This window comes from Phocoena sinus, chromosome 3 (assembly GCF_008692025.1).
Source record: "Phocoena sinus isolate mPhoSin1 chromosome 3, mPhoSin1.pri, whole genome shotgun sequence".
Classification (NCBI taxonomy): Eukaryota; Metazoa; Chordata; class Mammalia; order Artiodactyla; family Phocoenidae; genus Phocoena; species Phocoena sinus.
Genome location: NC_045765.1, coordinates 44344157 through 44465874, shown reverse-complemented (window position 1 = coordinate 44465874; position 121718 = coordinate 44344157). Strand labels below are relative to the sequence as shown.

Here is a 121718-nt window from a genome sequence, read left to right as displayed (position 1 = left end):
AATCACTGAAGTCCTTGAAATGTCTGTCTGCCTGTCTGTGTCTCTCTCTCCTTCTTTCTGTTTTCCCCTCATTGTCTCCCCCACCACCTCCTGTATATATGTAAGTATGAATATCTCCATCTTAACTGTTTCTGTGTCTCTGAAGAACCTGACTGATACAAGAGGTAACACCTACCTTTCTGGAAGTGACAAGATAGATTTCAGGACATGCAAGAGATGACTCCCTTTTTGTCACATTTAAGAGGAAAAACAAGGCCATCCAAGCTGCCCCTGAGATGATTTGAATACTGATCTTCATTGGCTGACTAGATTAGACTTGTCTAAAAGCAGAGCCCTCAAGGAACACTGTTGAGGTGTAAGACTTTACTGACAGAGGAAGGTGGGGAAAGTAGGATGACTTTTGTACGATCAGTGTTATTACTGAACTGGCGGTGGGTGGATAGGGGGGTCAAAGGCATTCAGTGACTCTTCCAGGACACCAGCCAGCAAGGGGCGGAGTCGGGATATGTATGCGAGCCCTGTGGTTGGAAAACCCAAGCCCTTCCCAAGGCAGTGGCATCCTTGCCCTCTTTGTTGCAGCCTCAGGAGGGAGGGCCACCCTTAGGGACTATTGAGAGGGTTAGAGAGAATGTTATAAAGTACCTGGCATGAAGGGCTTATGAAACATTTTATGAAACATTAGCTGAACTGAAGAAAACCAAGACTTAGAGAAAAGCAGTTTTACTTGCTTTTTTTCTTTTTTTTGGTTATGCATTCATTATAATCTTGTCTTGCTCACTGGCTTTGGGCAGAGCATTCAGCCCTTCTTAGACTGTTCACCTCTACATGTTTTTATTCCTGCTCATGTCTGTACATAATGCCATAATCCCCCCTTCCAGGTAACCAAGACCCTCAAGGTAAGCCCACTGCACCTGCACAGACATAAATTGAGTGACAGGGACTGGATTTGGGTCCTAAGTCTAGCTAGGGCATTTTGCCAAGTAGGCTGGCTTCCTCAGACCCAGCCCATTGCAGACATATGCCAAGAAACTGTGTGTCTTCAACTGGTACCCTTTACTAGACCCTTGGCCTTTGGTCTCCCCCACCTCTTTTTTTAAAAATTGGGGAATAATTTACCTAAGTCACCTGTTTTTTAAGTGCACAATTTGATGAGTTTGGGCAAATGCATGCCAACCACCATTTCCATGAAGATCAGAATGTTTCCTTTACCACCCAAAGGGCCCTTGTGCCCCTCTGCAATCCCATCCCTGTGCCACTCGGCCCTTGGAAACAACTGAACTGACTGTAGTTCTGCCTTTTCTAGAATGCCATATAAATGGAACGTTAAGTATGGTCCTTTCTGTCTGACTTCTTTCACTTTGCATAATGCTTTTTATATTCACCTCTGTTCTGACATGTATCAGGAGTTTGTTTTTATTGCGGAATAATATTCTGTAGTGTGGCTGAACCGTAGTTTATTTATTTACCAGTCGTTGGACATTTGGGTTGCTTCCAGTTTGGGGTGTTATGAATAAAGCTGCTATAAATATTCACGTACAGATATTTGTGTGGACATACGTGTTTATTACTCTTTGGTAAATACCTTGGAGTGGAATTGTGAGGTTGTGTGGTTAAGTGTATACTAACTCTGTAAGAAACTGGAAAATTGCTTTCCAAAGTGGATGTACCATTTTGGATTCTTAGCAACAATTTGTGAAAGTTCCATTTGCTCCATATCCTCACCAATACTTCATATTGTGGTTTTTAAAATTTTACCCATCTTAATGGATATGTAGTAGTACCTCATTGTGATTTTAATTTGCATTTGCCTAATGACTACTGATGCTGTGCATCTTTTCCTGGGCTTATTTACCATTGGCCTTTTTTTTTTTGAAAAAATACCTTTTATTCATAGACAACGATTGTCTATGTAGAAATGCAAAGTACAGAAATACAGAATAAAATTTACCGCTAGAGGCAATCAGCTCATTCACAGTGATGTGCAACCATTACCACTAGCTAATTCCAGAATATTTTTATCACCCCAAATGACAACCATATACACATGAAACACTTCCTATTCCCCCCTGTTTTAAAATGTACCTGGGATTTGTTTTAATTAGGTGTGGTAAGGCACACAGAAACAGATATGACTGTCACGAAGGACGAAGGTTTTATACTCACAGATCCACAGAAACAGTAGGCAAAGCCACGTGGGGAAGTGCCAGGGGTGATCCGGAGGCAGGAGAGGGGGAAATGTGGGCAGGAGCCTTTATTGAGGTTTTTGTGGGAAAGGCAAGGCAGGGCAGGGTTAGCAAGCTGAGCAGACTTAGGGTTAGATAGGTAAACACTTTGAGCAGCCTGGGCTGTAGAGGTGGTCCCTAGTTGTCCATAACTGGTCCTGGGGTGATTGAGGGCAGAGACTGTGTTCCAGACTGATTAAATGAGTTGGGTTGGGGTTTGCACTCAGGACTGATTGATTTGCATTTCAAAGGGATGTCCTCAGGCAAGCTGTTTGCTTTCTCCAGGAGTTATCTGACTCTGGGAGGGGCAAAACCCCCTCTGGGTCCACAAGGCCCCAAGATGTCAAAGCATCATAAAATACAGAAAACAGAAACCACGATTAATACACCCCCTCCTCCTAACCCCTGGCAACTACTAATCTGCTTTCTGTCTCTATGGATTTGCCTATTCTGGACATATCATATAAATGGAACCATGCAATATGTGACCTTTTTCTCTGGCTTCTTTCACTTTGCATAATGTTGTCAAGGTCCATGTTGTAGTATACATCAGTATTTCGTTCCCCAGCAGCAAGCGCGAGGCTGTTTTCTGTTTCCTGGTTTTGTTACTCGATGTAACCAGCATCTTGATCACCTTGTCTCCTTCTCCTTCACCTTCCTCTTCATCAAGTTGACCATTTTCCTTCTTTTCTTGGTTCCCAAGTTCCCTGATTCCTTGGTTCTCTGGCCCCCTGGTCTATCTTCTTTAGCAAGATATTCATTCAAATAATTTTCCTCCTTTAAAATTTGGTTTTTAAAAACATTAAGCTTTTTATTTTGAAGTAATTATAGATTCACGGGAAGGTGCAGGGAAATAGGGAGATCCAGTGCACTTTCCACCCAGTCTCTTCCAGTGTTGACAGCTCGTATAACTATAGCACATTATCAAAACCGGGAAATTGACATTGGCACAATCCATAGCACTCATTCTTGTTTCTCCAGTTATATATGCCCTCGTTTGAGTGTGTGCATGTTCGTGTATGTGCGTTTGTGTGTGTAGCTCAGCAGTTTTATCATGTGTGGCTTCTTCTACCGCAATCAAGATGCTTAATTGTACCATCACCACAAGACTCCTTCATGCTACCCCATTACAGACACATCCATGCCCTGCACCTTCCCAACATCCCCTAACCCCTGGCAACCACTAATCCGTTTGTTCTTCATCTCTGTCATTGTTATTTCATGAATGTTCTATAAATGTAATTATACTCTGTGTCCTTTTGAGTTTGGCTTCTTTCACTCAGTGTAATTTCCTTGAGGATCATTCATGTTGGTGCATGTATGAAGCGTTCATTCCTCTTCATTGCTGAGTACTATTCCATGGTATGGATCTACCACAGTTTGTTTATCCATTTACCCATTGAAGGAAATTTGCATAGCTTCCAGGTCTGGCTATCACAAATAAAGCTGCTGTGAATACTCATGTACAAGTTTCTTCATGAAGATAAGTTTTTATTTCTCTGGGATGTTATGTCAGTACAATTGCTGGGTTGTATGGCAAGCCCGTTTTTAGTTTTAAAAGTATTTTGCAAACCATTTTCCAGAGTGGCTGTACCATTTTACGTTTCTGTCAGCAATGTGTGAATGATCCAGTTTCTTTGCATTCTTGCCAGCATTTGGTGATGTTATTTTTTATTTTAGCCATTTATCAGATCTTGTAAATGTTTTGTTAGATTTATACCTAAGTATTTAATTTTCTTTGGAGCAATTGTAAATGGTAATGTGTTTTTTATTTCAGTTTCCACGTGTTCATTGGTAGTATATAGAAATGAAATTTATTTTTGAGTGTTAAACCTGTCTTATGACCTTTCTGCACTCACTTTGTAGTTCTGTGAGTGTTTGGTTAAAATTCTTGGGATTTTCTGTGTAGATAGCACATGTGGTCTACAAATAGAAGTAGTTGTACTTCTTTTCTGATCTGTATACCTTTTTTTTTTTTTTTTGTCTTATTGCACTGGCTAGAACTTTCAGTACTCTGTTAAAAAAGAGTGGTTCCAGTAACATCCTAGCCTTGTACCTGATCTTACAGGGAAAGCCTTCAGTCTTTCACCTTTCAATATGATGCCAGCTGTAAGATTTTTATAGAAGTTCCCCTCTATTCCTGTACTGAGAGATTTTTCTTGAAAACATTGAATGGCTTAATTTTGTTGAATGCTTTTTCTGTATCAATTGCTATAATCTTAAATTTTTTCTGTTTTCACTGGTCAATATGGTAGATTAAATGGATTCATCTTTGAATATTGAACCAGCCTAGCTTACCTAGAATAAATCCCACTTGGTCATGGAATATTTATAGTATATATAGATTATATATAAAATATACATGGATTGTTTTTTACTCACCCTGATATTTACTCTGACAAATGTAGGATCCAGACTGGTGCCTTTTTATAAATGAGCAAACCATATGCCGTAACTGCAATTCTTGGCCTACGTGTACTTTTGCCTCAGGCCAAGTTCCCAGCTGCTACCGCGTTACCTAAAGGCCACATATGTTTCCTTAGGACAGAGTTCCTCAGCCTTGATATTATGTTCATTTTGGTCTGGATCATTCTTTGCTGTGGGGACTGTCTTGTGCACTGTAGGGTGATTAGCAGCATCCCTAGTCTACCCACTAGATGCCACTTGCACCCTGCCAGTTATGACAACCCAAAGTGTCTCCAGACATTGTCAAAGGTCTGCGCGCGCGCGCGCGCGTGTGTGTGTGTGTGTGTGTGTGTGTGTGTGTGTGTGTGTTGGGGCAGAGGTATGTTTGGAAATCACCACGGTCTCTATCAAGAACCACTGCCTTAATATACTTAGCCCCTAACTACCCCAAGCTGGGGGGATGTCTTTTTGTCTCGGCTGTGGAACAAAGGTGTGTGGTCATGGATACTCTGAAAAGATCTGCCTCTTTTTTTTTTTTTTTTTTGAGATCTGCCTCTTTAATAGCAGTGATAAAATATCTAACATCTTCTAAACATTTACTATGCCAACCATGCTAAGCACTTTACCTATATTATTTTCTTCAGTGCTCAGATCCAGTGAGGGAAGGTGCTGGTAATAATCCCCACTTTTCAGACTGAGGCATAAAAGGTTAAATGACTTGCCCAAGATAACACATTTTCTATTATTATTATTATTATTGGCCACACCACACGGCATGCGGGATCTCAGTTCCCTGTCCAGGGATTGAACCCACGCTCTCTGCAGCGGAAGCGCGGCATCCTAACCACTGAACCTCCAGAGAAGTCCCCAAGATCACACATTTTCTAAATGGTGGACTCAGGTCTGTCTGACTCCAGACCTCATGTTTTTGCTCGAAGGATTCACTTCCCTGCTACCTGATTCTGTCATTCCTCCCCTCACATCCCTGGGTGGACACAGTATATCTCCAGGCCCTGCTCTGGGCACCTAGCTCCTCCCACATTCCGACCCCAGGATGCTTTCCCCGCCCTGTGCTCCACAGTCCCTCCACTCCCACCCATCAGAACCACCCAGCACTACGGAAATACTGAAAACCTTCAGGCCTTCCTTTTGGGCTGTTTTCTTAGCCCAGCTGGCCCTTCTCCCTGTGCTCCGTCTGAAGCTCAACTTTAAGACCCCGCTTCAGTGGCTGCTGCTCTCTAGAACCTTCCCTGGCCGCTTCTGTCAGAATTTATGGCTTCCTTCTCAGTGATGCTGTAACACTGCTTTTCTGGTTAACCTCCTCGCTACTGATGCTAGAGAGACGTGACTACTTGGCCACTTCCCCAGATCACGAGTTGATTGTGGTGTTGATCGGATCAGAATGAGTGCCAGTCTGTGGGGCTAATCGTGTATCTGGAATTGGCTGGTTACTAAATGCGTGTCGTCTCCTTCAGGAGAGAATGGTGTACCAGGCCTGTGAGGAGTGACATCACTCTATTATTTTGAGTTTCCTATAGGATCTAACCAAGCACTTTTATTGGTTGGACCTTGTAGGGTCTGTTGAGGAATCATGAGAAAATTCAGAAGGCTTGTCGTTCCCGCAGCCTGTCCTTGGGAATGATCCTGCTCTTCTTTCGGTGCCACAGCCTGTGCCGCTCCTCACGGTGGAGCTGGCAGAGTCACCGAGAACTCCCAAAGCCTGTCCTCAGATGCTGCACCGTGGGCTGTTGTTCTGCACCTGGGCCCGGTGTCTTCGCGGGCAGGCGTTTCACCCATTCATGGTGTGGCGCCAGGGGGATGGGGCAGCTGTTCTCTAGGGGACCAGCGTGGGCCCTGGGCAAGTCACTCCATATCTCAAAACTTTACATACTGTATCTTTCTCCCCCTCTATCTTATAGAATCTCCATAATCTTCACTCCACAGGAGAGTGGTTTGGCTCCGTCTGCCCTTCTTCTACCCCCAGATAGTCACTTTTTGCGGCTCTCCCCGCAAGACCTGATGTGTGTCCCTCCAGAGCACTGCTCTGATTCCTGGAAGATGTATCTACCTTCTCCATAAGGCCTTGAGAAACTCCGTGTGATGGTGTGGCAGTGCAGGCTGTCCATCCAAGGAGCTGTCTCACAATTCCCTTGCCATTGGTCCTGGTGGATTACAGGTGCCCCTGGTGGATTACGGCTGCCCTTCCTCGTGGGACGTGGTTGTGAGTCCTCGCCGCCCCCCCCAGCCCCGCCCCCTTCCTTAGCTGCCCTCCTCTAGCAATGCCCAAGGTTACTGGGCCGCTCTTAAGGCCCAGCCTCAGAACTGGATGCAGGATTACAAGGGTGGTCTGGAGTTGAGCCCTGGGGTTGAGCAGACATTCCAGCTGTTAACACCACTTAGAATTATAGTGACGTTCTTGGCCTCTGAACTCAGTTGGATCCTTGGACTAGTTTCTGCTATTCTTCAGTCTTCTGATATCCTGTATTTATAATTGGTTTCACGAACCCAAATGTAAGGCATAGTTCTGGAGTCCGGCAGCCCTGGATTGAATCCTGACCCTGTCACTCATGAACTGGGTGACTTCACTTTGAGTCACTACTGTAAGTTACAAGCCACTTAATTTCTGGATGCCTCCTGTTCCTTCATCTGTAAAACAGAGATGACAGTACTTACCTTACGGGTTTTTGGTGAGGATTAAATGAGATAAGACATGCCAAGTGCTTGCACAGCACCTGTCATATAGCAAGTGCCAGTAGTGGTGGTGAGGATGATTATGGTGAACTGTGTTTTCACCTGGGTCAGGTCAGGAGGCCTAGGTCTGGGTCTCTGCCTTTCTCTGACACTGTCACGCTGTGTCAGACTCAGGACGTTTGGAATCAGAACCCCAGTGCCTTGAGATGCGAGGATTTCCCTGAAAACCTTCTCCTCTGCGGCTCTGCTTCTTGGTCCCAGAGAGCCCTCTAGTGGCTGACCCATGAAGGTGCAGGCTCAGGAGGACGAAGGGAAGGAGGGGACAGGTGGGGACAGAGGTGGGCTGGGTGGAGAGAGGCTCCCCATCCAGGAAAAGAGCATGTGGTATTTTAGGGAGATGCCAAGGCTGGTGTCAGACCTGAATGTGGTGTCCCTGCTCTTAAGTTCTACCTGTGGAACTTCACACAAACCCCTTCTCTTCTGCAGGCCTCAGGGTGAGGAACATTGAGAACAAAGATGGACTAGATCTGTGTTTCCCAGAGATGATTTAGAGGGCCTTAGACAGTCATTGTGAAAACCAGAATGTTTATGTATCTTCATGTGCGCTACAAAAAATAGGAATTTTCAGATCTTTTCTTTTATGGATATTATCCTTTTAAGGTGAATAAAAACATTTTTTAAAATCTAAGTACAGTAAAAACAATTTAGTAAATAATAGTACAGGTGTTATTCTATCAGGACAAAAATCATAAAAGTGTTAAGCAAAGCAACAGAAATTTGGGCGACACTGGACGAGGTTATTTGTGACTTCCCGCACAGGTCTGATAAGTTAATCCCGTTTGTATACTACCCAGTGTTGTGCCCTAGCGTGATGGTCATCAGTTATTGTTTATGCTGCTGTAAGCTCTTTGAACGTATCCCTGAGAATAGGGATATTATTTACTCTTCATTTTACTGGACAGTGAGAGGCCCGGTCATACCTGCCTGAGACCACGTTAGTGTGTGGCACGGCAGGTTTGGAACCGAGCCCATCGGACCCCAGAGCCACGGTCTGCTGTGGTGCCTCCCATGGACGTGCCTTCTCTGCCCACCTGCACTGGGAGCCTGTCGGCAGGGACTGGACTGTCCAGTCTTGGTGTTGTACCCTCAAGGCCCGCACGGACCAGGTTGCCTGGTGACATTCACGTCCAGCTGGGCTTCAGGGCGAGCTGTGGAGCAGCGCCAAAGGCTGACTCTGGGCATCAGGAGGCTGGCCTCCCAAACCTGCGATATTGTCCCCTCTCCCTGACCAGTGCGATGTGTGGCCAAGGGTGCTGGCCGGGGCGGGGGGCGGTCAGCAGTCCTGAAGTCTTGTCCAGGGCCTTTCATTCACCTGCTGCTTAGCAGACTTGTCCACTAACTATGCACAGTTGTATCAGAACTAGAGGTCTTTTTTCCAAATAGTGTCCTGGGCCCTTCTCCCAGAGGTTCTGATTTTATATGTGTGGGCCTCAGAGATCTGTATTTTAGCCATTTTGCAAGGTTTGAGAATCATGGTGCTTAATGACCTCTGGGGCCCCTTCCAGCCCCTAAATCCCACGAACCTCAGCTTGGAAGGGCCTATAGACCCTTGTGACCTTCCCCTGACCAAACAGCCTAAGTGACACGGAAAATAACAGTAAAAAAGATATTTTATTATTAAAAAAAAACAACAACCACAAATAACCAGTAAAACCAGGCATCCCGTCACTCACGCTCACAGTCGCCCGCACAGCCATGAACCATGCACGCAAACACCCTGTCACCCACACAGCTCCCTCTTGCTGGAGGCAGCAGCCCTATGGGTAAGAGTGGCTATTGCTCTTCCTTTAGACTTTCATCTCCAGAAGCAAGACACATGAAAAGGCAGTGGACCGGAGACAGGGATTGGCAGGTGAGGGAGTGGCAAGGCCACCAGAAGTCTCTGGTCCCTACCACTCCGGGCTACATATGTTCTGCACATGTGTACACACGTACTGTACATGAGCACCCACATGTGCAGACACAGGCCCACAATGACCCTCCATGCATAGGGTTGAGTCGCTGCAGGTAACACTTGGATTGGCAGGCCTCTGAAACAGAGGGGCAGGAAAGGATACTCCTGATGTCTGGCTCCCTGCTTCCACCCTTCCCTGCACAGGAGTTCCGACTTCCTTGTGTCTATGGAAGAAAAATCCCTTTGGGGCAACTCATCCAGACAGCAAGGTTGAAAAGTGCCTAAGAATTTTTTTTAAAATGAAGAATGATGTCCTTCTTGCCTTTGGCCCAAAGTGCTTGCGAAACTTGGGCTGACGAACCCAGAGTTCCATGAGGTCTGAATTCTTTAACAAAGACGGTTCAGGGGCTGCACAGATCCTGGCAGGCCCTGGCTAGTAGAAAGTCAGGCTTTAAGTCAGACTTAAAGAGGAGGCTCAAGGTGTTTGGAATTAGATTAGAGGAGTGGGACCTCCAGGAGGCTGAGGCCAAGTGATGCTCCTTGGGAACCCTTGTTGCCATAGTTCACTGTCTTACGCCTGATGCCTAGCTCGGTGCCTGACGTGGAGCAGACTCTGCAGCGAGGCAGGCAGGGCGTACAAGTGCCATGTGGTAGCTGCTCCCCTGCTGCTCCCCTCTCGGCCCCTAGGACACCCTGTTGCCCTGCAGGGTCGGTGACCTTGGACCGTGTCTCTCAGCAGCTGTGGTGCTTGCCTGTGAGGCATGATGCCACCTCGGCCTGCAGCGTGTGCAGCAACGGGCAGGTCTAAGAATGCGTCCGACAGGCCCGTTCAGGCCCTGACTCCCTAGGAACTGTCCGCACACTGCCTCTTACCCATCCCAGGAGTCCGTTTTTCCTGGGTTTCAAGGGTAACGGCTCTGTGCACACCCTTTCTGCTGGGGGCCCTAGTGCTGTTTCTGGAGCTCTACCCTCAGCTTCCCTCCATCCTCAGGGACTAGCTGGGAGTCTGGAAGAGCACATTTCAAGATGTGGCAACCCGGACTGGGTATGGGGGCTTCCCTCCCACTTTCCCAGCCACGCTCAACTGGTTCCCCGCCAGACAGGGGAAGGCGCCAAGTCCTCGGCCTCCCCCTTGCCTCCGTCTGAGGGCAGCTAGAACATGACCTCCTCACAGCTCCCATAATCACTCTCCACCATGTCAGAGCCCTCATAGTTGGAGGGAGCCTGGGGCTGGCCCCGGCCCGTGGGACGCCCGCCCCCTACCTCGCAGTCGGCGTAAGAGGGCCCGGCCCGGCTGAGGTGCATGCTCATCCCCTTGTAGCCCCCTTCTGCCAGGCAGGGCCCTGGCCCTCCCCCTCCCTGCTGGAACTGCGAGTGGTAGTAGCTGATAGCTGTGTACTCGTTGAGACAGGGGGCCAGCAGGTGCTCCCGGGGACTGGGGGGCCGTCGGGGGATCAGATCTTCCAGGTTCTGGTTGCTGTACCGGGGTGGAAGGGGTGCTCGCTTGTTCTCCATCTCCAGTGGGAAGGGGAAGCCCCCGTAGAGGCCAGTGGGGTCCGGCATCACAGCTGGGTTCCGGTGGCAGCGAGGCGATGGCAGCAGAGGGCCGGGGGTCCCTTCGGAGCGGGGGTATTCCCAGCGTTCCTTCCTGGAGTAAGTTGGGGGCCAGACTGTGGCTCCACCTGGGTACACTGAAAGGGAACAGCAAGATAGGGTGAGCTCTGAGTTTCCCTGGTGAAAGCTCCAACTGGCCTAAGGGCTGCTCTACATGACTTAGCATGTGGTACAGATGGGCCGAGGAGTCGGTGGGTACGTGGCCCGTCTGTGCGTTGTCTCTGGCAGCTTAGATTCATATCTAGAATCCAATGGGGTCAAGTTCAAAGCCAGAGGTTTAACTCAAAGCCAGCCCGTCTTGTAAATTTGTGCCACTGATCCAAGGGTCAGTGGATAAGGGAAGAATCTGAATGGCTCCATGCATCCCACCCCCATTCCTGGAGACAGCAGCTCTATCCCAAGTCCTACTGGCGAGTTTTGTCTCCTTAATTGAAGGAAACAAACACATATTTTGGACTAGGAGGTGTGATGGCATCTATCACAGAGAGGGATTAAATGAGATGTGGCTTCGAAGGTTAGAGATCAGGCATCCTTGGTCCTACCTCTGTCCCTGCTACTGAATAGTTGGGGAAGTTAGAATAAGTCACTGTGGCTTTATGGGTCCCAATTATGGGACCCAATTTGCAGAAAGAGCAAATACTTGTTTTAACTATTACTGAATAAGCCAGAAAATATAAAGTGCTTTACAAATTCACCTCCTTCTGAGCCAAAGATGAGAGGGGGTGAAGGTCCCTCCTCTGGGTCAGCCAGGTCTGGCCCAAGGCTACTGTACCTCTAGACTGGGCATCCAGAAGCCCCCTTTTCACTTCAGGGATCCTACCCACCCCATCCAGGGTCTACAGGTTTCTGCCATGGACATCAATCCTGTGGAATGTCTTGGAAGTTAGAGGAGTAGATCATGGTACAGCGGAATGAGGCACAGACTCTGAGTCCAGAGACCTGGGATCTGGTGCAGCCCACTAGTGCACCGTGACCTTGACCACGTCCCTTCATGGACTGGATGGTGGCTCAGATAATGGAGTGTTTCAGTCTATTACCCTGTTCCATCAATCCCAGAGGCTAAAGGCCTGTGGGCTGTACTGACCCATCTCCTCGCCTGACCAGGTCCTCTTAATGATGGCCTCATTGTCAGAGTGGGAAGAGACCACCACCGGCGGGAGTCTGGGAGGCACGCTGCAGACCACTGGCCGTTGCTTAGAGCTGGGTCCAAAAGTGACGAGTTCATTTGGACCTGCGGTCTTGCTGGGCTCCACTTGGTTCAGGTTGTTGCAGGCGCTTGTGCTCAGGGGGTTGAGCTCAATGGCAGGTGTGGCTTGGGTGTCAACACCAACACTCCTGGCCAGGAGGTCTGGGTCCTCCATGGCCACGGGCTTGTGGGACTTGCAACGGCGGCAGTAGAAGAGAAGCCCAGTAGAGATTATGACAATGACCAGTAGGACCACTATGATGATCAGAATCTCCTGCTGTCCCCAGTCCCCCCTTTTGATCTCAGGGGTGACAAGACAGTGTCCTTCTGAGCAGCCCCTTGATTCCATTTCACACCTGCAGACACAGAGAAGTAGTCAGGGGACTGAGTCACTATACTGCCCTTTCCATGTCCCCTCTTAAAAGATGTATGGGATAAAAACCCCTGCACTCAAGCCTGCCTCTCCAATTTCCCACCAAAAAAAAAAAAAAAAAAAGTAATTATCACACATATCAACACATCAACTTCAGTTTCACATCATCCTCTACCAGTGAGGTATGAGACTCAGCAATACCCTTGTTCATGACCATTTGAATCTAGGCTCTGGGCAAGTCCATTATGTTCCACCCGTGAGATCTAGGCATTGGATACACTGCCTACCACTGAGGTCAAATTTCCAATCATATACTGTGGTAGAGGCAGCCAGCAACCTAGCTGTCCTTCGGGTCAGGGTCCCAGATACAAGTCAGCAGTCACCCAGCAATGGTAACCAGGCGCCAGTGTTCCCTCTGTCCCTCACCAGGAGGTCGCAGGAACCCAGCATGGCTCCACACAGACCTTACACGGGACAGCTTGCTCAGAGAGAACCCCCTAGAACCATATGACCTCTCAGGTCACCTTCAGCTTGGCTTTCATTGGTGTGAGGCTCCTAGGAGACTTCTATAGTCAGCTTTACCTACTTTTTTTTTTTTAATAGATCTTTATTGGAGTATAATTGCTTCACAGTACTGTGTTAGTTTCTGTGGCACAACAGAGCGAATCAGACATGCTTATACATGTCCCCATATCCTCTCCCTCTTGAGCCTCCTTCCCCTCGCCCCATCCCACCCCTGTAGGTCATCTCAAAGCACCTAGCCAATCTCCCTGTGCTATGCTGCTGCTTCCCACCAGCCAACTATTTTACATTCGCTAATGTATATATGTCGATGATACTCTCATTTCGCCCCAGCTTCGCCCTCCCACCCCATGTCTTCAAGTCCATTTTCTATGTCTACCTCTTTGTTCCTGCCCTGCAACTAGGTTCATCAGTACCATTTTTTTTGTTTTTTTTTTTTAGATTCCATATATATGCGTTAGCATACTTTTGAGGGACATTGGGAAAGGCTCCCTCCATCCCACGTGAGTCCCAGTGCCTGAAATTTCACCACCAACAGTTTGTCCTTTGGGTTACACGTTGGCCTCCCCAAATTCTCTTTTAAAATGCAAACACCGCTTTCAGCCAGGAAGTGTCCCCCAACACAATGGTCCCCAACCTTTTAGGCACCAGGGACCGGTTTCACGGAAGACAGTTTTTCCACGGGCCGGTGTGGGGAGGGGATGGTTCAGGCGGTAATGCGAGCGATGGGGAGCGATCCGGAGCAGCAGATGAAGCTTCGCTCCCTCACTCGCCACTCTCCTCCTGCTGTGCGGCCAGGTTCCTAACAGGCCTCGGACCGGTCCTTGGCCGAGTATTGGGGACCCCTGCCCTAACACATCTCCTGGATGGAGAGAATCCCCTGCTGCAGAGTGAGGCGCACAGTGGGGCTGGAAATGCCAGGTGCTGAAAGAAAGGACTTGGATCTTAAACACACGGGGGAGCCTTGGACAGGCCCTTTCCTTCTCTGGGCCTCAGTTTCATCTGTAAATTGGGTGGATGGACTATATCATTGGATCTCTTATGTACCCACTGACAGCAAGGGGGTACCTTGTTGTTATAAGTAGAATCCTTGGAGAATCTCCTTCCTTGGAGATTACAGTTTAGTTGGTCCAGGAATCTGTATTTTTCACAAGTCCCCCTCATGATTTTTAAAGGTTTCCAAGTTGGGGAGCCATAAAACCAGAGAATTGCCAAAGCCTCTTTACATCTAGGATTCTAGGGATGATTCTCCTTCCCTTACAACCCCGCAGGCCAGCATAATACAAGGCACAGGTAGCTAGTGGTGGGGTTTGAGGCCCACAGCAGTGCCTGAATCAAGTGGAATCATTACCCCCAGGCCGCTTTCTGGGAAGTCACGGTCCAGAGCAAGAGAATAAGAGCTTTAGCTACTTTCAGACTTCAGCAAAGATCAGAACTGCCCGAAGATCTGCAGATTCCTTGGCCCCAGCCTAGTGAGTCCAATTCAGTAGGTTCAGAATAGGGCTTGGGAAATCTGTCTTTTTAACGAGCACCTCCCCTCCCAGAGTGTTCTGATGCAGGTGGTGGGAGGGAGAAGCCTTGACACGTGGAAAAGGCCAAGAAGCCAGGTAACCAGAGCACTCAGCCCCTGGCTGCCCATTGGCCTCTCTAGGGGTCAGAGTGCAGAGGTCATCCCCCAGTGGTGCCACACTCAGGGAGAGGAACCAATGGCAGGGGACCTCTCCTGTGCTTACCTGTCTCCCATGTAGGGGTGAGGGCAGATACAGGGGGCTCCTTCGGGGGAAGAGATGCAAGTTCCACCTTCCAGGCAGGGCATCGAAGTGCAGTTCTCCTTCCTTTGTTCACAGTGCCTCCCGGAGAACTGTGAGGGGCATGTGCAGACATAGCCTGGGGAGAAGGGCAGGGCCATGAGAGAGCACTCTGGTCCAGTGGCCCCAGGGGACAGGTTCTCGTGTGTTTGCAGATCCCAGTGTTCACACGTAGTTATTGAGTGCCTCTCTCTGCCACATGCACTGTGGTAGGCACTGGTGCCCTGCTGGACAAGAAGGTTGGATCCCTGCCCTCAAACAACTTACAGACTACAGAGAATAGGCATCTAAAGGATAATAATGAGTATCGTCATCCTAGACAACACTATTTATTGTAATCGTTGTTCTAAGAATCTTCATGTATTAGCTCATTTGATCCTCCCGACAGCCCTGAGATTGGTTACTGTTATTGTCCTCATCAGGGACAGGTACAAGTTGATGGCAGGTCAGGGAATGAGGCTCGGGGAATGCATGCCATTTGCTCAGGGTCACACAGCAAGCAAATGGCAATTTGGGGGTTCAAACTGAGATAGTTATAGATAATATCTGTATATTAGTAATTATCATAAAAATTAGTTTTATTGAAGGGAAGCATTGGGGAAAGGAGTTAGCCTAAACTAGGCACCAGGGGAGGTTTCCTGGAGGCGGTGATATTTTAGTTGAGACCTGAAGGTTGAGTAAAAATTAGCCAGGCAAAAAGATAAAGGGGCAAAGAGGAAGATGTTTCAGGCAGAGGAGAACATGTGCAAAGGTTTGGAGGAGAGGGTGTGGCATGTCACCAGGGTGGACCAGCAGGTGGGAGGGGCCAGGGCATAGGACCCACAGGAAGGAATTAGGAATTGGGACTCCATCTGAATGGCATCTGAACGGCAAGGGGAAGCCACTGCAAGATTCCAAGCAGGAAAGCGATGTGCTCATATCTACATTGTTTAAAGATCTCTCTGGTGCCCTGCTGGAAGATGCTAGTAGAGGGAGAGAAGCAGGAGAGCAGGGAGGTGGCTGGTGCAGAAGAAAAGAAGAGAGGTGATGGGGATTGGGGTCAGACCAATGGCGGTGGGGATGCAGAAGTGATGGACTCCTTGGGTATCTTAGGTAGAAATGACAGTATTATTTGTCAGGCAAAGATTAGAAAATGGGAGAATGCCAAGTGTTGACAGAGATGTAGGGGCCTAGGAATCTCACGCACTTGCTGGTGGAAGTACAGACTGCTGCGGCCATGCTGGACAGCAGTCTGACCCGATTTAGTCAAAGTAACTATTTGCATACTCTGAGTATGTGAATTCCGTCTCTGGGTGTTGCGTATGTATGTGTGTATGTGTGAAAAGTTCTCACACAGGTTTGTAACATGATGTGGGAGGATGTTCAGTGCAGCATTGTTGATGGAGGTGGGATGTCCATTGCTGGGAGAGTCCAGAGGGGAAAGGTGAGCGCGTGCACGCCTTGGAGTATTGAGCCGCAATTAAAAGCAATGAATAAGAATTACTCGTGGCAGCGTGGATGGAAAACTGTAAAACATGATATACCAGTTATATAAGTTAGAAATTCAAGCATGTGAAAAAGAGTTCTTACATTTTGAAAGAACTCATTTTAAAACTTTAAATGTTTGCCTATGGGTTTGAGGAAGGGAGAAGGCAGTGGAGTATAAAGGGCAATAAGAAAGAGAAACTGGGCTTCCCTGGTGGCGCAGTGGTTAAGAGTCCGCCTGCCAATGCAGGGGACACGGGTTAGAATCCTGGTCCCGGAGGATCCCGCATGCTGCGGAGCAACTAAGCCCATTCGCCACAATTACTGGAGCCTGCGTTCTAGAGCCCATGAGCCACAACTACTGAGACCTGCACGCCTAGACCCTCTGCTTCGCAACAGGAGAAGCCACCGCAATGAGAAGCCCGCGCACTGCAACGAGGAGTAGCCCCCGCTTGTCACAACTAGAGAAAGCCCGCACACAGCAACGAAGACCCAACGCGGCCAAAAATAAATTTTAAAAAAAAGAGAGGGAGAGAGAAACTTAGCGCGCACCAATGATGACACTGAGATGTGTGATGACTTCAGCCTTCTACATCAGAGGTCTCCATTCGTACCCTTCCCCCATCCAAAAAAAAAAAAGGAGAAAGAAAGATAGTTCTTGTTGAGGGAGAAAGAAGACTACTGGCCTCCCCTGGTGTAAACCTAGCAGATCCCTACTCGTTACTCACCAGACAGTAAGGGGAAGAGGGGGATATTTCCACTGAGATCTGCACCCTGAGCACGCCTCTCGCTTAACAGCCCTGTGACCTTGGGTGCGTTCCTTTACCTCTCTGGGTATCCCTTACGTAGCCCGGTGGTTTCCTGAGCAGTAAAATGGAGTTTAAATGGCTCTCTTCTCCGCCCTCCACCCCCGCTCCCTCCCTCATAGGACTGTGGTGGAGGAATCGGCTTGGTAAACTCTATGGTGATACACGATTGCTAGTTCAACCTGGCAGGGTCCTCTGCAGAGCCTCCTGGGATAAGCCTCAGGGTCAGCCCTAGCCTTACCTGCCCCACGGGTCTGTGAGCACTTTCCACCGTTGAGACACGGGTTCTGGCTGCACTGGTCACTGTGGAGGCAACACTGGGTGAGGGCCCGCCTCTCCAGCATGCCCGCCACCTTCTTGCCATGGGCCAGCAGCTCCAGCGCCTCTCCGTTGATCATGACAGCATCCAGGCAGCCTTCGAAGCCCTGGGAGACATTTGGGAAAGAATGCAAGAGGACGAGGCCACCCAGAAAGAGGTCCCTTTCAGGCCTCAGACTCCAGCAGTTCTCTGGGAGCGCAAGGGAGGCGTTGGCTGCACTGTCAACCGACAGGTGAACGGAAGTATCTGTCTCCTCCACCAGAACAGAGTGCCACTCTTGGTCATTCACACGAGACTGGGAGGAAAGATTTCTGTAGAAGCCACCTGGGCAATGGTATTCCAGCTGGAGCACTCCATCGACCAGCTGTAAAGAAAATGCAAATGGCCATCAGCAAAGCCAGGAAGCACTTAAAAAATCCCTGCTCAGAAGCTGCCAGTGCAAAGAATGTTAGTTTATTTTCACAGATAGGAGGGGTAGTGTTTGGTGATTTTCAAGGCTGTTTTAGACATTGTATTTGTAGAGTATAGAAACCCTCAAAGTGCTCTTCTATGGTTTCATTTGGCCCTCGCCGCTCTCCGTGGGATGGCCTGGGCAGGGATGATATCTCCATTTCAGAGATGAGGAAACTGAGGCCCAGAGATGCCTTGCTGATCAAGACCCTGTCTTTTGGATTCTTCTTCACAGGCCTCTCCAGTATTCTATACTCCTCAGCCTTCAGGGATACCAAAAACCTCCCTCTCACCCCCACTCCCTTACTCAACAGTTCAACAGTTCTTGAAGTGGGTCTCTAAGACGATTTCAGGGCATCTACAAGGTGAAACTATTTTCATAGTAATCCAAGACATTATTTGCCTCTTCTACTCTGATTCTGTTACAAATATACAGTGGTGATCTCTAGACATGCGCTATCACAACAGATAAAGGCAGAAGTAGGTACGAGCCAGCTAGCTTCTATTAAGCCAGATGTAAGAGAAATTTGCAAAAATGTAAAACAATACCACTCTTTTTTTAATTATGGAAAATGGAACAATTTTTCTTAAAAATACGGTATTTATGTTAACATGTAATGGGTTTCTTGTTATTTTAAAACTTCTCAGTTTTAATTTCTAATAATGAAAATGCCAATAGCTGTTACCCACATAAACAAAACTTCCCTATGATCCTCGATTATTTTTAAGAGTATAAGAAGTCCCAGAATCAAAAAGTGTGAGAATCACTGGGTTAGAACATTTTAGTTCCCTTCACCCTCGAGAAGTGGGACTACTTGTGGCCAAATAGTTTTCCTGTCACTCTGGGTTAGGTAGCACTTTCTCTGGGTGAAATGTGAAGATCTAACCCAGTGTTTTCCAGAAGTTGGACATTTGTACACCATCTTCCTGATTTTTGCCCTGGTTGAATTCTACCTATACCTTTATTTCCTTAAAAAGAAAACAGTATTATTACAGTAAATAGAAAACCAATATAACCTGCCATTAAGAAAAGACAATGACAAATATAAGTACAACTTATACAAAACATTGTCATTAAATCACTCCTTTCACTTACCTAGGACCACAGATCTGTTGATTCCTCCATCTTTTCACTGTCTCTCCCCTCTGTAATGTCCTCATTCCTCTCCTTACCAATCTTAAATTCCATAGCCAAACTCCTGTCCCTCTTTTACTTGGTAGAACTCACTTGGCTAATACACAAATCCGGTAAAATCCAACTCTCCCTCTATATATAAGTATCATGGAGCTGAACATGGCTGGAGAAAAACACACAGCTTTTGCTTATTGGTCTCCCTTTAATTTCATGACCATAAGTCTCAAATGAGCCCTTCATGCTACCCAACAATCGTACTATCTTGCTTAGTTCCCTCACTCTCTCAGATGACTATTTTCACGACTTCTCTCTCCTCAGACCCTTAACGTCTCTCTCCCCATCCTCGCTCTCAGCAATCAGATGGAAACTTCCAGGCACTCTCACCATCATATCTGTCCACGTTGTCCAAAGCCAATCTCTCCATTCATGCACTAGATCCCACCCCACCCCCCTTACCTCCTGAAGGACAAGATGCCACTGACTTTCCTTTCTCCTTCCTACATCTTTGTTCACTCTCTACTGGATCATCCCAGTCATCACATAAACATGCTGTTATTGTTCTAATCTTTAAAAAAAAAAAGTTTCCTTGAACGCACTTTTCCTGCCAGATAGCACTTTCTTTCTTTGCTTTCCCTTTGCAGCAAAATTCTACCCCCACCCACCATGACACTGAAGCCACTGGTGTCAGGGCACTCAGCATCCTTTGTGTTGCCAAATTCAATGATTGATATCACTTCCCATCTTACTTGACCTCTCAGCAGCATATTATGCAGCTGATCACTGCTTCCTTCTTGATACACATCCCTCATTTGGCTTCCCAGATACAATACTCTCTTGGTTTTTCTCCAACATCATTGGTTGTACCTTTTCATTCTCCTTTATTGGATCCTCCTCGTCCCCAACCTCTCAGTGTTGGAGTATGTCAGGGATAAATCCTTAGTCTACTCTCTTTTCACTCTACACTCTTTGGTGATCTCCCCAGTCTCATGGCTTTGAATACTATGTATATGTGGAAGAATCCCAGATCTTCATCTCCACCCAGACCTTTCTCGCTAGATTTTGTTTGTCCAGCTCCACTAGTAGGTCTAATAGTCATCTCAAGCTCATATGTCCAAAACGGAACTTCTGGTCATCCCCCTTCCCCAACCTACTCCACCTGTATCCTTGCCCGCGTCTGTTGGCAGCAACTCCATTCCTTCAGGTTGCTCAGGTCAACATCTTACTCCTTGCTTTCTCTCGGAGCCCTTATTCAGTTCATCAGGAAGTCCTGTTGACCTTACCTTCAAAATCTCTCCAGAATCTGAACTCTTTTTCCCAGTTCCACTGTCATTCCCCTGATCTAAACTGCCATCAGCTCTCACCAGAATTACTGCCTTTTGGCTGGGTCTTTCCACTTCCATCTTTGTTCCTCTAAAATCTATTCTCAACACAGCAGCCACAAGGACCATTTTTTAATATGTCACACCATGTTAATTCTCTGCTCAAAACCTTCTAATGCCCCCCACTTTGCTCAGAATAAAACTCAAAGTCCTTAAATAGCCTATGAGACCTTTATAGATATGACCCCATCCTATTACATCTCTGACCTCAACTCCTGCTACTACTGTCCCCTTGCTCACTTCACTCAAGCCATATTGACGACTGAGCTGTTCCTTAAACATGCCAAGCAATCTCCTGCCAATGACTATACCCTCTACCTAGAATGCTGTTCCCCCAGAAGTCTACATGGCTAACTACCTCACCCCCTTCAAATTATTGTTCAATTATCACCTCAGTGAAGCCTTCCCTAACCACCTTATTTAAAATTGCTACTTCCCACAAAAGGGCAGAATGCAAGCATCATCTCCTCCACTCTGGCTTGGTAGGCAACATAGCAGTTAGAGGCTCATCTTCATTGAGGGAGAAAAGCAGAATGTACAGAATGTACCAGGCACCTTCAAGATGGTGGAGGAGTAAGATGTGGAGACCACAAGTACATTAAAACTACATCTACATGTGGAACAACTCCTACAGAACACCTACTGAACACTGGCCGAAGACCTCAGACTTCCCAAAAGCTTTGCTTTTGCCTTTGTCCTAGGGTTCTGTCTGTCTGTTTTTTTTTGTTTGTTTTGTTTTTTATAGTATAGCTTTTAGGGCTTGTTATCATTGGTGGATTTGTTTTTTGGTTGGTTGCTCTCTTTCTTTCTTTACTTTTAAAGTTTTTTATTTTTAATAATTTTTTTTATTTTAATAACTTTATTTTATTACTTGTTCTTTCTTTCTTTGGAATGTAGAAGCATTTAGGAGAATCCAGCTATATTTTATTAAGCCAGATATGAAAGAGATTTGCAAAGATGTAAAACAATGCCATTATCAGTAATTTTTAAAATACTGCTTTTCAAAAATTATGTTATTTATGTGAACATGAATTGGGCTTATTACTCATTTCTAAATGGATTAATAACAGCTATTTTAAGTGTTTCATGGTTTTAATTTCTAACAGGGTAAACATCACTAGATATAACTCGCATTAACAAAAGCTCTTTGGGCTTCTTTCTTTTTTTGGATTCTTTCTTTTTCCTCCCTTTTCTTCTGAGCCATGTGGCTGACAGAGTCTTGGTGCTCTGGCCGGGTGTCAGGCCTGAGCCTCTGAGATGGGAGAGCTGAGTTCAGGACATTGGTCCACCAGAGACCTCCCAGCGCCACATAATATCAAATGGCAAAAGCTCTCCCAGACATCTCCATCTCAACACTAAGACCCAGCTGCACTCAACGACCAGCAGTCTACAGTGCTGGATGCCCTATGTCAAACAACTAGCAAGACAGGAACACAACCCCACCCATTAGCAGAGAGGCAGCCTAAAAGTCATAATAAGGGTCACAGACACCCCAGAAAACACCACCAGACGTGGTCCTACCCACCAGAAAGACAAGATCCAGTCTCATCCACCAGAACACAGGTGCCAGTCCCCTCCACCAGGAAGCCTACACAACCCACTGAACCAACCTTACCCACAGGGAGAAGACACCAAAAACAATGGGAACTACGAACCTGCAGCCTGAGAAAAGGAGACACCAAACACAGTAAGTTAAGCAAAATGAGAAGACAGAGAAATACACAGCAGATGAAGGAGCAAGGTAAAAACCCACTGGACCAAACAAATGAAGAGGAAATACACAGTCTACCAGAAAAAGAATTTAGAGTAATGATAGTAAAGATGATCCAAAATCTTGAAAATAGAATGGAGAAAATACAAGACACGTTTAACAAGGACCTAGAAGAGCTAAAGAGAAAAAACAATGATGAACAAGACAATAAATGAAATTAAAAGTTCTCTAGAAGGAATCAATAGCAGAATAACTGAGGCAGAAGAACGGATAAGTGACCTGGAAGATAAAATAGGGGAAATAACTACCACAGAGCAGAATAAAGAAAAAAGAATGAAAAGAATTGAGGACAGTCTCAGAGACCTCTGGGACAACATTAAGTGCACCAACATTAGAATTATAGGGGTCCCAGAAGAAGAAGGAAAAAAAAAGGGACTGAGAAAATATTTGAAGAGATTATAGTTGAAAACTTCCCTCATGTGGGAGAGGAAGTAGTCAATCAAGTCGAGGAAGTGCAGAGAGTCCGATACAGGATAAATCCAAGGAGAAACACGCCAAGACACATATTAATCAAACTATCCAAAATTAAATACAAAGAAAAAATATTAAAAGCAGCAAGGGAAAAACAACAAATAACATACAAGGGGATCCCCAGAAGGTTAACAGCTGATCTTTCATCAGAAACTCTGCAAGCCAGAAGGGAGTGGCAGGACATATTTAAAGTGATGAAAGGGAAAACCTACAACCAAGATTACTCTGCCCAGCAAGGATCTCATTCACATTTGACGGAGAAATTAAAACCTTTACAGACAAGCAACAGTTAAGAGACTTCAGCACCACCAAACCAGCTTTACAACAAATGCTAAAGGAACTTCTTTAGGAAGGAAGCCCAAGAGAAGGAAAAGATCTACAATAATAAACCCAAAACAATTAAGAAAATGGGAATAGGAACATACATATCGATAACTACCTTAAATGTAAATGGATTAAATGCTCCAACCAAAAGGCATAGACTAGCTGAATGCATACAAAACCAAGATCCATATATATTCTGTCTACAAGAGACCCACTTCAGACCTAGGGACACATACAGACTGAAAGTGAGGGGATGGAAAAAGATAAACCATGCAAATGGAAATCAAAAGAAAGCTGGAGAAGCAATTCTCATATCAGACAAAATAGACTTTAAAATAAAGACTATTACAAGAGACAAAGAAGGACACTACATAATGATCAAGGCATCAATCCAAGAAAGATATAACAATTGTAAATATTTATGCACCCAACATAGGAGCACCTCAATACATAAGGCAAATGCTAACAGCCATAAAAGGGGAAATCGACAGTAACACAATCATAGTAGGGGACTTTAACACCCCACTTTCACCAACGGACAGATTATCCAAAATGAAAATAAATAAGGAAACACAAGCTTTAAATGATACATTAAACAAGATGGACTTAATTGATATTTATAGGACATTCCATCCAAAAACAGCAGAATACACTTTCTTCTCAACTGCTCATGGAACATTCTCCAGGATAGATCATATCTTGGGTCACAAATCAAGCCTTGGTAAATTTAAGAAAATTGAAATCGTATCAAGTATTTTTTCTGACCACAACGCTATGAGACTAGATATCAATTACAGGAAAAAATCTGTAAAAAATACAAACACATGGAAGCTAAACAATACACTATTAAATAAGCAAGAGATCACCGATGAAATCAAAGAGGAAGTCAAAAAATACCTAGAAACAAATGACAATGAAAACACAGTGACCCAAAACCTGTGCGATGCAGCAAAAGCAGTTCTAAGAGGGAAATATATAGCAATAAAATCCTACCTCAAGAAACAAGAAACATCTCAAATAAACAACCTAACCTTGCACCTAAAGCAATTAGAGAAAGAAGAGCAAAAAAAAACCCCGAAGTGAGCAGAAGGAAAGAAATCATAAAGATCAGATCAGAAATAAATGAAAAAGAAATGAAGGAAATGATAGCAAAGATCAATAAAACTAAAAGCTGGTTCTTTGAGAAGATAAACAAAATTGATAAACCATTAGCCAGACTCATCAAGAAAAAAAGGGAGAAGACTCAAATCAACAGAATTAGAAATGAAAAAAGAGAAGTAAAAACTGACACTGCAGAAATACAAAGGATCATGAACGATTACTACAGGCAACTATATGCCAATAAAATGGACAACCTGGAAGGAATGGACAAATTCTTAGAAAAGCACAACCTTCTAAGACTGAACCAGGAAGAAATAGAAAATATGAACAGCACTGAAATAATAGGTAATTATTATATCTATTATATAGATATAGATAATTATATATCTATTATATATAATAGATAATAGATAATAATAAGTAATAGATAATAGAAAATATCACAAGCACTGAAATTGAAACTGTGATTAAAAATCTTCCAGCAAACCAAAGCCCAGGACTAGATGGCTTCACAGGCAAATTCTATCAGACATTTAGAGAAGAGCTAACACCTATCCTTCTCAAATCTTCCAAAATATAGCAGAGGAAGGAACACTTCCAAATTCATTCTATGAGACTACCATCACCTTGATACCAAAACCAGACAAAGACGTCACAAAAACATAAAACTACAGGCCAATATCACTGATGAACATATGCAAAAATCCTCAATAAAATACTAGTAAACAGAATCCAACAGCACATTAAGAGGATCATACACCACGGTCAAGTGGGGTTTATCCCAGGAATGCAAGGATTTTTCAATATACACAAATCAATCAGTGTTATAAACCATATTAACAAATTGAAGGATAAAAATCATATGATCATCTCAATAGATGCAGAAAAAGCTTTTGACAATATTCAACACCAATTTATGATAAAAACCCTCCAGAAAGTAGGCATAGAGGGAACTTACCTCAACATAATAAAGTCCATATATGACAAACCCACAACCAACGTCGTTCTCAGTGATGAAAAACTGAAACCATTTCCACTAAGATAAGGAAAAAGACAAGGTTTCCCACTCTCCCCACAATTATTCAACATAGTTGGAAGTTTTAGCCACAGCAATCAGAGATGAAAAAGAAATAAAAGGAATCCAAACTGGCAGAGGAGAAGTAAAACTGTCACTGTTTGCAGATGACATGATACTATACATAGAGAATCCTAAAGATGCTACCAGAAAACTACTATACAAGCAGCTCATGCAGCTCAATATCAAACAACAAAAAACCGAATCCAAAAAAGGCGCAGAAGACCTAAATAGACATTTCTCCAAAGAAGATTTACAGATTGCCAACAAACACATGAAAGGATGTTCAACATCACTAATCATTAGAGAAATGCAAATCAAAACTACAATGAGGTATCACCTCACACCAGTCAGAATGGCTATCATCAAAAAATCTACAAACAATAAATGCTGGAGAGGGTGTGGAGAAAAGGGAACTCTCTTGCACTGTTGGTGGGAATGTAAATTGATACAGCCACTATGGAGAACAGTATGGAGGTTCCTTAAAAAACTAAAAATAGAACTACCATACGATCCAGCAATCCCACTACTGGGCATATACCCTGAGAAAACCATAATTCAAAGAGTCATGTACCGCAATGTTCATTGCAGCTGTGTTTACAATAGCCAGGACATGGAAGCAACCCAAGTGTCCATCGACAGATGAATGGATAAAGAAGATGTGGCACAAATATACAATGGAATATTAGCCATAAAAAGAAACTAAATTGAGTTATTTGTAGTGAGGTGGATGGACCTAGAGACTGTCATACAGAGTGAAGAAAGAAAGAGAAAAACAAAGACCGTATGCTAATACATATATGTGGAATCTAAAGAAAAATAAATGGTTCTGGAGAACCTAAGGGCAGGACAGGAATAAAGACGCAGATGTGGAGAATGGACTTGAAGACAAAGGGAGGGGGAAGGGTAAGCTGGGATGAAGTGAGAGAGTGGCATGGACATATATACACTACCAAATGTAAAATAGATAGCTAGTGGGAAGCAGCTGCATAGCACAGGGAGATCAGCTCTGTGCTTTGTGTCCATCTAGAGAGCAGGGATAGGGAGGGTGGGAGGCAGATGGAAGAGGGAGGAGATATGGGGATGTATGTATACGTATAGCTTATTCACTTTGTCATACAGCAGAAACTAACACACCATTGTAAAACAGTTTAACTCCAATAAAGATGTTACAAAAAAAAAAAAGACTGTACCAAATGTGCCATCCTTTTGTATAAAACTGCACTATGTCATCAGTATCATTACTATTTAAAAAATGAACACAATTACTTGAGTGCTTGCTTTGCTTTAGGCACTGTGCCAAAAGCTTTCCTTGAATCATTATGTAATTCTCACGGAGTACAGAGCAATGGGTAAGAGCTCGGGTGCTGGAGCAGGTTGGACTGGCCCAGGCCCCACCATTTACTGCCTGTGCGGTCATAAGCAAATTACTTAATCCCACCAAGCCTCAGTTTCTTCATCTATAGGACGAGGATGATGACAGTCACCAACTTACAAGGCTCTTTCGAGGACTAAATTCTACAACACAGGCAATAAGGTGTCTGGCACAACAAGGGCTCAGTACTTTCTTATGACGACTCTACAAGGATGAGTCCCATTTTCATAGATGAGTAAATCGAGATGTAGTGAGATTGAGGCTCTGGCCCAAAGTACCGAGTGCCTGAGCAGGGATTCGAAAATGGGAGCTCAGCCATGCACATGTGCTGGTCACAGGAGCCTGACATGAACAACTGGCTCTCTTCAGTATATTTCCCTATAGCATTTTAATTTATTACAATAAGTATCTGTCATTTTTATTAAAAAAAAACCCCATAAACCTATTTTCAGAATTTAGAATAATATAGCAGGAAAGGAAAAATATGAAGAAGACTGTCCATGAAAATCATGACCTCCAGGCTTATGATTTATTTGAGAGCTTTAAAAGCACAAAAGGACTGTGACTGTAGAAGAGAAATATTCTGCGGGCTGCCCCTCCTGCACACCACCCTGCTCTCTGAGCAGCTGACCTCTGCGAAGTTGCTGCTGCAGGGTTCTGCGTTGCAGGTGGACAGGTACACAAGGGTAGTGGTGGACAGTAATGGTTACTGTGCCCCTCATTCTTCTTTTCCTTTTGGGACACTCTGCCTCCTTCTCAACTGAGTCTGTGTTGTTCTGGAAAGGCTGGCCCCTCTCCCTGGCAGCCTTGGGGATAGTCACATGACTCAGACCTGCCAATCAAGGTCTGAGGTGGGGCTTTTACCGCTGTTGGAAAGAGATGCTCCCTTTCTGCTGGGCTGGCTTGGTGGCAGAATGAAAGCCTGGGCTGCTGGGGCCACCTTTGCCATTACTTGGGGGGATATTTGTGGTCTTCTGAACAAAAGCACATCTGACAGCAGGAAGGAAAAGGATCCTGTTGATATACTTTGAACACCTGGATCTACCCAAGCCTGAGGTCAACCCTTGGACTCTTCCATTACATGAGCCAATAGAATTCTCTCTTTTGTTTAAAGAATAATAATAATAAAATTGCAACTTCCCACATTCCTGATCCCCCTTAACCATTTTTTTTTCTTTTAACCCAAAGCATTTATCACATTTGGACAAACTCTATAATGTTCTGGTTTATTGTCAGTCTCCCACCATAGGATGAAAGCTCTAGGAGGGGTTTTTGTCTTTTTCACTGATGAGACCCAAGCACCTGGAAGAGTGCCTGTTGCATAGTAGATGCTCCACAAGTATTTGTTGAATGGATTAAATTCTAACTAGCTGCCAAAGTCTGCTTTCTCTTTGTCAAAATGGGAGATGGACACCTGTGATAGAGATGTTAAAATCGGGCAGGTACTCTGAGACTTTCTACAAGACATAATCAGAAGGACTAAAAGACCCCTGAAAGGAAATTCATTTTCCTCCACGTGGATTCCACGTACCTTAATGTACCCCAGCCTTCCACCCATCTTGGAAAACACTGGTCTATTACTCAGCAAAAAATGATAAAAGCATCAACCAGGTCTAGGTGGCCTTACCCATCTCTCTTTCTATCTTCAAAGGCTCTCTGTCATCCCACAGAACGCCTGACCTCTGTTGTCCTTGGACATGTATTGCCAGGTGGGATGGCTTTGGCTCTCATGGCTGGCAAGTCTCGTGTTCTACCTAAGAGTCACACCCAGTATCCCTGAAAACCATGCAGGGGTTTCTTTGCAGAAGTGACCCTTCTTGGCCACCCCCCATGCCGCCCCACCTCCCCAGCTTGGCACGCCCACAGGAAATCTCTCAGGCTGGCAGTGCCTTACCTTCAGGGAGAGACGCACTGTCTTATTGCTGAACAGGAGGATGGCCTGTGACTGGAGTGTGTTCAGGCGGAAACGAATGTGCCCATTCTGAGCCTCTGGGAGACTGTACCGCCCGAAGCTCTGACCACTGAACCTCGCGGCAGTACCTGTGAAAGCAACCAGAGGCACTGTCACCTCCACACAAAGTGGTCCCCACGGAGCCCTGGAACTGACTTTGTCTCATTCAGCCCTTGGGTGGCAAGCACTTGCTTCCATTTTACAGATGAAATTTACAGAGGCTGTGGGGTTACTTGTCCAGGGTCACACAGTTAGACAGGGGCCATCACCCTGCACACCTTCCTCTGGCCCCAGGGACCCTCGCCTTGGGTCCTGACCTGGATCAGAAACTATGAACTCAAACCATTAAGAAAGCAAGAATCAAGCCAGAAAGGTCATCAGCCAAGTGTGCACAAGTCAAAACTTCTATCCTCCATATTTTCCATGTGATCTCTGACATCACTTGGGGAAGAAGGAGGTTGAGTTGGAGAGGATTTTGCATATGTGTGTGATTTCAGGGACACCACGAGGGCTTTTGCCTCAAGACATCTTCTTCATCATCAGGAGTGTAATCATTTGGGTAAGCACTTCCCACACGAAATGCTGCTGAGAAGTCGAGAGACTTCTGTGGCAAAGGAAGAAGGTAGTGATAAATTGTGTGGCCAGAACTTCCATATGCTCCATCCTCCGTAGCAATTGCTAATGCAGAATTGCACAGTGAGGAGTCTGAGACTTCACCTAAACTTGAGTTTTTCAAGCTTATTTGAACATGGGACCCTCTAGTGTGGACTTTGTACCCTTAGCCCTTGGAAATAGCATTCTGTGGAAACTCCTTTGGGACATGCTGTGTTATATTAAGCCATGCCCACCCCAGATTTTTTTTTTTTTTAAATCCACCCTCCTCAGAAGTGAGTTCAGTTATTAAATCCCTACAACCTCAGTGTGAATAAGCTTATCAGTTGTCAGGAGAAGGGATGAGCAGTACAGGCTCCAGATTCCTAGGGAAGAGGATTGTCGAAGAGAGGGAACACAGGCCAAAAGGAGGAGAAAGAACCAGAAAGTGAGGCCCGTGGGATTACAAGATGCTAAGATGCTGTCATACCGTACGTCTAAAACACTCTGATGCTGGCAATTCCATTCCGGTAGGTCATTGTTGGATGGGATATTGCAGATGATCTAGATCAAGAATCCCCAAACCTGGCTGAGTATCAGCATTAGCTGAAGACTCTTTTAAAATACAGAATGCTAGGCTCTACCCTTAGTGAGTAAGATTCTGCAGTTCTGGTGGCACTTGGGTATCTGTATTTTAAAAATCTCCCCATGATGGGTGTAGCAACTGGAAGAGAGCCCAAGGGAGGTTTCTGAGATGCTGATCGTATTCTGGTCCTTGATCTAGGTGATTACCTTGATCGAGGCTCGTTACACCGGTGTATTTGATTTGTGAACACTTTTTGAGCTGTACACTTATGATACATGGATCTTTCTGTGTGTCCTGTTTCACTAAAATGTTCAAACAAACAAACAGAAACCAAACTTCTTTCCAAGTGGTTCTGGTGTTAGGTGAGCCAGCCTACCTAGTGTTTCTCAAAGTGCAGCCCTTGGCCCACCTGCTTCAGAAATGCTTGAGGTGCTGGCTAAAAAGGCCAATTCCAGGCGTCACCCAAGACCTTCTAAATAAAAAACTCCGCAGGTGACAGCCAGGAGCAGGTCACTTTATAAACATGCTCCCCAGGTGGTTTTGCATAACCTTGAATTTTAGAACCTCTGCTATCTGATGCCAGGGGGTCAGGAGAGAACCTTCAGCCATCACAGCTTTCCCTGCAGCTGACTCCAGGGTAAGAGACACAAGAAGGGAACACCTGCCGCCCCAGCTCACCCCATACCCCTAGAGTAGCTCACCTAGCCTAAATCCAGAGGGCCCTGGAGAAAGTCCACAGATATTCCTAGAATTTCCCTAATGCAAGCTGGATGGACCCCTAGGCCAGGCCAGGCAGGGGGCAAGGGGGCGGGGCTGATGTCATTCCCCTTTTGCAAATGCACCTGAGCTGATCCAGGGCATTGGTCCTAATGCCAGGGGCACTGGGGTAAGTCCTGTCAGAACACCAAGTTCCTAAAGAGTTTGGCGAAGAGCTCAGGCTTTAGAGTGGGACACAGGTATTTGAATAACCAGCCTTTCACCGGAGGCTGTACAGTTTCAAGCAAACCAATACAATCCCCATACCTGTTTCAGCTGTAGATGGAGCTAATGATCCTGCTTCCTAAGGTGGTGGTGATGAGTTTAGGTAACATACACACAGAGACCGGCACATAGCAGAGTCCTTATAGCAACAACTACCACCATGTGAATGGCAGCCGCCACTGATGGGGTGCTTAGTATGAGACAGCTTAGGGGTTAAAATGCTTTCATATCCATTAAGTAATTTACTCCCCAAACCAACTCAAGGAGGCAGATGATACTATCTTCATTATTTCAAAGATGAGGAAAAAGCTCAGAGAGTTTTAGTAATCCACCCAAAGTTACACAGCTCGTAAATGACAGAGCTGGGGTTTGAACCTGAGCTGTTTAGTCTAAACGTTGAGGTTAAAACTATCAGGCTATAGTAATAATAGTAGTAGCGCTAGTAACTTGGGTTAATTGACCACCTTCTGTAGGTCAGGCACTTTTCTAAGCAAGCACTTGGTATTTAATTCTCATTTAATCCCTACAACAGTGCAAAGGCACAGAGAGGTTAAATAATTTTCTTAAGGTCACCTGGCTAGCTAGTGGCATAGCTGGGATTTGAACCCAGGCAACTTGATGCCAGAGTCTATGCTTTCAGCTGTGTTGCTGAACTGCCTCTTGAATTCTTACCATTATTTTCAAAGTTCCAAAAAGTGACCAGAACTAGGGTGCTATTCCATGACTAGATTTTGTGAGGCCGCACCTGTCTTGTGGTGGTCCCTGGTCTTTAACCCTGTTAAAATGTCCCTCTGACTACCCCAGAGAGCCCCCTGCTGGGATCTCCATCCCTGGAGTCAGTCTGGCTGGGCCATCAGCACTGGTTGTCCTGGGGAAGTCCCATTTCTCACCGTTACAGGAGCATTTCCTCTCCAGGTGGTGCCGCGGGGTCAGGATGCTGAGCCTGGCTGTGCTGTACGTGGGCCCAACCCTGGGGTCCAGGTGCACGGTCTCTTGGCAGATTTGTCCCTGGCAGGCTGGCCCCTGGCAGGGCACCACAGCCATGGCTGACCTCATCTGAATTCCCACCAAGTGTTCCATCTCCTTGGCTGAGTGAGTGATGTTGGATGCCAGCTCCTGGAGCTTGGAGAAGGTCCCCGAATGCCCCTCAAAGACCAGGAGCACGTCCACCCCAGCCATGGCCTCTGCAGGCTGCAGGCTGGCCAGGTGGATGTTGGCTCGTTTGATGTCCAGCCTGTTGCTGAGGAACCTCTGCAGGTTCCTCCAGTGGTCACTCACCAGCTCCTCCGGGGTGAGCTGGTGGAAGCGCATCCACACGGTCTGCTGCAGAGCCTCCCGCCCCACATGCCACACGTGGACATGGACCCCGGCAGTGGTGGAGAAGGTCCCATCGCTGACCATGACGTTGAACATGTAGCGGCCCCGAGGCAGCCCCTGGGCAGCGATGATCTTGCCATCAGACGTGCCCACTGTGAAGTGCCTGCCCAGGCTCTCCTCTCCTGCCAGGCTGTAGGTCAGCGTGTCCTGTGGGTCTCGGTCTGTGGCGTGGATTTTGCCCACCATGCCGCCCTGGAACTCCTCCTCCCCGATGGTGATGAAGATCTCCAGTGGGAGGGCGGAGGGTGGGTAGTGGCTCTGCTCCCTGACGTGGACGCTGACCAACGTGGAAGATGAGAGGGGCGGGGTGCCGCTGTCTGACACCTGTGGGTGAAGCGGGCACCGAATTACCATAGGACTGGGGCTGTCGGGGCCTCCCCGGGGAGCCACGTCCCTCTGCTCCAGGGCAGGCTCAGCGTGTTGTTGCATCTGAAAAGGAAAATCGTAACTCCAAAAGCACTGAGGGCTCTGTGGAGGGAGTTACATCCCACATCACTGGTGTGGGTGGTAAAACTTAACTCCACCTTCCATCTGACACTTCTCTGAGCCCGTCCTAAGCCTCTCCAGCCACACGTGGCCTCCTACCTCTTGAGCTTCTCTCATTCTGTCTCTTTCCTTAGGAGGGTCATCAAAGGTCTCCTAGTGATTCTAGGGTACACCCTTCATGGCCCCTGTCAGCCTAAGGAGGTTCTCTTACACCTCTTTACTATGTGACTGGGGTCGGGGTTGGGATGGGCATGTCTTCTTCAGCTCAGCCAACAAATATTTATTGAGTGCCTTGTATGGGCCAGGCCGTCTGCTATGATCAGAAGAAAAGAGAGGTGAGGAGAAGAGGTGACAGACAGGGAACAGCAAGCGTCAGGCCCTCTGGTGGGAAAGAATGCTCAACACAGCAGGAAGGGACCACTGCTGCTGGAGGAGCGGGCAGGGCTGAGGGCAAGAGGTGAGCAGAGAGGGAAGCCCAGGCTGTCGCTGATGGGCTGAGGAGCACGAGGTTGGATTTAAGGCAGGCCCGAAAAGCCACTGCAGGTTTGAAGCAACGTGACCTCACTTAAGCAAGGAAAGATTGTAAATTAGAAATGCCTTTCCCTTGCACATTTCACCAAACATCTCTGCAACTTTCTGTCTGGACTTAGCAAGGAGGAAGCTTTCCTTCCTCTCCTGATAAAGTAATGTTATCACTTTCTCAGCTGTCAGCAGGGTCTTCACGGTTTTCCCTACGGTAATATCTTGTTCATGTGGATTCGCTTTGAGTGCGGGAGAAAGGTGCAATATTACACCTACTGCTGGCAGTTGTGCATAACACTGATGAGATATAAATAGCAACAGTAATAATTAACATTACTACTAAGAATAATATATAACTAATACTAACTGAGTACAAACTGTGTGCCAGTCACTTTTGAATGCTTTAAATGCATGATCGTAGTTTATCTTTCTTATGAGGTAAGTACCCTGAAGTGTCCTATTTTACAAAAGATATAACTGAGTCTCAGAGAGGTCAAGTGACGTGCCCAAGGTCATACAGCAGGTAAGGCCAGAGCAGAATCTGAACTTCTTCTTGTGTTCATAGCCTGTTTCTTTGCTGGCCTATAGTGCCTCCCAGTGAACGGAAGCAGAAATACAGGACAAATGCAAGAGAGAGTGATGATGCCAATAGTTACTGAGTGATTGTCTGGGCCAGTATACCGAGGTCAGGAAGCTGTTGCCTCCCTAGATATTCACACCCATGTCCTTGGCTTTGAGGACCCTCTACATTAGCCCACGCCTGTCCTCTGAGCTGCAGACTCCCATTCCCAGCTGCCTATTGGACACCTCTACTTAGATATTTTATGGACACCTGAAAGGAACATAGGCTAAGCAGAGCCCTCATTTTACCCCATAAACCTGTCCCTCCCCCACCCCAAGTCTTTCCAGTCTCATAGATGGCCCTATCATCCAGACTTTACTGGAGCCAGGAACCTGGGAGTGGTCATGATTCTTCTCTTTTCTCTCTCTCTTCGTATCCAATCCACCACCGACTCCATTTATTTCCATCAAAACCGTGTCGCAGATGTGTCCATTTGTTCATCTTCACCATCACCTCAGGGTCTCAGCACCACTACCTCCAGCTTAGATGAATTCTCATTGGTCTCCCTCAACCACTCCTGCCCCCTGCAACTGACTTTCTCTAGAGCTTCAAAAACAAGCCTCCTGAGACACAAGAAGGGTCACTTCTCTCTTTGAAACCCTTCCATCACTTCTAATTGCACTTTGATTAGAATCTAAAAGTATTATCAAGGCTTATCATTAGGATGACTCTACTTCCTGGTGAGCCCAGGACAGTCTTGATTTTCACCTTTGTGGATCACTTATCACCAATTAACTATTTTTAGTGCCTCGCTCACTCTCAAGAACATCACAGTTTGGGCCTCAAATAACACGGTCACGCAAGCCATGAGACCTGCATGATCCACCCAACCCATCTCTTCAACTTCATTCCCACCGATGCTCACCATGCGCTGACCACATGGCAACACCTCAGGTCACTTCAAGCTCTTTCCCACCCTGGCACTTGGTCTCATCTTGCTCTTCCTGCCTGTGATACTCTCCTGCCCACTTTCCACATGGGCAGCTCCTCAGATCTCAGCTCAAATGCCCCCTCCTCACAAGGACAGCCACCCTCTGAAAGTGTCTCTCTCTGCCTTATGAGCCTCCTGTCACTTTCTTCATCTGTTTATTGCTTATCTCCATAATTAGAATCAAAAGCCCATGAGGACGGGGATCATCCCCTTCTTTCCCCTGCTATGTTACTAGCAGGTAGCATGCCATATGATAAATACTCATAAATGTTAAGTATATGATAGGTACTCATAAATAAATGTTTGTTGAACGATGAATGGCTGGCTGGCTGGTTGGCTGGCTGAATGGATGACTACATCATTGTGAGCCCAGAGAAGTTCACAGAATAGTAGGATCCACTAGATTTGAGATTTAGGAAAGGGATTTGGGGGAATGAAATGAGGGAGAAATGTTTGATCACCATCTTGGCCACTTTTCCTTGGGCAGTTCTCATACAACCCATATAATATCACTATAATCCTCTCCATGTATGTATATGTTCTCTCATTTGACCCCTGCACTGAAACTGTGGGTAATTGTGGAGTAGTGGATCCATGGATTAGTCAAATTCATTTCACCTGCCTTCACTAAACAAGGTCATTTAAAGACTTGCACCTGCACATATCCTAAACAATGTGATGTTTTCCAGAGTTATTTTCCAGGACTTGGAGTCAACCGTGACTAGTTGGAGTTGAGCTGGTTAAGACTGGGTAGGACCGCCGACCCTTTAACTGGGCATGCCCAAGGGTCTGCTTGGTGACTTTGATGTCAGAGGGCAGAAAACCCTCAGATAGTGCTAACTGCCTCCATTTTTGAACGTGCAGAGACCTGTAGCTTAGTTACACCTGCGGCAGAACTATGATTACTGCACCTTTTTCCTGTCACCTTTCCCCATGCTCCCCATGCGTCAGACTGCCCTGCTCCTTTATTTTTTATTCCATAAATGCCCCAAGCCCCTTGCCTTTTGGGAGGCGGTTCTGAGACTTGTTCTCCTATCTCCTTGCTTGGCTGCCTTGCTAATAAACCCTCTCTTTACTGCAGACTTCGGCATCTCAGCATTTCAGTTTGCTGCGTGGTTGGACAAACTGAACCTGGTTCTATAACAGCACCCATTCTCTGAGGTACGTCTTTAAAAAGACTTGAGGTTCAGAGAGCTGTCCTGGCCAAACTCAAGGAGTTAGAGCCAGGGTGCGGGAGTTTTTGTTCTGTCTGGGAGCAGGGGAGGAATTAAGAGCTTGGAGTCAGAATGCTTGGGTTTGAAGCAGCCCAGCTCTACCACTTATTAGTAGCATTACTTTCAGCCAGTAACTTAACCTCTGGGTACCTCAGTTACCACATTTGGAAACTGGGGGTAATAACCGTACTCACTGTAAAGCATGTTGTGGGGATTTAATGCAGTGATGCCCGTGAAGCACTTAGGCCAGTGCCTGGCACAAAGGAAGAGTTCTGTATATTGTTTTTTCTAATAAGAGAAGCACTGGTGGTACTTTTGTCAGCACATTTTCTGTCCCCATGGTCACCACCAGTGGCCCAGCACAGCTCTCACCTCGATCTGAAGCTGATACCATTCCTGGACTCTCTTGCTCAGGCCTGCAGTGGTCACCAGCCATCCGTCCGGGGTCACTCGGAAGGCAGAGCCATCGTTCCCCTTGGTGATTTGAAATGAGTAAGGGGGACCATTCTCTGGGGAGTCTGGGTCACTCAGGATCAGTTGCAGGACTTTGCTGCCGATGGGGGAGTTTTCCTGAGACCAAGAGAGACAGGAAATCAAAGAGCAAAATGAGTCCCAGTCCTTTCTTTCACATCCTTCTGGGTCCCCTTCTCTGGGATGAGTCCTCAGCACTCTGACTGCTCCCAGGTCATGTCTGCATCTTGAGATGTCATTCATTCATTCTGCCCATCTGTGGATTAGTTGTTGACTTTTGAACTTCCTGAGGGCAGTGCTGGTTTTTAGAAACAAAGCCCATTGGGGCTGGAAGGGTCTTTAGAGTCCCTTTATCCTATAGAGGTGACTTGCCGAAGTCACATAGCTGATGACTCATGTATATAAATTAGTGCCTGGGGTCCATGTGGGAATTTTGTGATTCATAGGGTCCATTGAAAACCTATAAATGGTTTTCTGATTAGAGGACCAATGAGAAAATTCACAGATGATTAGGAATTAACAGAGAAAAATGGATCCCCTGGATATTGTTCCAGTCATTGTTCTATAACACGGGAATTCAGTATGCTGTAACACAGTGGTTGTTAACTCTCTTCTTTAGCATCCAAACCTTATCTACAAACAGTATCTTATGAGCAGAAACTGGTAATTGCCTATCCAACAGGCATTCTTTCCTTCCTTTCTTACAAAACCCGACTTTTGTTCAGGCGTTGGGTGGCAATATCCTCAGCAAAGATATACCCCTCCTAAGAGGAGATGGACTGTGACTGGTTTAAGTCAGTTACAATAATCTGAGTCCCTGTGCCAGTTTTTGGATTTAAGTGCGATCATGTAATCCATTTCCGATCATTGGAGGAGTCTACCAGGTGGGGGTTCTGAAAAGTCTTCTTCTTTGATAAAAACAGATTCTGCAAAAGCAGTCCCCATCTGTTTGCCTTTGAAGATGGTTTAGCAAGGATGTGATGCTGGAGCTGCAGCAGCCATTTTGTTACCATGAGGGAGAAGGTACAGGAATTTTGAAGAAGGTAACCCAAAGTTGTGATATCAGTTTCCTGCTGAAATAACCAATTCTGGAATAGAATTTCCCACGAGCAGACCTTTTGTTATGTGAAATAATAAGGCCTTATTATTTAATAAGCTTTTAGTCAGGTGATCTGTTATTTGCAGCCAAAGCATCCTAACTCATACTCATGATACAAAACAGGTGAAAGTGGGGTGATGCTGGTTGATGCATAGTGCGACACAGAACTCTGTCCTCTTACCTACTTCCTCACCTCCCTCACCCCTTGTGGTCACAGTTCCCCACGGAATCTTAAGACTCTCTCCAAATCCCATTCACAAACCATTAGTATGGTGGAAATAGCTTGGGATCTGGAAGATCTTCTGGGTTCAAATCCCAAATTTGCCACATTTTGACTGTGGCACATTTCTATACCTCCATTTTAAAAAATCTATAAAATGGGTACTGTCTACTTCCATATGGCTGTGTGAGTCCCCCATGAGATCATGGATGTGGATGTGCCTAGTGCAGTGCCTGATAATTTTTAATTGTGTAATCCATAATCCCCTTCAGCAGACCGTGTTGCCATTAGGGATAGCAATGCAAGGTCACAGTCACTGTTTGGGTGGACTGGTATCAGTGGTGAGTGCCCTCCACTAGGAGGGATATGAAGGGAAGATGGATTCAGGATGCTTTGGGAAGCTTGAGCATACCTGGATGGAAGTGCTGTAGTTGAGCTGGAAGAATCTTGGTGGGTTGTCATTGACATCAGCCACTTGGATAGCGATGTCTGTGTCCTCATGCAGTGGGGGCTTCCCACTGTCTGTGGCTCGGAGCCTCAGGGAGTAGCTAGAAATCTACAGCAAGATGCCCAGGGGAGAGTTAGCAACAAGACCACTCAGTTCTGCCCCCTGATTCATGACTAATGTTTTTAGAAAAATAAGGTGGAGACACTCCCCTATGCCTGCCCTCGTTACTCTCCCATAGCCTTTTAGGGCTCAGGTTCTAGAGTCAGGCAGAAGTAGGTTTGACTTCCAGTTTAACCATTTACTAGATGTGAGACCTTGGGAAAGTGACTAAGCTTATGTGAGGACGGTATTAGGACCTACCTCCTAGGATTACTTTAAGGACCAAATGGCGTAATGTATGTACATCACTTAGCAAAGTTCCTGGCACAGAGCGGGTGCTCAATAAGTGATAACTTGTAATGATCTAATGATCCCTGGTTAATAGTGAGAAGCTGGCCTGAGCTCTTTCAGGAAGGTTAAAGTTTACTCAGCCCCTCTCCTGCTGAGGTCAGGGGGACCCACAGAGAAAAGGAGTGGGAGACCCTGAGGGCAGGTCTAGAGAAGTGTCAGGATGGGGTGTTGAACACAGTTCACCCTCTGGACCTGCAGCAGGGCTGTATTCTGCTCTGATGAGCTCAGATTGGGCCCCTCCCACATGATTTACCTGTTCCCAATCCAGGGCCTTGGCCACCTGTAGCTCCCCTTTCTTTGGGTGGATAGCAAAGTGCCCAAGCTCGTTCCCTCCTATGAGGCTGTAGGTGATGGCACTATTTAGGGGTCCATCTTCGTCAGTCGCTGACACCTGCAATAGAGGCGGGTGACAGTTGTGATTGGGGAGGCAAGAAGGAACAGAAAGGAATCTTGGCCCCTGGGAGTGTAGGGGGCACAGATATGTCCCGGCCCCATAGACTGCCCTTGGGCTGGCAATCCCTGGACCATAGTCATCCTTGCCAAGGGAAGCTCCTTATACATCCTAGTATGGATGTCAGCGTGCATGGTTCATTCGTTTATCTATCCATTCATTCATTCATTCATTCACTCATTCACTCATAACTGACAGGATGCTAGGGTCCTGTGCTAGGAGTTGAGGAATGTGCCAAAATGAATAAGCCCTCAGGAAGCTTAATGTCTAATTTTATGGACAAGTCTAATTTGGGGCAAAGTATGATCAACTTTATGGTGATAAATTTCACCTGGAGAGATTAGAAGAGGATTCATGAAGCCCTGAAGGCTTCTGGGAGTGGAGCCAGCATTCCAGGCAGAAGAAACAATGTGAGCCCAGAGGTATGAAAGTACAGAGGATGTTTGGGGAATGGTACCTCTTCCTGTGTGGTTGGAGCATAGGGTGCATATCAGGGGGTGGAAGGAGACGAGAACCTCGAATGTGGACATACAGCGTTTGGTTTCACTCCATGAAGTGAGGAGCAATTACATGTTTAAATGCAAAAAGGTGTTGTGTGGTGTCCCCTCTCTTCCTCCCCTCCCATGCTGACACTCAGTGTCCCTCTGGCCATCCTCTGGGACCTCTCCCATGCCCCATTCTTTCAGTACCTGATCTAGAGCTTATCAAACGTGGCTCTGAGAAATTTTATCATGAGAGAGTTTGGTTGAGTGGCTACAAGTCAGAGTCAAGTCTGTCGTGTATTAATTGATAAAATAATCCATGTTCATAGATGACTGGGGGAGGGGGAGATACAAACCCACCCCAGAGTCCATGCCCCTCACAAGGGCAAAATTGCATATCCTTACTGTGAGCACAGCATCACCCACGATGGCATTCTCTAAGACCCTCGTGCTGTACAGATCCTGGGAGAATCTGGGCCGGTGTTCGTTGACATCAGTGATATTGACCACGATTGTGGTCATGTCACTGAGGGAGGAGGAGCCCTTCCGGCTGCACTCGATGGATAGGAAGTACTTGGGGCTTGTCTCAAAGTCCAGGCTTTTATTGACGTACAGGATCCCTGAGGAAACAAGAGGTGATGGGAGCATTGAGGCAGTTGGGACCACAAAGGCAGAGTACTGAGGGGGTCTTGAGCCAAACCCCAGGAGAAGCAGCTCAACTGGGTTGGGAGAGACAGACCTCCTGCATCATCTCCTCCATCATCTCACCTCCCTCTTCATTTTCTCTCTCCCATAGCCTCCCCCTTCCCCTCCATCTCCTCTCATTTTCCTTATTACCATTCTCAACAGCAGCGTTTCCCTCCTTTATTTCTGTATTATTTCATTGAAATCTCATTTAATTCTATAATACTGACTCTATCTCATGTAGATCTGTAATAACCCTGTAGAGCAGGAACAAGTGTGATTTCCATTTTCTAGGTAAGTCAGCTGACGCTCCTAACATCTACGTGACTTGCCGCAGCTCAGTCACCTAGTAAATGACAGAACTTAGATTATAGAGTTTTATAATACCCAAAGCTGTGTAACAAATTATTAGAGCAGAGATTTATTATTCTGAACACTGGAAAATAAAAGAACAAGGATTTATCCTGCCATTCCCGGATAACTGAATAGTTAATGGTAGAACGCTCTTCTTTAGAAAATAATTCCAGTTAGTAAATGAATGAGGAATGATAAGGTTAGAAAAATCACCATTTTGCAGCCCCTAATGAAATAATATATCTGGGAAATAATCATTAAAGGCTGTTAAAACCATTAGAAAAAGAGCTGGATGGATCAGGCTGACAACCCCCGAACCCACCATCAATCTTGACCTCAGCAAAAAGAACCAGTCAGCCATTATGTGCCTCCTCATGTGGTGCAAAGGAGAGCCCAGCATCATCTGTGAAGCTTTGTTGGCAAAAAAAATTGAGCTTGAACCGCATCAAGGTCTTTGATCCAAATGTCATTTATAGTAAATATAGGGGCTAGAGAGATATGTTATATGACACCATAAAGATACAACTAGCCAATCTAAAATTATTTTTAAAATCCTGCCTCACACACGACCCCAATATTTCATTAAATAAATGGCAGCAGGAAATAAAGAGGGAGAGGAAAACGTTAGAGGTTAAAAGATGCTTAAGACACTGCCTATCAACCAGATGCAATATGTGGACATTTGGGGGATGCTGACAAGCAAATCAACTTCTAAAAGACATTTGTGAGATAATCTGAAAAATTGGCTGGCTGGGTATTGGACTGTATTAAGGAATTATTATCTTTTGGGTGTGATAATGGTATCATGGTTGTGTTTATACAAGGAGTCCTTATCATTTAGAGAGAGATACACACCAAAGTATTTACAAACCAAATGGTATCATGTCTGGGATTTGCTTTAAAATAACTCAGCAGTAGGTGGATATGGGGGGCAAAGATGAAACCAGACTAGACCAATATTGATAATTACTGAAGCTGGGTGATGGGAACATGGGGTCCATTATACTGTTCCCTCTATTTGTTATATGTTTAAAGTCTCTGTAATAAGAACTAAAAAAATACTGCTCAACAGTAAGGCGGATGCCTTAGGAGGTAGAGCGCACCGTCGCAGAGGTGTTGTGGTGAGGAATCCACATGGAGCCTGGTCGGACCTGAGCAGCCTCTGAATCCTCCCTTCCATGGGATTCTGGGAGTCTGACTTAGATCCTTCTGTGGCTAGGAGAGAAGAGAGCCGGTTTCCTAGTTCTCTCTCTTTATGAGACTAAGGGAAAATTCGGGGGTCCCCGGATGTTTCGGGAAGGCTTTAGGAGGGAAGCAGGCAGCCTTGCCTTGGGCTGCCTAAGCCCCAGATTCTAGCAAGATTCTTCGTGCCTTGGCAGCCAAGGATGGAGGGTGGCTTCAGCCTCCTGGGGCTGGGTGTGAGCCAGGACTATGAAGCTGCAAACTGGGAGGAGAGAGTCCTCAATAGAGTCTTTGGTGGGGATGTAGTGGAATAAGGGATGTTTCCATGTAAGCTGGCCCCATGCTACAAGAAGGGACTTGGTACCTGGAGAGATGGAGAGTGAAGAAGGGGCTGAAGGATGCTGGGGAGGGGCTATGGTATGCGAGGAGTCCAGTGTTCCCCAAGACTCTGTGTGTGTGTATGTGTGTAGGGGGTTGCTCCCTCACCTGTGTGGGCGTCCAGGCGGAACCGTCCCTGCTCGTTCCCGCTGACCACGCGGTAGCTGGTCTTCTCGGCGCCCGGGCGAGTGAGGGTGGCCAGCCGCAGAACCTCCGTGCCACGCTGGGCATCCTCGGGCACCTGCACGCTGTGCTCGGTGTTCAGGAACACGGGCAGGTAGTCATCCAGGCCCACCACGGAGATGGTGACGGTGCCCAGCGTGGACAGCGGTATTGGGGTGCCCAGGTCAGAGGCACGGACGGTGAGCTCCAGTGCTGCCTGTGGCCTGACCCGCAGTGGCTTCTCCAGGCGGATCACGCCTGTGGTGGCCTCGATGGAAAAGCGGCCTTCGGCAGAGTCCGTGAGAGAGTAAACCACCTGGGCATTGGTGCCTGTGGGGGGAGACAGAGCGCGTGATTCATACAGAGGGACCCTCCTCTGGTCCTGCCTGCCGCAGAGCTTTCAGCCAGAGGAGGGCCTAGCCAGCAGGGTCCCCATAAAGGCTAACATGCTTAGGCTGTTAGCAGTGAGACTCTCTCATGTGAGGGTTCTTGACTAGGGTGGGGTTCAAGGCCTCATAGAAAGGTTCTTATGAAGGGGAGGGTTCTGCAAGCCCTTAAGGACATCTGAAGCTGTTTATGTGGAGGTTAGGGTCCAGTGTCAGCTCACAAAATAAAAATTGTGCAAGATCAAAAGCACCCATAGTGAGTTCTTTGGTTGTGGCAGAACAATCCTGTACCTTGATTGTGGTGGTGTTTGCATACATATTCAAATGCGTGCATATAGAAACTGTGAAATCTGAATAAGACTGGAGTCCAAGTACCAGTAATGTCCCAGGGCCAGTTTCCTGGCTTTGATATCATACTGCAGATGCTGCCGTTGGGGGAAGCTGGGTGAAGGGTGCTGGGCCTCTCAGTACTATTTTTGCAACTTCCTATGAGTCTATAATTATGTCAGAATAAACCAAAACAAACAAACAAAAAAACACACACCCACGGAAAGTTCTTAGTAAATCAAAGCATGTGGTGTTTTTCCAGCTCTGACTCAGGTGCCATTATTTCCTTGGGTTGTGGACCAAATGAAGCAGTTGGCTCATGTAGGGACCATAGCGTCTGAAGAACACCAACATTTAGTGCTCTGCCATGAGAGCCTTACCCAGTGGGAAAAGCACAGGCTCTGAGCCTATAGGGATTGAGTCTTATACACACGTGGGGACACACAGCCCTTTCATTGAATTTACATGAAATAAATGTGCATACCATGCACATTCTCCCATGTATGAATTTTCTGGAGAGAGAGAGAGGCGCTGGTCAGGCTATATTTGGAATATTGAGGGGGAATATTTGGGTTAGAATAATAATAACAGCTTTGAAGTGTTAATGGTTAATTGGTGCAAGGCCAGAGGATGAATCCTAGAAGAGAGGTGGGATTGGAAAAACGAGATTGAAGAAACTAGGGCCCTTCTACCCAGAAAGGGAACCTTGAGGCTGGAGCAGATAGTCACCACCTCCTAGTGTCTGAAGGGCTGTCATGGGCGAGGGTCTGGGAGATCTGTGTGGCTGCAGAGGGCAGGACCGTGATTGACAGATGTCTGCTCCAAAAAGGTAACACTTGATAATTATCTGAGGTACCATGGAAGGAAGGGGCTGCCTAGGAAGTAGGGAGCTTCCTGTCCCTGGAGGTGTGCAAGCACTGGCTAATTGAGCATTTGCAGGGCCTTGGATGTTAGATGCCTTTGCACTGCTATTTGCCCTCCCTAGGACCCCTGCATTCCTCCAAAATCTCTCACCTTCGTCAATGCCAACCTAAAACTCACTTCCTCTAAGAAGTCTTAAATTACTCTGCTGGTGTCAAACAAAGCAGGGTGTTTTGATCCCTCTTTTATCACCATCATCATCATCATCATTGTCATATCCTATGTTCCTCTGGCAACTTTGACCCGGACGGTATTTTTTTACCCAACCTAAATTATAAAATTTAATTCAAGAAAATTGGATGTGCATATATATATACACACACATATATATGTGTATATATATATATATATATATATACATATATCTATAGATATAGAGATCTCCACAATGAAACACTTCATGATGTCAGAAGCTATTATTGGTATAATATGGAATGAAGACTCCTGGACGAATCCAATTTGCCTTGTAAGTAGTAAAAGGAAAAGAATTAACCCTAATGAAAACAATGTCATTACAATTAAAATGCAAAATAAAATGTAAAATATTCCACTTCATTGACTAGAAAATTGATCCAAGAATTTGATAGACTTAATGGAGTTTGTGCCCTAAGTTTCTTTCTTGTGGCCAATTAATCAGAGTTGAATAATTCTGATTGGTGTATTTCACCTTAAATGTTTGTATTCCAATGTTATTGAGGTTAAATGGTGGGATTGAAAGGGCTTCAGGTCTAAGTGGCAGTGAGAAACAATGAGGCTGAAATGCCCCATACCAGCTTTGAAACATTGCCAAAATCTTTCGTACCTAGCACTTAGGTATGCAGTTTGTGGACATTTTCCACTTGTACGTGTCTGTAGGCTCAGGAGTGAGGTATTGCCAGTCTCAGAGCAGCACAGAGAAAGCCAGACCTTCGCCCAGGGTGACCCTGTAAGCAAATGGCCTCCAACCCTTCTCTTTCTCACCTTGGTCTGGGTCCCTGGCCAATACCACCGCAATGGGGGTCTTCACCGTGGTGTTGTCGAAGACTGCCACAGCACAGTGGCTGGGGAAGAACCGGGGGGCGTTGTCATTCACATCCTCCACGTGAAGGGTCACATCTGCCTGGCACGATTGGCCGCCTCCATCCGTCGCCTTGGCAACAAGGCTGTACGCATCCTTCTTCTCTCGGTCTAAGGCTGTGAGTGTGGTCAGCTCCCCTGGCCAGAGAAAGGACAGCAAGTGAGCTTTCTCTGGGGGCCATGACCCCAGCATGTGACTTCCTGATGTCTATGTGAGACAAACCCAGCCATGCAGTGTGCTGTCACAGAGAAAAGGGGTCAGTCCTGTGTACAAATGGTTAGGAAAGGGGTTCAGTCTTGTAGCTTCCCACACCTGCTCGCCTCCCTAGTCACATTCCACCACCACATCCCCAATTTAAGATCCACACCAACAAGCTACAAAGAGGCACAACATTTTAAAAGGCCAGTTAGGCAATTTCTAACAGCGCATAAAATGGGTTTATCCTTTGGCCTGCAGTTTTACTTCTAGGAATGTATCCTATAGAATAATCAACCCAAGGATAAAATATACATATAGAGATATTCTCTGCAGCATTCTTTATAAATAGCAACATACTGAAAATAGCCTGTGTCTTTCAGAAAGGTACTGGTTAAATATATTATCATTTAGCCATATAGTAAAATACTATGCAACACAAAAGGAATTATGATAGAGCTTTATGTACTGCCTTGTTAATAGCGCCAAGATATTGCTATGAGCAAAAAGTCACAACGTAGTATGCTACATAGAGATGTGGGGGATGCGTGGAAAAGCGGTCTGATAGAATATATACCAAGAGTGCTTATCTTTGGGGGAGAGGCTGGTTATCATGAAGACTTTCCAATTTCCGCATAATACATGCCTACGTGGTTTGAATTTTTGAATAATGAGCATGTATTATTTCCATACTCAGAAAAACCGCCGAGTTTTTCTTTTTGTTTTTTTTTTTTTAAGACCCCACCGATCATCCTGCAGCTGGACAAACAGCAACAGAGATTAGGTCACCTACTTGGGGTCACTTGGGGTGACTCAGCATGCCCATGCTGGGGTCAGACAGGGTAGTGCTGTCTCCTTTTTATTTATTTAATTAATTTATTTGTTTATGGCTGCATTGGGTCTCCGTTGCTGCACGCGGGCCTTCTCTAGTTGCGTCGAGCGGGGGCTACTCTTCATTGCGATGCATGGGCTTCTCACTGCAGTGGCTTCTCTTGTCGCGGAGCACGGGCTCTAGGTGCGTGGGCTTCAGTAGTTGTGGCTCGGGGGCTCTAGAGCGCAGGCTCAGTAGTTGTGGCGCACGGGCTTAGTTGCTCCGTGGCATGTGGGATCTTCCCGGACCAGGGCTCGAACCCATGTCACCTGCATTGTCAGGCGGATTCTTAGCCACTGCGCCACCAAGGAAGTCCCAATGCTGTCTCCTTCTATCCAGACAGTTTTCTGGGATACCAGCTCTCACCTGCCACCTCCCTGCTCAGGAACCTCCAAGGCATCCTTTGAGCTACTGACTCCAAGTCAAGTGTCAGCAGCTGGCTCTCTGTCACCTGGGCCTTCTGTGCTGTCCGTCTCCACACCCTTCCTTATAGCAGCAGGACAGGGATCCCTCCTTTTCTAAAGGAAGCAGTCTCTACCCTGTCTTCTCCACCAGATGCTCACAGGCCAACCTCTCCCAAGTATTCGTGGTCTATTCTGCTGGGCTGTCTGTTTCCCACTCTCCGCTTTGTCCCCTAACTGATAATAATTGACAATAGAAACCATAGCTACTGAATTCTTATTATGTGCCAGACCTGGGCTAGATTTCTATATACTTTATTTGTTGGGATCCTTGCAACAATGCTATGAGATTTTATCTCAGTCTGCAGCATACAATCTTGAGATCATGTCTTTGACCATGACTCTCACCTGCTCGAATCCTTTAATGGCTCTAAAGGTGGAATTTGGCCCCCCTGCTCAGAAGGGCCTCGTCCTTTGCTCTCTCTCCCTCCCCACCTTCTGTGCACCAATTTCTGGCCGTCTCTCGGGTCCTCAGATGTGCGTGCCCTTTCCCAAAACAAGGTCCTCGTATAAAATCTCCTTCTGCCTTGAATATCCATCCCTACCACTCCCTTAGCCCCTGGCTACATTTCCTCAGAGAAGTTTTACTTAACCCTGATCCCAAATTTAAGTCCTCCTGTCAAACCTCCCCTAGCGTCCTGCATTTTTTCTTAGCACACATCAAACCACTGATTCAATGACTGCCTTTCCCACTGGATTGTAAAGACCTAGATCTTGTCTTATCAGTTTATGTCCTTAGCATCTAGTGAATGCTCGACACGCAGTGCCATATGTTTGCTGAGCGGATGGATGGATGGATAAGTAGATTCCTGTTTCTTTTCTAAGGAGCCTGGGTACTGGGCCCTGGTTATTCAGTGTATAAGTTCTTTGCTTGATCCTGCAGCTCAGGAAACCTACCTGTATGAGGATCCAGCTTGAATTCATCTGCCCCAGGACCATGCAGTGAATATGTGATCTGAGCATTGGTATCGGAGTCCAAGTCTGTTGCAGAAACTTTCAAAATGAAGTGTCCTAGAGGTACATCTTCACTGACTTTGCCAGTGTAGAGAAGCTGGAGATAGAAGACAAAGAAGAGGGGGATTATGGGAGATGCGCTGAGATTCAGAGAGAGGCAGAGTGACAGAGAGGGAGACAGAAGCAGAGAGAGAGATTAGAGAGCAGAGATGGAAGCGGGTAGGGGAGAGAAGCAGAGAGGGGGAGGGAGGAGAACAAAATAAGATGGAACGTGCAAGGAAATGGAGATTAAAAACAAGGAGAATGATGACAAGAGACATAGTCAGAAAAGCAAAGAATGAGAGAGAATTTCCATCATCTGAAAGCTCACACTCAGGGCTAGAAGGACCTGCCGCAATCTGTTACTCCACAGGGGCCACATTGCAGAAGGGGTGGCACGGGGGAGAGGCTGGAATTCCCTGAGAACCCAGTGCTCTTCCAGCTGCTGGCTCTGGGCACAGCTTCCAAGCAAACCGGTCCCCCCACTGCATGGTGTGGGTGAACATGGACACCTGTACGTGCTCCAGGTGGGGGCTTTGTGCCTGGGGGGCTGTGTGGAGACAGCCCCCAGGCTTCCTTTCCCTGGCTCTGCTGATGCTATTGACCACCTCTGAGAAGGCCAGGGTGAACTTGGCCCCAGCCTCTTCCAGCATGGGGAGGGTGCAGGCTGGTTGGCAGGATGCTGAGGGGAAAGAAGAGGAAGGTGTGGCTACCATTCTCCCCCAAAAGGCTGCCCTTCTGAGACCACCTAAAAAGTAGTCATCTTGGATCCTGCAAAGACTTTTTTCCATGCACCCCACTTGATAACCCAGGTTCTCTTTTTCTATTCTGCTTCTATGAGGTTGGAGCGTGGAAGACAGTGGAAGAAAAGGTGTAAGATATATGATTTTTGTGTGTTCCAAGGTGTGTGTCCGTATATATGTGTGTGGACAAATAAAGTATGAAGAATTGAAGTATATATATATTCACATGCATATGTAAGTATGTGTGAGTTATAGATGTACATTTGTGTATATGGATGGGTATACTTATGGATGAATGTTGTGGGTATGTAGGTGTATGCTTATGTGTATCTTTGTGTATATATATATATATATATATATAGAGAGAGAGAGAGAGAGAGAGAGAGAGAGAGAAAGAGGTATTTGCATATTTATAGAGAGTTGTACATGATCTTTTGACTATGTGTGTGTGTGAGTACCTACGTATAAGTTTGCATTTATGTATATATACTGAATAGCTGGATTTTATATAAATTTGAATTATGCTAATTTGATGTTATAAAATTTATATGTTAATAGTTTAACTTTATCTGCAAACTTTGAAGTAATGCAAATCTCCCCAAAGTTAAAAATTATTTACTGTGTTTAAAAAAATATGTTTAAAAGCAATGCTACATGACAGTAGTTGTTGATTTATGCCGTCTAAGAATGCAGTTCCTCTCCTTACACATGTGAACGCGTACACACACACACACACACACCACTCAACACTTTCCTTGGGAAATTTAGTGTTGAATTACATGAAGTCTCAGGAAAGTCTCCCTTATCAAAAGTGTAACTGCCCTGTCTGCATGTTTGTTTATACATATAACCTGGAGTAGGGTCTCTGTTGCTCTGTATAACCCATTCATATGTAGGGATAGGCCCATATAGGCATGGCGAGTGGTGTGGGGTGTCTCGGGGGAAGGTCTCTTTGGATGTATTTGATAACAATGAGCCATGCTAACAAGTTGAGCAGTGGAGGGGCTTTCCCAATGGGCATAGCAGGCTTTTTTGAGAATGAAGAATTTACTTTACTTCTGGATATGTTTTGCAGAGAAAAGGATATTTTTTATGGAGTGTAGGGGAAGAGGTATGGACCATGGGTCCTAAAGAGCTTGGTGACATCCCTTTGGAGGGGGTGGAAGGAATCACCTAGAATCTCCCTTGCCTAGGGCGCTAGTCGGAGGCCAGCCAAGGAGAAGCAAGGGCAAGTGTGGTCAACGATGTCCAGTTCCAGAGATGGTACCCTGAGTCCTTCTCCTTCCTCTTGCCCTTCACTCCAGCTTCCTTGCCTCTACTCCTCCCCCACCCTCACCAGGCTCTCACCTCTGAGCACTGCGGGCTGTTATCATTGATGTCCAGGACAAAGATCTCCACGAGGACTGAAGCCTGGAACTTGCCATCAGAAGCGGTGATTCGGAGCAAGTACTTGGCCGTGTGCTCACGGTCCAGGGTCTTCCTCGAAAAAATCCTCCACTCATCCCCAACTTGGCTGATGCCAAACTGTCCCAGGGGGTCTCCCTCTAAAAAGATGGGACAGAGTTTCCTGAATCCAAGCAACAGGAACAAACCAGGCTTTGTGCCCTATGTGGCTGCCCACCTGACACTCTTTTTTAGGATTGTTGGGAAAGGCAAAAATTTCCTCCCTTAGCTAAGGACCCATAATTCTGCAATGAGTCCGTTTATCTGGTGTTATGAAGCCTCTACCAACTTCAAAGGCCTCCATTCAATGGAATCATCACTGCAAGAAACACTGCTCCAGAATATGTGGCTGAAGGGCAGGTTTTTTATTTTTGTGCATTGGAAGGCATCGGAGGAAGTTAAAGGGAAGCAGATTGCAATTCTAGAAAAGAACCTTCTAGTATCTAGTATCTGTTCAACAGTGGCGGGGTGGGAAATGATCAGTAAAAACTCTCTGCGGGGGCTTCCTTGGTGGTGCAGTGGTTAAGAATCCGCTTGCCAATGCAGGGGACACGGGTTCAAGCCCTGGTCCAGGAAGATCCCACATGCTGTGGAGCAACTAAGCCCGTGCGCCGTAACTACTGAGCCCACGTGCCACAACTACTGAAGCCCGTGCACCGCAATGAATAGTAGCCCCCACTCGCCACAACTAGAGAAAGCCCACGTGGAGCAACGAAGACCCAATGCAGCCAAAAATAAATTAAATTAATACACTCTCTGAGGCTTTATTTTATGACTGAGGACACAGGCTAAGTGGAGGTTCAGATGGATCGCTAGATTTACTTCTGAGTTATCTTTCCTTGATACCAATCACTGAGAGGAGAGATGGATTTTTGAGATTCTAAGATGCCAGAGTCCTCAGATTAAACTATTCCAAGAGTTGATGATATATTGACATTTATTATTCTATTATTCAGAGATTTTAAGACTTTTGTGTTTTTAAGAGTCTGATATTACAAGATGACAAGATTCTATTTCACTAAGACTCCATATTTCAAACAGCTCTGATCCAGGATATGTCTCCAGGAGTCTATGATTCTTGGTTGGAACTTTAGGCTCATTAACTCTCCACCAGACAGCTGTGATAGCAGAAGAAACCATGACTATGGGAATGGAATGACATGGTACCTGGGAGATGGGGAAAGGGACACTGAGAAGTAAAGAAACTCTCTTTTAGCCACTGATTGGCACATTTAGCCACTGGGCAGAGATTGGGGAAATGTAGGTTTACAATAGGTATCCACTGGGGAAAGCAGTTTGTAGGGTATGGTTTTAATCCCAGCCCTGATGCAAGCTTGGAGTGTGACCTTGGTTGAGTTTCTTCCGCTATCTGGGCTTTGGTTCTCCCATGTATGAAATGAGGGGATTGGGCTGGAATCATATCCAAGAAAGTGTTGTTGCTCCAACACTTAGGTCCTATGGTTGACTAGGCAGCGTTTTCTACTATCGACAGCTTGCCCTAGGCAGAATACTACTCTACAAGGACAGTCACCTCACAGAGTTTTCATGGACCACACAACTGTTGATTCCCTCTCTGTCTCCCAGAAGCTAACTGAGAACAGTTGCAGGATCTCACTTCTAGTCTATCTACTCCATCTAAGGTAATAAGAAATCCTCTTTACAATGCACTTTGCAAAAAGCTCTCAAAGCTTTTTCAGGTTAGATCTTACAAGCATCCCTGTGAGTTGATTGAGAACAGGCATGCCAAGACTACAGATGGAGCAGTTGAGGTCTTGGGACGTTAAGTGATTTACCCAAGGTCACATTGCTAATGAGTGGCAGAGCCATGTCTTAGGGAACCTCTTATTGGACTTTTTTCAACGCACCCCAGTGACTCTGTTCCAAGATAGGTATACTTACCTGTGATATAGCAGGTGACCTGTCTGTTCTGCTCAGAGATATCAGCATCCAAAGTTTTAAGAGTGGCCACAGGTTCACCAGGTTCACTGTTCTCAACCACAGATCCTCTGTAGTCTTCAGAAGCAAATCGGGGGGCATTGTCATTCTCATCTGTAATGGAGACTTCAACCAGGACCTGAGAAGATAGCTGGATGGTCTGGCCATGGTCATAGGCCACCACATAAAAGTGGTAGATCTGGCTGGTCTCACAGTCAAGTTCCTGGAGTGTGGTGATCCAGCCAGTTTCACTGTCAATGGCGAAGAGCTCATGGATATTGCTGCCAGGGTCCACGGGCAGCCTATAGCTCACCTGGCCATCATTCCCAGTGTCCTGATCATTGGCAGTCACTTGAATGACTGAGGTCCCCACTGGCATATTCTCAGTGAGAACAGCCTTATATGGATCAGCCTCAAATACAGGCCTGTTGTCATTGACATCCTTCACTTGGATGTTGACAGAGACCAAGGAACCCAAGTAAGTGTCATTATGGGGGCAATGTGCCATCAAATCAATCTGGTACCATTTGGTGGACTCATAATCCATGGCCTTCCTCACCTTTAGAACCCCTGTGTCTTGGTCCAAGGAAAAGATGCCATCCTTGTTGCTCTCTGGTGTGGTGCCCTGCACTAGACTATAGATGACTGGATCTTGGGCTGCCACTGCTTTAACAGAACCAATTTCAGACCCTTCTGGAAGGTCCTCCGATGCAGAAAAAGTATATAGAGGTTCAGAAAATTTGGGCAAGGATACTTCATTAGGAACCACCTGAAGTCGTAACAGCATGAGAGAGTTCCAGTGAGGAGGGCCCCCATCTTGGGCTTTGATTTTTAAGTCAAAGGCCCGATTTTCCAATCCCACCAGGCTCTCTTTCACCTTGACAACACCAGTGGTTGGGTTGACTTCAATGACCTCTTCTTCCAGGTCCTCCACTGAGTCCACTGAGTAGGTGACATCTGCATTCTGACCTTCGTCTGCATCATAGGCCAGCACCTGGATGACTGGGGAGTCTTTACTGATGTTGGATTGAATGGATACAGTGTACTCAGATGCTTTGAACCGTGGGGGGTTGTCATTTTCATCCGTAAGAATGATCTTCACAGTGCAGAAGGCCACTCGTCCTCCTCCATCCTGAGCCATGACCTTAATAGCAATGACTCTTTCTGTGGAATTTTCCCGATCCAATTTCTGCAGAGTGGTGATCTGGCCACTGGGGTTTATGGAGAACTTCTCACCTGCTAGTTTATTGATGATGGTGTAATCTACAGTGCCATAGGGACCACTGTCTTTGTCTATGGCTAACAACTCAATCACCTTGGTTCCCACCTTTGCATTCTCAGCTAATTCTGCCTCATAAACATGCTGCTGGAACTCTGGGCTGTACTTGTTGGCATTTGTAGTATTGATATACACAGGCACAGTTGCTCGGAAGACCCCATCAGAAGCACCTACCCGCAGATTGTAAGAAGAATACAAGTGCTTTTTGCAAAGGTTGAACATAGAAATTATGCCCGATGAACTGTTAATGGAGAAGTGCCTGTCCTGGTTGCCAGAGAGAATCAGGTACTCCAGGCGGGAGGCGTCCCTGCTGTCGGGGTCAAGAGCTTGGACTTTGAGAACCAGGTGTCCACAGGTTGCTAGCTCACTGACATTGGCTTCATACTGAGGTTGCCTGAACTCTGGGGGATTGTCATTGATGTCAGACACATTGACAACCACAAGGGTTTCGCCAGTTAGTGGGGGGTCTCCTCTATCCATGGCCCTGACCTTCACATTAAAGTGTTGTTGGGCTTCATAATCCAGCTCTTGAACTGTGGACATCTCCCCCGTGCTCCCATTGATCTGGAAGAATTTGGAAACATCCGAGCCATCCTCTACAATCTGGTAAGATACATCACAGTTCTGCCCTGAATCCTGGTCAGAAGCCAACAGTTTGATCACGGGAGTCTGAGCAGGCAAACCTTCTGAGATTGAAGTGGTGTAGACCAATTGAGAGAACGTGGGAGGATTATCATTGACGTCCTCCACCAGGACTTCTACCGTGGCTTCAGAAAATGACCCCAGAGCTGTGTCTGTGGCTCTGACTGTGAACACATGTTTGGTCTTAGACTCATAGTCCAAAGGGCCTGTCACCGTTAGGACACCAGTCTTAAAGTCAGTGGTGAACAGCATCAAGGGCTCTTCCTCCACAATGTTGTAGATGAGCCGGAGTCCCTCTGGACTCCGGGCCTGGGTGTGGAGAATTGGGGTGTAGAGTGTGATATTTTCAGGCACTCTGACTTTGTAGTAAGGACTCTGAAACAGTGGGTTGGATTTATTTCTCACAATGACAAGTACCTCTTCCTCAGTCTGGAGGGATGGGGTTCCTCCATCTCGAGCAATGACTTTGAGGTGATACTTATTTAGAGCTTGATAATCAAAGGGTTTCTTTAATGATATGTCCCCAAGATAGGGGTCGATTCGAAAATATCTGTAATCTTCTGCAAATGCATATGTGACAGCACCATTCACCCCCAAGTCCTGGTCAGTGGCAGATACCTGAAAGAGGACGTCCCCTGGCTCTGTGCCATCTTGGATGATTGTGTGGTAGGGCAGATGTTTAAATTCAGGGCTATTGTCATTGACATCCTCAACAGAGACTTGGACCAGAGCCTGAGCCACCCGCTGAGGTGTCCGACTGTCCCTCAATTCCACCGCCACCTCATGAGTGTCCTGCTGTTCTCTGTCAAATGCCACACCTCTTGTCTGCAACACGCCTACTGATTTGACCATATGAAACATATCTGTGCCATTCAAGAGAAAGTAAGATAGGGTGTCATTCAAACAATTGCCCTGGGCACCAAGAATCACCAGTGCCTTTCTGTCCAGCAAATTCTCCTTCACTGTTGCCCTGTAGACATCCTGGTCGAAGTGTAAGCTTGTGTTAAGGGCTTGTGTCAAAGAAATTTTTACTAGTGCAGTATCTTGATACAGGCCATCAGAAGCCTTGATGATGAGCTCCCGAGAGAGTCCCAGCAAAGCAGGATTCAACACAGATATGCGGCCAGTAATGGGATGGATGGCAACAGCTTCATCAGCATTGCCAGTTTGGATGCTATAATTGACTTCTGAGTCATCGTCACTGGCCTGCACCATGAGGAGCTCCATACCCCGGTGGATGGGCTTCAGTACTGCTACTTCATATATCTGGTCTGAGAACCTGGGGGGACAGTCATTTATATCTCTGACGTTGATTGTGACCTGGGCAGCCGTGGGTGCAAATAAGACAGGGCTTCCTTGGTCATGGACGTAGACGTTGAATTGGAAAGAGGGCATGCTCTCGTAATCCATCTCTGATACAGTGGTTAGGGTTCCCATGCTGGGATCGATTTTTAAAAACTTCAGAGCTTCTGGCTCCAAAATTTTATAGACCAACAAGGAATTAGCTTCTTTGTCACTGTCAGAGGCACGGATCACAAGGGGGTTCTTGTTTGCATCCACTATCATGCTGTTCGGTGCAGCTGCTTCACTAATTTGACCCACAAAAGTCAACTTTGAGAACATGGGAGCATTGTCATTTTCGTCAATGATATAAACAAGAACCATGACATCAGTAAATGCACCCGCCATATTGCTGCCTCGGATTTTCAGCTGGTACGATGAAATTTTCTCATGGTCCAAGTTCTTCTGGGTAGAAATGAGTCCAGAATATGAGTTCATGGAAAATACACCATTCTTGTTTCCCTCTCTTAACTCATAGGTAACTTCTGAGGAGCTTGTAGCTGAGATAAGGAGGATTGGGGAACCAACAGGGATTGATTCAGGGATCTCTACAAAGTACTCGGAGTTTGAAAAGATGGGGGCACTGCTATCTGAGGGGTAGACATGAATGATCACTGTAGCCAGGTCATGCCATTGTGGGGAGCCTTGATCTTCTGCCTTCACTGTCAGAGTATACTGGGCATGATTTGCCTGATCAAGTGTCTGTGCCAGAGTTATGGTGCCTAGTAGGGCATTGATGTTGAAGAAACCTTCGCTGTTCCCTGAAACAAAAGACAAGATAAATTGAAGTTTACCACACCCTCAAGAGGTACCAACTAGGCTTTCTAGATCAGTAAAAGGCAATCACACAAAAGTTGGACAGGGCAAAATCCACATCCTGCACCACCCTGGATTTAATTATGATATAATGTGTAGGGTAGATATATACTTCACGAAATTCCTTATGTGGTGCTCATATTAGGTGCTCCATAAATGGAAGCTTCAATGATCACTAAGTGTTCGGGCTGCAACTTAAGCTATAAACTAAAGCAGTAGTAGGTTTGTGGAGCAAAGAAAGGAGACATACTTTGTAGGAAAAGCACACTCCACTCTGTATTTCAGTGTTGACTTTTACAGGACAAACTCCAGTTACGTTGTTTAGAATTTTAACCCATTCTTTACGTAACTTGTAATAGCTTTGATTATATACTTGATAGATGAAAATTGTAAATATGGAGTCAAAACTGATACGGACTGGAAAAACCACCTCGTCTAGTCCTCGTATAGTCTATTGTGGGAAAGTCCATTGTCAGGCTTGGGAGTGAGTGGCAATGGGTTGAGTGGGGAGGGACTGGATAGCACACACAGATCTTGAGGCTCCTGATCAAATGCCCTTTCCACCACACCTGGATTTCCTAAATTTTAGGCATTCTCACACCGCCTTTACAATTTTTTTTAATATTCAGCAACTACCTATACAATAGTATAGTATATGATTTATGTCATTATTTAATGGATATTTTCCTTTAAATTGGTTTGTTTTTTTAATTTAAAATATTTTTAACAGGCAGCTTTATATTGGTACTTTAAAAAGAAAACCATTATTGCTTGTCATAAATCAGAAGTTACCGCAAACACCAGTCAATGGAAAATATTTTCTTAAAATCTGGATAAAATCTATTGCTTGCTAAAAGGGTCTGGGCCTGAGAACTACAGGCTTTCTTTGGCGAAGAGTAGCAAGTATTAGAGAACTGCAGAGATTCTAGTACCCAAAGGAGTCTTCCTTGACTTATGAGGAAGCCCAAATGAGAATCGAAAATGGAGTAATTTCTCCATGTCTGATTACCTATCATTTTTGTAATCCTTTTAAAATGTAATGTTTATTTAGATAAATACATAATACCATTTCAAATTTAAGTTTTGAGGAAAGTTGCGATTATGTGACATTACATAGTTCACAAAAGATAATGTTGAAAACGAATCATATTTTCCTAAAAAAAAAATTCTCAAAGTTATCACAGTTTTTAGAGTCTGACCTTACTTGGACTGCAACTATCCTTTTTTTCCTTTCCTTTTTTAATACTGTGGTAAGAACAGGTATCATGAGATTTTACCCTCTTGAATTTTTAGAGGTTATAGTACAGTATTGTTAACTATAAGCGCAATGTCATACAGTGATCTCTAGAACGTATTCAGCTTGCATAACTGGTACTTCTTTCCAGTTCCACTGAGATATAATTGACATAGAACATTGCATTAAAGGTGTACAACATAATTTGATATATGTATAAGTATATATTGTGAAATGACTACCACAATAAATTTAGTTAACATCCGTCACTTGACATAGTTACAAATACATTTTTTTCTTGTGATGAGACCATTACCTATTTAATACCATGACGTACACCTGAGTAATTTTGCTCAGGGGTACAGGTCCTTCACTCAGAGGAGTACCGCTTATTACTATTCTTATTTCATTTATCATATTTTATGATATTTTATTATTCCAGTGGCAAAGTAAATAGCCAGGCTTTACCACAAAGCCTTCCATCTGATTCTGCCACTCACGGAAGCCCTTTTCCAGCTGACTAGTGAGGTGATTTCCCAATTTGCCTTTGTGATACAAATCCTAAGTTCGGTCAAAGAACATGGTTTTAATGAGTAAACAGCAATTTAAAAGTAGTTCCATTAAAAGTAGCCAAGTAAACTACTGAACATAATCATAACATTTTATTTTACTGCTGAGAGAAAAAATTAGGGAACAAAATCGTATATTCATTTTGATCTTACCGCTGCAGAATGTTGCATAGAAAAAAATAACAGGGAAATACATGAAATTATTTTCTCTAGGTCATGAGAACCATGGCTGAATGTTATTTTCTTCTTCATACATTCCTGGTTTTTCCAGGTTTTAAAGAATCAGAATGCGTTATTTCTATAATCAGAAGAATATTTTAAAACTAACCCTATCTGTAAAATAAAATTAATACCAATATCAGTGGGGTTGTCAGTGAGATAAAAGATGTGATTATACTTCATAAGTCACAAAAAGTAAGCAATTAATGGGTTATAATTTGTATTATAATTCCTCAGGGATGAATAGATTTCTGCCGTATGACAAGGTATAACAACTTCCGTTTCTTCAAAAAAAGAAAATGTAAAAAGTTCTGAATCCTTAAAGTATGTAAGATACTGACAAGCAATAAATGAACATTATTATGCCCCTTTAGGGCAGAGAGCAAGTCACTCTCATCTTCGATTGTCCGCAGCAGCTAGCTCTATGAAGTATTAATGAATATTAAAGATAACAATAATTATTAAATATCAATTATGAATTATCAGTTATTACATAACTGAGAGCAAAATTTAAAGGAATACAGAGAGTTACAATTATGTGTATTTTTCACTGGCATTCTCTGTCATCGACCTTAATCTAACCGTGATTAATTAGTTGGGTACTGGATATTATCATTTTTAGTTGGGTAGTGGATATTATCATTTTTGTCCTATTAACTACTTATAATTAACACTTATCAATGATAGTAATAACCCCTGGCACTTGTATAATATTTTACCGTTTACTGCATGTGTTAACATACATTTTCTCTTTTAATCTTTACAACGAGTTTCTGGCGCAGGTAATATTCCTATTTTTAAGATAAAAAACAATGTAATAGATATGAAATCATGATGTGGCCTTAGAAGAAAATACTCCTAAAACTATGCCGTATATCTTACCAAGTATTTATAGGTCCCTTTTATTGTACATACACAAAGATATTATCTTTTAGAATGTTGCATGGACTTCATAAGCATCCTTTACATGTGTGGTTGTTGGTGAATATATATGTATTCTCTATGTAAATTCTCCCATAACTTGAGTAATCCTTTGTTACTGTTCTTTCCACCTTTGAAAGTGCATTAACTTAGGTCACTATAGTCCCAGGGAGTGCTTTAGAATGATAATTTGCCAAAGCTTAGCAAGCTTGGCACTTGAATAACTTGCAAGTCCATGCCTCTGGTGCTTTCCCTTACTGCCAAAGTCCCTCCCTTCATGTCCCGAACTCAGGCCTCTCACCTTTGAGGAGGGAGTAGTGGACCTCAGCATTGGCTCCCCGGTCACCATCCATGGCTCGGATCTGGAGCAGCTCTGTTCCGGGGGCTGTGGTGTCAGAAACACTCATCTCATAGTGGAGCTGGGTGAAGCGAGGAGGGTGGAGGTTTCCATCCTCCACGTGAATGGACACCCACACAAAATTCCTCTTGATGGGCATCTCCTGGTCGCGAACCTGTGGGTCCAAGGGTGCAGTGGGATGAGCAGCAAGTGGAATGGGAGGAGGGACGGTTAGATTAAGGTCGATGACAGAGAATGCCAGTGAAAAAGGCACACAATTGTAACTCTCTGTATTCCTTTAAATTTTGCTCTCAGTTACGTTCTTTTTTCTTCTTAAATAAATTTATCAATTCGTGATTATTAGGCTTAGCTATTTTCAGGGATAATTCCATTTCAGGAGAAAGGCAGAAATAAGCAGAGAAGCAGTATTTTCCAAATTGGTTCTCAGAGAATATTAGTTCTTCAAGATGTCAACACGTTATTCAGGAAAAAAATTCTATGGTCAAATAAATTTAGGGAGCACTGAACTAAAATGAAGTTGAAGTTTTCTTTGCTGCAGGACTTCTCAGAGCCTTTAATATATATATAAGTGCCCAGAGGATGATAAACTAACACATAAGAACCTTGAGTCTGGAAGACTTGGCTCTGATTTGGGTTCCATCGTAAAGAACTGTATGATGGTGAGCAAGTCTCTCTTCCTCTATGGGCCTCAGGTGTAAGATAAGAGAAATGGGTGGGACCAGGGCTGGGAGTAGAGTGAGGCAAATGAGGCATGTAGGGCATAAATTTAAGGAAGCTCTCACTCTCAGGGTCATAAAACTGCAGGCACATGACCCCAAGAGTCAAGTCTTCCTTCATTTGTGCCCTATATACCTGCTTGCTCTGGGTGGGATGGTCTCTGGGTCCCTCCCAGCTCTGACGCTATGTGAGTTTGTGTGATCATGCAGTCATGGAGCAAGGAGAGAATTCTTGGGGGATATTTGGAGTGAGCCCAGAAAAAGCCAAGTTTGCAGGGGGTTCTTTGGCAGCTGTCCCATCTCTTTCCTCACTCCCAGGCATCCGTTATGGAAGGTGCCTCTGGCAGGCTGTGAAATGTCACAACTCATCTCATGGATTATTATTATGAGTATTAGTCCAGCTGGCTCAGCAGGAGAAAGGGAACCTTCAGCACGCCTCCAAGCATGTCCACCCCACACATCGCGTGCAAGCACATCCTTACCCAGTTTTTCAGTTAACTCACCATAACTGTCAGTGTGTGCTGGGAAGGCCCCGAGCCCAGGTCCAATTTCCCCACAGTTACCAGGACACCACTACTTGGGTCCAGCTGGAAGAGGCTGGCACTTTCCGGGTCCTGGCTGCCGTGTATGGTGTAGATGAGGCCCTTGCCCTTGTCTTGATCAGTAGCCTGGACTCGGAGGAGCTCAACCCCAGGCAGTGTGTCCTGGGGAACTCTGACCTCATAATGAGGCTTCAAAAACTGGGGCCGATGGTGGTTAACATTGGCAATCATGAAGATGTAGACCTAGGGAGGAGAATGAAAGAGAAGATAGACTGTAAGCTCCAGGGGGTCAGGAACCTTGTCTGTCTGGTTCTCCACCATAACAACTGGGCCTGGCACACAGCAGTCACTTGATAAATATTTGTTGAATGAATGATAGGATTTCAAAATCACAGGGCTTTCAGATGGTATGCAGTTTCGTGGTTTTCAAAAACAAAATTCTTCTTAAAGGGCCTTTTCTTCAGATGCAATTTTTTGGGTGCAATTGCAGTATATGAAACAAATAAAACTGGCTGAAAGCAGAGTAGAAATCCAGAGCCCCACTTACCATCATTCCTATGTCTATGGTAGCCCCTGTGGCACTCTACCTTTAATTAAAACCTGCTCATTTAGACAAAACCCCTCATTATATAGAGATCCATAATGGGAACAAGAATTCTCCCAAGATCACAGACATAGAGAGTGATCAGACAAGACTAGAGCACAGAACCTTGATTCCAAATTCGGTGTTCCTTGAGGTACACCACATGCACAGAGAGCCTTCAGTATCCTCATCCCAACCAAAGAGGCCCCAGTGTGCAATGGTGGCACAGTGGTGAGCACAGCTGCCTTCCAACCAAGGAGGCCTCCCATCTCCTCTCAACTCAGGGTTCCCAATGAGGCCTCTCACCTGGGTGTCAATGGTGTGGGACCCATCGGTCACCTCCACGGTCAAGTTATAGCTTGACCTCCTCCTTGTATTGAGAGGCTTGGCGATGACAATGCTGCCTGTGGTCTTCTCAATGTCAAAGTCCATGTCCTTGTCCCCATCTGGATGGGTGGTAAGAGGAAAGCACACACGACCTCAGTGATGTAGGCAGTAGTAACACAAGTACTATGGGATGTGGCTGGCAGATCTAGAGGAGGTGGTAGTTTATCCTCTCAACTTATTGTCAGATTATTTTGAAGATCCAAGTGATGATTCAGGAAAAGGTACACTTATAAGGACTGAAGAGTCCCAGAGGAAGACCAAAATTTGCACTAGAATGTATTCTGCTACTAGTATTGAAACATGCAGGAGTAACGGAGCTCTACATCATGGCTTACAGGGAGTTTGCATAGTCTAAAGCAGCTTAGACACAGGAAAAAATGGAAGTAACTCTGTTCAACAAGAGGGAATTGTTTTAATAAACTGAGAATCCAAAATATAGAATTAGCATGCAGCTATTTAAATGTCTGCTCGTAGAAATTTGTTTAGTGGCATGGAAATATGTTCATGATATATTTTAAAAGGTTATATGACAGGGCTTCCCTGGTGGCGGCGCAGTGGTTGAGAGTCCGCCTGCCGACGCAGGGGACGTGGGTTCGTGCCCCGGTCCAGGAAGATCCCACATGCCGCGGAGCGGCTAGGCCCGTGAGCCACGGCCGCTGAGCCTGCGCGTCCGGAGCCTGTGCTCCGCAGCGGGAGAGGCCACAACAATTGAGAGGCCCGCGTACCGCAAAAAAAAAACCTAAAAGGTTATATGACAATATTTTCATATAACCCTAAGTGTATGGGTGTATAAAGGAAAAGACTAGAGGGAAACATAAAAATGATAACAGGGGATTATCTTCAGGTTAGTGGGAGTTTAGGTGATTTTTATTCTCTTCTCTGTACTCATTTGTGTTTTCTAAACGTTCTATAAGAAAAAAAGTCAAATACTTAAAAAGAGCAGTGAATCAGAACTGGAAGTAAATCTAGGAGGTCAAAAAGCTTGAGACAGGCTGGTATCCAACCTCTGAAGCAGGCTGGGAATTTCTGTAATAGGACTTCATGGTTCAGGGGGTACTGAAGCTCTTAGATTAGAGATTCTTGACCTGGAATCCCTGGCTGGGTTTCAGAGAATCTATAAAACCCCTAAATTTGCATGCAGGGGTGTGTGTGTGTGTGTGTGTGTGTGTGTGTGTGTGTGTGCGCGCGCGCGCGTGTGCGCACATACGTATGCACGCAATCGCATGCATCTTTCTGGGAAGAGGACCTAAACATTCATCAGGTTCCCAAAGGAATCTATGAACCGCGCCCCACCCCAAGATGTTTTAACAAAATCTTGATTTAGAAACAGAAAGGAATTTCAGAGGAGGCCATGAGAGCTTGGACCCAAGTGTCTCCTACTACAAGAATAGACCCTTGGGCTTCCCTGGTGGCGCAGTGGTTGAGAGTCTGCCTGCAGATGTAGGGGATATGGGTTCGTGCCCCGGTCCGGGAGGGTCCTGCGTGCCGTGGAGCGGCTGGGCCCGTGGGCCGTGGCTGCTGGGCCTGCGCGTCCGGAGCCTGTGCTCCGCGACGGGAGAGGCCGTGGCAGTGGGAGGCCCACGTACCGCAAAAAAAAAAAAAAAAAGAGTAGACCCTTTCCCTGATCTTGAGGCTGGAACCTGGGACCAGAACGTTAAGCAGGGCTCCAGGGTACAGCTGGCCTCGGGCTCATGGTCAATGAAGTCAGCTCTACACTGATGTTCACATTGAGGCAGAAGAGGAAACATAAAACTTGTGCTTTCTCCTCTGGGCTTCTCTGGACCACTGTCTTACGTCTCCCAGGAACTTGGGATAACTGAGGCCCTGTCTGGCTCTGGCTGGGGTTACCAGTGAGACCGTGGAGGTTGCACCTGAGATCACAGCTGGTGCGAAGGAAAGCTTGGCAGAAGCAGTGGTCTGACTACCCACTGCCCCAAAGGACCAGGGAAGAGGCAATCACCACTCATGGCCAAAACAGCAGCTGCCACGGAGTGTGACCTTGAGAGGGCTCAGAAGGATTGTGTCCTAAGGACTAGGGCTGGTCTGCAAGGATGGGACCCTTGGGCCCTCACCTGAGATGCTGAACCAGAAGAGACCAGGTCGGCCCTCGACACTGATGACTCCCACCATGTGGTTCACGGGGTCTGTCTCCATGACTGTAAAGCTGTAGTGGGATTCATCAAAGGCCAGTGGGATGGAGGAGGGCCGGGGCTGGGGGATCCACTCAATGTGTAGCCGGACACTGGCCGAGAGCGGTGGCTGCCCACTGTCTGTTGCCTTGACCTGAAAAGAGGCCAGAAGGTGAGGCTTTGACTGTAGGGTTGGGGTTAAGAAACAAGAAGACCCTGGTGGCCAGGCCAGGAGACAGAGCACCCTGTGACAGACTGAGCTGGCCTTTCGTCCACTGGTTCATCCATTCAGCGCACAGCTGAGAGCTTACGTGAACAGGCACCAAGCCAGTTGCAGCAGGCACAGTGGTGAACAGAACATAGAACTGTGCTCCAGAAACTCATAGGTAGTAAAAAATGAATCAAAGCCACTATTATCTGAAGGCTTTGTGTGCTACTTCCTGAACTGGACTTTCCATGAATGGACCCTTTACCCTTCCCAACAGCCATCAACATAATAAACTAGAATTTACTGAGCACTCTCTATTATCAGGCCCTGCTCTGAAAGCATTGTGTGCAATATCTAATTTAATCCTATTGACAGCCCTCAGAGAGGTACTGTTATCACCTCCCTTTTGCAGGAGGAAACCGGGGCTCAGCATAGTGAATTCACCTGCCTGGGATGTCTGCCTGGCCAGCAGTGAGGATGGGGTTGGATTCAGGCTACTGACATGAGAGCCCAGGCCCTAGCCACTTGCTATATTGGCTTTCTACAAGGAAAATGTTCTTATGCCCGTCTTACAGATGATGAAACAAAGGTTCACGAGGGTTAAGTGACTTGTCCAAGGCCACACAGTTGTAAAATGGCATTGCTAGGATTGGGATCCAGGCTTATCTTGATTTCAAAGCCCTGCTCTTCTCACCAAAATCCTTATCTCTAAGTAGGGTGGATTTTCCAGGCAAGGACCTTATTGCCCTAAAGGAGAAAGGCCCAGAATTCTGATCTTTTGGCTGAAGTCGGGATTCCCAGTTTCTTTGGGAGAAAGCCACGGAGGGGAGTATTACCTCCATCAGGCCTGAAGGCTGTCCCCCTCCTCCTGTATCCTCAAAGAAAATCCCTGACCAGGTATGCCACTCCCCCTCCACGGCCTCCATCCGTCCCTCACCGTTAGGATATTGTACTCTCCAGCTGGGAAGATGCTGCTGGACGACACCACGCCTGTGACTGGGTCGATACTGAAGCCCCCCTCGTCACTCTCCTCGATACTGTAGGTGACCCTGCCATTGAGACCCACATCCGGGTCTGAAGCCACCAGCCTGTACACAGCCCCAGGGGTCAGTGGGCTGAGCCTCTCTGGAAGGCGGACATTGAAGAGCTTGTGGGAGAAGACGGGGGGGTTGTCATTGACGTCCAAGATGCGTACCACCACCCTAGAGGTGGACCTTAGGGAGGGCTCCCCGTTGTCCAGCACAGTTACCTGGGGACAGAATCCAGTGTGAGTTGACAAACGCAAGGCAGTGAATATGTATCGCCACCCACCACAGTTCTGCCACTACCCCTGCTTTCAAAAGCCCGGAAATACCAGTCCATCTGTTGTTTGGTATACGCTCGTGATTTTTATTATCATAACCTTACCTTCTTGGAACCCAGCTCTTTGGTAACCTCGCCCACAGGAAAGCGAGCAGCAACAGAGAAAGAAACCAGAAAGAACTGGAAGAAGAGTCACAGAAGCTCTAGACAAAAGCTAGAACTCTTTACTCAGGAGGCCAATGGCCATTTCTCGGAGACCATTTACTTTTTATTGGCTCGTAATTCTAGTAAGCTTTGTTCTCGCTTTTCTTAAGCTACTGGAGGTTAGAAAAAAATAATTGAGGAGATGTTAATGGAGGCATGGGCGGTACCTTTGGAGTCAGACATGCCGCCCAATGCATGAAATGATATCAAGAGACAGAATAAAGGCACGAAAACAATTTCAGAATCGGGCTGTTTCAGGTAGGGGCAAAACATCCCATGCATCAGTATGAGAAGAGACATTTCCACTTTAAATGATTCTGAGTTCTTAATGTATTTTGCTGTTTAAAGATAAATGCCTCTGCTGAACTGTGGAGAATGCCTCAGTCCCTAGAGGGCCATTTGGCTGCTGTTACTAGTAATGCCTGTTTCATACAAAGGGAACATCCAGAGCCTGGGAGCATAGAAGGCAAAATTCCTGCCGAGGAATATGTGTCCCTCCCAGCTGACGTCTTTAAGACTAGAAGAGATGCCTGTTCATTAGTTGTGGATAGTGCAGGAGAGGGTATAACTAGATTCCTTCTGATTTAATCCCCTCTGGGTCAAGACCGATGCCTCTCATTGGAATGGTCACCAGGGATGCTTATGTGATTTCAGAGATGTCCTAGAAAGAGCACAGAGCTAGAGGACAACGGTCTGGGTTTTCATCCTGGCTCTCCTACTGACCTAGTGTTTGACACTGGGTGACTCTCTCTAGAGCATAGGGATGGACTGGAAAGCAGACCGGACAAGTGCATAGCCCGTGTGTACTGCTCTGTCTTCCTGTACTCACTGCAGGTATATTGCTAATCCATCAGTGCTTCCTGTCCAGCCCTCACATGGTTTCAGATCCCTTCCCTTCACGGTGCTCGAGAGCCAGCGAAGACGCTGAGAGTCTCCACCACAGCAAGGCTCAGCTTAAGTAGCAACTCCTCTCTGAGTCAGCACCCTCCTCAGCCATTGCCTGGAAACGTGCATGTGGCCCCAAGGCCTGGCTTGGCTCCAGCCTGGCCTCCTGCAGGAGGTTTTCAAATCTAGCGAATGGGTTCAGCAGCATCACTCACCTCCAGGATGTGTTCATCCTTGTTCTCTCGGTCCAGCAGCTGGGCAGTGGATAGGAGACCTGGGGGAGAGATGGTTGGAGGGAGACTGGAGCAAAGGCTCCCAGGGCCATTTTATTTTTATTTATTTATTTTTTTAACATCTTTATTGGAGTATAATTGCTTTACAATGGTGTGTTAGTTTCTGCTTTATAACAAAGTGAATCAGCTATATGTATACGTGTATCCCCATATCTCCTCACTCTTGCGTCTCCCTCCCATCCTCCCTATCCCACCCCTCTAGGTGGTCACAAAGCACCGAGCTGATCTCCCTGTGCTATGCGGCTGCTTCCCACTAGCTACCTATTTTACATTTGGTAGCGTATATATGTCCATGCCACTCTCTCACTTCGTCCCAGCTTACCCTTCCCCCTCCCCGTGTCCTCAAGTCCATTCTCTACGTCTGCATCTTTATTCCTGTCCTGCCACTAGGTTCTTCAGAACTTTTTTTTTTTTTTAAGATTCCATATATATATGTTACCATACGGTATTTTTCTCTTTCTGACTTACTTCACTCTGTATGACAGACTCTGGGTCCATCCACCTCACTACAAGTAACTCAATTTCATTTCTATTTATGGCTGAGTAATATTCCATTGTATATATGTGCCACATCTTCTTTATCCATCCATCTGTCAATGGACACTTAGGTTGCTTCCATGTCCTGGCCGTTGTAAATAGAGCTGCAATGAACATTGTGGTACATGTCTGTTTTTGAATTATGGTTTTCTCAGGGTATATGCCCAGTAGTGGGATTGCTGGGTCCTATGGTAGTTCTATTTTTAGTTTTTTAAGGAACCTCCATACTGTTCTCCATAGTGGCTGTGTCAATTTACATTCCCACCAGCAGTGCAAGAGGGTTCCCTTTTCTCCACAACTTCTCCAGCATTTATTGTTTGTAGATTTTTTGATGATGGCCATTCTGACTGGTGTGAGGTGATACCTCGTTGTAGTTTTGATGTGCATTTCTCTAACGATTAGTGATGTTGAGCATCCTTTCATGTGTTTGTTGGCAATCTGTATATCTTCTCTGGAGAAATCTCTATTTAGGTCTTCTGCCCAGGGCCATTTTACTGGGATAAATTCAAGGGTTACATTCAAAGCCTAGATCAGAATTCTTCTCGTCTTTGGAGAGCAAGAGCATGAGGGGGAAATGGAACTCTGGAGAGAAAGAAGGGGAAGAGAGGAAGGGGAGAGGACAGCCGAGGTGATGGCATGAGCGGAGGTTCCCACCTACTTCCTGCTTTCACCATGAGGAGGGTCCTGAGCACAGTATGTTGTTGAGTGAAAAAGGCAGCTCATCAGGAGTTATAACAGGGATCACAGTCACTGCCTTCAGTTCACGAGAAATCACGGAGGGGTGGCTTTTTACTCCTTTGTTGTAATTCTCTTATTCATCTGAGACCTAGGACCGGCTCTTCCCATGCCGGGCTGGCACAGATGAGCCAGGGGAGTGCTCCTCTGTAAATTCAGGAAGGTGAACTTAGTGATCTGTAATTCTGGTTTTCATTTTCTAGACACTGTGGCTATAAATTGAGGCCATAAAGGCGAGAAGGTGCCAGTTCTCTGCAAGCATCAGGAAAGTCAAGCTCAAGGTTTTCGGGGGCCCAGAGGGGCATCCACACCCATAGACTGAGAGGTCCTAGCTGGGTAGGGAGGTCTCTTTTCAATGAAAGCAGAGCTATTGGTAGGGGGTCAGTGGGTGTTCTAAAAACTTTCAGTAAGTTTCTTGATCTTGTTTAGGCAATTAAATGATGGAGTAATGGAATGAAGTGTGGGGATGGGGGTTCCATGAGAGAAACGGGGATCCGGTGTTGGGGATGAGGCCTCCAGTGCTGGAAATGGGAGTGTGGTGTGAGGAGTGACCTCTGTCTGCGCCATGTTCTTGCCTCCTCGTCCTCCCGCCTTTTCTTCCCTCAAAGAAGGCAGGCACGGGAGGAATCTGAGCAGGCTCCTGGAAAGCCCCACAGCTAGAGAGGAAGATGCATTCCTCTAGGACAGAATGAATATTGTTTCAGGTTGCCCCACCCAGCTTATCCCCAAGCTGAGGGGCCTCATGGGGAAGGCCTAGCATCTGGGTGACCCCCAGGAAGAGTGTGGGGATGAGAGGACCCTGGCTGGGAGCCTTCCTTCTGGCTCAGTCCAGCTCTCTCTTCATCCCCTCCCCCCTCTCTGTTCATCCCTCACCGTCCTCCTTCTCTCTGCCTTCCCAGAGCTTTCTCTCTCCCTTCCCCCTCTTTGCATCTTGGAATCTGTCACTCTTTCTCCATCTCTGGTTTTTCTTTTCTCTCTGCCTCCCCCGCATCTTCTCAGGGCCAGTGTCCCTGGAATTGCTGCCTGGCCTCCTGGGCCATTGCCTGTGTTCTCAGCCTCATCCCCCCTCTGAGGTTGGTGTCAGGATTTCCAGGGAGTGCCCATGTAGGATGGGGACATGGTGGAACCACCCCCAAGGGACTGTGTGAGGGTCCACCAAGGACCCTTCCTGGCACGAGGCGGGGATTCAGCCGATTCAGCTCTTATCATTTCTCTCCTCCAAACAAATGTCCCCCTATCACCCCATCTCAGCCCCTTCCCTCTCCCTCCCTTCCCTCATCCAGTGGTTTTATAACTACTGTTGATTTCACCTCTAATGGATTCTAGATTCTTCTACTCTTTTTACCCTGACCCACCACCATCTAGGTCTTACCCCACCTACCCTGCCAGCTTCCTCTCCCCCCTCTGCCCTTCCTCAGAATCATAAGAGCCAGCACTCACTGAGCTCTTACACGTCCAGGCATTCTTCAAAGCTCCTTATATATCTCCATCTATTCACCCATTTAGTCTTCCCAACCAGCAAAGAGGTAGCTATTATTATCTCCATTTTACTGGTGAGCAGACTCAGACATAGAGCAGTCAAGTAACTTCCCCAAGATCTTACATTTGATAAGTGGTGGAAATGGATATGCCTTTAGAAAATGGGCCTACTTGCTCATAAAAGACTAGTAAAGACTGAGGAACGGTCAGACACTGGAGACCAAGGACACGTGAGGACTAGAGGTAGTGTGGGGTCCTGGATGGGAATAAGGATGTTAGCAGAGAAAACTGGGGAAATCTTAGTAAAGTCTGTATTCTCCTTAATAGCCTTGCACCAGTATTAATTCTTAGTTTTGATGAATGTGCTAGGTTAACATTAGGGGAAACTGAGTGATGGATGTATGAGAACTCTCTTTGCAACTCTCCTGTAGGTCTACAATTATTTGACCATTAAAAATTTTTTAAAGAAGAAAAAACTAAAAGGAAAAAAAAGAAAAAAAAATGGACGTACTTGCTCTGTCTTCAACAAGATCTGGGTCTTTTTCCCTCCTGGCTATTTCTCCTGTCACAGTCCTTGCCCAAGTGCCCTGCCAGACTGTTCCTTGTCAAATCCTCCAAATCCTTCAGCTCGGCATAGCCACCCCTGTTCCACGAAGCCGTTGCTGGTCTACCACACTGAGCAGCTTCCTCTCTCCTCTAAACAGTCACAGCACCACATCTACTCATATTTTAACCATGTGGTACTCTTTTTTTTATATATATAATTTTTTTTTTAAATAATCAATTAATTAATTAATTTGGCTGCGTTGGGTCTTTGTTGCTGTGCGCAAGGGCTTTCTCTAGTTGCAGTGAGCGGGGGCTGCTCTTCGTTGCGGTGCACGGGCTTCTCATTGCGGTGGCTTCTCGTTGTGGAGCACAGGCTCTAGGCATGCAAGCTTCAGTAGTTGTGGCTCGTGGGCTCAGTAGTTGTGGCTCATGGGCTCAGTAGTTGTGGCGCATGGGCTTCGTTGCTCCGCGGCATGTGGGATCTTCCCAGACCAGGGCTCGAACCCGTGTCCCCTGCATTGGCAGGCAGATTCTTAACCACTGCACCACCAAGGAAGTCCCAATGTTGTACTCTTTACACTGGTTCTATAGCTTTTTTTACATCCAGATCTTCATGGTCCTGATGGATTGGATTCCTCAAGGCCTGAAATTATGTTTTATATCTTCCCCTCTCTCTACAGCACGTAATTTCAATGCCTCATCAGGGCAGACACCTTTAAACACTTGCTGAATAAATGAGTCTTGGGCTTTAACAAACGACTGTGGATGCTGGCAGAGATTCATTCATTCATTTCCCAATTATTGAGGTCCTACTGTGTGCCAGGACTTCATATTCTAGTGGGCAAAAAAAAAAAATCAAGCTTCCTTTTCTGGAAAGCCTTTGAAGTCTAGTGAAGGACATGGATAATTAATGGAATAATCACATACATGAATATAATGTTCTAAGTGATAAGTGTTTTTAAAAACTAGATGCTGCTGGGAGATGTATTATAGTGTCAGGAAAAACTTTTCTAAGGAAAGAACAGCTGGGCCAAGATCTGAAAGAAGAGCAGGAGTTAGCCTGAAAACAGAGAGAAGAGACTCCTGGCAGAAGGAATAGCATGTGCAAAGGCCCTGTGCCAGGAGAGGTCATGGACCAGGGCAGGCCATGTGACTGGATCCAGAGAGTGATAGAGCAAGAGAGGCAAGATGAAGCCAGAAAGGAAAGCAGGAGCCCGGTCAGGCACAAGTCTGTGGGACACGGCAGGGTCTGGCTTTATCTTAAGGGTACAGGAAAGCCATCCAAGGGATCCAAGTATGGAAGTGGACAATATAATGTGGATAAGAAAGGTGGGGGGGGGGGGGCGGGGAATCATTGCTGACTTATTATTTTATTTTCAAATGTTCATGCTGATAAAAATTTCTTCTCAACTGTAGGAAGACTAAGAGCTCTCTGCCCTCTGGGGCATTTTGCCAGACCTGGTGTCAGGGAACTGTTGACAGTAAACAGAGCAGGGATTTGGAAGAAGTAGAGAACCTATTGCCTTAGGTGAAAGATCTCTTCCCTCTTCCAAAAAGGGAGAGACAGAGTGGGCCCAGGCAGAGAGCCAGCTTAGGCCTGTTCTTCAAGAGAAAAGCATTCTCCTTCTAGGAGGACTAATCCACTCCCCGAGGTCAAAGGTTCCAAACAGATGTCACAGGGCAAAGGGGCGCTTGCATCCCCCGCCCACTGTCTGCCTCAGGATCCCCAGGCCCATCGCTCCTCCTGACTCCCTTTTGCCTTAAGGATCAGGAAGCTGCTGCCAGCACTCTCCCCTTCTCCTTCCTCCAATCTTGCCCGAGTTCTGTCCTTCCAGGACAAAAGTCAGTTGGAGCTGGAGAATGGGAAGTTGGGTTCGAAGGAGAGAATGTCAGCCTTCTCTGCAATAGCGTTGTTGTTCATGGTCAAGAGGGACATGTGGCCTTGGAGCCGTACCTGCAGCAGTGGGAACTGGCTCTCACCTTCTGCTGGGAGCCAGGCAGGCAGCATAATTGCAGGAAGCAGGCGGGAATAAAACAGTCGGGCGTGAGGGGACTGTGGGCACAGAGGACACACCTGCTGTACACAGGGAGCTGCTGTCAGCTCCGGGCAGCTGTGGCCCCGTGGGATATGTGGTCCATGTGGCCAGATCTTGTTATTTTTAAGAACAACCAGAAATCCAGAATATTTTGCGAAATTTCCAAATTTTTAAATGTTGGCAACAACTTGAAAAATCACTGTTTAAGGCTTGTGCAGGCCAAACAGAACACCTCTGTGGGCTGCATCTGGTTCACGGCTGCAAGCCAATGACCGCTGGATTCCTCTAAACCATCCAAGATGGCCTTGGACCGAGGACAGACCTTTGTGAGACGGTTGGTTGCTCTGAAGTGGATCTGTATGGCCACCGTGCCGTGAGCAGGCTTGAGATCAGTGTGGGACTAGAGTTAAGAGATTCAAACTGTGGCTTGTAATTCTCAGGAATGGTCAGTTGGGAGCACTTGGAGGTCTGGAATTGTCCCAGCTTGACCACCTAGGGAACCTGCTTAGCTTCCCTGGGCTCCAAGGAAAGAAAACTCACATATTCTTATTCTCCCACAGAGATGGACTTTGTTGAGCAGCACTTCTCAAACTTAGCACACATCAAAATCCTCTGGACGTCATATTAAAATACAGATTTCTGGTCCCCACCCTGAGCTCTGACCGAGTAGGTCTAAGATGGGGCCTGAGAACTTGACTTTCTAACAAGTTCATAGGTGATGCTCATGGTGCCATTCTAGGACCACACTTTGAGAAGCACTGTTGTAGATAATCCTATGCACCCAGATTTCTGAGGTCCTTACCTGTGAGAGGATGAATAACAAAGAATCCCATTTGGTTGCCACTGGTGATATTGAAGGTCAGCTTCCCTTTGGAGCTGGAGTCCGGGTCCCAGGCATCCAGCTGAAGCACGGAGGTGTGCAGGGGTGCATCCTCCCGGACGGAGGGGTAGAACACGGGTCTGGACATCTGGGGTGGGTTGTCATTGACATCCAAAACCTCAATGTAGACTTCAGTTACAGAAGAGAGGGGGGTGGAACCCCTATCCACTGCCAGTACCGTCAGCCAGTAGCAGGACGTGAATTCTCGGTCCAGGGGTGCGAAAGTCTGAATCATTCCTAGGGATAGTCAATCACCAAACCCAAAATAGTTTAGAGCTCAAAGTAGCTTTAGAAAGCACTTTACCTAACACTCCTGAAATGGTACTGTGGAAAGGATATTAATAACTATTCCACGAGAAAAGGGAACTGTGGCTGATATGGCATGGGAGCTGCTGAGTTAAACACAGGGAAATTCATATCCTTATTGTAGAACCTCTCAGAGCCTTTCTCTGCTAAGATAGGCCCATGACTGGGGCATGTGGGCATATGCAGGGTTTCCAGAAGACCATGGTAGTTGACCTACTTTCTCCTGACTACTTCAAGCCGAGTCCAATTTACTCATTTCACATTCTCTAAGTGGGATTTCCTTACATTTGTCCTTAGACTGGTTCCTTCAAGCTTCAAGTCCTTATAGATACCAATTCAAGGGTAGGGGTTTGATAAATAAATTGCTGTTCCCCTCTCCTCATCTTCATGATTTTAGAGACTTGGCTTCATTCATTGGTTCTCTCATCTACAAATTGCTTATTATGAATTAGCACTGTTCTAGAAGTCGAGGGTCCAAGAGTGAGTGGAAGAGGCTTGTAGCCTAAGTTCTTATGGGTCACACTCAGCTGGAAAGACCCAGATGACAGGGCAGAGCCATAGCATTGCAGAGCTGGAGGAACCTTACTCCTTTGACAGATGGGGGAACTGAGGCCCAGAGAAAGAGCATGACTTGACCAAGATCATGTAGCAAGTAAGCAGAAGAGCTGGGTCTAGAGTTGACTCTCAATCTAATGCTCGGTCTACCACATCACCCTGCCCTCTACCCCGGAGAGAAATCATCCCATCAAGAAGGACCTACTTTTATTCACCTGGGATCTCTCCCAAGGTGCCTATCTCAGGACCTCACGAGAAGAGGGTGCCCAGTAAGTGTTTGCTGAATCGCACTGATTTTCTGTGGAGCTTCAGAGGTGCCACCTTTTTGGAGGACAATTTGAAAATATCTATTAGCATTGATATTAATTATATATCTATGGATGATGGATATATGGATATAATATATCTATTAATGTTATCTTTTGACCCAAGAGCTCCATTTTTTAAGAGTTTTTCCTGTAGAGACTCATTGCATATGAGTAAAAGTATATGAACAAATGCAGCCATTAAAAAAGAATGAAGGAGATTTATATGTACTGACCTATAAGATATCCTGGTGACAAAATAAGTTTCAGAATTAGTATCTGTTGTATTATGTTTTCATAATAAAAAAATGAAAAGTGATAATATATCAGATGCAATGAGAAACATTTAGAAGATTATAGGACAAATTCTTAATAGAGATTATATCTGGGGAGATGGGACACAGAGAAACATTCATTTTTAAATTATATATAAAAAATTTATAACTATGATACATTATTTTTATAAGCATATATATGTAATATATGTTTTTGTGTGTGTGTATGTGTATACAAGTGTGTGTGAGATGGTTGATTCAACTTAAATGGATATACATACATACACCCACATATGTATATATACATATATATACTATATATATAGTATATATATATGTATATAAATTAAAAATAAAATAAAAGGGACAGGAAGAAGTGTCCCTATTTATTGTTCTTTTCAGCCTATAGCCTGACTTCTCTCAAGACAGTGCCTGATTCCCTTAGGCCCATCCTCTCCCAGCACCTGGCCCTCCCATCCCATCCCACTCCCAGTACCTGTGTCTTGGTTGATGCTAAAGGCTGCAAGGTCGGTGCCAGCCCGCAGGAAGTACTGGAGCTCCCCGTCCAAGCCACTGTCCTCATCATGGGCAGCCACTGCCATCACTGAGGTTCCCGAGGGGCTGTTCTCCCGCACCTGGCCCTGGTACACAAAGGAGGCAAAGCGGGGAGGGTGGAGGTTCTCGTTCACATCCAGGACGATCACCTCCACGCGGCAGAGGGTCCTTCGGGCCAGGGGACTCCCACTGTCACTGGCCCACAGACTCAGGTTATACCCAGCCCTCCTCTCAAAGTCCAGCTCTTTCTCCAGGCTGAGTGCCCCCGTCATGAGATTCACGTGGAAGGTCCCATGGGCATCATCCAATAGGACATATCGTACTTCTCCCGCAGGGCCCAGGTCAGGATCAGAGGCATCTAGAAATGTTAGAATGGTCCCTGGCGGCAGATCCTCTGGGACCTTAAGCCTGCGAAGTTCTGTAATGCACTGGGGAGAGTTGTCATTGGCATCTTCCAATGTGACTATCAGGTCGGTGACAGAGAAGAGCTGGTGACCCTTCCTGGGCTGGTCCCTGGCCTCCACCTTGAGTATATATTGAGGTTCTGATTCCCGGTCCAGGGGTCCTGTGACAACCAGTTCCCCAGTGAGGGGATGGAGGGAGAACTTCTCTGTGGGGCTTAGCAGGGTGTAGCGAACCCTCCCATTGTCCTCCGAGTCAGCATCTTTTGCTTTCAGCTCTGCAACTGTCGTTCCAACTTCTGTGTCCTCTGAGATGGTTACCTGGTACCCACCAGGAGGAAATCTGGGTGCATTATCGTTCCAGTCTTCCACATTCACCGTCAGCAGCTTCCAGGAGGACCTCTGGGGAGTGCCCAGGTCACACACCGTTACGTTGAGGATGTAGAACCTGGTGGCTTCATAGTCCAAGGGGGCAGCTACAGCGAGCAGCCCTGTTTCCAGCTCAATGTCAAAGCAGCCGTCTTCATTGCCGTCTGCAATCACATAGACCAGTTTGCCGTTAAAGCCAGCATCAGGGTCGGTGGCTGCCAGGTGGGCCAGGGGGGTGTTGAGAGGAGCACGCTCAAGGATGTCAATGGACTGTGGGAAGTGGTCCTCAAACTGAGGGGTATGATGATTGATCTGATATGCACTTAAGGAAGTGAAATCCTCATCACTGGACTGCTGATTCTGAAGGCCAACAGAGTGCAGGATGGTCTTTGTGAAATGTGTCAATACCCCCGTTTTATCACACTTTACGGGGACCTCAGAATGAGGATCCTTCACTACAGTAACATTCAAAGTCATGGGCGAGGCATAGTTTTTCCCATCTGAGGCTGTAATTTTCAGGGAATAGTTGATGGGTTGACTAGGAGTATGGTTCCTGAAAGGGCGTTTGAGGGATATCACTCCAGAGAAATGATTTAGATGAAAATACTCTAGTTCGTTGCCTGACACAATCTCATATCTTAGGTTCTGAAGCTCATCCACATCTATAGCTGACACGGTCATTACTGATTTTCCTACTGGCCAGTCTTCATGGATAGACCCAGTGCAATTGACTTCCTCAAACATAGGCTTGTTGTCATTCAAGTTCTTGAGCCTAAGGGAAACAGACACTTCTTTTTCCTGGCGAAATGGGGATCCCCAATCTGATGCCCATACCTGGAAGGTGTAAATTCTGTTCATGAGCTCATAGTCCATGGGTTTGGAGGTGGAGATGATCCCCAGGTAAGGGTCGATAGAAAAGGGCACAGAGTTTGGGTGAGCGATGGAGTAGGTGACATATCCATTCTCTCCATGATCCTGGTCTGTGGCCGTAACAGTCAAAATGCTGGTGCCTGGAGGGATGTTCTCATCAAAGGTGCCATAGTAGGAGGACTTGTTGAACACGGGGGCATGATTGTTACAGTCCATGATGTCAATGACCACAGTGGTGGAGGCCAGGCCCAGTGAGGTTCTGATGTGTAGCTGGTACTGAGCTCGGTCATGGAAGTCCATGAGCTTCATGGTGGTGATCAGCCCCGTGCGAGCATTCAGTTTAAACGCTGCACTCTCTGAGGATGGCTTTAGCACATACTTCAGGTTGGGGAAGGCGTGGGTTACTTTCACCATCACCACACGGCTGCCAGGAGGGGAAAACTCACTAAGCTGCACTCTGTAAACAGCCTTCTCAAATTTGAGGGAAGCCAGTTTGGAAGGAGGTAGGTGAAAGCCCCTGATCTGGGAATAAGAAGAAGGTCTGCTCCCACCCCTGGCCTGCAGGCTGAGGTTGAATCCATGAGGGTGTTCCATCCAGTTGATGTCTTTGACGGAAACCAAACTGAACTCACTGCTCCGGGCGTAAGACTTGATGGCTTTGAAGTTCTTTCCAGGGTCACCACCAACAATTTCCAGCGAGTCCACGTCACCACCTGAGCCCTCTGCATCTACCACCACCGTGGCGTAGGTGGCATCGTCACTGCTCTCTGGTGTAGCCAAGACCACTGAGGCAATGGCCGGGAGCTTCCTGAGGGCAGGCTCCACATGGATGACCAGTGCTGCCAAGTTACCAAATCCGTTGCCCTCTGAGATCTTCCGCATGCGGTCCACAGCCAGCACCTGCAGCTCATACTTCCCTCGCCAGGTGACGTTGAGCTTCCCAGCCAAGGTGACCACCCCGCTGGTGGGATGGATGGCAAACATCTCCGACCTTGCGTTAAAGGTGTAATAGAGCTCGGCGTTCTGGCCCAGGTCGGCATCTGTGGCGCTCACCTTGCAGATGGGGCTCTTGAGGGGCATGTCCTCAGAGATGGTGACTCGGTATGAAGGCGGGGAGAAGAGGGGCTTCAGGTCATTCTGGTCCAGTATGTGGACCACCACGCGGGTCAGGGCTTCTAACTCCGAGGTCTTCTCCGTGGCTTGGATGATGAGGGTGTAGCTGTCTCGCACCTCCCTGTTCAGAAGGGCTGTGTTGCTACTCTTTGTCCTTATTCTCAGAAAGCAGAAGTTGCCTACCATGTACTCCTCTGTTTTAAACACGTTGGCCACATCTCCAGAGATAATCCGGTACCTCACTGCCCACTGGGGGTCTGTGAGATAGATGCCCATTTTCTCAGAGCTTTCCACATAGGTCTTGGGAGCAGAGTTTTCATAGATGGTCACATTATAAAGGGGGTGTGTGAAGCGCCAGGCTGAGGAGATGATCCCTTCTAGGGGTTTCTCACAAGTTGTACAATGAAGCAAGAATATGGCAAACCCCAACAAGGCAATAATCATGTTGGAAAACCTCCCGAAACCCTGGGCAGAAAAAGAAAGGGTACAAGTTAGCAAAGAAATGGTTCCTACTGCCGTGGTTCTTAACTGGGGTGGTTTTGCCCCTCAGGAGATATTTGGCAATGTCTGAAGGTATTTTTGGCTACCCCAGCTTGTGTGCAGGAGGTGCTACTGGCATTTAGTAGATAGAGGACGGGCATGCTGCTAAACATCCTACAATGCACGGGACAGATCCCCACAGCAAAGTCAGTAGGGCTGAGATTGCGAAACCTTGTGTTTGAAGAATAACAGACTAGTTTAAGTGCTTTCTGAAGGGCATCCGGCAGATACAACACTGTCCTTACCACTTTCCTCCTTTTCCCAAAACCTTCAATGTCTCCCCAGTGATGGTGAAATCATTCTGACCAGGTACCCAAGCTCAGCAGTCTGGCCCTAAGTACTTCTGACAAGACCCCTCCATCAGGGCTCAGCTCCAGTTGAACTGAGCTGTGTCTGCATACGTAGGGGCTGCAGAAAAGCAAAGGGACCACGATCACAGGCCCGGCATCAGGCTGCTAGGCTGTCAGGCCTGGCTCCACCACTTACTAACTGGGTGACTTTCTAGGCAGGCCATTTCACCTCTGTGAGACTCGGTTTCCTCTTCTGTAGAATAGGAATAAGGATATTAACTACCTCATTGGACTGTTGTGAAAATTAAGTGAAATAACAAAGGTAAATGACCTAGCATAGTGCCTGGCACATAGTAAGTTTTAATGTAATATTAGCTATTATTAGTCATAGGAATCTAAGTTTCATAAAGCGAAGGGACCTGCCCAGGGCCTTACAGCTAGATAGAAACGAAGCAAGAATTAGACCTGGAGCTCCTTGCATCACAGGCCAGGGCTGCTACCCCATCCCAGGCTTACCTCCACCTATCCCACCACAAGTCCCTTTGGACAGAGCCTGATTCTGACTCATCTTGTAACCCTGAACAGAGAAAACCCCTCCCTTCCTGGAATGTCAGAGCTGAAATGGACCTGAGAGATGATGGAGCTCAGATCCCCCTTCTCATGCATAGATAGGGAAATAGAGCCCCAGGTCGGGGGAGGGGTCTTGACCCAAGTCCCAAGGTGGGTGGCCAGGTAGGAACCAACCCCTGGAGATTGTTGAACTAACCGTGAGTGAACGCTTCACCCTCTCCCTTGCCGCTTCCCAAATGCCTCATCCCTGAACTCCAGCCTGGGTCAAAATGTGAGACTCATCAGAGCCGAGGATGGGGAGGAGGACCGGGTAGGGCAGAGTTCGGTTGCCAAACCGGGTCTTCTAGAAGCAATGTGTGAGGCTGCGTACACCAGGCTGGTGGCCGGCCTGCCCTTGGGAGTCTTGACTCCGTGGAGTTCATGGCTAGCAGCCAGATGTGCCGAGCATTCTTGGAGGAAACAGGCAAAACTTGTTTTTCCAGTTGCCTTGGTCTTCAAAGGCAAGGAAGAGTTAAACTTCCAGGCAAGGGGGAAAGGGAGAGGCTTGGATCCTTGTCTTTCCAGAGTCCTGAGAGAACCAAATGCAGGTTCTTTAAGACCTCGTGGGTTGCATCCAACATGGGAAGGAGGGTGGAGGCAGAAATGGAAAAGCCAACCTAACTTGGCCTCTGAAAGCCTGTGACAGAAAAGAATTTGAATAGGCCTCCTCCTTCCAGCCTCCCTACCACCATCCCTCGCTTGAGATCCTGTTGGCGGCGCCCTAAACCCAGCACCCCAGAAGAGAGGGGGCAGGATGGAGGTAGATTCTATGCTTAGGGTCCTAAAGCCAGGGACAGAAAAAGATGCTGTCTACTCCCCACGCTTCCTGCCCCCTTGCTGTCACCCCTTGCTTGCCACCACAGCCCATGAAGGACCCGGCCACAGGCAAAAGCCACACTCACCCATCCCTGACGATCCGCTGCAAGCACGAGGACACCCCTGAATCATTTGGACCCCACCCCTTCCCCCAGGATGGCATTGCTTTTGAAGTTGAAGACCCAGGGGGGAAATGAGTGCTTACCCCGGTCCCAGGTCCACACTCACTCCTTGGCCCGGTGAGCCCAGGGTGCGTGCAGCCTCCCAGCGCTGCCTGCCCTGATTTGGGGAAAGCTTCCTGTTCACCAGGTCAGCACCTGTGGAGGGCAGGTCCCAACAAGACACTCCGCTCAGCAGCTGCAGGGGCGCCTTGAGATCCGGAGTCCTTAAGATGAGCTGTAGGGAAGGGAGCAGGGATGGGGTCTCCCTCGGGGGCAATAAGATGCCAAAGGGGGTGCACCCTTGTGTAGGGGTTTGGTGCCCATGGCTGTGTTCAAGCCGTGGGACCCACAGACCTGGTGAGTGGTTTGCTGGGGGAAGGGCCTGTGTCTGATATTTGTTTCTGGCACCACACCTGGGCAGGTGAACAGGCTTACAGGGTGCAGGGGCATATGGGCTCCCTGGGCTACCCTCCCACCTCATACCACCTAGGACCACTATTTTGAAACATCTTGTGAAAACATAGATCAGTTCTTATCACTTCCCTGCTTAAAATTTTCCAGTGGCTTCCCACAGCATTTAGATGAAAATCTGAACTTGTTATCATGGCCTGGAAGGCTCCCCACCATCTGGGCCCTGCCTGTATCTCCAGTGATACCTCCCACCACTCTCCCCATTGTTCACCTAGCTGCAGCCATAAGGGCCTTCTTTCTCCTCTACAAACATACTAAACTGGGATCTGCCTCAGGGCCTTTGCACTTGCTGTTTCCCTCTATTTAAGATTCTCCCATGGCTAGCTTCTTGTTATTATCCATTTCTCACCTCTGATGTCACTGCCTAACCCCCAGTTTGATGTAGCCTCCTTCCTAAAGCCCTTCTTTATCACATCACCCCATTTTCTCCATGGCACTTGTCACCTCCCAATATGTTCTTATTTATTTGTTTACTGTCTCCTGCCCTAGATGCTAGGCTCCATGAAGACAGGAGCTTTTTGATCTTATTCATGCACGAATTCCCAGTGCCTAGATGAGTGCCTGGTACATAACAGAGCTCAATAAATACTAATTGAAAAATGAAAGGACCTGGACTTAGGGAAAGCAATGACAAAGTGAAAGCTGAAAGAACCTTTAGCGATCATTCCTTCCTTTTTGATGCTGGAAAATAAAGTCCCCAAAAAAGAAAGGGACTTGCCCAAAGTCACAGGGTGAGAACCAGAGCCAGGTTCTTTCCTCCCAACCATGCTGCCAGAAAGAGAAACTGTGTTCACCTGTAAATCCAACTGTTTGGGTTCGAGCCCAACTCCGCCACTTGCTAACTGTATAACCTTGGGGAATTTAACCTCTCTGAACCTCAGTTTCCTCATCTGTAAGATGGGGCTATTAACAGTACTTCTTTCCTGGGGTTTTATGAAGATGAAATACGATCGTGTACATTAATATGCTTAGCATTGGTGCCTGGCCCATAGAAAAGCACTCAATAAATATTAGTCTCAAAGCCAAAGCAGAATCAAAGCCTGAGGTCGGGGTGAGGGTGAGGTAGACTGAACCTCCTGGAGAAGGCCCAGCTTGCGCCCCAGTGGAGCAGGAATCCGCTGGTCCCTGGTCAAGTCTAAGCTTGCTGGCCCAGCCGCAGGCTCTGCTGGGAAGCTGCGAGCAGGTGCTTGTCTGGGGTGGGGCCTCATGCTCTTGGCTCCCCAGACTCAGAGAGAAATCTGCATGTGGGTGAATGTGCACATTTGCAAGAAAGCACACACACACACACACACACTTAGGAGGCAATTTTGAATAATTGTGTGTGGGTACGCTAATTGTGTGCGCCTGCTTGGCAGAATGCATGCTGTGTGAATAAATAAACTGGTAGCTGTGGGGCTGTGTGTACACGGGTGTGAGCAAGTGCAGGTGTGGGGTTTCGTGAATGGACCCTTTTAGGACATATGTGTGAATCAAACTCTGTCTCCATGTAACTCCCAACCCCATTTCATGCATGGGGAAGGCAGCAGAAGGTGGTTCACAGGACAAAGCTTCTGGCTGTGTGACTTGGGGCAAGTGGCTTACCTTCTCTGATTCTTAGTTTCCTGACTTCATCATACCATTTTGAGAATGAAATGAGTTAACGTACATAAATGCTGAACGTGACGTGTGACACAATTTTTGAAAAATATTACGAAGTACTGTTACTTTTTAGCAGCCAGCTCAGACTATTGATTGTTGAGTTTGTGGGTAACGAAAACTCTCAGATGTCTTTTCATGTCATCCCCAATCAGTTCTTGTGCAGGCTGATCTTCTGCAACTAAATGACGTAGGATTTTAATGAGACTGTGATTTCATTTCTCCTTGTGTTTCACTCACTGCCCCAGCATCCCAGAATCTTAATTCTAACGTTCAGAAACTTGGTGGTTGTAACATCTATGTCTTTATCCGAGTCATTGATAAAAGTCTGAACACAACTGGCAGGATAAGTGCTCTGAGATCCATCCTCATTTTCTTGGTTAGTGATCTCAAGTGCAATTCTGGAACGACTCATCTCACAACGTGGAGAACTCCCCGTCACTGGGGGAATCCAAGCAGTGGCCACCCAAGAAGGATATGCTACTCTAGCGGGATAGGTGCCCTTGGGGGAAACAAGGAGAGCTCTAAAGTCCTTTCCATCTTATACTGGTAGGTTCTTCGGCTTGTGCAGGCCTATGGGATTGCCTCTGGCTGTGGATCAGGAAAATCATTCGCGATGCCTATTCAGTGGTCAGTGTAGTAAGCTGACCGGGCTCTCAGGAGACCTAGGTCTAAAGTCACTTATTCCCGTGACTGGTCAAATCAGTCTCCTAAGCCCTCTGGACCTCCTTCTTCATCTGTAAATGATGTGTGTATGTTGGGGGAAGGGGCGGGAATGGATCTGTGATTTCAGACCCCTCTGTTGCTTTCAGGGGCAGAATCTCTTTTTTCCTGATGAAATTGTACTTGGAAACACAGCCTCTAAACAGATAAAAGCAGAGCCGCACTATTGAAGCAGGGCTCGAGGCCTAGGACCCTGCCCCTAGGTTTGTCCCTCGCTCCCTTGGGAAGCGCAGGATTGAAAAACTGGACTAAGAGCCCCTCCAGATCTGATAAGCGGGGGCTCTGCTATGCTAACATCCTGTGTCCTGCCTACATGTTCTAAGCGGTGTGGTTGGGTGTTCTGTGATTCTAATGCTCTGTGACCTGTATCCGTAATGGTCCATGAGCAGTGGCTCAGGCATTTTAGTTCTAGGAGCCTGTGACACTGTTAGTAATTCTATCCCTTCCACGGGGAAGCAGATGTACTTGAAGGAATTCAAAGCCAAATCAAACTTCCGCTCAAGAAGCTCCTACCAAATTTGTTCGAAATGCCAGGCTTTGTTTCTTTCTTTCTTTTTTTTTTTTAATTTATTTTTGGCTGTATTGGGTCTTCATTGCACCCGTGGGCTTTCTCTAGTTGCAGCGAGCAGGGGCTACTCTTCGTTGCGGTGCACGGGCTTCTCATTGCAGTGGCTTTTCTTGTTGCGGAGCACGGGCTCTAGGCACGCAGTCTTCAGTAGTTGCAGCATGCGGGCTCAGTAGCTGTGGCACACGGGCTTAGTTGCTCCACGGCATATGGATCTTCCTGGACCAGGGATCGAACCCATGTCCGCTGCATTGGCAGGTGGATTCTTAACCACTGTGCCACCAGGGAAGTCCCCAGGCTTTGTTTCTGACGATGAAATTCCACCCATCACCCAGGCACAGATCAGCAATGACATTCTCCTTCATGGCCCAGCAGCTTCCCTTTTCTTAGGCATGACACAGACATTAACTAATAGCCACAGCATACTCCTAGGACACGCATCTGTTCTTTTACTCCCATTTCTCAGGTAAGACAAACTGAGGTTTGCCTGGCACACCCAAGGCCACCCAGAAGGGGGCGGCTGTACTGATAACAGAGAGCCGGATTTCCTGAAGCTGGGTGCTCTGGATTTCCTAGACTGAGGGGAGAAGCAAAGAGGGAAGATATTTTTCAAAGTTTGGAGAGTCTTTCCTGAAAGAAGGAGTCACTGGATTCATCCCTCTGGATTGGAGAATGTCCATACTCTCCCCCCAAAATCTGAATGTGAATTTACAAAGGATTTGGGTGCCCTCAGCATTTATTTTCTGACCTCCCACCCCCACCCCCCATCTCTGTCCCAGGCATCCAGTGTTAGGGCTGGCTCCTATGGCTCTCAAGAAAGAATCCTAAATATATTCTGTTTATGACAAAGGCTGGGAAGTGGGGGGAGGGTGGGACCAGGGAGCAGGAATTAGGAGGGGTTGTGCCTTTGAGCCAGATTAAAACTGTAAGTGAAAGAATGTTGACATTCCAGGTACCTGCTTGTTAGGAAGTCTTTAGCTACTGAAATAATTTTTCTACTTAGTCTTTGGGAGCCATGGAAAGTTTTAGAGAAGAGGCAGGACCAGAGCAGAACTATATGCTAGGAAGAGTAATCTAACATCAGATCAAAAGGGGAATTTTCACATTCAAGATTCCCACTCTAGTGTGGACTGGGCTTGAACACCAGCTCTATTGGTTTAAGCCAACTGGAATTCAGGAATTGGTAGGAGGGACTGATTTACTTCTAAGAAACTTGGATGAACACTTGAGTCATGTGCTAGTTTGTAGGCAGCCGCTGCTGGGTCCTCGTGTAACAAAAACAAATAAAAGAACTGGGTACGAGCAGGAAAAGGACCAGAGGCTTGAGCCCTGGATGGGCCATGTGACCTTGGGAAGGCCACAGAACTTCTTCTGAGCCTCAATTTACCTGTCTGTAAAATGGACATAATAATAGCTGCTTCTACCTACTTCCCAGGGCTGGAGGAAAGACAGATAATACGGTAGGAGAAAGCATAGGGAGGAAAGACGCAGAGTAATACCTTATTAGGACCAATAATGGCTTGGTAAAAGGCAGCTGGAACCACCAGTGGACTGAGAGGCAGTCTCAGGAGAGCTGCTTGTAAAAGCAAGGCCTACCCAAGCCTGGAATTAAGGGGAAGAGAAATGACTGAAAAGGAAGTTCTCGCCTAGGGCATGGGTGAAAGGGAGCTGGGACTTGGGGTCCCCTTTTTTATCAGTATTCTGGTTATTATTATTGATGACAAAAATTATACTGTCTTACATCTGGATGGTAATCTATATGTTTTCAAAACACATCTGCATGCATTTTCTCACTTGGTCTTTGGGGAGAAGACCCATTATTGGGTAGAATTAATAGTAAGAAAGTGGTCTCTAGAGTCGGATACACCTGCTTTCAAATCCTACTCAACAGCGGTGTGACCTTGGGCAGTTATTTAACCTCTCTGGTCCCAGAAAAAGGGGAAATGAGAGTAGCAGCTATCTCATGGAACTGCTGAGAAGGCTGCAAGAGTCAATGCATGGTACATTCCCAGCACAGGAAACACTCAGTGCCAGCTAGTTATTGTATCAACCTCATCCTTATTGTGGCACTTATTATCACTCTCATTTTGTAAATGAGAAACTGAAGCTCAGATAATTGGAAGGCTCTTGCCTGGGTTTACCCATCTAGTAGGTGGTGGATTCAAGTACTGACCCAGAACAGGAATCCATATTCCAAGAAGAGAGACTCAGAGGGGGCTGGAGTGGCCGGGGCTGATTCTCTAGAGCAGCACTCTCCATCAGAACTTTCTAGAGTGATGGAAATGTTCTATGTCTGAGCTGTCCAGTGTGGGAGCCACTAGCCCATATATTCATCTTTATACCAATGTTGTCCTTAAATATAATTTCTAATTTTTTTCATGGAGGAAGGGGCCCACAAAAGCTAAAGTGACTAGGGCCCTTGAAAGTCAGAATGTGACCCTGGGGAGATAGACATTTGAAGGAAACACAGGGCTTCCAGGCACCTGGGCTTTAAGGAAGAAAAGAGACAAAGTGGGAGATGATGATGAGAAAGTGTTTTGTTATTGGACTTCCTCTGCCAAAGTCATTTATTCACTCGCTCACGCAATACTTCCTTTTTGAGGGCCTACCCTGTGAGGGCATTCTAGAACAGAGAATAGGACAGCTGAGGTCCCTGCTCTTGTGGGGATTGGATTCTAGTGGCAGAGAGAGGGCGATGATAAATTTAAAAATACACACTATCATCAGGTGATGAAAAGTGATATGAAGGAAAATCATGCAAGGCAAGGTTAGAGAGTGATGGAGGGGGCGCTGTTTTTAAAAGGGTGGTCAGGGAAATCCTACGTGACAAGGTGGCATTTGAGCAGAGGGAGGGCCACAAAGCCATCTTGAGAAAGAGTTCCAGGCAGAAGAAACAGGCAGTGCAAAGGCCCTGGGGCAGGAGCAAGGAGACCGCAGACAGACTAGAGGGAGCAAGGAGAGAGGGGTACCTGCAAGATCAGGGAGGTGGCCCAGGGCAATTCAGCCCAAAGAAAAGACCTGTAGTGAGGTGGGATCCCATCACAGGATTTACATGATGGTTCTGTAAGGAGCAGAAGGAGGGAGGGTCGTGCTGCTGGACATAAAATCTTAGGGCCCTTCAAGACCATCCCCTGTGGCCAAGGGGTGGTGTGCAAGCTGTCCAGCTGCAATTAGTTTTGTTGGGCCTATAATACATTGTTTTGTTGTTTGATGGTTTTCTACTTAATTACTTAACATATAAACATTGGGAAGCTTCACCCAAAACTCTAGATTCCAACTTCTGTTTACCAAAGTGGAGGGCACTGTCTGTGTCCACCCATGGCATGGTTGGCTGGAGTTGAGTGGTGGCTGCCCCCTTTAGATGGGGCCCGGGCTCTCTAATCCCACCTCCCCAAGCTCTCCCGGATGTGGAGGCCATTTCAGCTACCGTTTATCTCCAAGGTAGTTTTCTAATAGAAGAGACACATATCTGTACCTACACCTCTTTCCAAACTGTGAAGAAAATACAATCCAGGATGGCCTCCTGTTCACACACTGGGCCTGCTTCAGCCCTGAGGCTCCCGCCAGCTGTAGACATTTGAGTTTGGAGCCCCTGACACTCACTGAGCCCCAGAGAGAGCAAGGGATCTCTTCGTCTTGGGGTTGCCTTATATGGGTCCATGAGCTTTGCATCTGGAGCTGTAAACTCCCTAAATCAGAGGGCACCCCAGGATCAGAGGGCTTGGACGGAGGGCGAATCCTGCCCCACTTCTTCCAGGGCTCTCTGTCCAGAGAGGTTTGTAAGAGCAAAACCAGCTCCAGTTCAGCAGGGCGTTGAACCTATTTATCATTTAGAAGCTCTGGAGACAAAGCAAGAGGAACAGAGCACCTCCTCTAAGTTCTGCGTTTGTGCCTTGGGATCCATCAGGGCACAGTGTGAACTCAGCCCTATGGGAAGGCCAGGGGGAACCCTGGAGTCTCTCCTCCTGGTGGGGCAGCCTCTGGCCAGGCAGGGACCAGGAGGCCTCCTGTATGGGAGGAGGCTGCCCGGAAGGCCTGGGTTTGGGGGCGGCTCTCTGCAAGCCTGGAAGGTTGTGTTCTGAAGTCAAGAGATAGACTCCCCCTGGAGGACCGGAAAGCTCCTTTCAGAGGGCAGAACAGATTGCAGAGGCCAGAATGTCCCTGCTGCATGGACTTCATCCGGCGGGGTCCTTCCTCTTCTGCGTTCCTTGAAACTCTTTGATCCAATGAAATCCTGTGTCTTTCCAGGAACTATGAATGAGTTTTCAGACATCTAGACATCAAGTTCCAACAGGGTGACTTGGATCTCTGAGCCTCTGTTTTCCTCATCTTTAAAAGAGAGATACTAACTGAACCCACCTCAGATAGTTCTGAAGGTTCGACTAGATGATTCATATTAAGCAGTTAACACAGTGCATGATACCTAGCAACCGCTAAATAAATATTGGCTGTTATTTAAAAACGATTGTTATCATTATGGAAACTGGATTGAAACCCAGCTGCTGCCCTGAGCCCCGTGCCCATTCATTCCCACCTTCACCTTCTGAGGCATCCCTGTGAAGTTCCCAAGCTTCCCTAGGGCACAGTTTACAAACTGCGAGGAGTCTAATCTCCATTTTGTAGAGATCGGAAAACTATGCCCCAAGAAGGGAAGTCCCATAGTGCTATGTACTAAGTCACATCACACGTTGGTGGCGCACCTGGAACCAGAACCCGGTCTCCCCACCCTGGGCGCTTTGCACTGGCCAAGTGGCTCCCTGCAACCCGGCTCCTCTCCCAACCTGGGGCTCCTCAGGAACCCACACAGGCAGGGTCTCCTACCCAGGAGAGTGCAGGGGAAGGAGCCAGCCTTCGGGGTCAGACCTGCCCCCCCATCCTGCCTGTGCTTTCGTCTGGGGGCCTGGCTTCCTCTCTCCGAGCCTCCGTTTCCCCATTTGTGAAATGGGGCTGGCAGTGGTTACCTACTTGGAGGATTCAATGAGCTTATGCATGCAAAGCATTTAGCACTCCTTTGGTGCCGAGGGGCCTTGGTAATATATCCGAGGGCCCGGGAGGGGATCAAGCCGGAGACCCCTGAGCAAACGCCCTCATTTCATGGGGCCTCCACTTGGTCCATCTGGGAATTGGGACTAGTCCCTGCTCTCCTGCCTTCCTGGGTAACCCTCCACTGAGCTGTTGTCAAATGATGCTCTGAAGAAGGCGACATTTGGGGAATAGGAAATGTTTACAGAGGCACAGGCCCTGGTCATAGCTGATGTTTACTGAACATTTACTATGCGCCAGGCCCTGTGGTATGTGTTTGGCAGGCATTATCACTTTTAAGCTGGTTTACAGCAACCCTGTAATTATCCTCATTTTGCAGAAGGGATAAATGAGACTCAGAGAGGTTACCTAAGCTCCAAGTTCACACAGCTAGTTTGCGGCCAAAGCAGGATTAAAACTCAGATAACCTGGGTGTCTAACAGTTCCCTGGCCTGCCCCGTGCCGGTGCCCACAGCCTGGAAAGAGCTCTTGGGAGGGGGAGAGTTTTATGATCCTTTCCCCACACCAGGGATCATATAACCGTATGTCCTCTCCCACCAGCAAACACAGATTCTCAGCAAAGCCTTCATCCCCAGTTCCATCATTTTCCCTCTGGCTGAACCTAGCCCAGCAGTGCTGTCTGTCTGTCCAAGTCCAATCCTCTCTGAGCAGAACAGCTTAGGACAAAGCTGGCAAGTAGGCAGGCCTTGCTTGGCAGGTGAGGAGCTGGTTCTAGCAGTGGGGCAAGACAGGCAGCTCCCTCCGCTGTTGGCGGTCCTGCTGTGGAGCTGGCTGAACCTGAACTGCAGGGCCAGAGGCAAGAGAGGGGTTAGGGATGATTTGGGAGCATCAAGGTGCATACTAATGAGATGCAAATGAACCTCTGCGGGGACTCCAGCTCAAGCCCAGAGTCCCACATTCAAGCCCCCTGGGCTGTGTCCACACCGGTTCCTCTTACCCATGGTAACTCTGTGCTCCACCCAGCCACTGGCGGACACGGAACTCAGCAGAACTGCTGGGCCTGCTGTGTTCTCATCAGACAGGGCTGGCCATTGAATTGAACCAGGGGCTACATCTTGGGAATTCCCGAAGCGGGTCGTACTGTAGGGGTTACAAATACATAGTCCAAGCCCCACCCCAAATCTACTGAATCAAAATCCTTAGGGGTGGGGCTCAGGAATAGATGTTTAACAAGCTCCCGGGGTGACTGGTGTTTGGGATCCGCTGAAGGTGGTAATCGCTTTCTTTAGGATCCTGTGTTCTACCATGCCTTGTTGCAAAGTTGAAATTGCATATGCGGCCTTCTCGTGGCCCTGGTGGAGAGAGGCAGGTGGGGAAGTTAGGAAAAGACTGAAATCTCCATGACTCTTTTAGGCTAGACAAGTGCTTCTCAAATGTCAGTGTGTTAAAAATCACAGCCTCATTCTTAAGAAGTTTGATATCACAAGGCTGTGGTAGAACTCGGAGGACATGTTTTCCCCTGTGAATGGGGAACACTGGCTCCCGGGCAAAGCAGCTACAAGGTTATCTCTAAAGTCAAACAGAAGAGCAGACAGGAGAGGGAAAGAACAGATCTGATTCCTGCCTGGAAGTCTCCGAGTCTGCGAATGTCTCCACTCATTAGCATCTCAAACCCCAGAGACAACTGTTTACCTTCTTGAGGACAGGTCTGTCCCAGATAGAGACACAATGTTGTGAACATTATGAACAATGTTCCCCTTGCAATGAATGGAACTGAACTGAAAATCAAAGGGTTCCAGCCACACACCCATACCTCAAGGGCCCAATAATTCCACTCTTAGGCATTTACACAGCGGAAGTGTGTACATATGTTCATGGAAGATTCACACGAGAATGTTCGGAGCAGCACTGTTTATAATAGCCCTCTGTTGGAAATAGCCTGAATGTCCATCAAGAGCAGATGGCTAAGTAAATTGTGGCTTGGTCATATAGTGGAATACTATACATCAAAGAAAATGAAAGTATTGCTCTAGGCAGCAACAGAGATGAATCCCCCTCACATAATGTGGGGTGAAAACTGCTATATACAAAAGAGTACATACTGTGCTATTCCAACTATATAAAACTTTAAAACAGGCAAAACTCATCTATGGATTACATTAGGATAAAGTTACCCTTGGGCAGGGGAAGAGGGGTGGTTAGTAACTGGAAAGGGCACAAAGAAGGTTTCTGGAGTGGTGGTAAAGTTCTGTTTCTTTATCTGGGAGCTGGTCAGTTTCTGGAAAGTTCGTTGAGCCTGCACACTTAGGATTTGTGCATTTTTCTGTATGCATATTATACTTAATTTAAAAGTTTTCTAAAAGTACTAGTAAAGGACTTCAAAGAAGACTTTTCATAAAAGGAAAAGGATTTAAATAATAAAAGGGAACTCCAGGTGACTTCTGACTGTGGCAAATTGCATGGGATTTCATGGCTATGGGATCGTGGACTCTTCCTGTCCCAGGAACCAGAAAGGAGACAATTCTCAGAACCCAAGAGCTCAGGCGTCATGCCAGGTCCTACCAGGGCTGTGGAAAACCGATGCCTCAGCAGTTCCTGTCCCCACCCCCCCATGGCCCGTCCTCCCCAGAACCGCAAGGACAATGGCAGCCCATTTTGCACTGGATTCCCACGTTCAGCTGAGTTCGCATTCATTGGGGCTTGCTTCATGCAGCATTTTTCCGTCCTCAGAGCAGTTTTCTGGCCCATTTTCTTTTTTGATCCCCTCAAAGACCCTAAATGTAGAGCAAGAAGTATTTCCACTTTATAGATGGGAAAGTTGAGGCCCCGAGATGGGGGTCAAAAGGCTTGTCCAAAGCTAGCAAGGGCTGGCAAGCGGCCCAGCCAGGACTCAAACACAAGGCTTCAGATACCAAATCCAACACTCCCTTGGCTACACCGCAGATGGTCTCTTCCCAGTAATAGCAATGCTGATTATAGCACCTATCAATTAGTGAGCACTTTCCCTGGGGATGTCTCAGAGCCTTCAATAACCCAAGGAGGTAGGTACTATCTATCATTTCCATTTTAACAAATGAAAAAACTGAAAAGTCAGAAAGTCCAAGTGACTTGTCCAAGGTCAATGCCTAGTAAGTGTGGAGCATGGATTGGAAGAAATGGTCAGATCTGAGTTGAGTCAAAGCTCTGAACCACTAGTCCAGTGGTTCCCAAACCCAGTTGGACCTCACCTGGAGTTTCCTTAGAGCTTGTAAAAATACACATTCCCTGGCTCCACCGCCAGACCACACATTCCAATGATGTAGACTCAGGATGGGGCTGAGAAAGCTGTATTTTTAAAAACAGCCCTAGGCATTTGGGATGCTCAGCTCTAAACTAGGCTGCCACTGAAATAAGACAGTAAAAGCAAGATAATTTAAAGGTAAAGCTTAACTCAGCAACTTCCAGATTAACACACTGAATCTCTCTAATAATTAGAGTCCTCCTAACAATGGTACACAGCCCCTCCAGAAGGTATTTGAGAACAGCCCGACTGGCTGGATAATAGCTATGCTTAGGGTGGGGGGCAGTGACTGACAAGGGGCATCTGGAGGTTGTGTGAAGGGCACTGGTGCTGGTGATGTCTGCTTTTTGCTCTGGTTCCTGGTTTGCCACCGTTGGCATTCACTTTGTAAAAATTCATCAAGCTATAACTTACAGTTGATACACCCTCTTTTTGAATGTTTACAAAAAGGAAAAAAAAAAAGTCAGGCCAACCATCTGTCAGAGACACCGTGTAAAGAGCAATCTTTACACAGAGTAGAGATTTATACAAGAAATCCAATAGAGTTCTTCTAATTACATGCTTCCAAGAGCTTGAGATTCTAGGATTCGAATTTTCCAAGATGCTGTGATTCTCTGAGTCCATTCCCAAGACTTCAGGAAGCCCCCAAATCTGTAATAGTAGCTAACAGTTAGTGAGCTCTTGGCATGTGCTGACTGCTGTGCTAAGAGCTTAAGAGCTTCGTATGGATCCATTCACAGCAGCTCTGTGAGGTATTGATAGATAACATTATCCAGCCCACAACCCTCAGAGAGGTGAAATGATGTGCCCAAGCTCACAGAGCTGGAAAGCGGCAAAGCCAGGACCAGATCTCCAGCACCCTGGCTCCAGAGCTGGTGTGCCCAACCATGGTGCCATACTGGTATCAAGGTCTGCCGCTTCCCAAGGCTAAGTGTCTAAGCGTCTCAGTGAAGCGTTTTGTGCCATCTAGCCTTGCATTTGCTGGGAGGACCCAGAGGGAAGGGGATGCTGCAGGGACAGACAGCAGCTCTGACCTGGGACACGTGAGCACGTGTGGGCCAACAGGCACATACATGCTGACGTTACCCCACAGCTGGCATGTACAATCCTGCTCAGCTGGCACCGAGGCCAACTGCTGTGGGTAGTGGAGCTGAACGGGAACTTGGAACTGGAGAGTTCTCTGTTGTGGGCTCCCTGCCCTCAGCCAGAAGATGGGCAGCTGCCATTTACCTGCCATTCCAGGTCACCTTGCAGTGACCCACAAGTCTCAGGAATGGAGAAAGGCGGGCAGAGAAGGTATTTGTCTCTTCTGCAGGCTCCTAACTGGAAAATGCTTACGGCATCACCTCATTCAGGAGGTAGTTAGTCAATCAGTGGGTAGTGGTGGACAGTCGGGCACTGTGATTGGCCAAGGGGGAGACAACAAGATATCATCACCTTCTGCTCTGACCCCTCCTTAAATTCTGGCTCCACCAAGACACTCTTTGAATTAAACTTCTTTAACGTGGTCCTCCAATATTTACAAAACAAAAACCATGCCCCTATGATGATTCCCTGAAATCCTAACGTTTTAAAGACGTATAATGAAATATTTTCAGATGCAATTATGTATATGAGATTTGTTTCAAAATAATCTGATCAGGGAAGAGTTGGTGGAGGTATAGGGGAAACGTAATTATTGAAGCTGAGTGATTTTTTTTTAATACTCTTCTGCTTCCTTTTGGTATTTCTATAACTTCTCATTAATAAAAAATTATACATAAATTATATACATATCTATTTTTTAAAAGTCATACTCCTTGGCCTGGCACACATGGCCTTCAGTGACCTGACCCCATCCTGCCTTTCAGAGCACATCTCCAAATGTTCCCCACCCAGCTGATAGTTTTCTGCACACACATGCCATTTTCTTTTAACTGCTATGCTTTTGCGTATGCTACTTTTTCTTTCTGAATTGCCTTTCCCACTTTTCTTTCCTTTTTTAAGCCTCATTCAGTCTTCAAAACTGATGTTCAGTCTCAGATTCTCCTAGAAGCCTTCCTCCACCAACTTCATAACTGGGCTATCTATGTATGGCTCCTCGGGCCCCACTGCTAGCCCCAGTTTGCCTCCATTTTACCACCTACCTCGAGGTATTGAACCACCCACTTAGCTGCCTCTACCAGCTGTGAGTTTCTGGGGGCCTGACACATCGTAAGTGCTAAGTGTCTATTGAACTAAGATCTGTTGAGAAAACAGAAGCTGTGCGACTGAAAGGAAGTGGCTTAGCTTTTCTGAGTCTCTACTCACATCCACACTGAAAACAACAAGAACAGCAACAAAAAGAAGTGGTAGAGGATCATGATTGCAGGCCTGCAGGGAGGTTGTGCAGAGTAGAAGAGAAGGTATATGTGACACAGTCTAACCTGGTGACAGGCACATCGAGGGGCTCAGTACATCAGAGGTCTCTTTTCAACTGTTAAATCCCATGTTCAGGGCTGCGCATTGACCCAGGACACCACTGCAAACTGGCTACTGACTTTAGGCAAATAATTCCAAATCTATGATTCCATCTGTAAAATGGAACCAGTAATTCTTGCAGGGAGACTTCAGGGAACTCCTGAGCACCTTCCACTTGTACAGTTGCAGATTCTTGCTGACTCTCTGGCAATAGTGAGGGAATGGTGTGCAGGTGTGTGTGTGTGTGTGTGTGTGTGTGTGTGTGTGTGTGTGTTGGTAGGTGTTGGGGGAGGGGTCTGACTGATGAGGTCTATGTCCCCTGTCCCCTGAAAGGCATCTTATAGTTTAGGGATCAATCTTGTTGTTGATCCCAAATTGCCTCCAGGGGGTATGGGGGCCATTCACTGGCCTCTGAGGCTGACCACCCACACAGGGAGCAGGACTCTGTCCTGAGCTGGGCGAAGCAAAGAGAGGAAAAGGAAGGTGAAAAGATCTGCCTTGTGGCCCTGCTTTCCCCACTCACTTGCTGTGTGACCGCAGCCAAGTTATCAGCCTTCTCTAAGTAGGCCTCCGTGTCTCTACCTGTCTGATTCAGTGATCTCTAGCGACCCTTCCACTCTTATCTATGATGGGGTTGGACTAATGCTTAGTTCCTCTGAGCGACAGTTCTCATCTGTGAATTAGAAGTGAAGCTTCATTCATTCTCTCAACATATTATGCAGTGAGTTTCTTTTATGTGCCAGGTGCTGTGCTAGACACGGGTTCCAGAGCAGAGAGCAGCACTTAGTAGGAGAGACCATATCAAACAAAATATACGCAAATAACTAATAATTACAATTGTGATCTGTCTTAGGAAGGAACACTTCAGGGTGCCGTGAGATGATCTCCACCCCAGGGGAAGTGGAGAGGAGGCACATAATTGATGACTGTGACCAGCATAAACAAGGCCCTGGCACTACATGCATTATCTCATTTAATTTTCACATCAATCTCTGAGAAAGGAACTATCATTCACCCCATTTTTTCAAATGAGGAGACCGAGGTTTAAAGGAATTGAGGCCCAGGTCACACAACCGATAATATGCAGGATTTGGACTCACACTCTTCATTTTAAACCTGTCTGGAAACCCCTATTGTAAATGTAAGCATTTAGTTCCATCAGTCATAGAAACAGTAACACTGAGCTTCTGAGTTAGCTCAGCTTGTGCTGGGGACCCAGGAAGCACGGGAAGCTTTCAGGGGCTCAGCGCACACATTACTGAAGGAACCCAAAAGGCAGGGCGCATCCGGCAGGTACAGGAAGGTCCCCACCTATGCCACCCCATCGTCCCTAGCACACACTGGTTTCCACTAAGTCTGCCCCACGTTCTCGGGTACTTGGCGAGAAGAAGAAGGAAAACCGCCAGGCCGAGGTGAGTTCATTGATACCCAGGGAAGAGTGTGCAGGTAGCAGAGGGTGGTGGCCCAGCTCACAGAGGCCTGGGGCAGGGGGGCCTGGCAGCCCCTCCCAGTGGAAAGCACGGGCACAGCTGACATGTAGGGGCTGAAGAGTGTCAGTGTCTTTCTGGGTCTGGTTCTCTGAGTCCTTAAGGAGACCACTAAGGGTCATGGAAACAGGGGAGTTCTAGGGAAACCTTGACTCCCTCCAGTTCCTCCCCACTTTACAGATGAGGAAACTGAGACCCAGGGAGCTTGTGGCTGACGGGGCCTCACTGTTTTGCTCCACCACCCTGGCCAACTCATGGACTCAGCCCCTTCCTGCCAGAAGTGTAACCTGTGCTCCGTGGAGAGCCCTGGGGCGAACCCGATCTTGCCTCTTCCAGCACCAGGGTGTTGAGTTCCACAGCTTCCTCACCTGCAAAATGCAATCATTCCTGCTCTGCCTACCCAGCAGCCTTGTTGGGGTCAATCGATTAAGAATGGATCTTACAAGGAACTGTATTCGGTGCCCTGTAATGACCTATATGGGAACGAAGTCTAGAAGAGAGTGGATATATGTATGTGTATGGCTGATTCACTTTGCTGTACAGCAGAAGCTAACACAACATTGTAAATCAACTATACTCCAATAAAAAATTAATTAAGAAAAAAGAACAGATCTTAACAATAATCCAACCACCATTATTGAAAATGTAGGGAAATAGGTAGGCCCAGAGCAGTATGAAACTCTTTCAGGCCACGCCGCCTTTGAGTTACAGGGACGTGAATAATGAAATTCTCTTTTCCCCCTGCCTGCTTTGAAAACCCAACATTTTCAAATAACCGTGTATACTCAGCCCCATCCCCAAACACAGGAAGCATCCAGTGGGTATCAGCTGTAATAAAAACTGTTAGTTGGTTCTGCATGGAGGGCACTGCTCACCTGCCCGGGCTCAGCACCCCCACCTTAAAAGGAGCTGAAGGATTGGAAATGCTGCGTTCTGAGCTTGCTTCTCTACCTCCCTGCTCTCCTGAGCCCAGGCCTTGCCCCTGAGTGCTGTGCGCCTGGGGACAGAGGCAGACTTTCTGAGCCCTTAGCCAACCTCCGCATGGCCTGCTGCTTCCCACACTGGGGCCAATAGCACCCGCGCCCACCCCCCCAGGTGGAGGGCTGAACTCTGGCCTGGTGGCTCTGTTCAGCCTTCCACTCTAGCTCTCCTTCCCCCACAGATAGGCGTCAGATTCCTGCTTCCCCCAAGAGCTGCACCCATTCCCCACACCCACCGCAGTGCTGCCCTTGGCCTCTGAGACTCGCCGCCTTTCGCAGCCCTTGGAAACAGTGAGCACCCCCATCCGACAGCCAGGAAAGCTGAGGTTCTAATCCGGATGCCTCTAAAGAGTCGCACGAGAGTCACCCTCCCGCCCTCCCTCCCCCTCACCAGGTGGCTTTGTCTGTTTTAGGGACCCCGTGCCTCCTGGACACACGGGAGAACTCAGCACCTCTCGGTTCCCTGGCCCCAGCCCTTCCTCCTAAAATCAAGGAGGAAATTGTCTCCACATCCCCTTGAAGGCTCAGCCCCAGAGAGCCCGAGCAGGGGATTTCATTCTTCCAAGAGAAGGAGCCCAACTTTCCATACATGCAAATGTGACCTGGCTTCTCCCGAAGATCAAAGCCCTAGCCTTGTCCATTCCTGGGCCCCAATGCCCAGCCCCCAGGCTCAGGCTGGCTTCATTCAGTGTACCTAGGTGACCAGGACCCAGGTGTCCTTGTCCTACCCCTGCCGCGCCTGCCCCAGCCATCTCCTGGTTCTGTCACCACCTTCCAGTAGCCCCCGCTCAGGGATCAGAATGGATGAACTTTGCAACTCCCACCCCCTAACTTCCCATCCTCCAGCAGTTCTTACCCGTGCCCTTCAGGTGGGGGAGGGTGCCCCGGGGTGGGCTGCTGGTCTGGAGCCCCTTTCACAAGCCCCAGGCTGACAAGCTCGGGAGGGAGGTGCAGAGTCTCAGAGCAGGAAGGCGCACACTCGAAGAGGCTGCTGAGAAAGTTGGAGTAGGTGTGTCCCAGCCCAGGAGGAGGAGGAGGAAAAAGGAGGTGGGAGAATTGAGGCGGATCATCCCCTCCTGCCAGCTCTGGAGTGGAGGGAGGGAGCCAACTGGGTTGTGGCCCAGAACTCACGGTGGGGAATCAAGTTATGGAAAATGACGGCTGGAGAGTTGCTGAGAAATCGGGCCCATCTCCACCTCCCTTCTCGGTTTTACAGAGGGATAAACTGAGGCCCTGGACAGGTTGTACTTGCCTGAGGACACAAAGAGACCATGAGGCACTGGGAAGGGACACAGGTCGCTCAGCTCTCCGGCCAGTGTTCTCTCCTCTCTCCTCCCCACACTGCAGATCTGGATGAACGACCACAGTCACCCCTCCCCGCAAGGTCTGGTTAATAACTCGCTACCTCATGAGGTTGTTATGAGGATTAAATGAGATAACAGTTGAGGGAAGGCACTTGGCAGAGAAAGTCCCCTGTAAAAGGTAATTCTTCTTCTCATTGTTATTGGCTGTGCCTTCCTCAGTAAGTGACTTAACCTCTCTGAGCTCTGGTTTCCCCAGCTGTGAAATGGGGGTAACAGGAATCCCTACTTCATAAGGTTGTGCAGAATCGTGAGACAGATAATGTGTGTAAAGTGCAAAGCACAGTGCCTGGCATCTCTTTTCCAGGTACTGTACTGGACACTGGTGACGTAGAGGTAAATGAAATAGTTCCTGCCCCACAGAGCTGAAAATGGCTCTGTTACCATCCTGTTCATTGCCCCCCGCTCTCCCCCGGCCCCCAGATTTACAACTCCTCTGCAGCTTCCCTGGCAAATAAATGAGTCTTTGCTTGCATACCTCTAATTACAGGGAGCTCACTACCTCTTCCAGCAGTCAGTTCTGACTCAGCAATTCTACCTGATGTTCAGCTGAGTAGCAGCCCTTGAACCTGGTTAATAAACAAGAAGTCTACATATCTTTATTATTACTATTATTATCACTATATGACTCAAGACAAATGATGTCAGTTTGCTATCTCTATTTCCTCTTTTGTTAAATGGGCTCAAAACTGCTGGGGCCACTCAGAACAGAACTATTTCCTCTGCCATGCGACAAAACCTAAGGCCTGATTCTCTGGCTAGGACTTGGTTTTCTAAAAGTTCAGTCTGGACCCTATGGCTAAGTGGAACCATTAAGGTTCTGGTCTTGTTTATGGAGGAGTAATGAGGCGCTTGGTGGTTTCCCAGCCCTCAGGAGATATCCATTCATGGAGTGGCTGCAGCCACTGTGGGCCATGCCCTCAGGGATCTGTCACCGGGGTCAGGGATGACCACAGGTGTCAAGCAGCTTCCACGTGTTGCCCAAGACATCTAGAGGGGCCCCCTAACAGGAAGAGTCACCCAGGTGTTCCCTCCTACAAGTTGCATGAGAGGCCTAGGGGTTTACAGCATGAGGGGGACTGCTGTGATCAACGCCAATGGGAAGGCTAACCTGGGCAATTATCCACTTGGCTGATTGCCACCCAAGTCTCCGAGTCTGGGCCGATTAGGCATTAACCCGAGGAAGGTGGCTGTGCGGCCCCTTTGGCTAGTCATGTGTGACTATCTGCCTTTGGGCTCCCCATCCTGGCCAAGGCTGGCCTCCAGCCTGTCCAGTGCAGGGATGTCTGCAGCCTGGGGATAAGGGAGCAACGAGGATTGGGATAGATCGCAGAACCGCAGAACGCTACTGACATCCGTCCTCTCCTCCCCAGTTCCTCCACCATTCCTGCCCCAGGCCCTGATCCCCCACTCTGCGGGTCCCAGGACCTAACTGGGCGAACTTCTGGCCTCCAGCCCTCCAGGGAAATTGCACTCCTCACTGACCCCCAAGCATGCTTGCAACTTCTCACTCCTGAGCCCCTGCTCACAGCTTCCCGGACATCAAAAATGGTACCTATTCATCTTGGTACAGCCCATATGCCAGCTCCCCTCTGTGAGCTCCCCCAGACCATGGCCCTGACCTGAGTGAGAAGTAATAATAATAATAATAGCAGCTAATCTTTATGTCAGGCAGTCATCTCAGCACTCTTCGGGGATTATCTCGTTTCTCTGAACGCCGCCACAATGGATTAAGCGCTGTTATCATCCTCTAGTTTTCAGATGAAGAAACTGAAGCTCAGAAAAGCTTTAATTACTTGCCCAAGGTCACTGGTCTAGACTAAGCTAAGTTGCAAGCCCGGCTCTGTCTGGACCCTCTTAACCACCGGGCTGTACTACCCCGGCTCTCCCCTGCCTCCCTGCAGCATTGTGGCTGAACCTCCTGTGTGCCTCTCTGCTTTGTTCTACTTTTGTGGGTGCCTCTTTTCACATCACCTCCCGCCCCACTCTGGTTTAAGCTCTTCAGGGATGGACCTCTGTCTAACCCAGGGGTTCTCAACCGAGGCTGCACACCGGCATCACCTGGGAAGCTTCTACAAATCATGGTGCCCAGCCCCACCCCCCAGACCAATTCCATCAAACTCCCTGGGAGTGGGCCCGGGGCATCAGTTTTTCCCAGCAGTGTCAGCCACATCATAGGCATTTAAAGAATTACATCTGATTCTGAATCCCCTGCCTGGACCTCAGTTTCCCTGTCTCATTGAAGCAGGTGTTGAACTCTGATCTTCGACATCTAACTCTAGTATTCTAAAGCTCTAACATTCTTGACATAGGATGTTGTAGGCTTCAAGAGAAAGACCTGGCAAATTATCACTGTCCACTCTCCTACTTGCCTGAGGAAAGCTGGACTGGTGAGCGCTTCCTCCTTCCCTCCTAGGTTTTCCTTCCTAGGGCAATCTGTCCATGTTCACCATGGGGTAGAGAGTATAAATGAGGGGCTTGAGCAGTGATGAAAATTCTAACCAGATGACAAGTTTCAGGGTGTCCATGGATTCTGGAAGCACAGAGAGTATTATTTTCGTTTCTAAGAGACTGAACCCCTCTGATTCCTTCTGGGGCAGGCTAAAGGCTCTGGTTAATTCAGTGAAAATCATAGACGCGAATCATGAAAGAAAGCGCATCACGGATGCATGTGCAGGACTGGCTGACAAACATCCTGGCTGGCACGGGACTGAGGGGCTTCCGGGGATGCAGGACTTTCAGGGAAATGGGAACAGTCCGTCACCCTAACAGAGGGAACTGCTACATCACTGGCCCACATGAGTCGCATACCCAGAGTAGGTGCGGAGTGAGTGTGGCCCACCATGGAGGACCAGTCTGGAGAAAAGATTCAGCTCATAGGGACAGTTGGCTGATGGACTGGTTACAATGAGATAGCATGTTCAATGAACATGAGACGCAAGCTGTCATTTCCAGGGCTGGGGTCCCTTCTGTCATACTTCCCGGGGAGAGTCACATATAGCAGGATGGGAGTGGGTATGGAGCGGAGACCCTGGAGTCTGGTTCGTGGACCTGTGGACAGGAAGGGCTCCAGAGACCTGGCTGTCCATGGGACCTGATGCCTTTAAGGAGGATGAAGTCATCAGGGGATGAGGCCACCTGGCTCCGTGAGGGCTGCAGCCTGCAGCCAAGAGGAAGAAGCAGAAGGTGGAAGGCAGGTGGGCTGAGGGGGCCGAGCTGGGGATGTCAGCTGTGTGGCTGACAGACGGGACCCAGCAGGAGTGGGAACCGCCAGCCCTGGTGTTGCCTGGGGTGCCCGGGAATGTAATCAAACACTCAGCAGACCTGCTGGCCATGGGCATCTGGGCACCACCAGGCCCTCCAGCTCATCCTGACCCCCAGCTGGCAGTTCTGACAGGCTCCTGCCAGGAGAAGCGTCCGGCCTGGTTGGTGAGGCTAGTAAGAATGAGCTCATCCGCCCAATCCAGCCCTCAGTCAGCCTGCCTCAGTCTGGTGCTGGTAGGTGGGGTGTCGCTGAGAGCTCCTAGAGCCCGGCTGGCTGGTTCAATGTCTTTGGTTAGGTCACCACAACAGGAAGACGGGAGATGGGGGGCCACCCTGAGGACGTGAAATGGAACCTCTGATGTAATCCCCACCTTTACCTGCCCCTAGACGGGGGGCTCTGATGTGGCCCTGGCCCCACTGAGAACCAGTATCCTTCCCATGTCCCCTTCTCCACAACCGCGAACCACTTTTCCAGCATCATCTCCCATTTCTCCCTCTTGTATAGTAACAACAACAGTAACAACTGTGGTGAATATATGAATAACTGATATTTGTTCTAATTTATTATGTACTAGGCTAAGTACGCATCGTCTCATTTGATCCTCAGAGATCCTCCCAGTAAGGTACTACTATTATCATTCTCATTTTGCAGAGGAAGGAACTGAGATTCAAAGTTTAAAGGGACTTGTCCAAGGTCGTCATACCTTTAAATGGCAGAGCCCGGATTTGAACTAAGTTTATCTAGATCTAAAACCTGTGCTCTTAACCTCTGCCCTCTGTTATGTTCCAATCCAATCACAGGATTTGGATCCATGGCCATGCTGCCTATATCTAGATAGGCCCCCCGCTCTTGATTCAGTGCTCTGCTGTCTCTGTCTTACAAATCCCAATAACTTTAAAAAAAATTTTTTTTTATTTCATGACTAAGCATTTTATTGGAAATCTGTTCTGTAAAGAGAACAAACTTAATAGCTTAGAACTGCAAAATATTACCACCTCGTGGAATGTTGTCATAGTTACAGTCTGTTGCTAGTGTCGTACACTGTCATGCTACCATGACGTATTTCTGTATTACACACAGGGAAAGTAAGGCCAGGGAGGTTGACTTATCTGCTCCGGACCTCATAACCAATGAATGGCAGAACCAAGACCGAAAGTCTGAGCTTTCAAGCTTTTTACTCCACCCATGAAGTGACGACCAAAAAAAAACAATGTCACTTGACCTGCCTTAATGAAAAAAATTCACTTGTTTTCTGCCAGCCTTCTTCCAGTGATATTTGGTTTCTTAAGAATTAACATAGTAGGGATCACAGTATATAGCAAAGGGAAGTAACAAGGTCTCTGCTTGGTGCTTTAATCCAAAGGCAGACTAGGAAGAAATGGATATGTCCCCGAGAAGCCTGTTTCATTTTGGAACTGATTCAACCTAGTTTCAGGAAAAATCTAAAGTTCATTCACAGATTAAGAAATGAACAAGGAAGACAACGTTTAAATAGCTGTTGCTGCCCTGAATCCTGTTCAGAGCATCATTAGCACAGCTAATGCCTAATTCTTCCTCATTTGGTTGAGGACTTAACCTAAGACAACTGAGGAAATAATTCTGAACACAAGTCCATTTAGGCAATGAACAATGGAACTAGAAAACCTTTTACGATCCAATTACCATGTTTAGAGATATACTGAGTGTAGCCACAGACCCTGTCCAGCAGGGAAATTTGACAAAAACTCCTAGTCTCTTCCAATAACAGCTGTCTATGGATGTTATCATGAATAGAAAATGTTCTTATGCTCATTTCCTCATTAAGTAAACTGGACCACACCTGTGGGGTCGAAATACAGAAAGATCAAAGCACCAAGGCTAAAGACAAAAAAAGTCAAGTTGTGGCACCTACTATGGAAACAGACAAGAGCAACAGCTGTTCCCTTATCATACCATTGTGTACAGCACTAGTTCCAATCCATCTCTTGACCCCAGCCCTTGCCTTCCCCAAATTCAACATTCCAGTTGCTACACCCAGGTCATTATTGGATTCAGCTTTCTGGGTCCTTTAATTGACTGCATATGCGGTCCACTAAATGTGATTAAGTACAAAAATAATAATAATAATAATAATGTCTTCAAGAAACCTTCGTAACAAAATAACAGATTCCCTATTAACAATTAGAGGATCAAGTTTAACAGGCCAAAATAGAACACAAGGGGCTTCCCTGGTGGCGCAGTGGTTGAGAGTCCGCCTGCCGATGCAGGGGACACGGGTTCGTGCCCTGGTCCGGGAAGATCCCACATGCCGCAGAGCGGCTGGGCCCGTGAGCCATGGCCGCTGAGCCCGCGCATCCGGAGCCTGTGCTCCGCAACGGGAGAGGCCACAACAGTGAGAGACCTGCGTACCGCAAAAAAAAAAAAAAAGACAAGAAGTCTGTCAGAATGTATATAGATGGCACAGGACAGCTCTGACCTCAGGCCCCCTGTGCTAAGCGATAGAGTCACTGGCAAATACCCAAGGTGTAAGAGCTGTAAATATCCAGAGTCACGCAGGAAACAAGAATGTTTCTTTCTCATTAAGTCGTCCTCTGAACTCTCTGCAGACCTTCCATCTGTAGCCACTTTCCAATTTGTGTGTTTGTTTGTCATTGTTATCGTAGGGATGTGGGCTTTTTTAATCTCTCTTTTTCCTTTTGGTTTTCTTTGTGTCTCTTTCCTCACTTTCCTCAGAACTGCCCGATGCAGAATCATCTGACTTGGACGTGTCACTTTCTGCCTTTAAGAATAAAGCAGGGCTTCCCTGGTGGCGCAGTGGTTGGGAGTCCGCCTGCCGGTGCAGGGGACACGGGTTCGTGCCCTGGTCCGGGAGGATCCCACATGCTGCGGAGCGGCTGGGCCCGTGAGCCGTGGCCGCTGAGCCTGCGCGTCCGGAGCCTGTGCTCCGCAACGGGAGAGACCACAGCAGTGAGAGGCCCGCATACTGCAAAAAAAAAAAAAAAAAAAGAATAAAGCAGATTTCTTGAGAGACTTTTTCCTGGATTTTTTTCTTGCGCTTGTGTGGCTGTTTCCTTTTCCTGGTACTAAAAGCCCCAGTTTCTTCTGAGAACTGGCTTGAGGAATCTGCTGTTATATCTGTGGCTTCCTTTTTGCTTTTCTTCTGTTTTTTGTGTGACATTTTTTTCTGCCTTTTTTGGGGGGGGGGATTTCTTTGACTTCTTGTGTTTGTGAGATTCATGGGTAGATGATTTTTACCTGGGGAGATGTTTTTTTCCCATTGGTGATATCTTGCTGATCACTACTGTTTCAAATTCTTCAGGGTGTAACACCTTATATCTACTGTGACCCCATCTGTCTGGCATGTTAGCTTCATAATCGTAACTTCTTGTTCCAGGATTTAGGCTTAAGAAAATCATCATCCAGTGCCCCAGAAGTTCCATTCTTTGGCCTCCAATAGTCTCTTTTGACTTTCTTCATCAAAACCATCACTACGCATCCGGCTTGAACTGCTGGGTAACATTTTCCTTTTGGTCCCCCAGTACGCATCTTCCATCTGTTTCTCCAGTTCTCTTATTTTCCACATATCTGATTCCTCCTGAGTCTTATTGTGAGCATCTATGTGCTGGATGACGTTCCTCAGGAGGACTGTCCCCAAGGGAACTCAGGACATTCTTCAATCCCTCTATCTGTGCGCCACAGCCTTGCCCCCAATAACTTTTTTTTTTTTTTTTTTTTTCGGTATGCGGGCCTCTCACTGTTGTGGCCTCTTCCTTTGCGGAGCACAGGCTCCGGACGCTCAGGCTCAGCGGCCATGGCTCACGGGCCCAGCCGCTCCGCGGCATGTGAGATCTTCCCGGACCGGGGCATGAACCCGTGTCCCCTGCATCGGCAGGCGGACTCTCAACCACTGTGCCACCAGGGAAGCCCCCCAGTAACTTTTGAATGAGGTTCACCCAAGGTCGTTTCGCACTGGGCCAAGCAGATGAGGTAGCAGGTTCTGCAGATCAGCCAACCTCAGCCCATCACCCTCCATTGGCTCATGCTGTGTGTCTATCTGGATTGCCATCCCGCCCGCACCTACCAGATCCATCACAAGGTTACCCAATCCAGGAGCGTCTCTTGGCCTCCCTCTCCACACCTCCCCATGAACTGCTGGGGCTTCTGTGCTCTTTGTGGAGCACAGATTGCTGTGTTCCGGTCTGACAGTGAGGTCACGGCAGGATACCACTGTGTGGTCCTCCTCCCCCTTGCTGTACTTGTCAGGGGAGTGGGGCACAGGGGGCGGTTTGAACTTGATGTTAGACAGTTGGATTCAAACCCAGCTCTGCCATCTTGCAGCTGTGTGACATTGGACAAGTTACTTAACCTCTCTGGGAAGTAGTTTCCTCATCTGCCAAATGGAGGTGGCAATGGAGGGTGGCCGAATGGGGTTCTTATCTTGCAGGGGTTGTCAGGATTAAATAAGGTAATGAATCAGTAAAACTAAGCAGTGTGCCTGAGGCGAAAAATGGTAGTGTTCTGGATCAGTTTGGTGTCTAATTCATCTATGAATTTCCGGTAGGTCTTCATATAGTGCTAATGAACTGTGGTAGGTGCAGAGGAGGAATAGATGTGAAATTGTTTTGCGAGTGCCAGAATGCCACACGTGTAGAGAGTAGGACATGATTACGGATGCAGAAACTGAGGCCTGGAGAGATTTCCTGGCCTGCTCAGGGCCCTCTCTTCCTCGCTTGCTCGGGTGCTCAGGTCCTGCTGGGTCACCTCCAGGTCAGCAAGGCAGAGACCCTCAGGGGCAGGAGTCTGCTCTCTGTTGCCTGAATTCCGGAGGTAGCTCTGGCAGCCCCACCGGCCCCATCTCCCTCGGCAGCCACATTCCAGACATTCTGCCCAGGCGAGGAAGAGGCCAGCCGGAGGGAGGAAATCCGGAACCACTAGACAGGGGATGGCAAGGAGAGAGGTCTCCTGGGGACCAGGCTTGCTGGCGCTCTGGATCCCTCAGCACAGCAGGTGCTCCTCACAGGCCAGACCTCAGGCCACCCAAGGCTCCTTTGGGGGTGCTGGGGGAGCTGCTCATGAGGAAAAAGTCTAGCAGCACAGCGGTTTTCTAACTTAAGACTCTGTAGGCCTCATGGAGGGACAGAGCGATGAGGTTGTTAAAACGTGCATGTTCCAGGTCCCACTGTCCCCATTATGGAGGGGCCCAGCATTCTGCATTTTTAAATGAGCTTCCAAGAGGGTGCAAAATCAGGTTTGGGAGCCTCTGAGTCCATCCACTGTATAGATGAGAGATGAAGAAGAGGCAGTCAGGAGAGGGAAGAGAATGGCCCAAGGTTACCTAGCAACCAGGCTGTCCAAAGGGGAGCCGCTGCCACTGATGGAAACAGGAGGGCCTCAGAGGCCAGATGCACAAGAGCAGGGAAACCCAGAAAGGAAGAGGAGCTGAGAACAGGGTGGCTCAAGGGAAAGTTAGAAAGATGGATAATGATTCCCCGTCTTTGCCCACCGCCATCCCTGTACCGCTGTCCCTCACAGAGGCTGCTAACGATCCCAGCTCAGTGGTACACCGAGCCCCATCGGCTCACACGCTGCCTGTGGACAACCACGCCCACCCCCCATCTCCTCTCTCCTCATGCGTTGCCTCCTCATGTCACCATGTACAAGAGAGTAAGACATCCTGAGCTCAAGTCCCAACTCAGTCACTACCATGCTGTGTGGTCTTAGGCAAATTCCTGACCTTCTCTGACTCTTAGCTTACTCATTTGTACAATGATGGGACTAGACCAGCTTTGCTCAAAGTGCAGTGCATGGATCAGCTCCACAGAAGCACAGAAACTTTGCTAAAATGCAGATTCTCAGACTTCCAACCAGATAAAATGGGTAAAGTGTTGCATTTACACAAATAATACATGGTATATTTTCCTTCTAAAATAATAAAACGTTACATTTAAGGCTAAAGCCCTCTTTGCTGCCACCACCAATACCTTCTCCAAAGGCAAACAGTATAATCATTTACGTGTGTAACGTTTCGAGATACTTACATTGACACATAAATATACCAGTAGGGGAACTTCCCTTGTGGTGCAGTGGTTAAGAATCCACCTGCCAATGCAGGGGACACAGGTTCGAGCCCTGGTCTGGGAAGATCCCACATGCCGCACAGCAACTAAGCCTGTGTGTCACAACTACTGAGCCTGCGCTCTAGAGCCCGCGAGCCACAACTACTGAACCTGCATGCCACTACTACTGAAGCCCACATGCCTAGAGCCCATGCTCCGCAGCAAGAGAAGCCACCGCAATGAGAAAACAGCGTACCACAACAAAGAGTAGCCCCTGCTCGCTACAACTAGAGAAAGCCCATGTGCAGCAACAAAGACCCAACGCAGCCAAAATTAATTAATTAATTTAAAAAAAATATATATATATATATACATACCAGTAGGAAATATATAGCATTTGGGTATTTTGCTTGTTTCAAGGGGGTGGGAATGGGGGTTGTTAAAGCAGTATGTTGTGTGTCCTTCTGCAACTTTTTTAGTCAGTGGTGTGTATTGGGGTCTTTTCGTGCAGTACACATAGCTCCACCTCACGCTTGGAGCTCATTCTGGGGCTCACTCAAGTTTGAGAACCTCTGAGCTAGATGAATTCTGACATCACATCTTATGAGTCTAATTTTAGCATAAGGTAGGGGCAGGGAGAGCAGGATATTTCCAGCAATGAGGGAAGGTCCAGCCTAATTAGAGTGTCCTTGGCACTTGGAGCTGGACTTCATTGCTCAGATATCCCGTATCAAGAGTGTGGTACCCTGGGATCCAGCTAAGGTCCCCTACTTCCCTTCGCTTGCCATCAGGGCCACTCCCTCCCTCCCTTGCCAGCCCCTGGTCATCCTGATGTCATCTGTGCAGGCAGGGCTGACTCAGGCTCTCCCTGCCACCTGGAAGGCAGCTCCCCATGGCTCTTGATGGAGGCTAACTGGTTTGACTTAGTGAAGCAGCCCAGGGTTTCCCAATACGTCCTCGCTGGGGACCTTCTAGCACATGCCATCTGGCTCTGTGGGGGACCCAGGAGCTGTCTGGGTCTAGAGTAGTAATGTTTTCCTCACTGTCCTCAAGATTCTGTCACAGCTGTGGGACCATGAAGAAGCCCTTATCCTTCTCAGGGCTTCCCTCTCCCCATCTGTCCATAAGGTTGTACTCATTAATCTCTATGCCTGGCAAGAGCATCTAGCAAGAAAAATTATGCAAGATTTGTTGAATGAATAATAGTTGAAAAGCCCCTTCCAACTCCCAAGGAGTGCAGATTCCAGCCAACCAGTGTGAACAAAATGCATAGCGTGTACATAGCCCTAGACTGAGAACTGAGGGGGATGGAACTCTGAAAGAGACATCGTCCTTGCCCTCAAGTTGCAGACAGCCCAGCTGGGGGTCCAGTCATCGAGTCAATCAGTATTTCTCTGGAGTCTAGCATGGGGAGGAATGGAGCCAGGTGGGGGCAGTCATGGAAGGACAAGGGGTCGGCTCACAAGTGATCAGGGAAGAGTGTGGGTTAGGAGACGCAAATGGAAATTGTGGTCACACAGACTAAGGGTCCAGCAAAGAGGTCAGAGGAGAAAGCATTCAGAGGGAAAATGAGGTATGTGGAGAGTGAAAGCAGGAGATAGGGAGAGTGTGACACATGACAGACTTGATAAATATTTGCAATAAACAGATTGTTATAGATACCAAATTGCGTTAAATGGATAAATATAAATATATGAGTATATTAAATAGATGACAGAAATAAGCAGATGAAAGTAAGTTAGTCATGCATGGTTGGATGGACACGTGGATTGGTGGACACATGGATGGATGGGTGGATGGATGGATGGATGATGGACAAATGGATGAGCAAGCAGAGAGACAGACAGATAATCTTAGTCTAGGCTCGCTGGATGTAGGGTCCAATGTCCAAGTTTGGATTTGGGCCCTTCTGCTTACTGACTCTTATTGGCCATGTGACCATGAGAGTTTTGTGCTGAAAACAGGGATTATCAGTCCAACCTGTCACCTTCCCCAGGAAATTATAAGAATTGCTCAAATAATAGATGAGAGGGAGAACTGCATAAAGCTGCATGTAAGTGTCAGAGGACTGTGGTTATAAGCAAATCTAAAGGACTTCTCGGTCCTAGATACACATAGAGGACGATGTAGAACTGGCACATTAAGAGACTGGTGGAGGAATAGATGTAGGAGCTGGAATGTATATTACACAGCTGTAGGACCTACTCTATCAAGTATCTGTGGAGCAAACTAAGGGCCTGATGTTTGGGGACTGCTTGAGGTCAGTGTCTGGCTTTACTCACTTTGTCTCACCATCCAAAGCATGCCACTCCTCCCGAAGAGAGCACCTTCTGCTGTGACGCTCGACTCTGCTTCCCTCTTCAGAATCACCTGGATTACTCAGCCTCAGGGTCAGTATCCAGAACCCACCAATATCAGAATCACTTGGATGCCCACTGACAAGTACAGATTCTGGGGTCCCACTTCCATCCTCTCCATCAGTGTCCTTTGATGTGCCCGGTGAGGATACCGGCTTGGTGCCTTGCACACCATGATTCCTCAATAAATATCTGTTCATTTTGCAGCTGTTGGTGTTTGCCCAGGTTCACTGGTTGATATTGAGGATTGAGACTTGAACCCAGCTCTCCTGCTGCCTATTCCAGCACCCCTGCCAGTGCCTCCTGCAAGGAAGTGGCCCAAATGACGTCTCCCATGGCCCTAGGCTCTGAGATCGCAGACTCCTCAGCAGCTCTGAGACACAAGCCTCTCCAACGGCCCGAGGATTTTGAAGTAAGCCCTCCGGCTTTCACCAGGCTGCTGCTGGGATCCTTGAAAACCCAGGGATAAGGGAGGCCTAATGGAGGTAAGAGGTTCTTGCTTCTCCTCCCATCTGCCTGCTGCCCGGATGGGGGCCATGCTAATGTGCTGCTCAAGTCCCAGGCAAGGAGCCACGAGGGCATCGCAGGGGAGGTAGAGCTGCTAATTACCCACAGAAATCCCAAGTTGTTGAGAGCAGTTGTTCTCAGCCCTTGCTGCTCCCTGGAATCACTTGTGGAACTTTACAAAATATTGTTATGTGGGTCCACCCCAGAGATTCTGAATGTCTGCAAGCCTGGGCGTCGGACTGTTAAGTCTCAGTAGGTGACGCCAATGTGGAGCCAAGGCTGGGAAGCAATGCCTAGAGGTGTCCCTTACCCAGGGACTTGCTGTGTTTTCCAGCTGGAGTGCTAAGCATCGAATCCCCATTTCCAAGATGGAGTAAGTGAGACTCAGAAACGTCAGGCAACATGCCCCAGAGCACATAGTGTGTTCCTTAAGAGCCACAGAAATCAACCTTGCCTAACTTACGCAGAAGGGGGAGTTAATGCACAGTTATGAGCGACACAAAATGAGAGTGTAGGGTTCACAGTTAGACCTCCCAAAAGACAGGAGCCAGGAGTGGATGGGCAACCCACTCAGGCCGTCACCACCAGGAGGATGCCCCTCCTCTCCATGAGCTGGTCTTCTCAAGATCCAGATTGCTGCCGGTGGGTTGGGCTGGCTGAGCTTGGGTCCCTTGCAGGGCTGGGATGAGGGCGAGGCTGATCCTGCACTTGTGTGATCCTGAGAGTGAGTGCCTCCTTAAATTTTGCACCCTGGGGGCCTTAGACACCTGACTCCCCTCACCCTTGTGCTGGTCCTACACCTTGGCCCAGGGAGGAGGGTACCTCCTCTCCTGAGTGACAGCCCACTAAGACTGCATCAGATAGCCCCTGGATGCCTCCCCAAGGGATAAATGTGGCACTGTTACCAAAAGGAGAGGAATGGACGCTGAGTGGGTGAAAATACAGGTGCCCACTCCCAGGTTTAAGAGCAGAGCAATTAAAAATATGACTCTGGGGCTTCCCTGGTGGCGCAGTGGTTGAGAGTCCGCCTGCCGACGCAGGGGACTCGGGTTCGTGCCCCGGTCTGGGAAGATCCCACATGCCGCGGAGCGGCTGGGCCCGTGAGCCATGGCCACTGAGCCTGCGCGTCCGGAGCCTGTGCTCCGCAACGGGGGAGGCCACAGCAGTGAGAGGCCCGCGTACCGCAAAAAAAAAAAAAAAAAAAGACTCTGGAGTTGGATGAATCTGGATTTAAACCCAGGGTCTCCCCTTAATATCTCCCTGACCTCGGACAAATCAGCCTACTTCTCTGACTGAGCCTCAGTGCAAAAGGATGCTAATAATGGTACCATCTGTTGACCTCTGTCTTCTGGCTCTTCATTCCATGCTCTTGCCCCTATGTTTGTTCTCAGCTTTTCCAGTGGGGGCACGTAACTGCAAAGGAGAGAGGGCTTGGGCGCCTGAGGGCATGGGAGCAGAATCTGAAATCACTCACAGCAAGCACGTCTTTCCTTTGAGACACGCATCACCCAGACTGCCAGGAAGTCCACTTTGGGCACATACCCCAGGGAAGTGAGTGCTTATGTCCACAAAGAGACACACACAGGGACGGTCATAGCGATGTCATTCCTAGAATCCAGAAACTGGAAACAAGCCAAATGTCCAGTAACAGTAAAATCAGTAAACTAAGCCATAGTACATGAGCACAAAAAAATAGCAGACCACTGCTACACGTAGTAACGTGGATGAATCTCAGACAACACACTGAGATAGGCAAGGCAGACCCCAAGCAGCATATGCTATATGACTCCGTGTACATGAAGTTCAGGAACAGGCAAAACGAATTCACTGAGCTGTACTTATTAAGATAAGTGAACTTTATTGTATGTAATGCCAATTTTTAAAAAATGTTTTAATTTAGAAAAAAGAAACAACATGTAATTTTTGCAATCTATCCAAATACGTTTGCACTTTAACAGTGATTTCCTCCAGAATGTTTCAGGAAAATGGACTCTTCAGGAGTATAGGCCTTGTTTATCCAGTGGACTTCAGTCCCCTCTCCTTGGAGGCACACTCCCAGGTTAAGAAGCTTTCCCCCTCACTCCAGTTTGAATGATCTCCATAAACATCCAAAGCTGAGAGTCACAAACTAATGGTTCCTGAGCCACAGTCACCCCTCCTCACATTCTTTTTAACCGACTCTAGGTTTTTTTCATTTTTATCAATGAGTTGTTTTAAATCCAGGCTTCTCTTGAAATTTTGGTTGATCTGAAAAATGGGCATGTTGGCAGCAGATGCCGTAGATTTTAAGTATGTGAGTTCCCCTAGTCCCTCCCGGCTTGCCTCACTCATCCCCTAGGTCTCCCTGGCCTCTGCTAGCATTTGAGTGTGTGCCCTGCTAGCTCACCTTGGATTTGAACCGCCACTGCTCTCCTATCCAACTCCTTCCCTGGCTTCTAGGTCCCTCCTCCAGAAAGCCCCCCAGATAGGCCACCTAACACTGTCCTCTCCCTTCTAGGTCAAGGGCAAGTAAACTATGGCCCATGGGCCGGTGCAGCCCATTGCACTGCCCGCAAGCTAAGAATGGGTGTTAGATTTGTAAATAATTGAAAAAAATCAAATCAAGCATAATATTTTGTGATACATGAAAATTAAAAGAAATTCAAATCTCAGTGTCCATACCTAGTTTTATGGGAACACAGCCGTGCTCACTCATTTAGGTACCGTCTATGGCTGCTCTCATGATACAATGGCAGAGTTGAGGAGTTACATCAGAGCCGGTATGGCCCACAGAGCCTAAAATATCAATATTTACTGTCCAGCTCTTTGCAGAAAAAGTGTGCCAGCCTGTGCTCTAGGTGCCCCCAGTCCACGGGATTGTTGCTGTATCACCTTTACAGCCTGTGCTGTTTGGATAATGAGGTAATTTGCCCTGTCTGTACTCTTTAATGAGACAGTGTCATATGCCACCTTTGTACCACTCCTTCCACAGTCTTACCTCCGGTGGGGCAGATAGTTCTCTGCCTTAGGGCTTGGGAGAGGAGGAACAGCCTGAACCCCCAGAAATGGATTTGAGAAGATTCTGGGGAGGACATCCAAGCTAAGACACCAAAGGAGACAAAGACCTGGATACCTACTTCCTCTTTTAACTGCCCATGCTTACAGGAACCCTAGAACCCTAAGTCTCTAGGCCTGACAGGAACTTCGGAGAGCCTTCCATCCATCCATCCATCTATCCATCCACTCACCCAACACTGTTAGCTCCCCTGTATGTTTAGTACTGTGCTAGGTTAGACTGGAAACTAAAACTTGGTCCCTGCCCCCAAGGAACATAGAGCTTAGTGGGTGAGACAGATGTCTAGAGACCAAACTGTACTTCAGTGTGAAAATCATTATAGAGAGATGTGAGCACACAGCTGAAAGAGATGCTAACTCTAATTCTTTAATTTTGCAATTGAAGAAAAGGAGGTTAACCAGAGAGGCTAGGAAACTTGCCCAAGGTCCCACTACAAGTTAGTGACGGACGTGGAACTAGAATCCTTTCCCAACTCCCACTTCTTTGCACTTTGCTCTCCCATTCCTTCCTCCTGTCCTTCACTTAACACGTATTGTGGAGCCCCTACCAGATGCCAATCACTGCTCTAGGTGCTGGGCCTGCAGTAAGTGAGAGAGACAGACACGTTTCCTGCCTGCCGGAGCTTCCACTGCGGGAGAAGACAGAATTAACACATCAGCAAATCAATCAATTGGATGATGGGAGCTAACTGTGAGCTCTCAAGAAAATAAAGCAGAGGAAGGGCCAGAGTGGCTGGGTATCACGCCAGTGGGGTGGCCGGCAAAGGCCGCTCTGAACAGATGACCCCTGAGGGGACCCAGAGTGATGAGAAGCCAGCCACACAAGGTCAGAGAGGAGCATTCCAGGCGGAAGGAAAAGCGGCAGCCAGGCCTTGTTCTGTGCTTCCTCCAAGACAACTCCTTCCTCCACTCGGAACAGGAGAGCCGTACGCTGGAAGGTAGCTTGAGACTATTTATTGCTTGGGGTTTTGCTCTGGTTTTTGCTTGTTTGGTGCCATTTGCTGTGCTAGCTGGAAGCGCCAGGAGAGGAGGTGGCGGTGGGGCGGGGGGAGGGGGGGTGCCGTGAATTGATAGGGGAAGGTAGTTGGGAGGAAATTCTGATGGAGATGTGAAAAGCGAGAGGGTTTCTCTCTGCGTACGCAACTGACAGTAGATGAGACCCTGCAAGATGCTAGTCGGTTCCCAAAAGGTAACAAAACCTCTGTCGCAGCCCCGTCATTGCGGCACTTAATTCTTTAAAGGATTGTCCCTGAGACTGGGTGAGGGCAGGGAGCTCAACCTGGGAGTTCTGGCAGCCACACAACCTCCTCTGAGGCAGCAGGGAGACCTGGGGACCCCAATTGCCTCAGCAACAACTGGGTCGGGAGCCAGGGAGCCAGGGTTGTAGTCCTATCTCTGCCCCAAGGGACCGTGTGAACTTGGGTGGGTAGCCCGCCCTCCCTGGGCCTCAGGTGTCTCATCTATGCAATTAACGAGGACGTGGTAAGAAGCATAGTTTCAAACTATGCTTCAAGGAGCCCTCCAGTCCCAGAGAGAGGTTTTTAGGGCTGCCTTGGGGGCAGGGGCAGCAGGAGATAGGACGGATAGAAGTGGGCCCTCACTCTTTTCAACCAGAACCACCTACTTGAACCTGTTTCACACTCTGGGTTTCTTCATGAGGAAGTATGTGTAGTAATAATGAAAAGAAACACTGAACCCTCGCTCCCACGATGTTGGTTGATTACGTGTGCTAATGTGTGCGAGATGCTTACTGCAGTTACCCTGCATGGTACTTGTATCATGAGCACGTATATTTTATATATGAGGAAACTGAGGCTCTGAGCTGTTAAGTACCCCGTCTAGGATCTGAGCTAGGCCGCAAAGGCTCGTGGTCAGGCCCCTTTTAACTGGCCCCCATTCAGAGTACAGGTGTTTTGTATTAAAGTAATAGGCTCTTGAGTTGAGGACTCAGCTACTTACTAACAGGCCTTGAGTACCCTGAGGGTTATTGAAAGAGATAATGCACATGAGATACTTCACATGGAACTTGGCTTATGGTAGAGGCTCGATAATCGTTAGCTACTATCATGGGTATTCGTGTTTTAATTTCCTGTGAAGACTGATTCCACTTCTAAAACATGTTTGGAAAGGACTGGAGTAAATGATCCCTAAAGATCTTCCGGCCCTGGCAGTCTCCTTCTCAAAGAGAGGGATGCAGCTGTGGGTGAGTACGCTGCTGCCTGGGGGGTTGGGGGAGGTGCTAGCTGGTAAAGAGGCTTTCCTTAGTTTTTACAAAATGAGAAAAAGAAGGATAAGCCAGTGAGATTTTCAAAAAATTTACTTTATTTCATTTAAAGGACTGTACTTGAATCAGAGATGAAAACCTATCTAAGAACAAAAATGCCTGGTGATTGTCGAGCCCTGGCTGTGTCCTGGACATTTTACACAGATGTTTTTGCTTAATCCTCACAACGCCCCCTCATATAATTGAGAAAACTGAGGCTCAGCACAGTCAACTAATTTCTCTGCGGTCCCACAGCTGAAAAGGGGCAGAGCTGAGACACACTGAGGCCCTTGGGACACAGAGCTCTGCCCTCTTAACCAATATGCCATCTGTCCTAGAGCTGACTTTTATGTTTAATGGCTTTATTGAGATGCAATTTACATTGCCATAAAATTCACCCATTTAAAGTGTACAAATCGATGGCTTTTTGTTTATTTACAGCGATCGCCCTAATATAATTTTAGAACCTTTTCATCACCCCCACCCCCAAATTGCATACCCATTAGTAGTCACTCCCCATTCCCCATGCCTCACCTCCAGCCCCTGCCAAGCTCTAATCTATTTTCTGCCTCTATAGATTTGCCTAATCTGGACATTTCAGATAAATGGAATCATATGTGTTCTTTTGTTCCTGGCTTCTTTCACTGAGCATAATGGTTTTGAGGTTCATTCATGTGGTAGCATGTATTAGTACTTCATTCCTTTCTGTGGCTAAATAAAATTCCATTGTATGGGTGTACCCCACTTTGTTTATCCCTTCACCAGTTGATGGACATTTGGACTTTTTCTACTTTTTTAGGAATTAGGAATAATGCCTCTATGCACATATGTATATGGGGTGGGGTTTTCTTTTTTGACATATGTTTTCATTTCTCTTGGGTAGAATGGCTGGGTCATATGGTAACTCTATCCTTAGCGTTTTGCAGAACTGCCGAACTGTTTCCCAAAGTGGCCATTTTGCATTCCCACCAGCGGTGTATAAAGTTTCCAGTTTCTCTACATCCTTGCCAACACTTGCTATTATAGCCAACCTAGTAGGTGTGAATGGTATGGCACTGGAGTTTTGATTTGCATTTCCCTAATGACTAAGGATGTTGAGCACCTTTTCATATGCTTATTGACCGTTTGTGTATCTTTTTTGGAGAAAAGCCTATTCAGATCCTTTACCCATTTTAGAATTAGATTGTTTGTCTTTATGTTGTTGAGTTATAAGAGTTCTTTATATATTCTGGATAAAAGTCCCTTATCGGATATACAATTTACAAATATTTTTCTCCCATTTTGTGAGTTGTCCTTTCACTTGTTTGATGGTGTCATTTAAAACACAAAAGTTTTAAATTTTGATCTCCAATTTATCAGTTTTTTCTTTTATTGCTTATGCTTTAGGTGTTATCTAGTAAATCATTGCCTAATCCGGAGTTGCAAAGATTCACACCTGTATATTCTAAGAGTTTATAGCCCTTTAATTTAGGTCTGTGGTTCATGTTGAGCTGTTTCATATATGATGATATATAAGGGGCCAAATTCATTCTTTTGCATTGTGTATCCAATTATACCAGCACCGTTTGCTGAAAAGACTATTATGTCCATATTGTCTCAGTGCCCTCATCAAAATCAGTTGACCATAAATGTAAGGGTTTATCTCTGGGCTCTCAGTTTTCTTCCATTGACCTATATGCCTGTCCTCCTGCCAGTACCATACAGTCTTGATTACTGTGGTTTTGTAGTAAGTTTTGAAATGGAGGAGTATGAGTCCTTCAACTTTGTTCTTCTTTTTCAAGATTGTTTTGGCTTTTCTGAGTCCCTGGCATTTCCATATAAATTCTGGAATTAGCTTGTCAAATTCTACCCAAAAAAGGTCTCAGTTTTAGAAGTGTTCTTTCTTTTATGAAATAAGGTGATAGAAGACAGTAATTTTTAAAGACCTTATTTAGCCAAAAAAAAAAAAAAAGTAATCCTGTATTGGGCCCGCAGAATTGTAGGGAATTTTATCAATCTGTGAGATCTGAAAGTGACTTGGAAAGTTCTGGAGAGTGGGTTAGATTTAGAGGTAAGGCAGAGAGTGTGCACTCCTGGGGAGGAAGACGGAAGACAGCGAGGGCATCAAGTGGGGCCTTGGTGTAACAGGTACGTCTTAGAGTGTCTGAAGGGCTGAGAGGTGGGATCTGGAAGACTCTGTTTGCAGGAAAGGCCCAAAAGACTCCTGAAAAAAGTCACCCTCCACCAGGGGAACCAGATCTTGGCCCCAAGAAGGCACCAGCGTCAAGATGAGGGAAAGCAGTGATGTGGGGGTACTGCCCAATGTCTGATGTTCAGAAGTAGCTAATATTGACTGAGTACTTACCCTGAACTAAGCACTTTAGATGCATCTCATTTAATGCTCACCACAATCTTGTCAGTTTATGTCACATTGCTTAATTGCCTAACACAGCACTGTCCAATAGAAACACCATGTGAAGGCTTCCTGGGTGGCACGGTGGTTAAGAATCCACCTGCCAATGCAGGGGACACGAGTTCAAGCCCTGGTCCGGGAAGATCCCACATGCCACGGAGCAACTAAGCCCGTGCGCCACAGCTACTGAGCCTGCGCTCTAGAGCCCGCAAGTCACAACTACTGAGCCTGTGTGCCACAACTACTGAGCCTGCATGCCACAACTACTGAGCCTGTGTGCCACAACTACTGAGCCTGTGCACTTAGAGCCCGTGCTCCGCAACCAGAGAAGCCACTGCGATGAGAAGCCGGCGCACCGCATCGAAGAGTAGCCCCCCACTCATCGCAAGTACAGAAAGTCCACGTGCACCAACGAAGACCCAAGGCAGCCCAAAAGTAAATAAATAAAATTTGTTTTTTAAAAAAGAGAAATACCATGTGAGCTGCATACATGATGTAAAATTTCCAGGAGCCACATTAAAAAGGTAAAAAGAAGCAGATGAAATTCATTTTGGTAATATACTTTTATTTAACTCAATATATCACAAATGTTATCCTCTCCAGCATTAATCAACATTTAAACATTTACTAGTGGGATATCTTTCCATTCTTTTTTTCCTTACTAACACTTTAAAATCCAATGTGTTCTTATAGATGTCCAGCACATCTTGATTCAAATGCTAAATTTTCATCAGCAATGTTTGAGCTGTGTTTAGATTTCACAAAATTTACATTTGAAAAAGTAGCTTCACATTCCTGAGTTATATCAAACATACTTAAAAGTGAACCAAGTATGTGCTTTTAAGTTTAAATTAATAAAAAGTAAATAAAATTAAAAATTCAGTTCCTTAATCTTAGTAACCAGATTTCAAGTGCTCTATGGCCATGGATGTTTAGTGGCTATTGTGTTGGACACACAGGCCAACACTCCTGTCACACTGTCATGAGGGCAGTGACAGAGTCATCTTGTTGACCACTGCATCACTTGCATTGAGTGGACACACAGTAGGCATTCAATGAACATTTATTGAAGAATGTATGCGTGGATGCATCGACAAGCAAATTGAGCTAATGGACAAATGAAATAAGTAGTAAACAGACAACTAAACTAGGCCACATGCCTACAGCTAGTAAGTGGCAAGAAGAGAATTCAAAGCCAGGTCTGACTCATTCCAAAATCTATTGGCTGCAAAGAACATATGTGGGTATAGGAAAAAAAGACGGGAGCCTGGCCATCGAGCCAAGGACCATCAGGGTGTCCGCAATGCCCTGCCAGCTCTCTGTAGGATCCCCCTACCCTCCCTGACCTGCTGTGCCACCTTCCCCCTGGCCAAGTTCCAGGGATGCTCCAGGAGCCCTGAGGATGAAAGGCTGTAAGAGCAGGTGACGCCATGGACGTGATGACAGCCGGCCACACGAAGCACAAGAGCAAAATCCTGGACACAGGAAATGGGCACCAGCTGCACGGACTGAGCCCTCATTTGTCTTGAAATCTGCAAACTGACCTCATATCTGGTCACAAGTCCTGGGGCTGGCCCAAAACAGGAATGAGAAGCCAAGAGAAGACTTTAGTTTCAGTCACAGGACTTCAGAGCTGGAAAGAGTTGGAGGGATCACCTCAACCAAAACATTCATCTGGTAGATCAGGAAACTGAGGCCTAAGAAAGGCAAGGCCCCACGGACGGTTACACAATGGTCTCTTTAAAAGGAAAGGTCACATCTTAGTTTTTCTATTGCTGCGGATAACACTACTTCTTTTTTCTAAAACGCTACCAGGTTCGGGTTCTCTTCCAGCCCCTGCCAATCATTCTGCTACCCTCATAATGCTGGACCCCAGTGTCCTTAAGGGAGTAGCCACATTGCCGGGCATTTCAGCTGGTTCTGCCGTGAGCTTTTGCTGACCGTTCTCTCTGCCTGAAATACCTTTCCTCCCTTGCTCTTTTCTACTCCACCCCTCACAGTCTCAGCCTGGCTAGCTAGCTAGTTACCCTTCAAGGCCAGTGTCAAATATCACTGTTTCAGTGAAGTTTCCCCCTATGCCATTGAACTTGTGCATCTTTTCTCTCATGAGGCTGTCCATGGTAGCTATTGGACAATGGAGAAAACCAGGGGGCTTCAGGGAACCATGGGAGGGGCCCCATGGCTGAGACCCAAGGTTGAGGGGAGATTGTGGAAATGAAGATTGGAAAGAAAGGTTGGGACCAGATGGGAGAATGGGGCGGGTTGTAAACAGTTGAGAAGTGAGGAAATGGAGGCCCTGATGTGTCTGCGTGGAGTGGAAGCCAGGAGATCTGATCCTATAACAGGGACATTTCTCTGGGGATCTCATTTGATCCCATTTTCACAGGGAGAGGGAAAACAACATCATTGAAGACATGATCCCTGGCTCCCAGAGCTTCTAATCCAATCAAGGAGAATCATTCATTCATTCATTCATTCAACAAGTGCTCACTGAGAATTTTACCTTGTCCCAGGCACTGTCATAGACACTGAGGATACAAGCAGGTCTGCGTGTGTGCGTGTGTGTGTGTGTGTTTGCAGAGGGGAAAGGTAGGCATATTGCTCTAATTCTTTCAATGTGCTAAGCACTGTTCTATATGTTAGGGATACAGCTGTGCAGAGGACAAGTGTGTTCCTGCCTCAGGAAGTTCCTGCTCTGGTGAGAGAAGACAGACATTCAGTAAGTCAGGACAAGTTTGGCAGGTGCAGTGTATTTTGTGAAAGGAGAGTAAGAAGCTCTAGGGGAACATGCGGCAGGGGAGCCTGTCTCAATCCGGTGCCTCCATGACAAGATGACATTTCATCCATTCCTCAAAGATGAAACACAAAGAATTCCAAGATTAAAGGTGAAACGCAAAGTGCAGGTGCCTTGGGAGCACAGCAGGAGGGCACTAGACGTTGACAGGGTTGAAAGGAAGGCCTCTTAGAGGAAGTGACATCTAACGTCACCTGCATAGATGTATGATCATAGATGGGAATAGATCCGAAGAACAAGGAGAACCTGTAACAGAGGGTCTGAACTTTCCTGAGGAAGGTTACTTGATCTAAAACCTGAAACCTAAGTGGAAGTTAACTGGTAAGAAGTGGAAGACAACGAGTGGTCTCAGCAAAGGAATGAACGTGTGCAAAGGCCCTGGGGTGGGGAGTATGATTCTCTGAGAACCACTTTCCTCTCTGAGCCCTTTGATGAGGCTCTGCAGTTTCAAACCATCTGTTAGAGCAGAGAGCTGGTGCTGGAAAATGTCCCGTGTGCTTGCCGTTCTCTGTCAGTGGGGCGTTCAGGGCACTGAGAGGTATCTCCTTGGGGCCTAATCCTGAACTAAGAGCTTCTGAAGGAACTTTAAAGATCATTGAATTTAGCATCATCAACCCTTCCCCCTTCCCTGAAAGAGAATTGAGACTCAGAGGAAGCAAGGGACTTATCAAGGTCACAGATGGTCATGCTAATCAGTCAGCACGAGGTAGAGACAATTATTGGTTTCATGTGACAAAGAAGGAACCTGAGGCTCGTGGAGGGGATATTGACTGGGGTCACCCAGCTAGAAATCCCCAGCGTAGCTGACCCCAGAGCCTCTACTCCTATCCAGTGGAACTCTTAGGCAGAACTTGGCCAGAACCCAGGTTCTCTGACGTTCAGCTTCAGGCTTCTTGCTTTTAGAATAGATATTCAGCCTGGTGTACCCCTTCTGGGAGGCCTCCACATCCCTGAACCAGGAGCGACCAACTTCAGGTCCACCCTTAATAGTGTGGAGCGACAAGCAATAGTCCAAATGCAAGGCCCCATGGCTCCAGCCCACCTGCCTTCCCTTCTTACCTGTTCCCTCCGAACAAGGAAGATGCTTACACCTCCCAGCCCCGGGTCCACCCACACCACCCTAACTCCTGCCCAGCAAACAGCACCAACGTGGCCCCTGCTTAGATCTCCCTAGGGCTGCACTGCCAGCCCTTGGAGGAAAGCACCTGGCAGAGACCTGATGCAGAGGGAACTGGGTGGGGGGCGGGGGGGTCACAGGCTTGGGGAGAGCCATCCCCTTGGCTCCACAGACGCTTGGCCCCAGGCGAAGAATGCCACTGGACGAGGGGCAGGGCGGGGCCCTGTAGCTCCAGCGTGCGGGGTATCCTAACTGCAGATGATCCCGGGGTTACTGCTAGGTCCCCCTCCCTGCCCCATTAGCCGGCTTTCCAGCAGGACTGATTGGTACCCATGCCTTGTACTCCCTGCGAGCACACAGCCCACACCCTTACCTCCTCCTGGGCCCTTACCTAATAATGACCCCCAACCCCCGCCAAGATCACCCCATCCCCACCTTGGGTTGTGCCCTGACTTGAGCAAACCACAGGCCTGTGTACTGTGCTAAGGCAGGATGAGTCAGGGGCAGAAGTCGAGGTGCTGAGAGCCCTGGGAAGCGGCAGGCGAGAGGAAGCTCTGCGGCCCGAGAGGAGTGAATCAGGCAGG

The 121718-nt window shown here is 47.1% G+C and overlaps 1 protein-coding gene and 1 pseudogene across 1 annotated transcript; both read right to left on the bottom strand.

Annotated features, from left to right (window-relative positions):
- Window positions 1-10148: 10148 nt before the first annotated feature.
- Window positions 10149-77458, bottom strand: FAT2 (FAT atypical cadherin 2). The gene is made up of 23 exons (XM_032628814.1): window positions 74199-77458; window positions 72184-72498; window positions 65971-66029; window positions 64302-64613; window positions 63100-63310; window positions 60947-61086; window positions 60019-60300; window positions 58743-58953; window positions 51385-55443; window positions 49390-49586; window positions 47204-47357; window positions 44683-44916; window positions 42035-42418; window positions 39734-39948; window positions 38649-38786; window positions 37910-38053; window positions 36080-36277; window positions 31446-32256; window positions 28341-28486; window positions 17288-17729; window positions 14702-14855; window positions 11972-12429; window positions 10149-10964 (listed from the first exon to the last, which is right to left on the bottom strand). Exons 1-23 carry the CDS (start codon window positions 77452-77454, stop codon window positions 10426-10428), a joined length of 13059 nt encoding a protein of 4352 aa, XP_032484705.1. The 5' UTR covers window positions 77455-77458; the 3' UTR covers window positions 10149-10425.
- Window positions 77459-79466: 2008 nt separating this feature from the next.
- On the bottom strand, window positions 79467-104203 carry LOC116751012 (annotated as a pseudogene).
- Between the last annotated feature and the right edge of the window lie 17515 nt (window positions 104204-121718).

Bases quoted from the DNA above. Each gene is read 5' to 3' on its own strand.
- FAT2 (XM_032628814.1), bottom strand. From the start codon at position 77,454: ATGATTATTGCCTTGTTGGGGTTTGCCATATTCTTGCTTCATTGTACA. The intron at 55,444-58,742 runs GTGAGAGGCCTG...CTTTTGTTTCAG, and splicing joins CCACTACTCCCTCCTCAAAG to GGAACAGCGAAGGTTTCTTC. The intron at 49,587-51,384 runs GTAAGTATACCT...CCATCTTTTTAG, and splicing joins GGTCACCTGCTATATCACAG to AGGGAGACCCCCTGGGACAG.